Source organism: Sylvia atricapilla, chromosome Z (assembly GCF_009819655.1).
Source record: "Sylvia atricapilla isolate bSylAtr1 chromosome Z, bSylAtr1.pri, whole genome shotgun sequence".
NCBI classification, from domain to species: Eukaryota; Metazoa; Chordata; class Aves; order Passeriformes; family Sylviidae; genus Sylvia; species Sylvia atricapilla.
Genome location: NC_089174.1, coordinates 56,754,005 through 56,859,774, shown reverse-complemented (window position 1 = coordinate 56,859,774; position 105,770 = coordinate 56,754,005). Strand labels below are relative to the sequence as shown.

Here is a 105,770-nt window from a genome sequence, read left to right as displayed (position 1 = left end):
GTAATAGTACATTAAGTTGTATATTTTTCATTATATTTCGTCAGCAATATCATATAAATTATGTTAATATATTGACTTACTCTGGCAAAGTGAATTTTTCCCCTCCTTCTCTTGGTTTATGTACCATGCATAAATATATAAAGAGAGAGGAATAAGTTAAAACTAAGGGGTTCAAAATCTGATAACTAGGAAGGAAATACTAGATTAAAATTTAAGTCACAAACAAAGTAAATTAAATACTCTTTCAAATACAGTGTCAAAAAAAAAAAAAAAAGATGGCTGATCTCATAATTTTGTTCTTCAAAATTAGTAATTTCTGATCAGAACAACTACAATATGCAAAGAAAAAACTATATAAGAAGATTTACAACAAATAAATGAGAGAAACAATTAAGTGATTTATATCTGTATACACTCAATATTCATACAACCAATTAAATCCTCCAAGCAAAGGAATTTTCCAATTAAATAATTTAGGAGAAAATATGGAGCCCTAATATCAGAGGTTTTTTGGTTTTCTTCCCTTGCAACCTAATTTATAGCTATTTCATTTAAATAAACAACTCAAATATAAATCATTTGAAAGCCAACAGTAGCTGCGCCTATGAAAAGCTTCAGCTGCACCAAAACATTTCCTACGTGATCAGGAATTGTTCTTGCCTTTACAAAAAACAACTTTTATTACAGGATGCCTGGACAGCATTTTTTCCTAACCCTTTTATTTCTGCCCAGTTCCATCAATGTTATCATAAACTCAGTATTTTGTTCACTACAGTCACCTGCAATATGACTCTTCATGTGACATCCACAGAATAATGAGACCACAGAATGAGTCAGGCAGGCAGAAAGTCAATTCCAAGAAATGAGAAAGCCTTGTGCCAACCAGAAATATTAACATGAAATATAAATTGCTTTAATAGACTCATCTGAATGCAACCCTAGAAAAATAAAAAGTATACAATTTTGCATCAAGATTGTCCCAAAACATACTTAGAAAACTATATTTCATAAATGCATCCAACATGAGCAGTACTCAATTTCTCACCCCGAGAAGCACAACAGTAAGCTCTGGGGACATCCTGTTTCTTGCACGTTCATTGGTATTGCACTGATACACAACTATAGAAACTGTGCCTCATTTTAGCCCTGCTCATTAAGAAAAGTATGATTTCTGAAATTTGACTTGCAGAACTTTTTTCACAAATCCTTGAACAAGTGCAGAGCACAGATCAGTAATTTATTGTATTGTTTGCTGTGAAACACAGTTTTGAGATCAAACAAATTGAACAATATTATGCTCTATAATACACATTCCAAGAGTGGAAAAAACACCACTTTCTAAAAAGGCTGTATCCTAAGCAAGTCAGAAAAAGGAACAGAGAGTAGAAACACAAGAGAGCCACACTTCTCATATTTGTGACAGCTAAGGCAAGACAGCAGCCTCCCCCAGTTTCTAGATCCAGCTGCATTTTTACACCAGTGACCTTCCTGAAATCTGAAGAATTACTGCCAAAGACTACTGATACTAAAACTAAAAATACTTCAACAGGAAAAAACAAGGCGGATTTGAAACAATGAACTAAACTTCTTTCACAAACTAAATTTTAAAGAAGTCATGTTATGTTATCAAGTGTCAGAAAAGAATTGTTTGAGCTTTTCTGCAACTCTTCCGTTTAACAAAACAGAACAGGTATCTGAATAGCCAGTTAATATAAGCAGCAACATATTTTTGCTATGACAAAACCCCACAAACATTTCTCGTGTTCGTAAAATAGATGGGTGCAGTAGAGACCTTGACACAACACAGTTGTTAGGTGGCTGTTGACAGGTTTGTTGTGGTAGGCAAAACATTCCCACCCAGTTACTTTTCATTGATAGGATCTAGCAAAGCGTAGCTGTAAACATCTGCCGCATTTATAAAAGATGTCTCTTGTGCTTGGACAAGGATGTGGCTTGATATTAACACATGCACACCCTTACCCTCCTTATCACAAGTCCATGAAAACTATCTTCAGCTATTGCTGACCAAAAATCCACTTGTAGATAGACAATGTACGTTACTTTAAGAAAATTACTGTTTGGATCATCAGTCTGAGGGGAACGAAGACCTCTTATTTCATTTGACTAACTACCGGAGCTGGAAAATGAAAGCGTGAAACCAAGCGAGGCCAAGGCCATGGCGTTTCCTTGTGCCGCGCCGCTGGAACACACAGCCCACCAAAACCACGTGCCTCTCCTACCAGCACCTCAGTACCAGCAAACATCTTTCTTCTGCTTTACAGGGCAAACAGCACCCTGGAGCTGCGATAGCAGCATTTCCCTATTTCACAGCTGGGGAGATACCCGGCAGGTCTAAGCAGGGTTTCCCTACCCAGCTCCCTGCAAAGGAAACAGCAACGCGGGAGGGAAGGCGCGGGGATGGAGGGAGGCGCGGGGATGGAGGGAGGCGCGGGGATGGAGGGAGGCGCGGGGATGGAGGGAGGCGCGGGGATGGAGGGAGGCGCGGGGATGGAGGGAGGCGCGGGGATGGAGGGAGGCGCGGGGATGGAGGGAGGCGCGGGGATGGAGGGAGGCGCGGGGATGGAGGGAGGCGCGGGGATGGAGGCAGCCCGTCGCGGCGGGGCCGTGCCCAGGGAGGCGCTGGTGCCGCCGCCCCCCGCCCCTCCCGCCGACCCGGCCCCGCGGCGTCGCTCCCGGGCCGGCGGGGGTCGCGCGCCACCCCCCGCCCGGGCGCGCGCCTGAACCGACCGTGGACTTCCGCCGCTCCAGCCGCGCGTGCGCGCTCGCAGAGCCCCGGGGGCGGGACCGCGCCCCGGAGGGAGGGAGAGGCGGCGGCAGGGCCGCCCTTCGAACCCCGTCGAGCCCGGCGGGGCCCCTCACGGCCTTGGTGCGCCGGAGGCTGGGGTCGTGTGCGAGAGGCGCGCACGGAGCGGGCACGGCAGGGTCTGCACCTCGCTCCTGCGCGGGCCGAGGGGCCGCTCGGGGGTGGTGTGCTGTGCGCGGTGGGAAACCCTGTGACCCATCAGCCGCGTTTCTCCGGGACGGGAGCTGGCTGTCGCCCGTTTCCGAGCAAGACTTCAGTCAGCATGAGCCCTTCAACATACTTCATTTTTGCAGCTTCCTTTGCAATCCCTGACAAAAAACTAGTGTTGCAGGCAAGGGCCCTGCCTCAGTCTGCGCGGGCGGGAGAATCTGTCAGCTTCACCCAGTAGGCCTCATAGCTTGAAGTTGTGTTAACTCAGTAGTATAAACTCACACCGGCTTCCTTAAGAGATACTTTGTGTACTGCATAACCATGGATTCATGATAGGTGAAAGGCCTCAGCTCGCTGCAAGGAGGAGGACAACCCTGCAAAAAGACCTCTTACCCTCTGTCTTGTATCAGAAACTTAAAGCTGTGCATGAAGAAGAAAAATATTTTTGGACTACAAAGATACCACCAGAATCCCAGAACTTCCAACACTTCTGGCAAAATCCTGCCGCTGTCTGGCATCGTAGGTAGCTGTAGCAAGACCAGCTCCAGGGACACCTAAATCAAGAAAGAATCGGCTGTATAGTGACGCCATGTTGTATATGAATGCATAAAAGGCATAAGAAAGGCATTTGTTAAACACATTCAGGGTGTCCTGATTTGAATGGGACACTTCATGCTCATGAATGAAGATTTACTCTTGTAATTCTGTACTTTGCATCCTGGCCTTTCTTCTCAGTCAGCACAGACCAGTTGTGGCATTTTTGTTATATTCAGATTGCCTGCTGTGCTATGCCCCTTGCTCACAGAGGGCACTTACCTGGCCACAGAAGCCAATATTCATTTAAAAAAGATGATTCAGACCCGCGAGGGATTAGCTGTGGCTAAGAGCCACAGACCGCTTGTAACAGACAAAATTTTCAGTGTTCCCAGCTGGGAATCATGCCTTGAGCACCCATTGCTGATGAACATATATGATGTTTTGGCTACTTAAAGGTACCCCATCTGTCTGAGCGGCATAGTTCCCACTGTAAATTGATGGGCTCTTACCCTGGAGCATTTTTCCTTCATGATGATGGATGAAATGGATGAAGAGTAATGTTGTGAACACTACCAATGCAGAAAACTCGTCTATATTACTGATCATATTCTTCCTAAAACTTATCATAACATTATTATTATGGGGAAAAGAAAAAAAGAAAAATATAGTCATGTTAGTGTTTAGGCAGTTTTCAAGCTTTTGTCTAGATTTTGGGACCTCGTGCTGGTTTGTGTGTCCACTGTCTTCTATTACACAGGGGAATAGTTAGCATTTTAGCCTAAAGTTGCTCTAACCTGAATATAGATATTTGTAGCAGAAACTGGAGTTTGTGTGGAAGGAGAAAGAAGCATGTTTCAGGTAAATCAGAGATCAGTTCTTTCAGAACAATTTATTTGTTCTGTAAAAGCAGGTAACACTGAAAATAATAAATTAATTAGGTTGTTAATATGTCTGTTAAGGGGAAAAGAATAACTGAAAAAGTTGTTCTTTGTCAATATTCATAAATAACAAAAAACAGCCTCTGGCTCTATTCCATTGACACATTTCATATATATATATATATATATATTTATGTCTATATGGAAAAGACCTAATAAGCTGTGAAAACTTCTCATTGATTTGAAGAATAAATTTTGATGGGAAAAAACAAAACAAAACAATCAAGAAATTTAAAGGAAACCATGGACTTGGGAAGTAAAATGGAAATAAAAGAATCATGATACAATCAATGAAGATTTCATGTGGAACGAAAAAATCAATCAGTAATATTAACTTCCATTTGATTACTAAGCATTTACATTTCTACAGGGGTACACTGATAATAGTCTTTCGACCTGTAGTCTTGCCAAACAGGTTGATTTTTTTCTGTTCAGGAATATGGACTAAACATATGTTATGGAACAAGGGCAGTGGTCTTTTCTGGCTTAGCCATAGCGCAGCTTTTCCCTTTTGTTAATGCTTTCTTTGAGAAGGCACATTACAAGAGGAAAAGCAGGCAGTTGTGTGCTGGACTTCCCAACTGAAAAGTTTTGGCTTAGAGATACTACCTGACTCTTTTGCCAGAATATCAAATCTAGATAGATAGATAATGAGTCTTTGTGGTGAACTCCATTCTATGTGGAAAAACATATACCTATGGGAGTACTGGCTTTGCATAATAGGGACTTTACATAAAATCCTGTATGGCTATATTACAGAAAGATCATTAGAAGTCTGCAAAATTATTCACTTTATTCAGTGCTGAATATTGCACAATGGCATAGAATTCCTCTTGGATTTTTTGATGTCTATGTTGTTTTGTTGTTGCTGTTTATAAATTACCGCAGAAGCCACCAGCTGTCTCCTATAAACTTTATTGGCACTCTGTAAATATTAAATCAGCCTGCTAAAATCAAGCCATGTGCAGTAACAGATGAGGCCCTGTTACAGAGAACACATGCAAGAGAGAGGTGTGCACTGTGACTCCCACAATTCTTATGGCTTACAAGCCCTTTGCTTTTTGAGACTGTTTTCCAGGATTCATTTGTAGCCCAACTGTGCCCCTTGACAAATGTATGGAAGGGACATTGATTGTGCACAGATACATACTGAGCTGAGAAATCAGTGTTCTCAGCCATCTACAGTTTCTTGGGTCCTTCTAAAATTTTTTGCTACCACATTCCTGCAGCACAGCTGCATTGCTCACTTTCTTGTAAACCTTGGTGCCATACATAGAAGACTCTTGTAAATTCTAGAATGGGAGCAGAATTCTTGATGTCATGAAGATCCACACTGCAAAGAAAAAGGTCTGTATCAATGAAACACCATGCTGAGGCAAAACCTGTTGTGGCCCGCAAGTTCTGTCAGTCACAATATGACATTGAGGATGAGGCTGTAGGTGTTAAAGGAAAATGTATCTCAGATTTTATTTTCCCTCGTACTTAATAGATATAAAAATGAAAGACAAGGTGTGTTTTCTAATCTCCCTGCCTCAATAGCAGACATGGTCAAATCTCCTCATCCTGCAGCCCAGATAGATTAAGTGAGGTACTAAGATAGACCAGGCAGTAATCTAATTTAGGGAGTTAATTTTCACTTGGGCACTTCAGTGGTGTGAGGAGTTCTGCTCAGATAATGTCCAGCTGCAGATATCCTAGTATTAGTTCTCCTAATGCCTCTCTTCCTCTAAGAGTTGCTGTTTAAAGACTAGACATTCAAGCAACAGACTGCTTGAATGTTCTACATCTATGCAGTGTGAGGTGAGTTTGCTTCAGCCGGTATATTTATTGGGGAGCTTAGGCACATGCCTGCTCAGTTTGAACACACTGACTGTGGGCTGAAGCCACCAGCAGAATGCCAGATTAAATGACTGGTAAAAGCAGTAATTAAACCAGGAAAAATGAAAATGCCTTCCAAAAAGCTCTTAGAGGAACATCAGGCTAGCCCTGACTTTTTATTTTTTTATTATTGTTGTTGTTATTCTTTCAATTATCATTATTTTTATAATTTTTATTAATATTGTTATTATAATTACCATTATCATTATGAAAGTAGTAGTAGTAATAGTAGTAGTAATAGCAGTAGTAGTATTTAGCTTCTGGTTAGTTTTTCAATTTTCAAGTGAAAATGCAATTTGCTGATGCCATGGAGCCTGAGGTGCTGTAAACAGGACAATTTTGTTCTCAATGAGGATAGTTAACCTCTATCAATGTTCTTGCAATAGGGCCAGCTGCAGTCTTAATTCCCATTTTTTCCTCAACTGAGCAGAAGGAATGTGCACAGCTGTCAGGGAATGATTTCAGGTGTGCTGAAGTTGGTGGTTACATGCCAGATATTCAAGGAGTTAGGTTTAACACAACAGAAAATGCATTAGTTTATAATTAATTTATAATTGATTACCAATGTTTCCTGTTTTCTACTGGTAAACTGTCTGATGGAGGACCCAAAGTAGCCTCGGTTCCACAACTCTTAAAAGTGCTCTGTCTGGCACAGCACATATTTCTGGGTACATTGTGCAGGATCTGCTGCTCCAGATAGATCCCTACAAATCTGTGGGATGGGATTCATCTGAGAATCCTCAAAGAGCTGACTGATGTCATCACAAAGCCTTTCTCAATGATTTTTGAGTGATCTTGGAAATCCAGAGCAGTCCGAGCTGACTGGAAACTGGAGAATATTGTCCAGTTTTTAAGAAGGGCAAGACAAACTTGTCTTGGAGAAGACGGAAACTGCAGAGACCTGTCAGTGTCTCTTCAGTGCTTGGTAAAGTTACGGTGGTTTCTGTAGGAGGTACTGAAAAACACAAGGACGACAGAGTCATTGGTCACAGCCAGCATGGCTTCACAAGGAGACAGTCTTGCTTATCAAATCTGATTTCTTTTTATGACAAGGTAACACAACTAGTTGATCAAGGGGAGACAGCTGGTGTAATCTTACTAGGCTTCAGCAAAGCTTTTGATGCTGCCAGGATCCTTCTGGACAGAATGGGCAGCCCACAGCTGGGGACACACAGCAAATGGCTCATGGGTCAGGCACAAGGGGATACAGGGAATGGGGTGACATCAGCCTGGGGACCTGTCACTGGTGGGGTTCCACAGGGCTCCATCCTTGGCCTTGTACTCTTCAAAATCTTTATAAATTATTTGGATGCAAGACTGGAAGGGATACTAAGTTCGGAGGACTGGGAGCAGTTGATGACCTTGAAAGCAGACCCTTCAGAGAGGCCTTGACAAATCAGGCATCTTGGGCAACAATATGAAGTTCAACAAGAGAAAGTGCCAGGTTCTGCACCAGGGGTGGGGCAGCCCTGGATGTCTGGACAGACTGGGAAATGAGATGCTGGAGAGCAGTGCCATGGAAAGGCACCTGGGAGTCCTGGTCAGGGGCAAGTTGAACATGAGCCAGCAGTGCCCTGGCAGCCAGGAGGGCCAACCCTGTCCTGGGGGGCATCAGGCACAGCATCACCAGCTGGGCAAGGGAGGGGATTGTCCTGCTCTGCTCTGAGCTGGGGCAGCCTCACCTCCAGTGCTGGGGGCTGGCTTGGGCACCTCAATATGAAAAAGATACTAAGCTATTAGAAAGCTTTCAGAGGAAGCCAATGAACATGGTGAAGGGTCTTGAGGGGAGGAACTCTTATGAGATGCAGCTGAGGTCACTTGTCTATTCAGCCTGAGTGAGGAGACTGACAGGAGACTTAATTTTTGATGACAAGTTCCTTGTGAAGGAAAGGTAAGGGGTAGACACTTGTCTCTGTGGTAACCCAGGGAATGGCGTGATGCTATGTGAGGAGAGGTTGAGGCTGGATGTTTGGAAAAGGTTCTTCCCTCAGAGGGTGGTTGGGCACTGGAACAGCTCCCCAGGGAGGTGGTCACAGCACCAGCCTGACAGTTCAAGAAGTGTTTGGACAGCACTCAAGTACATGATGTGACTCTTGGGGCTGTCCTGTGTGGGGTCAGAAGTATTAATGTTCCTTGGGCGTCCCTTTAAACTCAGCATATTAGGATTCCAGACATGATTATGCAGCTGTATAGACTGGCAGAGAGCTTCTGTCTGAGCAAGGAGTCTTGTTTTGCTCTTGCAGCGTGGAGTGAGTGAGTAAATTTAGGAGAAAGCACTGCAAGAGATTTCACCACCTGCCAGTAAAAACTAGTCAGCTGAGAGCCATGGGGTTAGTTGAGAATGTTTCATAGATGGTGAACAAAGTACCAAGCACAGCATGAAGTGCAGTTTCAGAGACTTTTTGCTAGAATATATGCTTGTGCAGAATTCAGTGAGAGTTCGATGTAACCCTGGTGTTTGATGTATTTACGGGCATTAAAGCTGATTGCATTAAACCCACACTTAAAAGAATAGCCTAGACTGAAGATTTATTTTGCTAAAACAGTAGGAAGAAAACAGCACTTCAGTTGTTTTCTACACAAAGCACACCCATTTGAAAAAGAGACAGTGGGACAAATAAAAGGGCAGAAGTGTAAAAACTCTGCTTGGAATTCATGAAAATTAGAATTTTCAAAGAAAGAACTATAGTCTTGTTCTGTAATGTAGGTTTGCACAAGGATGCTCTAAAATATATTGCATTAGCAACACTTACATTGCAGCATAGCTGCACTGGAAAAGCTTTCATTAAAGAAAGCATGCAAGCTCGGACACAACTAGGGTTTGTAGCTATAATGTTACTACTGAAAGCATTCATATAGTGATACTGGTCACACCCCTCGCCTTTCTGATGCACAGTGTTCTGCCAGTAAAGGCGGTCATTATGCCCAGAGAGCAAAATACTGATGAGCCCTGGATATAACATATTCCTAATATGGATTTTTTAAATGCTGAGAAATCTGATCCAATTAACACATTGATTGATTTTGCAAAATACTCTGCTAATTACTTGCAACCAGTCATTGCTGGGTTAATTAAACATGCATCCCAAAAAACCTACAGCACTAATCTAATTAGCGATTACTTCAGCTGTCATTACCTCTTTTCACCTACTCTTAAGTTGTGCAAATTCACACTAAGAATCTCGTCCTGCAAACTCCTTACATGAATAGCTTTCTTTGACTGCGGTAATAGTTCAGCGAAGAGAAGAAGCTTTAAAAGTTAGGCCGAATGCTTTGCAGTCCACTTCAGTTCAGACAACCTCATGATAAACTCGTAGTATATCTGTCAATTTTGTCAAAATCACAGGATTGAAAGATTTTTCGTTTTAATTGACATGTCGGAGTGTATGTTGGTCCTACCTACCAGTGGTTGCCTGCAAGTATCAAACCTAAAAACATACTTGCTTTTCAGAAAACAAAAAAAAAAAAATGTGGATGAACATTTTTATATATTCGGGCACCTTTAAAACATATGTCAAACGTTCTGAGTAAAACATCCCAGAACACTTGACTTTTTCAGATTTAAAAAAAATTCATCAATAAACAGAAAAAAAGTTGAAAACTTTAATGCTGTGTGTGCTTTTCTTTCTTAGGCTTGATTTAAAATGAGCACCAATTTTCACACACAATACAGGGATTATAAGACCTTCATAGCTGTTTGGAATGGCATTAAATGTCATGCCATAGCCTATAAACAGCCATGAATAGTCTTCACATCAGTCCTTCATGTAAAAGAATAGAGAGAAGACTTTCTTGAGTTTTAGTACACAATTTTTATTATTTAAAAACAGGTTTATATGTAATGAAAGGTAACTATATACTAATCTTCAGTTAATCCACTGCAAGTGACCTCCAGAAGCAAACAGCTTCATACTCAGTATCAGAACATTATTCAGATGCACTTTTTAGTAAATGTTCAACAGGGGCCTTGAACTCCAAAGCCATCCAGCATGTGTTTTCTGAAAGAATATTAAGATACTTCTAATCCCATTGCAGTTCAAATACAAGGAATAATTTACCCAGACCTTGAATTTGACCTTGAATTACCCAAGTCAATAGTGATTTCCAATATCCTAAAAAAGAGCTTTGACAGTCTAACAACAGTGGCCTGAGGTCTGAGATTCCCAGAGGACTGAAAAAACTGGTGTAGAAATATGCTGAATTCTGTTGCTGGAAGCTGATCTCTGTCTGGTGTGCCAGGTCTGCAGGAGAAATCCAGGAAGAAGCAGCTGGAGAGAGCTGGAAAGCCAGCAGTTCAGCTAATAGTCACTGGTGCTGTGTTGCCTAGCAGTAGACTCTAGCGCTTCCTAGCAGAGTTCTCTCAGCTGTTCCTGTAAAGTTGTTAAGGTATTGCTATGATGACATCCTTCTCCAGACCTTCTGTCACACAAATGCCTTTTCTGCTTTAGTTTAAGCATTGAGAATGTTATTTAAACTTTATCTTAGATTCACTGCCAATGTTAAAATTCATAGGACTGGAAAATATGCATTGTCTTTCCACAGTGAATTTAAATAACAACAGAGTATTCATCTGTGATGTTTTCTGTAAGAGCATGGCTTTTTTTTTTTTTTTTTTTTTAATAGCTCCTTCTGCGCATGAACACTTTGAGTAAAAATAATGCTGCAGAGCAAAGCAAATGCAAGCTTGTGGAAAAGAGAGCAAGTAATTTCTATGGTAAAATACCTTTTGACATTATCTGTTGGTGTATATTGCATTGTATATTAGTTTTCAGTGAGAACTGAACTCCAACTGGGATCAATCAATATGACATTAACTAGTCACAGCTTTCTATGTACCTCATGTCCATTTATATTTAACACTCTCCAGCCATTATCTTGATGTAAAAGTAGACCTGTTTTTGTAGGGAACAGACTAAAATCTCATCTTTGTTGCCAATATTGGCACTTCCCGCAAGCAAAGGCAATGAAAACAAACCAACATTTGCACAGATAAATCATGTTAGTTCAGCCTTTGGTTACTAGTATCCTAAAAACAGTGATAGGATGGCTGGAAAAATTTTAACATTTTTCCCTTGTTAAATTAAGGTCTTTACACATAAGCCCACTAATTTCACCTCCTTTTCCTTAACAGCTGCAAGGAAACATTTGTTACACTTTAGGTAAAGTTATTGTTGAAACAGAGATCAGGTGGAAAGTCCACATTTTTACTCTTTTTTTGTTCTAGAGTAATGACAACTTGTTTGAATTTTTTCATTGGCAAATTCTTATGATCGAGATAAGAGGCACTTTGCACAGGTTAATTGTACTCATGTACATTTTCATACAAGTCTGACTGTAGAGATCCAATCACAGGATCTGTAATCTTCCGAGTTGCGCATTTACACTCTTCTACAATCATGATTTCTTTGACCACTGGAACAGAATCAGTGCAGTTGAGATCCAGGCGCTTCATGGAGAACTTGCTGGGCAAGCAATGAGAACAAAAAGTATAAAGATGATCTTCTGAACCAGGAACATGAAAAGAACTACATTTTCCAAAACACAGATTATTCTGTACTGTCACCTTCTCACAGCTGTTATGAGTAACACCCTGAAACAGAAAACAGTTTAATGTTTTTGATGCAAAAATGGCCCATGGACTTTGCTAGAAGGCATGAACAAAAAAAAAAAAATAAAAAGGAAAAAACAAACTGCACTATTTTCTTATCAGAACAAATAGTACAGGTTTCTAGGCAACATCTGTATGTACATATGTCTGTGTGAAATAAATTTAGTTCTGGATGTCAAAAGATATGGTCCTTGACAGATCATGATTACAGAAACACTGAGAATAGATGATGACTTACAAGGAATACAGCACTTCTACCTATGCTGTTTGCTTGTCTTGATGTTACAATATGACAGAATTGCTTCATCTATGCCTAGGACAATTTGCCAGTTCTCTAAAATTCTTAGCATTAGACATAAGAATTAGACATAAGCATCCGTTTTCTAATTAATACAGGAGAAAACAGTTGTTGCTTAGCTGTAAGAAAACAACCAGCTTTTCCTGTAAATACTTGTCCTAAGTCTGTATATGCACACACATGTGTATGTGTTTGTGTGTGTGTATGTGTGTGCATGTATATGTCTGTATACACATGCGTATCTATACATAGAGAGAGAGAAAGAGATGATAATTCAGATCTACAGATAGTTGAGATGTATGTTCATTAAATGGATAATTACTCATAATTTCCCTGCCTGCTTAGACTATTTCTGAATGTCTGTGCATAAAAATAATAAATAACTCTGTAAAAATTGAGTCTGTGACTTTCCAGTGCTGCAATTTAGCAGTTTGCCTCATCAGACTGAAACTTTTTCATCAGAGTCTTTCAGCCACTTATCATGAGCAAGTGTTCTGAAGCACTTTGACTAAGCCACTTAAATAACCTGTGTCCCTTTAGCTGCTGATTACAAGAGACAGGGAAAAGGCATGTTTATTGATCTTGGATACTTTTTCTTACCTGGGCAAAAGGCAGGGTTCTGCAGTTTTCTTGGTGCATTTCATTTGTCTTGATTGGCAGGACAACCTCTTCAGATGCTGAATTTTTCTTTGACATGAAATGGTCCCAGAATTTCTTGGCATCTTTTCTGTAGGGAAATTCAGACTCTCTCTTGCTGGAATAAAGGGGTGGAGAGAAGTTTTCCACAGGAGAGAGCTCTCTGGATGCAACCCAGGTTCTTGGGTTTTGGTTTGCATGGAGTCCTGCATTGGGAAGTATGAATCTGGACATTTTTTTCTCCTCCTTCCTCTCACTTCCAGATGCTGTCTGTGGAACTGATACAAAAAAGCTTGGTACTTTCAGAGTCTCTTTAACTCCTACTGGGTTCTCGTGTACCAGCTCAGGAGAGCTTTGACTTTCAAACAAATTTTTGTCCAGGTAGAGAAGGTACTGAAATGGTCTTCTGCTTTTCCTTTGCTGTGAATTTCTCTGTAGCTCTGTGGCTCCAAGGCATGACAGCGCTAACATCTGAAGAAGAAGCAGTGACATGATCCTGGAAAGTGCAACACTGTAGACCTGCTGCTACTGCAGTGAATGTAGTATGCTAGCTTTATAGAAGAGCCTAGAGTCAGATTATGGCAGAGGAGAGGAGGGCTCAAGGGAGACCCTGGTGGGGCTAATTGCATTCATTTACTGTAGATTACAATTATGATAGGGAAGTTTGTGCTAATGAAACTCTGCTTTCAATCTGAGTTATGTGTATTAGAAGCTCCTATCTAAAATCTAGTAACCCAGGATGTTGTGGAGGATAGAAGGAGTCAACAGGAGGAAATGTTTGGATAAGGTGTCTAGTTTAGGCTGAGGAAGTAAACATTTGAAGTTGTGTATTAGAATGTTCAATGTGATCTTAATTGTTTATTTTGACTTTCCATTCCATATAGCCAGAGACGGTCAGAATAAGGAGCTTTATGTCATTACAATAGGAAAAGGCAAGCTGATTATAGTTTGCTGAAACAGTAAACTCATGCTGGAGAATGTGTTTTCAAAAGTCTGACTTTGGGCTTTCAGATTTGGGATATGATCCAAGGGCTGCACGACTAACAGACTGCTGCTCAGACAGTCAGAGGAATCTGTCAGGAAGCACTAGCCCTCGTTTCATCTTCCTCACAGCAGGTTTGCAGCTGCTGGAGTGCAGACATGTCGCCAGCACAGAACAGAAGGTCTCAAGGTGAAGAAACTCTGCTTCCTGAGTTTTCGAAGATTATCTAACAGTGCCATATCTTGTTCAGGCACCAAAGCCACTCCAGGCATCCTGTAAAATGAAAATGATAAATGAACATTTCAATAAATCATGCTAAAAAGATATATTTATGATTCTAGCTATCAAAGTCTCAACAGAAATACCTAAAGACTACTAGATCTTGAAACAGAGGCATCTTGTGCAAAATTACCATGTTATGCAACATGCAAGAAAAATAAAATCTGCTAGAACAGCACATAGAGAAAAGTTTTGGGAGAAGGGAAAGTTATTTTCAACAAACATTGCAAACAATGATCCTAATATAAAAGTGCAAACAGGAAATTCTTCTTCAGATGATTTGCCATTTAGGTACTCTAATCTTCACACACTCTTGTTTCTACCAAAGTTCTATCAATAGACTCTAAAGTTTGTATTATTCTTGAAAAATTAGGTTGTGTGTAGATGTATGATGTTACTTGACTTTAATTTCCAGGGAATCAATTTATTGCCTGTAACTGCTGTTTGAATCCTCACATCATACTGTGTTCATCAAAAATTTTAACCAAAGCCATTGACTTTTGTAACTAAAATACCTTGTATATGATGTGTATTCGTAACAGTCTCTCAAAACTATTCAGCAATGACAAAAATATTAAATTTTGAGTTTTCCTTCTTTTCTTCTCTGTTTTAGTTGCTGAAGAGCCCCAAGACTAGGCTGATATTCAGACCTATGTATTATATTGTATTGTATTATATTATTTTATATTATATTGTGTTTTATTTATTGTATTATGTTGTATTATATTTTATTACGTTGATGCAGAGAATTTGACACATTTGCCAAAGCCTTTCAAACATATAATTTGGATTTTTGAGGCAAGACACATATTTGAAGGCCATCTGAGAATGCCTCTGATAATGCACAGAAAAAAACTAAGTAAATTGTAGGTTTGGAAGATTTATTGTTTTATTGTGAAATGATTTGGCTTCCCAGACAATCTAAGCTAAACTGGCCTGGGTTATTGCTGCAGTGTAAATGTTAACAAGGACTGTATAAAAATCTTACTATTTACATATATGTAGAGATGTTTTGCTGCTAATGTTACATTGCAGTGCAGTGGCAATGAAAAAAACCTCTTCAGGATCAGAATCCTCACATACCTGGCACATACCATTCTGTCCTGTAACATACAGCAAGAAGGCCTTTGAGGCCTCCAGATATAAATGCACAAATTATTATTTACAGATAGGTAGGGAAGAAGACTGAACAAACAGGTGTCAGCAAGTTACTCTGCGAGCTGCTTCACAACCCAAAGGCTAGTAAAAGAGCTTTCTTCACTTCTAGGTCAAGGCAGTTCTAGTTCTTGGGGTGTGGATGGTTTTACCTAAGATCTGATGAGACCCAAAAGCAGTATGCCAGGTGTGGTTCTGCCAAGGAACTCTAATACTCTTCCTTCATGCCTATAATAGGATGCTATGGCTGCTTTGTAAGAGGCAAAGTTGGTAAGATATGGGACATGGGACATCTGAGCATGGTTTGTTCAATATCTGAAAATTGCAGTAATCTGTTTTGAAGTCAGCTGCCTATATAACTGTGTAGAGGTAGCAGCTCTCTCCTCAACCTCTCTGCTTAGTCAAGAGCCTGCCTGCATTAAAGGAAGGCAGCAAACTCAGATAGTCATTTTGAAGTTAAAAATTGCAAGCATTTGCAAGTCTCTTTGTGGTGATATCAACTGCATAGACTAATAATTGACTACAGGGATTGGACTGGGCATGTAATCATTATGTTCCAAATAGACCTAATCTCAGCTTTCTTCAAAAAACAAAACAAAACAAACAAACAAACAAAAAATCCCACAAAACTAACAATGCTGTTTCTTTTCTAAAACCTTGTTTTCCTGCCTGATTACCCTTTCATTTAAGCATAACATGTTTTCACTGTACTCTAGTTGTTAAATCTTATGGCTGTATGCACCAATGTCTCTCAAGCAGGCTTTGGTTTGTTTATAGTAGCAATTTATTCAGGACATTCTGTTTTCACTAGAAATTGTCACTGAGAATGTTTGTCCATCCTCTTAAACCTGTCAGGTCTATAGATGATGAATGCCATACAAATGCAAAGTGGTATTATTCATTTGTTTCAAAGCTGGAGTTTATTCAGTCATTAATGGACATTATCTATGCTGCCAGTTGATGCCTAAAAATAATTCTTGGGCAGTGCTTGAATTACTTGCCTTCTGTTGAGCTAAATAGTCTCATCACACCATGATTGATGATAAAATCATTAAAATGGATGTTATGTATACAGTCCAATTCAACATGTTATAATTTTCAAAACACATCCTGTGTAGACAAACTTGCATCCAGATATATCTTTCACAGAGCCCATATGAAGACCTTAGAACTAATGAATTATCACTATGCAGTTTATTCTCCAATTATTGTATTTATCAAAGAAGGCCATCTGTGGTCTTTGTTTTACTGAGTTTCAGGGAAACAGATCACATACAGGCCTCATGGGAAATTTTTAATTATGAAACCAAGAGTCTTTTAACAAGGTATGAGATGAAAGAACAGGCAATAGGTTTGTTTAGTTTTGTATGTCCAACCTTAGTTACTCTTCATCATGAACTCCCCTCTGTTTCAAGTCCTCTATGGCACTATTTCTTTCTTCCCTCATTTATGTTTTCCTGTTCACATTTCTCTGTTTCTTTTCTGTGTTCTGACAACAGAACTAAGAACAGCATTAAGCTGTTCATACTGCAGCCAAAATGAGGGTGCTCACACTTTAGAACGTTTTTTAATGTCTTCACTGGGGCTAGGATGAGCATCCTTTCACACATATTGGCCTGCGTTCTCCTGGCTGTAGGTACATACATGGGACAAAATAGGTGGTTCTGTTTCTGTATGGTACTGGCACATACATACTGCATAATTGACAGTGTATCCAATTCCAGACCCAGTCTGAGGAGTTCTCCTCAGTATGTGTTTGATTTCTGCAGATTGCTAAGGCATGGGACAGGGAGAAACACACTGGAAAAAACCGCGGAACAAAGAAAAAGGAGTCGAGGCAAAGACACAGTTCAGTCTTCAGGATGATACATCTTCCTAGATTGTTGTGAATAATTTGAGAGAGAGAGGTTGTTCACTAAAGAATTTGACGCAACTGCCAAAACATTTGTGATATAATCCAAGGAAGATGCATGTAAGATTTCTTTTATTAAAATAAAAACATAAATAGACCTATCTTAAAATTTCTTCTTTATGCATAAAATTATATACTTTTTCTCACTTTGATTATATGCAATACTTCAGATGCCAGATTCTTAATCACAGAATCACAGAATCATTAGGGTTGAAACGGACCTCTGGAGATCATCCAGTCCAACCCCCTGACAAAGCAGGATCACCTACAGCAGGTGACACAAGAATGCATCTAGGTGGATTTTGAGTGTCTTCAGGGAGGGAGACTCCTCAACTTCCCCAGGCAGCTGCTCCAGTGCTCTGCCACCCTCAGTGTAAAGAAGTTCTGCCTCAAGTTGAGGTACAACATCTTGTGCCATGGATCCTCTTCCAGTTGCTTGGCACCACTGAAAAGAGACTGGCACCATGCTCCTGACACCCACCTTTGAGATATATCAATCTGTTAATGAGATCCCCTCTCAATCTTCTCCAGACCAAACAGGCCCAGCTCCTGCAGTCTCTCCTCATTAGAGAGAAGCCCCAGACCCCTGATCATCCTTGTGGCTCTCCATGGGACCCTCTCCAGCAGCTCCCTGTCTCTCTTGTGCTGAGGAGCCCAGAACTGGGCACAGCACTCCAGGTGTGGCCTCACTAGGGCTGAGTAGAGGGGAAGGGTCACCTCCCTCGACCTGCTGCCCACACTCTTCCCAGTGGACCCCAGGATTCCATTGGCCCTCCTGGCCACAGGGGCACTGATGGCTCATGGACAACGTGTGATCCACCAGGAGTCCCAGGTCCTCTTCCACAGAGCTGCTCTGTAGGAGGTCAGCCCCAGCCTGTGCTGGCACTTGGGGCTCTTCCTCCCCAGGTGCAGGATCTGGCATTGGGACTTGTCCTTGTTAAGCCTCATCAGGTTTCTCTCTGCCCAACTCTCCAGCTAATCAAGGTCCCAGGGAATGGTAGCAGAGCCTTCAGGTGGATCAGCCTGATCCCCTGTTTAGTGTCACCAGCAAACTTTTCTTTTACATGCTCAGTCATATCCTCCAGAGTTATCTGTGCCATCACCTTTCCAGGGCTGCAGGTGAACCTGACTGGCCAGTAGTTTTCTGGGTCCTCCTTGTTGCCCTTTTGGAAGATGGGAACGACTCTGGCTTTCCTCCTGTCATCAGGAACCTCTGCTCTGTCATTTTTCGAAGACGTAAGGTGAGCTTAGCAACAACATCTGCCAGCTCCCTCAGCACCAGTGTGTGCATCCCATCAGGGCCCGTGGATTTATGGTTTTGTCTGCCTAGCCAATCTCTAACCAAACTCTCAATGGCTAAGAGTGAGTCTTTCTCCAGCCTTCCTCCCTTGCCTCCAAGGCTGGGGATTCCTGAAACAGTAAAATTTGAGGTGAACAAGGATTTCAGTTTCTCTGCCTTCTCTGTATTTTCTGTCACCAGGATGCCTACAGTATTCCTACAGGCCTCCCACAGGGCCTCTCTCTTTTCCCACATTCCGTGAATTTCTTCTGTTTGAGATTTCCTAGAAGCTCTCTGCTCATTCCTGTAGGTCTCCTGCCAGTTTTTTTTTGATTTCTTGTTCATGGAGATACACTGGTCTTGAGTTGGGACCATGCTGAATATTGACCAGCTCTCCTGGACTCCCTTGTCTTCTATACCTCTAAACCATGGAATTCCTCTAATTAGAACTACTTTTGATTGAAAACAGTACATTACCTCAATGCCATTAAAAAAGCTTTGTAAACAAGAGCCTATTTTGTTTCTGTCATGTAAATGTCCTGATACTGAGAACAGTACTTAAATAACACTAGTAGCAGAGTTGTGCATATTATATTACCTTTCTTAAAGGGTAATAAGAGAGGAAAACTTCCTTTGAAGATGACTGAGGTTTCTGAGGGGCAGAAACCCCTTTTTTTTACATTCTTCTCTAAATCAAGAATTATATTAAAATTGGTTTTTATAGACTGACTGTCTTGCTTGAATTCATTCTTCTTCTTGTATATCTGCTTGCAGACCTATACATTTTCTTAGATTTATTTCCAAAAATAAACAGCATTTTCTCTTTTATATGTGGCTAACTCATGTTGCAAATGTCGTTACAGTATTCTCTCAAGAATAGGCCCAAACAGGAGAAAAAACTAAATTCAGAAGCTGCATAGAGTAAACAGCAGGTATATTATGCTTAACTACAAGTACACTATGCTAAACACTAAGGTTATTATCACTAGAAAACAAGCTTTTGTGAGATTTTGAAATTAAGAAATTCATATTCACCAAAGTATATTTTGGAATTTTTATTAATATGCATTACAGAGTTAAACATGACAGTATATATAGTGTTCTGAATACAATAATTACAGTACCACAAATCTTGTGATGTAAATAATGCAGAATCTCCAGTATCACTGAATCTTATGCATAATTCTCTCAAAGTAATTTTTTTTTTAATTTGAGTGAATAAAACTTGAAGACATTTAATAAAGTATTCATGGGTAGAAAGAAGATCTGGAAAAAATTTCTGATATTTTTCAGACTAAATACTTGATATATATAAAGTTACTAAGAACTCAAGTGTTTTAGAATATTTTGGTATAGAGTAAGTGCTCCTGTGACCTGTTGCCTATCAGGCATATTTCATGCATATACCTAGGCATATATCAGGCATATGCCTATTTAATAACTGTAAGCTTTGAGTTAACTACCTCCCCATCAAATTTGTTTGAAATATTGACATATTTATAAGATTTTTTGACAGGGATCAAAAATGGTTAGAAGTGATAAGCACACACAGTTCTCACGCAGCCCATCCAGGCACAGAAATCTAAGGTAACTTCTAGGTTCTTTTCACTGAGCATCTTGGTTCTGTTGCGCTTGGGTATGGATAGTTCTGGTGAAATAAATTCTTTGTTTATCCAGAAAGTGTGACATCCATATGTGAACACTAGAATTTACATGCTCCTTTTTCTGATTTTTAGCCTTTTGAAATACTCCTGGTGATACTGCTCTTCTAAGTACTGATTTTTCTCAGGGTTTACTCAGTCTAGTTCAAAAATGCTGAAGATGAAAAAATCCCCAAAGATTCTCAGGATGGTAGGTCTATCCATTGCTAAACTTCTTAGAAGCAATAACTCTTATGTCAACAGAAAAAAATTATTTCTGCTTTCCCTGATTTGAGTATGTTTTGTTCTTTGAGCTCCAGTATTATAATAATAAAAATAAAACATGTAAAGATCTGTGGAAAAATACTTATTTAAGGACAAATAAGGACTTATTTAAGGAGAAATAAAATTTATTAATGAAATGTTTGGAACAGTTAATAGTATTGGAAAAAAATTCAGCAGCGTTTCAGGGCAGAAATATACTTGCTCTGCAATAGAAGAATTTCAATTTCATTAGTGTATTGTGTTAGATATAATTCAACCAGTGAACACATGCAGTTTCAACTAAGAATCTGTTGTGTAGTGAAATCTTCATACTCTGCAATTACTTTAAAATAGTTCAAATAAAGTACAGAAAAGGGAAAATTTTCCCTCTCTCTCTCAAAAGCAAACCTGAAGTCACCATTGTGTCAGATGACATGAGTCATTTATTAGTTACTGATCAAGTAGCAAGCACTTTTGCAAAATCCCCACTCTGTTGATATCATTTATTAAATAATTGGGAGAGGTATTTGAATAATCTCAATAGGCTTTATCAAATTAGCACCAATAAATTCTACAGCTTTTATTTTAAAAAATGCCCTAAAGAAATAAAAGTTTATTCCAGAACACACCACTTAAAAATATTGAGAGTGCTTATTTTTTTCTTTAATGAAAACTTTCAGAAATAAAGTCAGGTCTGAAACCAGAAATTCTGGAGTACTTCGTTTGGAGACAAGTAGTATGTCTATGCTTAGAAAACTCCTTAAGCCAAAGAGTTATGAGTTATTGCCAAAAAAAAAAAAAAAAAAAAAAAAATCCTGGAAGAGAAATGGTGAGGAGGTTCTGTCCCCCAGTACATTTTTTTCTCCAATTCTGCGATGCGCTCACATTTGTTGGCAACAGTCCTTTCAGGAAGGTTCTTTCCTACGTACAAAGACTGTTCAGCTGTTCAGATTTTTATTTAACTTGTCACAGGCAATGAGGAAGAATAAGTAACCCATGCATGATAGAGGCAAAGAGGAGGAATATATAACCCCTGAAGCAGTGTCCTTCAGCTCAGAGGGGAGAGGTGATTCTGGCCTGTCTTGTGTCTTGTCCCTTGCAAGACTGAGAAGTTGCTTTGAGGAACCCAAAAAGGAAGTTTTTCAGCTCAATTGCAAAAATGATCCAGAGGCTGACTGAATAGATGAGCAAGGGTGAGGTCAACTGCTGACAGCAGGTAGGCAGATAGGAAGGATGAAAGCTCATAGGTACAGGACAAATTCACACTACTCACTTCCAAACCGTCACACACTGGCTCCTGTTGGGAGGAGCTTTAATTTTATTTTTGTTTTTAGAAAGCCTGTGCTTGCTTCTGGTGACGTTTTAGTTGGTTGCTTTGTTTTAGTTTCGGTTTTGTTTGGGGTTTTTTGGTTGGTTGGTTGGTTGGTTGGTTGGTTGGTTGGTTGGTTTTGTTTGGGATTTTTTGTTTGGTTTGTTGGTTGGTTGGTTGGCTGTTTTTTTTGGTTTTTTTGTCTAGTTGGGGAGTTTTTTTGTAATTTTAAGGCTGGCAGTAAAAATGTTCAAAAGCAAGCTTTTGACAAGCCAAATATAAATCTACACTGATGTTACAAACTGCTTATAGTGCAACTATATTTATCCTAAATAAGTTCTGGCCAGCTGGTTTTTTCCTATTAGTTGCTGGATTTTTAGCCTTTCTCAGAAATAAATCTGGATTTTTAAATATTATTTTTAAAAGCCTCAAATCCCTAATAAGGACTTAGATTAATACTTTTCAAATACCATAGCTGCTTTACTACAAAATACATCTCATGATTACATTGGTTTATACACACATATAAATCCTATTGATGTTCATGTATCAGTGAATATCCCCAGATAATATCCTAGGATTAAGTTTACAGATTTTTTTTAAATAAATCATTGTTTGCTATAACATTTGGTTTAGAGATGTCCCATTATTTAATTACTCTAAAGATTACAGCATCATCCTCCAGTTCTGTGAAAAAAAAAAAAAAAAAAGAAAGAAAGAAAAATTTTGCTTAGGAAAGTGAAAGAGATGCAACTCTGTGTGGGCAGATCCGTTAGGTTCTGAAGCTGGCCTCGGGAGGTAGTCTATCACCAGGCAATGTCCAGGTGTTGGTACTCTTGTAAGATGTACTAGGGCATCCACAAAGAAACTCCACTACTTACATGAAATCACTCCCATCATCACCCAAGATCTATTTTTAGACAACTATCTACCCTCATTTCCAATCCCAGCAGTATTCCTCTTTTTGTGACTGCAGAGTAAAACTGCGATTCACAACCCCACCTTTAAGACCAAAGCAAATCAACTGGCCTGGTATTTTCTTTAAAAGAGAAAGTACTTTAACACAAAGTGTGATGAAAGCCTTGAGACCCATCTCTTGGTATAAAAAAAACATGAGCAAGTGACAGATCAAAATCTTTGGAGAGATTGCAAAGCCTTAACTTGGGCTTAATTTTTGCAGCTGATATCTGTACCTTGGTTAAAGGCCAGCGCATCTGCACCTCTGGCAACGTATAAAATAAGCCTTGCTGATAATTAGAATGGTTTTCTAGCACAGCTAACATACTGAAATATCATGAATATCCATATGCTGTCAGAGGCATCCTCCATCCATTACAACTTTCTTGAACATATATAGCTGTTTGGTTTGACCTTCTTGCAGTCAGTTGCTTGCCATTTTCCTCGCTTCTGCACAAATACGCAGTTTCTTCCTCTCACTGGAAATTGGTAGGAGCCTCTTCTCCAGTTTATGTAGGTTATAGGTTCTCCTCCATTCCACTCCCAGTGTCCTGGATTGACTTGGTCGTTCAAACCTGTGTGAAATCGGTGATGTTTATTGTCACTGGAACCAGATGCCAAGAGTCATGTTCTATAAGTTGTTCTTCATTAAAAAATGCATGCAATTGCATGCTAAGAGAAAAAGAAATCATCTGGCAGAACACAAGCAAAATACAATTTAGGATTTAATTCATCCACTTGAATCACAGTTAGTGTCATATGAATAAAGGAAAAAAACCACTTTTCTGCAATACTGCATATCTAAAATGATTTTTTTTTGCCTTTCATCTATTATGTGTCTATCACCTCACAGGTTTCACTTTTGACACTTGAAATAGCAAGGAGTCTGGACAGCAAGGAGTCAGAATATTTCTTCTGAATATGAAATTCTGCAGATCTTTGTGGACCTGATTTACACTGTTTAAATTAACAGTTGTAAAATTAGCTTCTGTTAACTAGTACAACATAAAACACCATTATTCCTAGCATCTGAGATACTAAGACCAATATGCATGGCATAATTTCATACATGACCTGTCTTCTTAGGAGAGACCAGAATAAGAAAATTGGCATAACAATTTGTAGTCTTTATCTTTGTCAAACATGTTTATTTCTTTCAAGTTAAATGAATCATGATACCATTATACATGATCCAAAACTAACTGTATTTTTGAAGTTAGTTTAGTATACCTAGTAGGTCCATATCAAAAAATTACCAAGAGCTAATAATTGCAGTTCAGAATCAGAAACAAGAAGGGTCAGAAAAAACGATAGCACTAGTATATGAGCTAAGGCAGTCATTCACAGAAAGGAGGTACTAAGAAGACCTATCCAAATTTTTTCCATTGGTCATTAACTGTAAAGTGCCTAATAAGAAGTAGCTAATTCTGAAATGATAGGATGACATATTCTTTAGTTTATAATCTAATTAATTGATAATATTTCTAACACAAGACAACAGTAATAAATTAGGACTAACACAAGTAATTATTTAGGTTAAAACAAAGCAAAACAAAACAAATGCTAAAATAGGGATAAATAAAGTAACAGTAAAAAGAAAGATGAGATAAAACAAAATTGTAGGAGCTGCACAAGAACTATTTTCATCAGATTGTGCAAAAATAGAAAAGGTTTCAAGACAAAAACAGTCCAGCAATAGACATTATGATAAACTCATCATTTTTATAAAGACTTATAAAAGTAGCCAGGTAAATTATGGTTTTTGGTTTATGCCTTGCACTGAAACAATAAAAGCAGCAGAAATTTGAGGACTTTACAGTGTTTGGAAACGACTTCAACTGCTGCAGCAGTTTCTGCTTTTCAACATGTACAGGAACTGCAGAGGGGATTTGCAGCCAATATACTTGCCTATCCAAAAGGGCATCCTCCCACTGAAGTCCCACAGCCACTGCATGTGTTGTTCATTAGCCACACTTGTTAGACTCCCCAGGTATCTAGATCAACGAGAGAGGACAGAGTAATTAGCATTCCACAGAGTGACAGACAGCTCCCATCATCTTATCAACAATTGGTGTTGATTCTAGTATAAAGTATATAAATAACGAGTCACAGGAAAACCACAACCTACTGGCATGAAGGAATAATTAATTACTTGAAGATGAAGTCTTAAATTTGTGGATTACTTGGAGAGGAACCAAAGTCCTAGTCTGATTTTTCTAACAGAGAAACTAAATTGGCTGGGCAACTGAAGGAAATGTATACGGGAAATATGTCTCTCATACTCACAAACTACTGTTCTGAGTTAAGTTAAAAATTATTTGCACAATATTTGATACCTTATTTTCCATAAAATAATAAATGTCCTACACTGAAAGCCAAGCCAGTGAAAGATTCTATTTTACCCATTTGATAGCAGAGCAAGAGAAATCTTTTTAAATGAAGCTTTGAATAATACACTTAAGTGGTAATGTGGTTCTGAGAAGTAATCACAGAATCACAAAATCATAGAATGTCCTGAGTAGGAAAAGACCTACAACGATCAAAATCTAACTATCGACTTTACACAGGGTAGCCGCAAGAATCACAAAATGAGCCTGAGAACGCTGTCCAAACATTTCTTGAGCTCTATCAGATTGGTGCTGTGACCTCTTCCCTGGGGAGGCTGTTCCACTGCCTGACCACCCTATGTGTGAAGAAACTTCTCATAATATCTAATCTAAATCTCCCCTGTCACAGTTACACACACATCCTCTAAAATCAACAATCAGGCTGTTGTGTTCCCTGCCCCCTACACAATTTTCTTCCTCCCTGATATCCCAACCTTTTCTTCTTTTGCATTTTTGTCCTTTTCAAATTTGGGGTTCAGCTGAGACATTCTGGTTCTCCATCTTCCTGTGAACTTGCACTCAGTAAATGCAGGTATCCTATGGATTCCTCCAATTGTTCATTAAAAGAAATTTGGTACCTGAAAAGACTCTGAAAAGCAGTGCAGTCTTCAGAGCATTGTCTGCGGTGACTACACATTTTGTTCAGGTTGGAGAGAAGTTGTGGTTCGTATTAAACAGACTATTTCTGAATTAAGTCACTGCATAAGCTCTGCCCTGTGTTTGTACTTATAGCAGGCCAGTTTCAAAGGCAGTTTTGCAAACCCTAGTTGCTGAGTGGCCGTACCGCTGACAAGTCTTCCAGCCAGTACCAAACATACAAGCACCAGCAGGCTACTCATAAGCCATTTAGAGGCTAGGCATTAAGACACAAATGTAATTCTTCACATTTGCCGAGAACTGTCAGCCATCAGAGGCTCCACTTTCTTATTTATCCATCTTTGCGTCTGTGTTGATATCATATCACCTTTTTACATGACACACCTGGTGTTGCCATCCATCTGGTGCTGAACCTCTGGTGCTGACATTTCTTTTGTCCCATATTTCTGGCTGCTTCTCAGTCTAAAGTGATGCCAACCCCTTCGGCCTCTCAGAATATAATGAGTGACAGTTGATAGGGCCAGAGCAAACAACACTGCTCATAAAAACATTTTAAGAGAGCAAAAAAGAACTTTTCTAACATCAGAATAAGTAAATGGTATTGTAAGGATTTTGCTGATTTCATTACTTTTACCAGATAACAAGGACAAAAGATCATTTTGCTCCAGAGGAAGTGATGACTGCCTTCTTTAAGAGCTGGGGAAGCAACTAGGCCTGAAGAATGGCATGGCAGACTTGAGTTCACAATGGAGACCACAAGCAGATATTAAGAGTGAAAATCCACCATTAAGCCTGCTGCCTAGTTAGAGATCCATGCGTGGAGCTGCATTCCCATTACTGCCCAGTATGTCTTCTAAGAGTACTCATCCCATGGATTCCATATGATGCCACACAAGTTAGGGAAGCAGGAAAAATTTACATGAGGAGAAGTTCAGAGCAGTAGTCCACAGTATTCTGCACAGTCCCTACTGCACAAAATCTGGACCATTCCTTAATTTGGGCCACAGGGTCAGGTTATGAAATAAATTGCCACCAGAGAACAGCACATAAAGGATCACACTGACACCTGTGTACGTTGTCCTCACATAGAGGTGTGGCCGAACAGCCTCAGAACTTCTGGTAGGGGTCAGGATTGTGCACCCGCTGTGGCAGATGCCCCCAAAACTGCACCCAATGAGATGTGCCTGTATGTCCCAAAGGTGACAGGTTTCCACCCTCCTGGGCCAATCTGCCAGGCACAGAATCTCTGGTGAGCTAGAAACAAAGCGGTTGCACTGATAAACACTGTTGGGAAGTTTTATACTCCATCTTCTTCTATAGAGTCCAGGAAAACAATCATAGTTAATTCAGGGTGCCCTCCCAGGCTAACTACTCCAGCAGCAGGATTCCATTCTGCCTCACAATGACTGTGTTTGCACTGACCAAACAGACCTGAGAAGAGGTTTGCGCAGCAGTTTCTGAGACATCACTACTAGGTGAGCAAGAACAAAAATAGAGCATTTAATCTGGCTTCTGTTTAAGGACACTCAAGACCCAGGAACTAAGTAATTTATTTTAGGTGAGCATATCTTACTTCTGATTGTCCTAGAAAAGGTAAAACCAAAAAGTGTCAACGTGTTTCAGTAACTGCTCTATCATTTATGACATACAGGCGTGGTCTGAGCAATAATAGTTTCAGGCTTCAACTCATGTACCAGGGCGAGTTCATCACTGTGAAAGAAAACTACTGCAGTAATTATAATGTAACCTAATCCTTTCTCTATAGGAGTGTTTTCTAAGTTCAGATTGAGGAACACATTACAAGAGAGAACTGTTCTAAGTCTTGTACCTAGTTAAGGGGGTTGTGTACTGTAGGGAAATAAGAACCATTTGAAAGAGCAAGAGCACGAGCACTTCCAAAACCTTGCTCACTGAACCTCAAGGCATGGCATCAGACACCAGAAATTACAAGATAATGTTGTTTATATAGTTGTGTGCATCTAACACTTCCGAATGTAAATTAGTCAAGATAAGGGGTTATAATGACTTATTAGGGAAAGAACCCAAACAAAACCAAAAGCAAATAAACAAACACCAACCAAAAGAAGCCACAACAAATGCACACGCACAACTTTTTTCTGTGCTAAACCATCCATTTAAAATTGTTCTTCCATACTTTATAATCTTTTGCAATTGAGTCAAGAACATCCTTTATCTTAGAGCAGTTGCACAAATTAGGAAAAATTTTGTGTAGCTATTGACCTTGAAGTATTATATGGAAAATACTTAGTGCAAAGAATTGACTGATTTTCCATTAAATTTTCTGATACATTTAAGAGTCTTGTAGTATTTTAGTAAATTTTACATCGGTAAAAGCACACTTGACCATGAAGGTCTCCACAGGACACAATATTTTATTTGAGCTGCTGTAGTAATCTGTGTCCTATACTGATATTGAAGGGGGTGGGGGATGACTGAAATGCTGTCCTTATCCCAGTCTCTTATTTGGTCACCTAGAGAGTTGTCCCAATGCCTTGAAAAAGGTCTGGTGTTGCTAACAACACCTCATGTCATTCAAAACATTCAGATGAGAGTGGCAGACATGATACAGAGCTTGCAGGAGTCCTACATTTCCAGACTGGCAGTTGAAAGTCAAAGAGCATACACAAGGCCTTTAATATTACTCTGGATACCTGGATCCCTCTGCTGGAGTCACACACAATAATGTAAGTTAAACCAGTCACTTAGAAAACCAGTACTAGGAGAAGAGAGCTGCTGTACTGCTTTTCACTAGGGAACACTGAGCCATCGTGAAGGATCTAATCTATTACTTTAGATGTGGTTCTGCCTGTGATTCCCAAGAACTGAGGCCACATGTAGCTAATATAGTACCATCAAACAAAATAATAAGTCCTGCCTTACACAGCTAGCAATAGAAGACCTGAAATCTAATAATATTTGAGCTTTATTTAATTATTCAACTTCAAAAAAGGTATAATATGAATAACAGAGCAAAAGATACAACTGTGAGTTCCAGCTAACCAGTTCTTCCATGCCTGCAGTGGCAGCAGTGAAACCATCTCACATAGGAGCCCTGCTATACTGACCCTTGGGGAGGACATGTTCTTATTGGACAAACAAGAGCTGTGGCATAAATCATCAAAATTGCTTCTAAATCAGGCTGCTGTGGGATCAGTCAGCCGTAATATCCCCCAGATGCTTCTCTTGATGTTGCCAAGAGCCTCTTCATGCATAAAAACAAAGCTAGAGAAATGCGTTCTTAAGCCACCTTTCTCTCCAATGAATTGGAGAAGGGTTAGAAATAGTGCAAAATTTTCACAGCAATTAACTGAGATTTCTGTGTCCCCACCCCAATCCCCAGTTTAACACTGACACAAGAAACTTGTGTAAAGACAAGCACATATTTTTGTCTGCTTCTACCCCTGCACATGGAAGCTAAAGGGTTGTATACCACCTGTAACATATGGGTACAATGTATGTCAACAGAAACTCAAATAGGCTTGTCCATGCATATGTAGTTATGTACACGCAACTACTTGATGATTAATTGATAGCATTACTTTGATGGAATAGAATCATAGACTATCAGGTTAGAGGAACTTCAACGATCATCTGGTTCCAACCTTTCCTGGCAAAAGGACAGTCCAGACAAGATGGGCCAACACTCTGTCTAGCTAAACCTTAAAAGTGTCTGATGTTGGGGAATCTACGACATCCCTGGGGAGAGTCTTCTGACAGCTGATTTCACCATGAAAAAAAAATCTCTTGTGTGCAATAGGAACCTTCCCAGAAGTAACTTGTTCCTGTAGCTGTTCATCTTTTCTATGTGACTCCTTGTAAAAAGGCAGTCTCTATCTTCTTCTTAGCTACCCTCTAAATATTGAACTATGGTGATAAGGCTCCCCTATGCCTTCTTTCTTCACATGGCAGGCCTTAATGTGCCTGGATGATCCTTGCCTTCCTCCAGACACTTTTCATCCTGCCTACTTCTGTGTATTATCATATAGCCTGTTCCCAAGTCCATCACCTCAGGATTGCAAGGTTGTCTCAAAAAGGGTGGGAGGCTCGTTACTTATATACTGCTAGCGAATCGACTTTTATAATGCTTGGGCCCTTTTCTCTGTTCTGTATAATAGAAGAATTCTAGCAATGAATAGGAGCTTAAAACTATGCCATTTTTGTAGTAATAAAAAAGTATTCATTTTTATGGAAGTTGGCTAATTTACTGAAAGTCAATTCTAATATTTTCATTTAATATCTAGGTTGTTTGGTCTATTGAAAATTGAGAACTGACCTCCATGGTAGTTTTATTTCCCTGTTGGAAACATTTAAATGTCAATAGAATCAGTATTAATGATTGAAACACCAAACTAGTGGTGGTGATGATTGCTGGAGGAGATGGGGAAAAGCACAAAATAAAACCTAATAAGCTATATTCTTGTACCACATTTTAGCATGTTCCTGGAGCTGCACTTTTGTAAATCAGTTCCAGATGGAGGCAAGGAGTACTTTATTTCCTGGGATAAATCTTCCTTAGTCTATGCTAGTATCACATTAATTGAATTTGCATCACATCAGGATTAATTTCCTTGTGGATTCAGTGATATGCCTTGATTTTCTGTGTAGTTTTTTTAACACTGTCATTTAGTTATTGTTGTTTACTTTTATTTACTTTTATTCACCTTAATATCTACGTTGCACACTATAGCCTTAATCAAGAAGCTACCACCTACAAAAAAATATGGGTCACAAAGATCACACTCTCTTAGAAGGTAGGAAACACCTCTTGGCAGTGACATATGGTTCCAAGAGATCAATTTACTGTTGAAGCCTTCAGAAAAAAATATAAAAATATTCACAATTTATAGATTTGTTTGCTAACAAGTAACATCATAAAAGCAGATAGTAACCAACAATTTCAGGAACTGAAATTGTAAATAAACCAAGTAATAACATAATCTTTGGGGTGGGCTCACAAGAGCACGTAACATTTACATTTTAGTAAAGAATATCTTCCATCGGTTGGGAGGTAATAGTATCAAGACTTTTCTGTTGCATGTTACCAAGACAACATAATCTGGCATAACTGAGTGGAATGAATCAATGCTTGTTACGCTTGCTTGGCCATGATTCATGATTCAGCGTGTCCTTCCGCTATGGAAGGAACATATTCTGTTACGGAACATATTCTGTTTCTATAATTTCCAACCCTTTCCTGTTTCAATTTTCCTTTGGAGTAGTGGAGAGGTCTGGAGTAGTGGAGAGATCTGTTTAAGTCCTTCATATTTTTCTGCCTGGTTTTCAATCTGGTGCTCACAATTCAGAACAAGGTACCAAGCATGCCTGTCCTCAGACAAGCTTCACATTATCATGGGTAACATTTTTCCAGTGCTAACCTAATACTCCTACAGCCAATATCTCAAAGAAAGTGTTCAGAAAGCAAGACTGGCAGGTTTTTTATCTCCTACTTTGAGACAACTGTTTTATTATCATTGTTGTTGTTGTTGTAGTATTCTTAAAAAGTAAAAAATGCACTCTTAAAATGAATGCAAAAGTTTTCAAGTAGTTACAAAATCATCAAAACTGCATCTTCAGAAGAATATAGTGAAGTGCACAGGCGCTGGCAATATTTTACCATGGTTATATCAAGAGAAGGCAGTGCCAAGGAAGTGGTGCGTAAAGAGAGAATGAAATTCTGAGTCTTTACTGACCCTGAATTTCTCTTCTCCCAAACTAACTCTCCCACTGGAAAGTATCCTCACTGCAGATGGACAGCTTTGGGAATTCATGCTGTGATTCAGATAGCATCACCACCTGAAACATAATGACACTAATATTTCTATTATCCTCTCTGAATCCCAGGATTTGTTCACTTTTGGGGGAAAGCTGTGCAGAACAGCCAAAGCTGGGTTTATCTAAATAAATTTGGCCTCAAGGGCAGCATTCAGTTCAGGGCAATAGCATTGTGCAGCAAATGCATGATGGCTCTTACTGTACTCTGCAAGCCCGAGCAGCAGTGTTCCAGGTGACCTTGTGATTCACTACCAGGAAGTAGCAGCTGCCCTCATAGTAAGTCCATCCAGAGGGACATTTCTTCATAGTTATCTCCTAAAATAAAAGAGGAAGAGGTAAAACAGATTTCTGTCTGTGCACAGATTGTCTGTGCACTAAGTCTGGAATTAAATTGAGCATGAACTCTGGTGTCTATAAATAAAGCTACAGCACTGCTTTAATATTTAAATAAATAATGCCTGGCAGAACATCCTAAAATTTAAAATTCGTAGCGTTAATGGTGACAGTAGGATTCAGTTCCAAAAATTCTCTAAAGACTTTACATTATTTTGGACACCATTTTCTCTCTCCTGTAGTCTGTACAGGAGAAAGCAGTGCAACAAAATGCAACATGACATCTTAAGTGGTGGAGGGATTGCATGTTGCAGAATACCTGAGTAAGCTTATTTTATTAAATTTCAGCAATTGTCCCACAGACTTCATTCACTGAGTGTGTTACGCTCACATCGCCACAAGCACCAAGACACTAGTGCTCATCTGGTTTTTCCAGGAGGAAAACCACATCCTGTGGATGACCAAGAGGAAAGGCAACTGCAGCAGTCAAGTACTCATCATATTCCTGGGAAAATCCTGTTTCTCCTGAAAGGAAACCTGAATTTGGATAACATTTATTCCCTGTTCAAGTGAATAACAGTTACAGGAATGTCCTCTGCTTTAGGGTGCCACCAATCATAGACTCTGTGCTCTGAGGCAGATACTTATACATAGCTACATTTTTACCTTGCTTTGGGAATTCCAGAATTTCCATGTTATCCCATCACACTGAAATAACTTCTGTGTGCTTTCTTCATAATGCAAGAGACCCTTTAAATCTGGTGTACAAGCCTTTTGAAAAGAGTGAAAGTCCTGGAAAGAGAAAATGTCATTTGAACATTTGAAGGAAAACAATTACACAAAACAAGTGAAATGAAACAGATCAATTAGGTCTTATATTAGAATCTTATGCCATGAAAACTCTTCTAGGTGTTAAATCATTTTGGAAAACAGCATGACTGAAAACAGATGGTGAAAATGCCCATGGAGAAAAAAGTTTCATACCTTATGTCTTGATCTTGGTTCAGCTGCAAGTTCTGCCTTATCAGCCTGTGGGATTTCTGTTTTCCTGGAGGAGATGACATTTATCTGTGGTTGTGTCTTCTTGTTGGTTTCAGTTGAGGAGGTGTCATCCTCTGCTTTGAGTGATAGAATCCCATGATACTTCATTTTACAATATCACACGCACAAGAACAGGAGAGGAAGAGAGAGGGTTAGTACATACAAGCAACTCTGAAGTAAACTAAACAAATAATAAAATTTAATTACTATAAAAATTATTGTAAATCAAGGGAAATTACTCCAAAGAAAGAGAAAGATGCATAGAAAAATAAAGTATTGGATATAACAAATTTTAAGAGCTATAAAGCATAGAAAGAACAGAATCAGAAAGAAATCATTGAAATGTCCAACCAATACCCATAATATTCTTACTTTGAAAACCACATCTGTTTCATTTCTAAATACAGAGGAAGGATTAACCTGAAAAATGTAGAACAGCAAAATGAGATGGGTATATTAACGTATTTTAGAAACAAGAGTCATTTACTACTAGGTTATACATCATGCAGAGCACGTCTTGGATTTAGTTCTATCTCTTTTAATACAGAAACTTGTAATTTCTGAAAGGAGCCATTAAAAAGCACAAATTACAAGTGTAATGTTCAGTGTTCATAAAAACAGATTCCAGTAACTTTTTAGGTGACAATAGCAGAAATTTACTACATACCTAGTTAAATCAATATCACTTAAGCAGGAGAATTAGTGGGCAAGGTTGAAATAACTATGTCTTGTTTCAGCTAACAGTATTTTTAGCTTTTTACCTTTGGCACCAGATGCACAGCTTCTATACATTTGCCTGGCTCCACCAACTTCTAACTTACCCATAGTTATTATAAGACTAGAAGTTTCATAATTGCTGAAGTTGCTTCATGCCTGCTTCCTCCCCCAAGTCTTGATTTCATTCCTCTCTTGCATACATGGATCCTCAAAATCAGGCTGGTTTGGTTTTGGCTTTTTACTTACTTTTTTTTTTAATAGCCCCCAGGTAGGATTCAAAACAAACTCATGCGCCTTGTAGTTATTGTGTGGTTGGATAGAATTGCTACAAAAATGACAGTTAAATGAAGATATCACATCACAATAAATTCACAAATCAGTCCATCACTGAACTATAGAAGTGTCTTACTATTCTGCCATTTCCAATTACTCTCAACCTGGTCCTTGACCGATTTGCCATGTTGTGCTCCTGCCACAGGTCCCCTCCATGCTCTTTCATCCCGTTGGAAGGAAGCAGTGGGATCCCTTCCAAGGAAACATTGCCAGGCCTGGAAGGTGATGAGGAGCCCAAGGAAACTGGAAATTGTGTGCCTCTCCCCCAGAAGTCATGCTTGCTTTGGCCAGAAGAACGGGAATAGCTGCACTGACCTGGAAGCATAAAATGTGGCAGATGGTCAGTTCTAACTGCATAACTAACTGCATAGTTCTAAGCAGATAACTGGTCATGTTGACATGGACAAATTAACAGCTTGTCCTTAAAAGCTGGATGATTCCTTTACTTGAAGTAGTTGATTTGCTCTTTGTTCAGTCACCTTCGTTTCTGAGGTTATCTATGACTATAACTGCAACTAGTACCTATATAAGTAAGATGTTGTATATGATCCATCTGTCTACACACAGGCCAGGATTTCAACCAAGCATCTGTTGAAAATACCTGTTTTCATGCTTATACTGGGCTTTGAAGTGCTGGGGGTTTTGGCTATGAATATATAGATATCTCTAACTACCACTGATGATACTTCCATCATGCCCAGAGAAGTTTCTTCTTGGAAATCCAGAACGCTGTTGTTTCAATGAACTTGTTGCATCAATTAAGTCCTGATTTACTCTAGGTATGTTTAGGAGAAAACAAATCTGAAATTTTAATGGGGCTTTTTGTAACATGAATCTTAATTCATTGCAATGTGGATATTTTAAATACTGTTTAACTAAACACCAGAAGAAACAACATTCTTCAGAGGTCAGAGGATGCAGCTGCTTTTCTAGTTATTTTTATTTTTCTACAGTTTTCCTATGTTTCTGTTTCTCCAGTTAGCTCCTTTTTGGTCTGATTTTAGGCACACCACTTTCAATCACTGAAAAACACAAGGATAATGCAGTCTTCAATACTGTGAAGTTGTGAACTGTGGTTTTTAAGCACTGAAAAATATATTGCTAAGAGAGAGATGGGTTAATTTGCTATGTTTCTTTTTTTGAGAGGAAAGTAGATCTCTTTTAGAGGATGTGTAACAACTAAATAATAACTGGAAAAATATTCTAGTGGATCTAAATCAAATTTTTCCCACTTTAATAAATGAGAGCTTTTCATGTTGTTATGAAAAGCAGTTTCTTTCCTGGCACTTTTCTCATTTTGTATTCGTTGCTTTCTCCATGCTGTGTTTCCTAAGAGGATGCATATAATTTTGTGAGAGAATATAAGGCCTGCAACTGTCGACCCTATTTTCTGCCCCAAAGAAACAAGGCAGTTTGATCTAATGGTGAGTGTTAAGAACAACTTGTGGTTGAAAATAGGTAGCTACTCAGCCAAGATTGTCCCACCTTCTTAGTTACAAAGATCAAAACAGAATACCTCCTTTTGAGTCCAAAATTTTCACAACAGCTTTTGTCCGTCTGCCAAGAACAGCATTCACAGGGGAGTTCAGAACTACTTCAAAGACTTCATCATCTTCCTCTAATCCGTCATAGGTGATTGCTATATTCCATGTCTTGGTTGACACTCCTAACAGAAATAAACATTTTAATTACTCTTATGCGCTATTTCAATCAATTAGGGTGTCAAAGAAATTGATTAACATGTCTGCAGCTAGAATGAAGTAGACTGTGTATGCTATTGTGCTCTTACTGACTGGCTGGACTCCTGCTGTTCTTTCAAATAACATTAAGTTTGAATTTGTTCCTGAGTAACGATGATTCAGTTGAAGTGCATACACTAACAAAAAGCTGCTGTAGATGTGAAAAATTGCACTGCAGTACATAGATTTAGGGCTTCCACTGTGATTTTCAAGAGAAATGTATCATAGTGTATCATCTGAAAATCTTACCTTTAATGATGGAACAGTTGTTTAAAACTCCTCCAAAGGGATCACAGCCCGTGTTAGATTGAATGGAACCTTTTAGGCAAATTTTTCCCTTTTTTCTTTTTTCCTTGCTTTTACTAGGTTACTTCAGGCTTGTATGGGAATGAAAAAGGGCCTTGACCATTTTGAATAACCTAGGTTGTTCTGAGTTTAATCTAAATTTGACCTGTCTTCTGGGAGTTACCTATAGTGACTGAAGTCTTTAAAGCATCCTACAGCTCAGCTCAGGGTGAGTCCTATCCAGCCTAAGTGTTGAGAGATTAAGAGACATCATTCCAGCACTTTTGCTATTTTTACTGATGTAGAAGACTGTAGGCAATCTCATGCTAAGTAATAAAGATACCAATTCACTAAAGAAGCCCACAGTACTTCCAAAAAATGAGCCCAAGTCTAAATACTATTCAACTTCTCTAGCTACAGATAAGTAAGAGATTGCACTCTCCAAAGTAAGAGTTCTCTTCCAAAATCAGTTAATTAGTTTTAGAGTTATTCAGCGCACTGTTTCATACCTGGATCAAACTGAACAAGCTTGGAGGGAGTCACTGTGAAGTCCTTTCCCAGCTTAGCAGATACTTCATTGACCTGAGAAGACATCAAACAGTAAATGCCACACTGTGACTCATTTCACCAAACCACTGCATTCTACTGCATGCTGAAGGTACTTTGTGCATTTGGGCCTTCTCTATCTTATAATTTTGCTCATTCCTCTCTCAGATTGCTATTTGACAACACCAGTTAACACTGCTGCTCACCATGCCTGGGGACCTTGCCATACCTGGCTCCTGCACAAGCACATCCTGTCATCTCAGAAGCACAGCAACAACCTGGCCCTGTTTTCCTATTTGGCCCTTTGTGATATCTTGAAAGAAGCTTTTTTGCACAGAGCATTCTGTCATCCCCAAAGACTCATTAGTATAGATGTGAACACTACACATGTATACGGATTCCAGCAACTCCCTGAATTTTCACAGGAGGTACCATAGGACACCAGTTTCCACACAGTGTATGTGTTCCAGTTCCTAATGCTGGAATCAATTTCACTGGTCTCTTTCTGCAAATGACTGCTAGAGTAGAATCACTGGTGTCTGTGAAGCATTGGACAGGATGGCTCCTGATGGTATCATTAACAAAATTCCCACTAACTTCAGTAGAAGAAAAATCAAAATTATGTTTCTAATTAGAGCTATAATCCTGAGAAACTGTGAGGGGGGGAAAAATGCTATTTCTCTAGGAAGGGGAGCTGATAAAATACTGGAATTTCCATTTTATGAGTAAGGAAAAAATTTGTGAAGGCAAGTTGCACAAAACCTGTTTTACACAATTGTAGCCTCCAGCTTTCAGTCTAGTCTTTTTGACATAAGACAGAGGCAGTCATTGAAGATATCAGGGGTTTTCCTCGGCTGTGGGTGGTAGGAGGAGAAATGGGGAAGGTTGCCATGGCTGTGTAGTTGAAGCCCCTATACCTCCTGGGCTTTTCCAGCCTGAGAAGGCAAAACAAAAGCCCCAAGGCCCAGATTGCTCAAAGCCTGGATTTTAAAGTGGCAGATCCTGGAAACCAAGCTTCTGAGCACAGTGCCAGAGAAAACTGCCTTCTCTGTTTTTTCATGAAAACGTAAACGCTGCTAAAAAACATTCCAAGTTTGGTTAATAAGCATTTCTACTTAAAACTCAAGAAATTTTGTCAGAAATGTTTCAGCCACCTGTAATAGCAAGGACAATGTCCCAGTAAGTATGGATTGAATCACTTGGTCTCTTTGATGATTACTGAATTATCTTAAAACATCTGAGGAAAAAAAATAACAGGCTGCACTTCTTATTTTTAATTTAGGTTGGCTTTTGGCTTTACCTTCACGGTTATAAAGGCAGACTCCCCTGAGTGTCCTGCCCTGGTGATTCTCAGAGACACCACTCCCATGTTTTCACACACCTCATATTCAGTCTGTAGCATTTCAATTCGAGACCACCGTAGCTCCAGCCTGTGGGAGAGAAGGAATGTGAGTGTAGAGCTAAGCCACCTGGCTAGCTACCCCCAGCCCCTGCTGCTCAGAGGCTGTGTGACAATCCTTCTCTCCAGACTGCTGATTTAGCCAATACACATACTGAGTCTCCAAATCAACACATTTATGTGATTTAACTGATTAGGAAGAGGCAGGTAATAAGTCTTCCAGACCAGCCCTGATCTACCCTAAAACACACTTGAGCCTTGTTTCATGGCCAGAGTGATTCTGCAGTAACTTTGAGAAGACCAGTTTGTCCATAACAATAATAGGCCAAGAGAAGTTTATCACTGTTTATCCTGGTTCCCTTTAGCCTTGCAATTTTATTATACTCTCACTCCCCAGTCTTTTCTCAGCAATATCCTCCTTTCCACCTGTGGGAATACAGCGAGAAAGCAGGAATCAACGTACTACTGAACTCATTACAGAATTAGATGTGCTAAATTTAGTGGGCCACAAGACCTGGCAAGTCGAGGCAGGACCCTGAAGGAAGGAAGAGATAAGGGTGTTCTTGGTATGCAAGACAGTACAGGCCTGTGCAAATCTGTGTTAGCTCATGGTCAAGCAATGTTACTAGGAAACATTGATATGGTTGTTATGTTATTGCTTAAGCAAGTAGTTATTTTTGGCTCATGCTTGAAACGTGTATAAATCAGCAGTGTGTTCAATAAAATCAGCTTCATTGATGCAAACCACGGAGACCCCGTCTCTTTGATCACCCAACATCCACCCATCTACCTTCATCTATCCTCTAACTCTCCTCCTGTAGGATACAGAATATGCTCTAGGACTTTTCAGCCTCTATGCAAGGGCCTTCTCTCCTCCCCTATCTTTAGTACTCTGCATACTTCGCTCTTCAACCTTTCCTCTCTATGATTCCAGGTGTCTTATGCACTGAATTTTAGAATTGTTTATAGAGCATGGAGGCAGCGTCCGAACCTCAGAAAAATGTGTGCTGCACAAAGTAGTCAATAAATATCTTTCCTTTTTTAAAGCTGTGATAAAAATTAGTGAGATAAAAATGTAAGAATCAGAGAGGGATGAATGAGAGTGCAAAGTGGGAAAATAAACTGAGCTATTTTACAATTTGAACTTTACTAAAACAAACTTCTAGGCATTTCACAGCTGACTAGCTCTATTCCCAGTGGAAGTTTCCTCCTGTTCTCCTCTATCCTTTGATGATAATTTTGTGGAAAACCCATTTAGAAGTTGACACGATAAATTTTTGCTAAGGAAGATGGATGTACCAGGTGTAGTCCAGCAGCATTCAAATAAAAGCTGGGACATAAACAATAGATCTTGTATTTTGAACCAGTGATCATTAGGTGATAAATTCTTTAAATAGAGAAAATATCTCACAAAATTTTAAATCCAGTATTAAAATACTATTTTTTCACTAAAAACCCCCTTGGTCTGCTTGTGGATATTTTCACTGTAATGCCTATTTTCTGGGGAAAAAAAAAAAAAAAAAGAGCTTATTCTTTGTTCTTTTCCTAAGGCTGTGCTATGTATTGCCATTAATTTACTTTCCCATGATAAGTAGCATCACATAATGGGGGTTTTAATATTGGTTCATCTGCAAGCCAGCACAGAGCAGCTGGACTGTCTATGCTCAGATGTGTTTGTGTATAGGGACATCTTTTGGCACAGCACATAACTGCCTAAACAGTGCCTCCAGCTCAGTTCAGTCCCTGTCCTCTCTGCAGCATTCAGGGAAGTGCTCTGCCCCTGGGTACAGCTCTCTTCTCCTCTTTCTTCACCGTGAGTCCTGGTTTGTGAGTAGCCACTTTAGCCCAGAAAAAGCATATTATTGGGGTTTTTTCTTTCTAGATTTCTTCGGATTAAATAAGTTGGTTGAACATTTATCCCTATTTTCAGAAATAAAAAGAAGCATTGTCTCTGCTGAAGAGCTAGTCACACTTTTGATTTTTATCATCAAAGCACAGTTCAGATGATACTCTAATTTTTCTTATTGTATGTCACAAGGAGATAGTGGATAGTGTGCCTGATACAGTATGCAGTGGATGACAAAGAAGATGCTGTATGCTCTCCACCCTACTTTCAGTGCTCTTTTGCAGAAATATATTGCTCATAGCTTTGTTGTTTGAGAACATCTCCTCAGTTGTAATCTCAAGTTTGTGAAAAATGCACTGCCAACAGCAGGGGCAAGAGTGACCTGCAGCTGCAGGACTGTGATCATGAGGCAGTAGTCCCATCCTTCAGCATCTCAGATCTCCAAATGCCCAACTTGCAAAATGGATTAAGTTTCCTGGTGAGGCCCAGAAGGCTCTTGAGAACAGTGACAGAGTCTAACCTGACCCCTAGAGCTCACCCCTTGTACTTCACCTTCCTGAGAGGAAGAAACCTTCTCTACTCTAACAGAAACAATGGCAGGTTGAGTTGTAGCTATGTCCATATCTGCATGGCTTCAAGCCCAGCACATTTTCATTTGCCCCAGGGAGTAGTGAGCACAGTACAGCACAGCTCTTATCACCAAGGCCTGGAGCTACCTTTGGGGTGCTGCGGAGTTTCCACTGGCATCTATCACTCGAAACTCCAAGTTGTCTGCATTCACTTCTCGTGATTGGTTGATGACATAAAGTATGATTTTGCTGTTTAAATCCTTTTGGCTAAATCCTTCCTGAATAAATCCACCTATGAAAGACAAGTAATATGCAGGTGATCCAAATGCCTGCTAATAAGAACCATGTAGTTCATATAGACTCTTTTCAGCTTTTTGTTTCATTGAGAATCTGAACTTAGGGAAATGTGGGTTGATAGCTAAACAGCAACATCTGTTCATTATAAGCCTTTGCCAATTTCTTCACATGTAACCTGTTTTTCCAAAGGCCAAGTTCAATATTAATTTTTTTTTTCTTGATAGAAATAAAAAATTTCTGAACAGCAGCTATGAAAAAATATCTCAAATGCTTTGACGATTCATAACAAACTTAAGACTCCAGTTTCATTGGAAAAGTTTTGTTACTACAGTCAAACTTTGCCCAAAGTTTGCTAAGAAATTTTGATTCTCTCTATCAACCAAACATTAGCAGGGTAGGGATTGAAATCTGGGATGGTATGGCCCAAAATAGAGATTATAAAAGAAATCACCTGTTGTTGTATTTTCCAGGTAACCATAATGAGGACCTCGTAAAATCTTAAAAATTATTTTTTCATCTTCTGTATTGGGGTCAAATGCCCTCAGGGACCTGGCAGTAATATAGATCCCATAATTGCCGTTCTTCAGCAGTTCCACATCGGAAAAGCAATGGAGATTAATAATTTTTGGTGCCATTTTGTCCAGATGATCCACCTAAATCAAAGTCAGACATTCATTTTACAGCATGAGGATATTCGCTGTCCTGCTTTCATTAAAAGAAGATGGCAATAGCCACTTTGGCTCACAATGTGCTGCAGAGCCCTGAGTTCCAGTTAAGTTGTACTTCCCATGAGAAGTTTCCAGGCCCAAACTGCCCATCACTTGCCACATGCAGCAGGGTATAGTACACTCTGGGGAGTGCAACACAAATTCTATGTATCTCTGCCCTGATGTCTCATATTCCCCATAGTCCTCATTTTTTATGTCATTTTCGTCACAGCAATAGATAACTGCAGCAAAGGTTTGCCACCTGTGTTCTATAATAACGTCACCTTTAACAAATTCTGATGAATCTTCTATCATTCCACAATGGTTGTTGCTGTTCCTCTATCTAACCCTCTTCAGAAATAGCATCCCTCACTCATCAAATAACTTGAAATTTTGTTATCATATTATCAGGAAATATTAACAGCCTCTTCATTAGTACCATGGTTTTGAAACACAGAATTTGGACGCATAACACAACCAGGCATACTTTGTGTACTGAAACATTACACATAGATACATACAAAAATATCACAGCAAACATATCTGAGCCTATGATGAAGTATGAAGGACTTGAAAACAGGGGAAATGGGAAGTGAACAGAAAGATTCTAGCAAAGAAAGAAGAATCAGAATCATCTTACAGAGACTCTCAGAGAGAAGACAGGATGTCTAGGTGGGGAAGGAAAGTGGCTATAATTCAAGATTCCTGTGACATGAAGATCAGCAGTCATACTCACACCCCCATACGTGCAAATCACAGGGTCAGGCAACAAGTGGGAAAGCAGAGAAGGAGAAAGTTACATCCTTTCCATAGCTGAGATTCCTATGTAAAATTTTTAGCATGCAGGTATTAAGTACATAAGTATTTACTTGCTTATCTTTTTGCATTTTGGCAAGTAGTTAATTCCCCGGGTTAATTACACATTGAACACAGAAAGCAACGTTTTAGCTGGACAGTTAAATCAGAGACTACAGCAAGTACCAGCTGTCATCAAAACTGCTACATTTTTGATCTTATCATGCTATTTATCTCTCTTTAGTAGGCCTGTGGTCACACTTGCCTGAATGGTGAATGCCACTGGCTCGCTCTGTACCCTCCCATTCACGATGAAGCCTTGGTTAGTCCTATCTGTGGCAACAAATGTGAATCTGTCAGTCTGGGAATTCCCACCTCCATGCTTGTATGCAACATCCCTGTTGTCCACATTTTGCTGTGTGAAGTTGTGGTGCAGAAGCACAGCCCCATGGTAATAGAGATGACCATACTGGGGGAACTGAGACAACAGGAAGGTAAGGTTTTCTTTTGCAGTGTCTGGGTCTGAGAGCTGCAGTACATCAGGAGTAAGAATTGCCATAGCTCCTTCTGTCAGTCTTAATCCCATGTTCCTAGATAGAGTGGGCAAAGCCTGGTCAGCTGCCTCCAAGGCAATCTTGAATGTCCCATGCATAGTCCTTAGTCCATTGCTGATGATGAATCTGGCAAAGAGAGGCAAGGCAGTCTTCAGCATCTTGATTCACCATGTACTGAAATGAAATGATAATGCAGACCTTTACTACAGGACTTGCTCTGTGTTGATACCGCAAATGTAGAAGAGTTGGGTGGAGCACAAACTTAGTGGAGTGGATATAAAACGCAAAAACATGGAAGCAGACACCCAGGGGTATGATAGGAGTTAAAATGCACTGGCAGGGATTAAGCTGATGCCAGAGGAAAGGCCATGAAGACCAACAGTCATAACAGAGCTGATCTAGTCTTCTAGCTGAGATACAGGTGGAGGAGACCTTAAAGGAAAGGCTGCCTGAGAGGCTTATTGTAGCTTCCGGCATAAATATTTTACACATCCTTAAAACGTATTTTCACTTTGTTACTTGGCAGAAACACCTACAGCTTACAGAAGGAGGTATGTGAAGTGCATGACCTGCCTGGTTTGGTTTGGGTTGGGATTTTTTCTGTTACAAATCTTTTCTACTCAATGCCACCTAAACTATCTGAAAAGCCAAACTGGAGAACGATTTAGCCTTATCTCACTTTATGGGTTTGTTTAAGAACTAACTGTATCTTTAAATTTTCATATATTCAGAGGAACTGATTTATGTTTCTTCACAAAAGTCAAGTAAAGTTTCACTGAAATATGAAGATATTGTGAACAACTGTACAAATTGTATACAGTAATGTTAAAAACATAGATATCCATAGCATAAACTTATCAAAGGTTCGTATCTGCACAATTCTTCTTCCATGCTGGGAATTTCTACCAACAGCCACAAAGAGTCTTGGAGTTCTTTCTCAAGAAGTGATGTTCCCTTAGATACACTAAAGATTTGATTATTCACTACAGATAGATTTCCCTTTCAAAACTAAGAGAAAGGTGCCCAAGGCTCTGGAAAAAATCTGTTGGAAGTTCTGTTGTTTTTGACGGGGATACAATTAATTTTCTTCATAGTCACTCATATGGGGCTGTGTTTTTGATTTGTGCTGTAAATTGTGTTGATAACAGGGATGCTTTGGTTTTGTAACTGCTGAGCAGTGCTTACACAGGATCAAGACTTTTTTTGCCTCTCACATTGCACCACCAGTGATTGGGCTGGGAGTGCATAAGGAGTTTGGAGGGCACACTAGCAGGACAGCTGACCCTAGCTGACCTGAAGGATATCCCAGACCATCTGGTGTCATGCTCAGTGTCTAGAGCTGGGAAAGAAGAAGGAGGGAGGGAGAGACATTTGGAGTGGTGTCATTTGTCTTCCCAAGTCACTGTTGTGCATGGTGGAACTATGCTTTCCTGGGGATGGCTGAACACCTGCCTGCCCACAAGAAGCAGTGGATGAATTCTTTGTTTTGCTTTGTTGTGTGCACAGCTTTAGCTTTACCTATTAAACTGCCTCTATCTCAACCCATGAGTTTTCTCACTTTTACTTTTCCAATTCTCTCCTCAGTCCTACCAGGTGGGGAGGGAGTGAGCAGCTGCCTGGTGCTTAGTTGCCAGCTGCAGTTAAACCATGACAGAAGCCTACCAGCTGGGTATGGGCTTTTGCCATAAGAGCAACAGCATGGTCTGCAGGATTTTATTATTAAATTTAGTTGTGGAAAAAAAAGAAGGAGATAACCAATCTTCTAGCCTTTAAAATTCGTCTCAGATTTCTGAGACGAATGTATTTTCTTCTGAAATTAATTACCTGGAACACTTTCATGCTTGTAAAAAAGAAAACTTTTGAGGGTATATGAAACTAAAAATTGCTCTGAAAATGTCTTGCAATCCTTCATGTCCCATCAGCTTATAGCATGTGTGAATTACCTGTCTTTCTACATAAATTTCAGTGATCATGCTACACAGTACATGCAAAAATATTTTGTAAGTTGGTTTTCACAGAGTTATGTTCTACCTGAGTCAGAGCAGAGTCTGCTGTGCAAAGAAACTTTCTCTACTAGAGTGGGACAATTGTTTCAGACAGTATGAGGACCAGCCTAGTTGGCTGCTTTCCACCTAATACTCTTCTACCAGTGAAATGGAGACTGGCTGACATTTAGTGGATTATCTGTTTCCCCTTGGTCTCTTGACTGCAGGCCTTGAAGAAGTATTTTTAAAATTACAGGGTCAAAACCTAATGTATTCCTGTGTGACTTGAGTGTGAGTGACCTTCAGTAGGTCATGGAGCAGTTTACTGTGCCACACAGACTGTCCATCTAAAACTCCTCATTGCCTTCACCAATACCAGATGATTAGAGCTTGATCACTTGTAAACTGGCAGTATGCCATGAAACAGATGGGAATGAGCATAGGCAGACCAGGGACTATGTAGCAGTTAGAAATATGTTTACTGAGTATGGTATTCCCAGCTGGGAACCTAGAGACATCTGTCTACGTTGACCTAATGCTATTGTACCAATGGCAAAAGGGTTCTGCTATTTGTAAGCAATCTGAAATGAAATACAGAACTAGAATAATGATGATAAATACTGTGTTAGGAGTAAAAAGGGTAAAGCACCTTCAGTCAAGACCTTAACCTTCTCTTAGAAGGCCTGGAGGATTGCAGCAGAAGTGACTTTTTTCTCATTCTTTTGATTGCTGTAAAAACATTTGGACTATGTCACAAACAACATTTAGTGAAAGACTTAGGTAATTCAGTTCATGAAACTGAAGACTCATCCAGCCTTCTCCAGAATACTATACAGGAACAAAGGTCCTGCATGTATACATCAGACTGAAATTTACCATGAATTTCATTCACTGCTCAGTTTCACAGATGATGAAATTGCCTCTGTCCAAGATGTCCTTCTTTCTGCATTTTGGGAGATTTTGGTTGTTTATTTCTGGTTTATGTCTGCTTTGCAATTTCCTCAGGATTGGAGAGCAGAAAATATTCTCACTCTGATGAAATTTAGAGTACAATTAATTCCCAGGCAAAGTTTGGAGGACATGATGCATGGTTTGATTTCACAACTACCAACATTTCATGCTTTCTGCAGTTTGATGGCAATGGAGTTGGCGATAGGACCTACCATCTGTCATGGCATTTAAAAGATAAAAATGGAATCATAAATAGTGCCAACTCATTACAAAATCGAGCCAGCATGTCAAAATGGAGGACATTAGCATGTTCTTTTAGTATCCTGCTGCCAGCATCTGATGTCAGGTCACTAATCACTTGAAGTCATCTGTCCAAACAAGTACTGCCAAATCTTTCTTCCAGACCAACAGAACCAAACAATACAGGTAAATTTATGTCTGAAGGATGTGCTTTAGTGGGAAGTAAAAATCTGGTCAGTTAATTCCTCCTCCTCCCACAATTACCCATATAATTAATTCCTTGTTGAAATAATTATACTATTCTGCCAGAATACTTATATGTCTACACAAAACCAAATTATTTTCCAAATTATAACATCAGGGAACATAATTATTGGGATTAAAATAGTTATCCAAAATCAGTATTTATTAAAGCATCATAACCTTACTTTTATAGGGCTGACTTTCTGGTTTGGTTCTTAGCCATTGGCCTAAACAGAAAACATCGGGTTTATCCACTTTTGCAATGTACATAGAATTGTTTGATCTGATTTTGTTAGAATATGAAAGTCATACTGACACAAGCCACTGTACTATGGTGCCCAAACTAGGGCTAGTATAAGCTAATTCTAGTTTTGGTGAAAGTGTTTCACAACTAAGAAACTTAAAACTGCGGAATATTTGTTCACTTTTTCTGTAGTGAGTACAAGTGAATCAGACAAATCTCCTGACTAGAATTTCCACCACACTGAATGCAGTGGAAGAGATAGTTAAAAATGTTTCATCTGAGGAAAGTTTCAGAATAACTTTTGGGGTACACTCTAGACAATGCTACCTGATCCAGTATCACAGGGAGATTTATTTGATGTCTCCATGCCCTACTTGCTTTACTTGTCTGCAAAAAACTTCTCAAACTGGATGATGTTCTTGACCTTCATCATGCCTCACTGGAAAAGCCATTCAGATTAGAATCTAGTCTAGGAGAGTGTAAAAAGGGGTCTTTTTCTGAATTGCGGCTCTTAGGAGCCAAATCTTTAATTTTTCTTTAAAAATGAAAAAATAATAAATCCCTAATTTTGAATTTTGCTGCTAGCCCATCTTCTGTCAAAAGCTGTTCTCAGAGAAAATTGCCAATATTAACAAAAAAGTAAGCATTCTTACATTTTCTTTGTTTTTGAGCTTTTTCTTTTCCCTAATTTTGATCTTTTACAAAACTGTCCACAAGACTTTGACCAGTACATCTGCTTTTTATCTGATGATAATTCATTGCACTATTCTACTTTATAACAAAGGAAAGTTCTTTTAAGAATAAAATGAATAAACAGTTTTAGCTGGAAAATTTCAGAAACAGGTGAAAATAATTATCATTAGGCTGCTGAGCTTGTAGGTAAGCCTATGGATTCACCCTAAAATTTCTAGTGTATACATAAATTTATGAGCTATGGTAGTGTCGAAATAGGTTAAGTGGATTGGTTTTCATTATATTCCAGAATATTTAGGGATTCGAAAAACCCACAATTAAATTAATATGATAAATTATAACAGATAAGGAAGCTATTATTTAATACCTGAATGGACCAGCTTTACCACATCCAGCTGCAGCAAGAAACCAAAGGAAAATTCCAGCAAGTATGTTCTCAGTCCTTCTCTCACTTAAATTTTAACAGCTGTGTATACCTGGGTGCTATAATAATGCTGAAGCTAGTATCATTGAGTAAATTTGTCTCTGGTTATGTTTTCAGCATCAATGAGAAAACACATTTATTACCAAAGCATTCCAAATTATATTTATTGCAGTAGAAACAGGTGTGCTATATAAACATTGGGAGTTCACACAGAGCCTCCAGGTCTTTTTAATATTTTCTTTTTAGTTTTTTGGGGTGTTTTGTGCTGTGTAGTGCAGATTTCTTAAATACCCCAAAAATTCAATGGGAGGAGCTTGTGGGGTGGAGTACTACTCCTTACCTGAATTTATCTTCACAAACGGCTGCCTTGGCTTTGTGAACATAGCAGACAATCTGTCGTGCTACATCCATTTGACTGAAGCTTGTAATGGGAGTGCCAGGATAGCTGACATACTCTATTTGTCCATATTGGGGCGGGGAAGTTATCACATAAAGGAGCTCCTCTGGCTTGTCAGTACCATCCAGTGCAAGGAGGACATCAGTTGTAATGTAGCTCTGATCTCCTTTTGGCACTCTAAGAAGTTTCATAAAAACAGAAATATCTCCTGCGGAGTAGACAAAACAACACTGAAATTGTCATATTGAACTGGATGATCTCTTCTGCATTGTTTAGTCACAGGAAAGCCATCACTGATAGAAAAAGTGTAAGACTTCAAAATTATAGAGAAATTCAGCTGCAGGGGGAAATGGGACGCTGAATAAATGAATCAATATGATTCCAACAGAAGCTGTTTATTGTTTACATTACATGCCAGGTATAGATTCTAGGTCTACTATCCACGTGGGCACGCATCTCTGGGTTGTCTGAGATGCTTCTTCATGAGGCAGGCACACATCTTTCAGGACATCCAATTGGTCAAGTGTCCATCCTCATGTTGTACTTCCCCTGTCTAGGGTTTACATTTTTTGCAGATATTTTCTCAGGCTCTCTTCTTATTTTTGATCATCTTGTTTTCTCAGTAACCTTGATGAATTCCTGAGAGCTCTAACAACAAAACTGCAGGTGGTTTGATAATATTATTCACAACCAATTTGGTTGGTGCATCAGAATGGCCTGTTATACAGATACATTGCTACATACAGCACTGAAGGGTCTTCAGGATATCTTTATTCTGACCTTGTGCTCAAAAGCAGGGTCAGCCATAAGATCAGTCATAGCCACATTTCTTGGGGCTTTTTCTTGTTGGAACCTGAAAACTATTGTTCTATTGGGACCAAAGATGAAGAGACCACTGCCTCTTTTGACACATCTTCCAATCTTGGCAGTGTCAGGTAAACATTTTTTTTCTAACAGAGATACAATAAAAAAAGAGAGACTGTAAGACTGTAAGGAATAACCTGGGAGGCTGAGCTGTTTCTGAACAATCTTTTTGCCTACCTTTTTATGTTCTTGCTGTTTTTCTGTGCTGATTTACTCAGACACAAGGCTAGTTTCAGAAAGATATTTTCAGGTCTATTTGCAAAGCAGCTGGGAGTCATGAGAGACAAGGTGCAACACATTGCATTCGGCAGAGCCTTTTCAAATCCCAGTACCTGACCAACAGTGAAATCCAAGCAGTCAGACTTACAGGATCTGCAGGGACACTGGCCATGGCCTATATAGTGCTAAGGAAAGGATCAGAACATATACTCAAATATCTTGGTTTCAGGAACCATATAGGCACTGTAAAACATCAAGTTTAGTGGATCTTTACCCTTTTCCAAGTCCTTGATATTTATGTAGAAGTCCAAAGCTGGGGATCTGTTGTACCCATCCCAGAGGTAAAATGTGAAGCTGTCTTTTTTCTTGGACTCCACAGTTCTTGTGTGGACATATCTCACCAGGTTCATATCCACCTCTTCCTGGGTGCACTTCATTCCAGTTTGGAGAGTTATCCATTCTTGTCCTACCTAAAAAGCATAAGCATCCTTTATTAACTGATAATCACCCACACAGTTAAATGTATGGGTTTGGTTTTTTTCCCTTGTAGTTATATAGACTGCTAGTGGCAGCTACCTGGCTTTTCTTCTACAGGCTCTTTCCTTATAGTATGTTTTGAAGGGCAGCAAATAACTTGAGCTTTTTTCCAGCAAATATAAGGCTGGAGAAGATACAATGATCATTAATAAAATAGAATAATATGGAGTTTAGCCACCTTTAATAAATTTCTTCATAAATTTTAATAAATTTCTTCATATTTCTCAATCAGACACCAAGATGAAAATTAAATAGTTTCTGACCCAGCTTATGTTTTCTATTTCTTAATTTCACAAATCTGCTCTTGGTTCTATCTGAAAACATAGCTAAAACAGTATCAGAAATAACTTCATGAAAGCACAGAAATTTAGAGCCCCAGAGGTCCTCAACTGCAAAAACAAAAACAAAAATGAAACAAAAACAAACAACAAACAAACAAACACCTCACACCAAAAACCCCACCACAACAACAATGGATCACACCATAAAATTTCTTACTTTTCTGAAGATGGCCTAGTATACTCTAAATTAGACTGATTCATGAAGCTGACATTTAGCAGCAGTAACAGCATCACTAGATTTAGAACAAAGGTTATCAAGGACAGAGAGCTAAGGTGTATATATATGTACCCTTATATGTTCAAACTGACAGACAGTCAGAAGCTGTCTCTTTCCTCAGACTTAATTCAAAAGTCTCATGTGATCCACAGATTGAAGTTGAGATCCCACATCAAAATGCTTTCCAAGATCACAAGTTTTAGAAACAGAATTTTATTTCTATCCCATATGCATGCTATTTAAAAGAGGCACTTTTTTCTGTCTTTCGTCAGCAGATTATCATCTCATCTTCCAATTCTAATCATATTTTTTGCCATTTGGCTTGTTATATCCTTTCCATCATCTTCCTTTTACCTTCTTCCTCCCATGTTTCTCTTCTGGTTGATGAGATATTACTCATTTTTTCACATGCAACTCCTCCCATGCTTTCTGAACCCTGAAATAACAGAAGTAAAGGCACTTTCTCCCCCCCATTCTCCCCAAACTTGTGGGATGATTATCCCAGAACCTCTCTCAATTTTCACCTCAGATGATTTGCCATGTTTTTTACCTTCCATCTTCTCCTGTTCAGGACCTGGGTTTTAATGCCAAAGCCTCTGGGACAGCATCATTGTTTGACTCAAACTCGCCTTTAGCAATCAAACTGGCCAAGCTGTCTACTTCAAAATATGACAGGCATTTGGGAGAACAGAGAAATGAACTTCATTTTGCTGTAAGGGGAGAGAGTTCTTTGCATGCCTGCTCTTTATTGAAGTACAAAGACTAACCTTGAGCTGCAGCTGACCATTTTCTGGAAGTCTTTCAAATAAGTAGTAAATTCTCTCCCTGGGGGTATCTTTATCTTCTGCTGACAGAACAGCGCTAGAAATTATTTGAGTTTCACCTATGTTCACCTCTATATCGTTCTTCCTGAAAAAGTGAAAGTCATGCATTGATGCAATAAAAGGAACCTTTTCAACATGAAATTTCTCTGCCAGAAATACGGATTAACCAAATGCTGACAGAAATGACAGCTACAGAGAGAATAGAGGAAGGGTGCCTATGTTAGTTCAAAAGAGAAAAAAAAAAGTGAACAGAGCAGACGAGCTTCTCTTTACAGTGGAGAGAAACAACAAAGATACTAAAACAAACTTAGTTAACACATCCCTCTTATTCCCCTGGACCCTGTTCTGCTTACTTTCATACAATTTATAGGAAGAAGACAATGTAAACAGATACACTGCATTATTACTGCTAACATAGAGCAGAGCAATACTGGCTCTAATGAACTGATTGTTTATTTAGGAAATTACTGTCTTTCAAACTACTTGTCTTCAAGGCTCACCTTTATCTATAAGAGACACAACCATATCTAACTGGTTTCTTTATGCTCTTTCTAGCACCCACATCTCATTTCGGGAAGAATCTCTCAGAAGGAATGTGTAAAGCCTTTACATTCCCCACGGGCACTCTCTGCTACAGGATGCAATCCAAGAGGTGACAGATTGAGGTTTTGGCAATCACTGTGAATAAGAGGAACAGTTTGCCAGCCAAAAACATCCCACCACAGGTTCTTCAGTCTGTTGACCATAACTAATGGAGATCAAAGCTGAAAACCCCTGAGGTGGAAAGTGACCCAAGGTGAAAAGGTTAAGAAAAGCTTACAGGTACTGCCCAATATTCACCTGTAAAACACTGCACTAGCATAAGAAACTTTGTACCCTACAGTGAAGGTAAAGTGACTAAATGTGGCAGCGAAATCACCTCAGTGCCAAACGGAATATTTTCTCAAAGCACTACTGTTTAAATACTGGCAGCATACCTTATCTCAGTGGAGGACTAATAGGCAAGAGGCAGTAACTTCTTATAAAGGAATAGCTATTTTGGGAGTAGATGTCATAATCTATGCTGTTCACAGGAATGGCAAGTGGTGAAACCTAACATTCCCAGAAAAGGAAGCAATAGTTTCTGGATCTAGCTGGGGAAAGTTAAAAACACTTGACTTCTTGCATTCATCATCTCCTTTTGGAGAGAGAGGGTGGAAAATGGTAGACCAAGCTATAGGATGTGAAGAACAAATAGGCAGTTATCAGTAATTATCTGCACATGATAAATGCATGCATAAATTATACTCTTTATTCTAACTGAATATTGACATTCTCACATGTTAGATTTATGTGATCACTGAAAATCTTTTCACTAAGAAACTAACATTTGTTATTGCAGGAAGCTCTACCAGGTGAAAAAATAACATTAAAAATTCTTTGCAATGGAAAATGTAACTCTAATCTGAAAGCAGACCAAATACCCTGAGGGATCAGAAATTCCCTCCTTAGTGGCAATCTGCTTAACAGGTTGTAAGTCTGAAATGCAAACTTTAGAGGTTCAGAGCTATACCCACAAAACCTTTGGACTCTTAGCTTCCCATCTGCCTGTCTGGGGCTGGAAAACAGTCACAAGTATGGAGGTCCTGATGCTCTGTGACAAGTCATCAACTGGAAATCCCAGGGTGATGAGCTCCTGTTTAAAATGTCCAGGAGGTTTGGCTCTCTTGCAGCCAGATGCCTGTCTATAAATGGTCTGCCGGGCAATTTCTGATCATGTCCAATTCATTTATGACTCCTAGCTTTGGAGTGTAAGGAAAGTTAGTGTGTGCTTTTGGAGCAGTTGAATTATGGCAGAGAAAAAGAGTTTTAGAATATAAAAGAAGATAATTATACTTTGAGAGCCCTTCCTCTGCTTCAGGCTTGTGATCAGACCTTTGGCATGGATCCTCTCATGCCAAAATCCAAAGCTCCTTTCAGAGAGATGTTTTAGGCAGGTGTTTGTCTAAGGGAAGGGAAAAACAGTACCATGGTAGGCAGTGTTCAGCAGAGGTGCAACACCTGGCAAAGACCTTGAAGCAACTTGTGAAAGAAACAACGAACGTATTTCCCCACATTCTTTTATTTTTCCTCTATTTGCTCAATATAGAGCAACACTAAGCGTGCTCTTCTTTCAGTAAAAAAAAAAAAAAAAATTGTTAAATAAACGATAGAGATCTGCATAGAAACATGTTTACTGACATTAGTCTGTTACTAATTATGGTTTCCTCTTTGCCTCAGACACAAAAGACATAGTTCAGTGGTGGACGTGATGGGATGCTAGGTTGATGGTTGGACTTGATTATCTTAAAGGCCTTTTCCAACCTTAATAATGGTATGATTCTATGATTTGGTGTTTTGTTCACTTTTCCATCATTTTGTCTGAACACATCATCCCACTGTCAGAAACAGGAACAAATTACTTACTTGCTAAGCACTGGTTTCTCATCATTAACTGGAATGACCTTTACTGAAATTGTTCTGAGGACTTTATGTTTTCCGTCTGATAGCTGAATTTTAAAGCTGTCAATGAGGTTTTCAGAGTTGTCATGCATATACATCAGCTTCATTCCTATGTGAAGCAGGAAAGGGGAGAAAAATAAGAGAGAAAGAGAGGGAGAGGGAAAATGGGTGAGAGAAGTGGAAAGAACAACTTCATCTGACTTCTGCAAAATCCCTCTTGTCATTTCATTCTGCTTCAATCACCTTTCTTCCATCTCCCCTCCCCGTAAGCTAGGGTAACAATAAACTCGCCTTAGCTACCAGAAGGTGAGTTTGATGAGCCACTGCTGTTCAGTGATTTAACAACATACTATTGACTCAATGTGATCAGCCTGACCTAAGCAAAAAAGGGATCTCTGTCAATCTGAAAAAGATACATTTCTTCTCCTCTACTTATTCTAAATCACTTTGATGGGAACCATTGAGAGGATGAGACTGCCAGGCAATACTTTCCTGTGCTCTAAATAGTCCTCAGGGAACTTTGAAGAGGCCTTTGGAAGGACAGCTGGGCTTGTATCTATGACCATGGACAATCGGAAGTTCTAGGCCAAAGGTGGCTCATTCAGCATTGTGGATAACAAAAGGAAAAAGCCAAGAAAGTCAAAACCAAGACTTGGGAAGGCAGAAGAATTTGGGGTGGACACCTGATATTTCTGGAGGTTCATATTAGACAGGCAGAGAGACAAAAAAATCTTTCCTTAGGTTTTGAGGGCTGAGCTGCAATTTGAGTGATAGTATTGTATTCATGCCCCTCTTTATACTGATAGATTCCATGTTTCACTAAATAGCCACAGTAGGGAGGAATCCACTATATTCCTTGCAGTGTTAAATACACTTTTTCATTACATGTATTTGAAATAGATTTACTGCTTTAAAGCAGGCTGACTGATCACGCTAAACTGCGGGGTCCCACTCGGTACCTTTATTGCTAGACATATGGTATATTGCAGCCTTTCAATGTCTAAAGAAGGTTCATAGGAAAGATACAGAGAGACTTCTTACCAATGTCTGTAGTGACATAACAAGAGGCAGGAGTAAGTGTAGGTTGGACATAAGGACAAAACATTTTACAGTAAGTGTGGTGAGACACTGAAACAATTTGTCTAGAGTGGTTGTGGAAACTCAAAGTGTTGAAAGTCAAGTTTAATAAGGCTTTAGGCAATTTGGTCCAGTGCTAGCTGTGCCTGCCTATGGCAGAGAAGGTGAATTTGTTGACCCCTAAAAGTCGCTTGCTACCCAAAATGTTGTAGGATTCTGTAATACTTAAATATACTTAGCCCCATGATCAGTTATCCTGTTTTTAAATCAGTCTTGTTTGTGGAGTCCTCCCATTTTGAGAAGGTTGAAATCTGAGCTTATTCTCCTTGTGTTATCTCCTGCCTTGACCCAAACCATTACACTCCTCCCCTCTAATACCCTATGAAACCCATAACCCTGCCCCTGCTCGCCTGCCCAGTGTTCTCCTCCCTCCCCAGCTCGGGGAGGAAGTAAAAATGGATTCTCAAGCTTACTACAGAGACTTGTCTCGCCTGTTTCCTTGCCTGCGGCTGTACCTTCCTGGACACAATATTAACTGTAGCCACGCGCTTCTACACTTCTTGTCTCTCTATTCTAGGTGCTGTAAAACATTTACAAATCTGTTGGATGATGTTACATTATGTTACATTATTCCTTTTATTTTTTTTTTTCAGGACAGATGATTTTCCTACTCATATTACTACCCTTTTTAATACAGAAGTCTCTCAGAAGGATTTAATTGACAGTTTCTAAAATCAATAGACAAGAATAGCATTAAATAGACAACTTCCATTCCTAAACATTGCCTTGAAAATAAACATAAGGCAAGTGAATAAATAAATGATGAAGATTTATTTGGTATGCCACTTGCCTCATTAAAAGAATGAAAGACCTACCATTCCTCAGTTGCTCCATGGAAAAGTCATGAACGAGCAACCCATGGCTGTGGTGATCATAGTTAATTAACTCTTTATAGTGTAGGACATCACTGCCGTGAACACCATTTATAAGGAACCCGTATGAGGGCTTCTGCACAACCCCAAATACCAGAGGGTCTGGAGGCACATCCAGATCAACCGCGTTGATAACAGACAAATCCAGCTCTTTCATCTCCCCTTCTTGAACCTGAACATGAAAGAAAAAACATCCAATTCTTTTACGTAATAAGAAATAATAGAATTCTAGCTTGGTTTTTTGAGTAGGGTATTTTTGTGTACAAGTGTTTCACTTGATAAATCCATTCCTTACCCAGTAGCTTTTTAATGAATTACTGATTTCAACCAGTTTAAGAGACACGGAGAAAGTGAATAGTCACAGTGATGAAGAGAGAAGTTGAGATAAGGAGTTCATATTTGCCCAAATTAATAGAAAATACATTCTGTAAGTCAAGGCCAAATCTAGTGCTCAGAAATGCACACAGGAGAAAGTCTTTAAATACATAAAATTATCTAAGAATATGGATGCATATAAAATTATACATCCAATTTTACTTCACAGTAAAAGTAAGCTTACACTCTGTGCTCACAGAGTTATTTATGTTAAAAACAATCTACTGACAGGGGAGAAGCTATGCCAGAAATATAAAAAAATACTCTATTAAAAAATGTGAAAGCCCTTGAGAATGCAGAAGAAGCCTAAAGATCTCTCTGCTTTCTAGATGACTTATTTGTTTAAAGATTTGACCTTCTTTTTACATAATTGCAAATTTCCAAGAGCTATGCCCTGCTCCTATGCCACTGAAGATGTCTTATATGTTTACATGAGATTTCACTGGAATGTTTCCTGAAGTAGGTTGAACTACACCAAGTGAGGGAAATATGCAAAGGAAGAGGTATCAGGACAGTGTTCTTATTTCTGTTAGGGTGGTTTCTGGTCAAAGTAGTTCTATGACAGGCCTTTTGCTTATTTTCTTACAGTAATATTCCTGGCTATGAATTCTGGAACTTCATCATTGGTTGAGCTGATTTGCACAAAAAATGGAGTCTCTGCTGAGCGATGCAAACCATCAGTGACATAAAGTACAAACTTGTCTTCTGTTGGCTCTGTTCTCAAGTGCCTGGCTTGAACGTAGTTTATATTCATGGCTTTCAGGTGCTTCAGCTGAAAAGAGCCTACAGATTTTAAAGGGAAATGAGTTAGCACGGTATTTTCATGCTTTCTAGTCTTATCCCTCATTAAAAAAATTGAAACTGTGTCTTTTTTCCAAAGAATAAATAACTTATATTTTTAAAATTCTCTGTCTTTTTTTTTTTTTTTAATTTTAAGAGTTACATTACACATGTTACTGCAGGACACAAGCCCTTTTTCCCCAAAAAATGCACCATTCTGCTTCAGGTGGTACTCTGAGGCTTCTCACTTTTCAGTTCAGACTGCAAAACTGAGCCCACATAAAATCAACTCAAATAATATAGGAAAAAATCAGAGGTCCCAGCTTCCCTCGTAGTGCTATGTTAATCACTGAACTTGATTTTTTTTCCAAGCTAAATGATTCTATGGTGGTATTATTCTTATTACACTTTATTTGACTGTCAGACCACAAAAATGAGAACTTAAAGACTCAATGATTGCAGGTTTCCAGCTGAAGATGCTGGTAAAAGCTGGTAGCATTACAAAGCATGTCACAATCTGTTCTCCTGAAGGTGAAACTGTCTTACACAATTTGAAAGTAGACGGGGGAAGTCACCATCTAAGTCAAACACCATCTCTATCACTTTTGTAACTTTGCCCAGGAAACTAATGTGGGACCCAGGCTATTGTATTTAATTGACAGAAGTGCAGGTGAAGGGATGGTGGAGCTTTTCATGAGGGGCTGAAGAGGAGGGTAGGGAGAGCAGATTAATGTCTCATGTCATGACTTCTAATAGATCTCAGCTGGATTCAAAAACAAGGATTGCCTTGTTTAACTCAAGGACCAAGTTTTCACATTTGCAGGGCTTCAGTCTCCTACTATAAAGTCCCACTGCTGTTCAATTGCCAGCACCTGAGTTCCTCAATACAGCCGTATTAACGCCCATACCTGTACCACACCAGAACCCACTGCAGAGCCTTCCACAAGCCCTTCAGAGTTAATCTACTTGGTTGTCATAACCTGTTAATACTCACCTATGCTTATTCCAATGTTGCTCTTCTCAAACCCAGGAGAAGGCAATATATTTTCAATGTAACCAAACTGGGGAGGAGAAACCAGCACAAACTCTAAGTCATCTGCAGTAGTGTCAGGGTCAGTGGCAAACAAATGACTGGTAGTAAGGGCCGCTGAGGAGCCCTCCTCCACCACAAAGCTTGCACCTGTGCACAAAAACCAGGTTAAGCATTATTGGTCATGAGCTCATTTTACTGTTCTTTGTGTTAACAAGAATGGAAGTAATAACTAATGGGGGGGAAATAGAAAAAATACTGAGTTACTGAAGGGTTTTGTTTTAACATTTTCTTCTCTGCTTTCACCAACATCTCTGCTTTTGCCATCACTGAAGTAGAGAAGAAGGGGATAATGAAATTATTTTACTGGTTAAGTTATTAGGTAAGGTTTATATACTGCTCAAAAACAGTTGCTACCTCTGTTTGTCAGAGCATTAATTACATGAGAGCTGTTAAGAATTGCTCATAATGAACAATTTTTCATGCATCACTGCCTCATTTCCCTGCTGGGACAATGCCTCATTTCCAGAACATTACTTGGGTGAGTGCCTGCAAATTACAAAACTACTCATACATATGCTTAAATATTCTCTGAGACACGTTACACATACCTGATATTTACAAATAAATAACATTGAAAGAAATAAGCATATGGAAAACATACTTTTAATATGTATACCACAGACTTCACTAAAAAGCCTAGGAAATTGACAGAAATTTCACACAATGGGCTGCAGTTGGACTAGATGTACATTACCAACTCTATTTCCATTTTAACTGAGTTTGTTATATTCTGAAGAGTACTTGTGAAAATGTGGCTTCACACCTATTAATGTATAGCTTTTGTCTTTATTTGCTAACAAAAATAAATATAAATAATATTGGTAGCAATGATTCTGTAACTTCATGTAAGGCCTAAATTTCTGTTTTATACTCTACACACAAAGGTACATAAATATCTCTGTTTATCTTTATGCTTTTGCTCTGCACAAACCTGACACCTGTTGAGCCATAAATTCAGTTCAGGGACAAGATATTGATCACTTTTACCTAGACAGAGCTTACATATGCAGCAATTAGCATGTAGACATGGTGGGGAGCAGATCTGAGCACTGTCATCTCTAATCACATGCTTTAAACATGCAGCTGAAGAGCAACAAGCACATACTTGTGCTGGCAGATTGGGTGTTTGCACTGTACAAGCAAAGGAAAATAAAATGGATGGAAATTCTGATCCAAAACTTTTGTACGCTGATCTCAACTAACTACTGCTAATACTAAAAATTGAACAACCAAAAAATCCACCCTGAGTCTTTAGCCATTACAGTACTGTATAGTCCACTTTGTGCTGCTATAGGGAGAGGAAGCTTTCACCAGTTGCAATTGATGGGGGCTGATTGTCCACTGGGAGCACAGTGATGTTAAGGTCGTAGACAGGAAATGGGTCATCACGTGAGACTTGAGAAGGAGGTCCATTATGACAGCAGTCTTTCACATCTAGGCCAGCCTCACCATCAGAGACAATCAAGGTCAAGACCTCAATGGAAGGAGTCAGGCCAATCTCACCACCTGGGAAAAAAACATTACAGTTCAGAAGAAGTGATTTACCAAAACTTCAGGAAGACTAATTTTTATCCTGCAAGGACTGTCTTCAGTATCAAGTTAGAGCAAAAAGAAAGCAGCAGCAAAATTACTGGAATTCTTAATTCTGGCTGTTGTTTGGTAAGAGATTTGGTTTGTTATTTATAATTGATTTTAACCAGCTCACTTCTATGATATTACAGGAGGGTATAGAAAAGAGTCTTAGTACTGTTATAGTAATTATAATGTTATAATTGCTATGTTATGGTATACTATTATATTTTAATAAAATGGCTAATGGTCCTTAAGGTTCTGTTGTTTGCGTACTAATGTATGTACAAAATGTATATTGTGTAGAAAAAGTGCTTTTTTTCGGTACTCATTCTCAAGAAATGTAGGAAAACTTTTCTTTTATATATATGTTCCTCTATGAAAAATGGAACATATGCTCTTACAAAATAAAACTTTTCAATATAGTGAGTAATACATGTATTCTTATATGCATCTTATCCTTTCAAAATGGACTACAACAGGGACTGTACATTACCTCTGTACTTTATTACTGTGCTGTATACTATTCGTATATGAAATCACATTTGATATGTGGGCTGATACAGGAATGGGAACTGCCACCCCTTGCAAGAAGCATCTGTGCGTCAGAATATTCCAGCTGTCAGGACTTCTGGCAGCCTGTGTCTTGCATTGCTACAGATATTATTAATAAGCAGCCTGCAAAGGAAAAGCAGTGACTCCCAAACTCTCTTGTGGTACCTACTGACAGCACATTTAATGTTAGAAATATAGAAATAAAAACGCCATACACTCCTGAAGATGAAACTTCATTGCCGCTACAAACTATTGTCATTGAAATACAGTTTATATTTTTAGAATGCAGAAGAAAAGTTTGTGGTTGGTGGCCACAATTAAGTACTCCCTTTTCAAATGCCAGCTATTCATTTTAGACAGTGCCAAGTTTGAAAATATCACATTTTATATTGCTTTGTGTTAGCATTCCCCATGCTAACACAAAATTACAGAATAATTAAAAAGAAAACCAGAACTTTTTTGGGGAAAAAAAGACTAAAGCTGTCATTCAGAGGTGTAGAAAGACAACCTCTTTAATCCCAATGAAGGGATAAATTTAAGTAAGAAATGGGGTTAACCAGCCCTTGATTTCTGCCAGTAATTGAAAAAAAAAAAAAAAAAAAAAAAAGAGAGAGAGAGAGAGAAGAAAGTACCAACAATAAAACTACAAAATAATGTCTTTTTAATGCTGTGTTTCTCATGAAGGAAGTCAGAACTTCCTTTATGTTGTGGTATGGAATGACTGTGAAATGTCCAGAGTAGATATCCTTCTAGATTGGAGATGCAAGCAAGAGGTACAAAAGGGTTTTTTTACTATCATGAAACACATCAAAATAATCTAGGTTGTACTTGACTTAAAAATAATTTTGTCCAAAAAGCCCAAGATATTTTGTAAGCAACTGTGAAAGTGTTCCTCCAGGATTATGATGTTTTTATGTACTTGTTCGAATATAATTTTCAGTTCAAGAAGGGATTGGAGAACATTTTAAAACATTTGGTAGTTGTCTATCATCAGCTCTCTCTTTTAAAACCACTTTAATTTTTTTGACTAGTCATAATACATGGTTTCTAAGAAGTTCCTACTGGAATTCTGCAAAGGCATGGATTCAGGTTAAGATGTTTTTTTACTAATACTTGTCTGACCATCTTTCAGTCTAATTCTGTCCTTTGCTCACTTACTAGTGTGCTTGTACGTGACTAAACCAGCAGTGACATCAGCCTGGGAGAAACGATCCACAGCAATGCCAGCTTTCCTCACTATCCCATGGCAGGGCTGGTGGACCAGCAGGAACATCAGTTCCGTGTCATTGCTGTCTGCGTCTGTGGCGTAAATGTACTCTGAGGAGAGGACAACTTCTGCACCCTCCAGGCAGTGGAGCTCAGGAACAAGGCCTGTTTGCATAACAGGTAGCTCATCATTCACAGGCAACACCTAATCAGGAAAATAATTTAAGATTTTCTTATTGTTCATTTCAGTGGAAGCCAGTTGTTTCAGTACACTGCTTTGCAGCTCAAACAGTGTGATGTCGATGTCAGAGTACAGTGAGCTTTCTCTATGAGCAGAAAGAAAACAGCTGAATTAAGAACAAATGAAATAAGTAAACTAAGCTAGATAATTATAGTTTAAGTACAAAGTGCAAGTCAAAGCTCCTCTAAAATTTGCCACATGAACCTGAAACTAGAGTTGAAATTGAGGCCTAACATATCCATTATCTTCCGGTTTCCAAGGTAATGCAGGACTTTCATAAGTCAAGCTTTGAACCATTTTCTTCCACACAGACAATTGGCCTCGGAAACATGCAGCACACTGACCTTGACCTGCAGGATGAACTCTACAAAATGGATGCCATCTGTGGCTGCAAAGAAAACATCATCAGTGAGAGTCTCAGAGCCATCATGATGATATCTGTGAAAAAAAGATAATAGAGCTACACAAATTTTTCACAGATAAAAAGAATCCATGCTTTCTGGTTATGCTCTACAATGCATATCCCTCCCAGTATAAAAAAGCTTCTCTCCATATAACAGCGTCCACCTAACACTGCTGATTCAGAATCAGAGACTCTCCAAAGGGCTTTTGGGGTTTCCTACAAGAAGAAGAGTAAAGTAAACCCCCCAAAGTAAACCATTCATCAGTCAGGAAAAAGGTTTCCCTAAGGCTTTGTCATCTACGTCCTGGCTGCTTGTGGGGTGTTTACCAAACACATATGTCATCACTGTGATAAGTGCCTACTTTCTAATAGATGGAAATAGAGCCAGGGAGCTCTAACTCTGCATGCATGTGTCGTGTCTTGCTCTTACCACAAACAAAGAAGCAAAATTTTCATCTCTACATTAATCAATGTTAACAAAAGTTTTCTTGTAAACTAACCAAGCTAAATAAACACACAGCTTCCTCAAAAGAAAAAAGCTGGTGACCAGTGCCTTCTTCACAGGAACTGCATGACTGAATACAGAATTTGTCTCCTTACTTGCTTGGGGCAGTGCTTTATAGAGAAACCTATCTAAAGCAGGCATGCTGACTCTCATTTCCTGGCAATACAACAGCTCATTTCATGGTGACATTGCAACCCCAAGGCTCAGCCAGCCATCTTGTCCTGGAGCTCATCTACCAGAGCTATGGTGAGCATTGCTAGCGTCTACACCCTGCACCACTTCAGGCTTTAGATCATTCAGCTGAGAGCCTCGGCCACCACAAAAGACAGCCACCACCTTCTAACCTGACTGCCAGGGTACGCAGGTCCTCAGAGGAAAGCCTGTCGCCTTCATTCATGGGACTGTCATCCCTCTCTACTACCCCGTGCTGAGGCTGCCTCTGCAGGAGCAGGAAGAGATGTTCTTGTTTCGTGTCTGCGTCAGAGATGAGAATATGTCCCTCCGTGATAGGGGTCATGCCACCCTCTTCCACTCTCAAATGGGTTGTAAAAACCTGCAGGGAGGAAAAATGCAGAGCTGTCTGTGCTGCTGCAGCCCTAAACATACATCAAACAGGGTTATTCTCATTTGCTCTGCTATAAGGATGTGTGATATCTTAAAAAATTGCCAAATGATACACTCTTTTCTGCTGTGAGAAAAAGCTAAGGAAATTACCAACGGTGGGCTATAACACATGCATCCTATTTCTCACCCTGTTCCTGGAGACTTCTGATCACCATAAGCAATAAGCAACACAAAATACAGGGATGCAGTTTTGCTAACCAAAATGCAACATACATGTTTCTGTACAGATATATAGATTCCAAAGGTAGCCCTCAGCTTAGCACAAAAAGTCACATTGCACACTTATCAGACTTTACCTTCTATCCCAATGAAAGTTGTGTGCAAAACTCTGAAACCCCTATCCCATGGAAAATTCATTTTTTGTCTCAGTAAAATCAGAACATTTCTCTGCATTTCTGTTTCTACCCAAAGCAATTTCCAAGTCCTTCCTTCTCTCTTTCACCACCACCCTACCGCTGGGGCTTGATTGTCCACAGGAAGAATTGTAATATTGAAGCAGATCCCATACAAAGTGCCTCCATGTTGATTGCTGACAGAAAAAATAAACTGGACTTGCTGAGGTTCAGGTCCGATGTCCTGCAGGGGTGGCATATAAGCAACTTTCATATAGTTCACAGCATGCTACAGAAAGAGAAAAGGGGTGCATGTAAGAGGAGATAATGGGAGTGTCCATAATCCATTATAGACTACCTATAATGACATTGAAGACCTTTACCATCCCCTGTTTAGGTGTTATCCAGCCATCAAAATAAATTTCAGAAATTTTGCATGTACTCTTTAGCTGCTAACCATACCTTGATTAAATGCATCTTTAGGTACAATTTGGTGGGTACAGGTTCAAGTACATAAACCTCTAGAAAAAGTACTGATGTGGTTTAGAAATGATGGCAGAGGTAATAGCCTGTGCTTCTTTATATATTCCTTTAAAAATGCTGGTTCAAGGACCTTTTCTAACTGTGACTTTAAAATAAACAATTAATAGAAGCTAACATCTCATATAGCAACAGAATTTTCCCTCATTAGTGTGAATAGTAACTGCATGTCCTGTGTTTCATGGTGAGGACAGGGCAGTGATAGGAACATAAAAATCTTGCATCCAGATACCCATATTAGGCACGCAGTTTAGGATGTGTAGGGTCAGAACTCTCATTATGGTACTGCAACTATCATTATGCAATTTTAACCATACAGCAGGATATAAAACAGGACACTTTAGTAATGCTTATTTGTCAAACTACAGAAGCATGAAAACTGAACTACAAAATCCTGAAAAATTTCTGTTCCGGCCTATTCCATCCTGTACTACATCTTCTGGTGAAGACACTAAGATGAAGCAGGAAATTGTTCAAAGTCTCATTTCTACATATTGCATACTTTTTCATTCCTCTTACATCATGTGAAGCCAAATTCAGCCTATCTAAGCAACTGTAGCCCCTCCTCGTTTTAGGACATTTGTGTTTATATAATTGCAAATCTGAAGCAGGACAGAAATTTGTTTTAAAATCTGATATTGGAATAGCAGAGTTTTGAGCTTCTTAAGCAGAGCTTGTGATAGTACTGCTCCTCAGTTTTCACTTCCTGTTTTCCTGTCAAATAAAAGCTGTACAGTTGTAACTTTTGAAATTTGTTTAGAACTCATTCTGGTATCAGGTAACATAACAAACCTGAGTAAATGACCGCAGTGCAAGAGCAGAAGGATCCTTGACCAATTTGGGGATAGTGTCCACCATAAACAGCTTCCCAGCATCTGAGTAGCTACACAAAAATATATGTGTCAGATCTTGGCTAGCAATACCAAAGAACAAGAAAAATACCCACATTGCCCTATCTTGCATTTCAAATTAGCTTCACACTTCCAACTGCATTGAAAAGAAGAACTTTCCTTTCATCCATCCTTGTTATCCATTTAAACATTACCAAAGACAACTGACACACACTTTTCAGAGTGATTGCAAAAAAAAAATCTCATAATTTATAAGCAAGCTCTGGAACTGCTGCAAATCTGTCTCTACACACCCCAGATACCATTTACACTACCTGCAAGTCTAGTCCATCACATTCTTATCACTTGTGCACCTGCATTTATCTTTAAGTAGAAAAATTAACTATTTCTAGTTACATGCATTTTATAAACTCTGAAATTAACCAGTTTTCAACAGGACAGCTTTCCAACGGCAGTAACTGGCAAACCGGATAACTGTGTGGGTATTTGACTGATTAGGGAAACAGCCTTCTCCCCTAAATACATAATGATCCCTTGCTGCTTGAGGTCAAAATTAAAAGTGTTGATCTTCAGCTTAAACCGCACAATGTCTGGATTTAAAACTTTTCATTTAGCAACTTGTTGCTGATGCTCTAATGAGATTACAGCAACAGTGATATACACTGCTACTACACCCATTCATTCCATACCTCCCTTGCTCCCATAACATGTTCTGCCTGTTTTCTGCTCCACATCTTCCTAGTCCACAACCAGGAGTGCCTGATACATATTCTGCAAAAAGCTGCACCACCTCCTATGCTCAGTCTGGGGCAGGCACAGATCAGCCCCATTCTAACACTTAGGAGAGGTGCTGTGATATGTGCTTGAGGTTATATGGGATCCCACTAGTCACTGTAAAATGGACATCAAACAAAAAGAAAGAAAATATTTCACAAGATTTCCTGCTTCTTATTTCTTTTTCGACTATGCATTACCTATATTTTGTTACTCTGTGTATTACTCTGTTGCTTCAGGCTCTAGCTTATCTTAACCACCAACAGCAGAGCTGCATACAGCTATTGGCACCTGCACTTCAACAGATGAAGAACTTGAGGCACAAGTTCTATGTTACTGCCACTGAAGCTGCTCCTCTTACATGGGTTACTCCCTTGTCCCATATGAAAGGTATGTCAGGTTGCACCTACCCACGGCTGCAAGAGAAAAATGGGGAAGAGGTTATGGTGTATGTGAGTTCCCTGTCCTGCTCTTCCACATCTGTGAAGTGGAGATGTTTCTTAGTTAGGTGAGAAATCTCAGTCTCCTTAACAACCAGATGACGGGTCACTCCTGGAGCTTCTCTGGGTAGCTGGTCATCCACAGGGATAATGTGAACCATCATCACCTGGAATTGGGGAGACAGTAGAACTGTCAGCCATTCCTTTCGGTAAGACAGTGTCACAAGCAGCTGTTATAGCAACACGCATTCAGAAGTGGATCACTGGACTATGAGATACAGGATGTGGCTGTCATGCCATATCATCATCACATGAGTAATGGAGGTATATAACAGTTAAAGGCAAAGATTTTGAATCTTAGAGGTGTCCTTTAAATGCAAAGTTAAATTCAGTACGTTGGACTCTCGTATGAAAAAAATAGTCTATTCTCAGATGACTTCGGGAGGGTTGTTTAATTTGTTTGTACTGTCTCCAAATATAATTTGTTTTCAACGTTTCATTTTACAGCATAGGAAGAAGCCTTTTTGATTAACTTGTCTCTATTCAGCCAGGGAGAGAATTACCTCGTTGAAAGCAAGAACAAGAACTAGCCCTGAAGAACACTGTGTGTGGTGATGACTGTCATCAGAAAAAGTCTCTACCAGTTTTATTTGAAAGCCTGTCAGCACATGTAAGATATCAGCCATTTGAAGAAAAATATCAGGATACTGCAAAGATGCTTCCATTTCATACCTGTGGCTCTGAGAGGTTTGGAGGGTCATGGCTATCACATAGCACAAACTCAAGGGAATCTTCAAATACTTCTCCTCCCAAATGATGGTAATAAATTATTCCATTAAATAGATCCCTCTGAAGAAAACTGTCGACAGGATACCCTGTCGAAATCAAGAATACATCTTCCATTGAACACCCCATGATTTTAATACTACATTAGAGCTGTGCAAGTAACTGCGAAAATATAATGTCCTCTTTTTCACCCAAACTAGAGCAAGTCCTTGAAATGTTCTCTCATTGTTTTCCACATTCTCCGAAGATCATCAACAACTTCTTTTCTGTGTCACTTAATCATTCAAAAAATGAAGAAACCCAGCAAACAAGCTGAAAGCCCTGTTCATAAGTCAGAAGAAAAATAGCAGGACTAGCAATCTCTACATAATAGCTGTTCTGGGTTGACCTGTCTCCTATCCCATATCCTGGATACATGGTTGTGTCTGGCAGCTGCCCCTCCCTCTCTGGCGGGGCCTGCTGGTTTTGCCGCTGGCTCGCTCCCTCCATCTCTCTCTATCGCTCTCTGCTGCTGCTGCGGCTGCTCCTGCTTCGCTTTCTGGCTTGGCTGCTTTGCTTGGCCTGCTGCTTTTTGCTGCTGTCTCTGTCTCTCTCTCTCTGTCTCTCTCTGTCTCTCTCTCTCTCTCTCTGTCTCTCTCTCTGTCTCTCTGTCTCTCTCTCTCACTCTCACTCTCACTCTCTCACTCTCTCTCTCACTCTCTGCCTGCTGCCTGCCCCTGCCGCTGGCTCTCGCTGCTTCTGTTTGGGTTTTTTCCTTCCTTCCCGCCGCAAGGTTTTGAACCGGCTCCGGACCTGACCTGACCTGAGAAGTTGGGGAAGTCCTGGGTCTGCAAGAGAAGCTGAGTACCCTCTCCCACAGTAATGCAATTCCTTTCCCACTTTTTCGTGTTGGGGACTGTTCTTTTTCATTGTCAATAAACCGGTTTTTTTCCACTTTTCCTCCAAGGTATTTTTCCTTCCCGAACCCAGGGCTGGGGGGGAAGGTGGTGGAGGTTTTGGTTTAGGGGACTCCTTTAGAGGTTCTTCCCTAATTTATTCCAAACCAGGACACTAGCACAGGAATTTCTGAGTTGTTACATGAATAGAAAGCTTTCTTATCATTTAGAATAATTAGCATCATGTATTAGCTCTGAATTTGTCACAGATCCTTGCAACTAACTCCTGACTAGCCCAATACATTTTCCAGAGTAAAGTAGTGGAAAAGAAAATGGACTCAGAATAGAAGAATTAAAGGATAAATTGTGTACACAGGAACATTGTCCTGGTGCAGAGACCAGCATTAATTAGTGATGGGGTTTTACGCTACAATGAAAGAAGTCCAAATTTGCCATTATTTGTCCTGAGCCAAAATAACACCTAACTGTAGCATTTACTGTATTTTTAAAAGGAAGGAACAAAGAAATGTGCTTTTGTGAGTATGCTTCTTTACCTATCAAGTTTGGTCCTGGTTTCTTCATGATTTCTCCAGCCTGTAATGGCTTGGTAATGTTGAATAGTATGTAGTCATCACTGGAATCCATGTCGGAAGCATGAAGCATGGAGCCCTGGATCAGGATCGTCTGTCCTTCATGAACTTCAATGACCACATTGCTGATCAGAAATGGAGGGCTATCATCTTTAGGAAGGATATTTATTGGAAATTTATGGCGAATACTGTGGATGCCATCAAAAATTCTAAATACCACGAAGTCCTTAGTAGAATCACTGTCATCATGATGATAGTGAACAACTCCAGCCTGAATGTCTGAGACAGTGAACATGAATCCTTTCCCTCCTGTCAAAACAGTGGGAGAAAACACAACAAATGTGTGTAGTTCAGCTCAGAAAAGCATCTTTCCACTAACATAAGGATTATTGAGGGAGAGAGATGAGCATATTGCTAATTAGAAAAATCAAGTAACTTCACCTACCAAAAATAAGCTTGTAAGAGTTTGAATGGCTAATAAGAATGCAAAATTTGCAACTGTGACAGCAGAGAAAATCTTCCAAATGTCACTAAAGATAACTGGAGACATCAAGAATTTTAACTGTGATTGTTTCCATTTTGATTTCAACCTCTACTTTCTTATCAAATCATTTTGCATGCATTTTTGGCATCGAAGAATATAGTATTTCTAATTAAAGATCAGGATTTCATCGCAAGTAAAACCTAATGATGTGTGGATTTGGGCATACTGAGGTTATTGTCTGTGATAAGACAGTTTTACACCTCTTCTTCACTAGAAATGTTATATGTACAGACAAATAAACAGGCAAGTTAAAGGATTCAAGGACTGCAAGCTGGTGTGGAAAACTATGATTTTCCCAGGGCCATGAAGAAAAGAAGCCAAGCATTCCTCTAAGGTTTTACAAATAAAAGACAATTGCCAAAAATTGTGGTGATGTATTCCTTGGCATGTACCTATTCAGACAGACAAAAGAGAATAAGGCACAGTCACTGGAGATAAAGTATCCACCTCTGGTTGGTGCATGGTAGTCTGAGAAACTCTCAAACTCAGTATGAAAGGACAGGACTGCCGCCAGGAGATGGCCATGACTAGCTGCACAGTCTCCCTAAGACTGTCTCTGGGGCTGAACCCACACAGCACTGCTGACACGACACAGTTCCTGTCTGTAGCTTTGCAGGAGGACGATCTTGCAGACACTGGACTACTTCTCAGGAGTTTCCTGAATTTAGGTTTACTTCTGAATAGTTTCTATGTTTGCTATACTCAAAACACTACTTTTCCTTTTCTTTCAATAATTTCATGTCCTTAGGTTATGCATTTTACCTGAACTCATTCAACTTTCAAAAAACTCAGCATTGATAGTGGCAACATTTTCCCACCCTGTCAAGAGCAGAGTGGTTTCTATTACATAAACTTTTCCCCAAGCACTGTGGTGACTCGTGCTGCAGAGGAAACTAGTAATCTTGATAATGCAGGAGGCTGAGTTATAAGTCTAATTTATTTCACTTTTTGAAATAAACCTTAAAGCTGTCAGTAACAACTTTATCCAAACGTTGTCTGTATTTGCCAACAAACCAAAGTCACTCAGTATTCTGTAACATCTGCAAGCAAAAAGGTAAGAACTAAAATTTTATTCACTGTGTTTCTCCTAATTCATGTTTCAATGAAAGTGTAGCTGACTTCTTTAAAATTTTGCCTTTGGAGTGTAAACATACATTAAGAAAGTAAAGGTTTAAATACTGAATTTTTGAACATTCATGTTTTAATACCCATGCCTAGCATAGTTGTAGCAGGGGAAGGCAGTCAGCAGAGGGAGCAGAGCTGTTGTTTTATCATAGAGCAGATTTTTCCAGCCTCTGGAGTTGAAATTACCTACCTCTCACTGACAGCCGCCCATGCTGTAAACCATCAACTGTGACCAAGCGAACATTTTGGATGTCATCATTGTCTACAATTTGGAAGTGTTGCCATGTGATGGGTCGGGATTGCCCCTCTAGGAGGTTGAGGCCTGCAAAGAGCAGAGAGTTATGTCACTCTCATTTAGAAGCATTTACTGCTTTTAAAGGTGTTTCCAACCAGGAAAAAAAAAACCCAGAATGTATAATTCTATCTACACATCTATGTGTGAAAGGTATTCCAATGGAGGTTTAGATTGGATATTAGGAAATATTTCTACACTGAAAGAGTGATTTAGCTTTGGAACAAGCTCCCCAGGACAGTAGTGAAGTCACTATAACTGAGAGTTTTCAAATAACAAGTAGACATGACACTTCATGATAGAGTTTAGTGGGCACAGTGGGCATAGTGATATTCAGATGAAGATATTTTTTGGGTTTTTTTCAACCTTAATACTTCTATAATGCTATGATTCTAAGGCCACCTAAAATCTGATAACAGCTTCTGACATACTTGAATTTGTTCACTGTCTTTAAGGAATCTTTTTCAGAGAAATAACCAATTCTGATGTTGCAGGATGCACCTAGTGCAGGTAACCTCATTTGCAAGTTGCACACTGTGCCCTGGGTGGCAGCAAATATCTGGAGCCCCAAGCAAAGAACCTGGGCAAATGAATGGAAACAGACCCTTTGTGTAAAAAAGGGCATAGGGTGTGGCTGGTGACCCAGAGACTTGCAGGACCCAGTGAGCAACAAGAACAAATATCACTATTGGAACAAGTACACACAGATTGTGGAGGTATAAAAGTCAGGCATTCCTTTGTTCAGGGTCCCTCCCTGGAGACACCCAGTTTGAGCTAATTTTCTGTTGCTGCACCAGAGTTAAATTACATAAAGGAAACAGACAACTAGGATTCCTATATGGGAAACCCAGAGTGAGCCAGTTAAAGAAAGCTGTCTGTTAGTGTGTGTGTGTGTGTGTGTGGTGAGTGTAGAAGTCTAGCAGGAGATCCGTCAGGTCACTGGAGCCACCTCCTGTGAATGGAAGTCTTGGATGATGCAATTGTGGTTCACAGAGGGGGGAATCTGAAACGTCAGGCAGGAAAGTTGCCTTGATATCTGGTTTCCAATTATCTGATAATCTAATGAGGCACATTTCTGGACATTTGCATCTACAAGAGCATTGCACTTGTAATCTCACAATGTCTTAAACTGGGCATTTAGATTCTTGAGTGAGTCTACAGTTAACATATGTTGATCTTCCTGAGAGAGGACAGTGTTCCTTCTTATTTAGACAGTCATTTCAGGTGAGGTTGCTCTGGAAGACATGAGGTACCTTCTTCTCTGCTCCTTTCCTTTTCTACTGTAGGAAAACTGCATTTTCCCTGGTGTTAACTTCTAGATGAGTTTGATCTTACATATTTTCCTTTTGATTATTAAATATCAATGCACTCTAGATGAGAGTGTCTGTTCCCTTTCCAGTGCAGGCATTATAAATCTGTTTGAATTAGATTTAACCCTTTAAGCTTTCCAGGCTTTAAATGCTGGTGGTATATCGTTCCCTTTTTCCTAGTTGTTCATTTTTGCACACTTCCACTTTAAACAACGCCAACAAGCCTTTGTCATTCCCACATGCCACCCCACTATTCCTATTCCATCGTATATTTGCCTTTAATTTTCACACTATTTTATGTACAGTTCGTTCTTCAAGAAAATGCTTTATAAATAAATCCCAGTTTTCCTGTAACTTAATTTTTTCTTTATTTTTCATTCCAGTTAAGACAATAGATCTTTTTCAAGTTGTTGTAACATGTTCCCTCCAAAATTAATATAAGGGAAAATAGATTTATGCTCCTTCAGTTTAATGATCCTTAGACTTCAGGTGTAGATCTGAATTTTAGAGCTTTGTCAAATATGTGTGTCAAAAAAGTTATTAACTCTGAAGTAAAATGAACTTAGCATAAGAGATCTCACCTGTATTCCATGAAACCCGAGGGGCATTTGTATCTGTTGTTCTGATAGAAAGATGCACAATGATTGGTAAACTCCTTTCAAAGTAGAAGTCATGTACCTCAAACTCCACCTGTTGTGAAAACAGATAAACTACTTGTTGAAAACTGGAAACCAAATGTACTTCAAAACACATATAGTGCATTCTCTCCTGGGAGGTCTTACAGGCATCTGATGACATGTTAATAAACAAATGACAATATGATTATTAAAATGATAATATTATTATTAAAATAATTTTTTAGCTTAAAAAAAGAGCCACAGAAGCTCTACACAAAACTGAGTATCTGCGTTCTTTGCTCTTGAGAGTGAATTCTGTGAAGCTTAGTTTCTAGTGTGTGTAATTTTCATTTTAATTGTGGTAGAGTTAAATCATCAAATAATACAGAGCTTTTTTTAAACTAGTAGTAATAAGAAGTGGAGGAGACATTTCCTACTCTTTTAAGAGGTGTAGAACCAAAAATAGATACGACATAAAATATATGCTCTAGTATAGAAAGAAATACAATTTAAAAAAAAATCAAACTCTTGAGTTGTCAGACTCCAGAACAGTCAAATTCTTGAACCTGCAATCAAATTATGCTGAAAGCAGAACAGAGATGAGGCACTTAAGGAGCAGATATTTTGGTAGGATGTCTGGTCTTCACATTAAGGAAGCAACAAAAGGAGCTTCCTGGGACAGCCAAGAAAAAAAAAGTGAGAAAAGTCTTGTCAGCATCAATTGCCAGTTACTGTTGCTGTTGCCCTGCTTTCCAGGCAACCCCTTCCTCAGCTTACCTTGCTTTGATTTTCTGTTCCTTCTGTTTCATTACATTAGTATCAACCATTTTTCTTTGATTGGATAATTCCTTAAATGCTGTATCAGACAGTTATTTCATAACTGACTCAAGAACCTGCAGACATTTGCATCATGCTCCCTGTGTTAGTCACACGCTTTTACTACTCCCAGCAGGAACTGCTGGGAGACCCTTTTGGTTATCCCGAAACCACCATTATCACAGCAGACAGGCTGTAAGGCCAAATAGCAATCCTGGCCTTTAACTGGTCCATCTCTCATGACTTTAAATATGCCACCTCTGCACAGGTCACAGTAATGTCATGCAGGGAGGGATAAAAGCTCTGTGGAAAAGGCACCACTGATCTTTCCAAGGACTCTGGGGTAGAGTGCAAGCACTGTTATTTCACTATTCCTCTTACTGAAAAACACATCCAGTTTAGAGATTTCTCAGTCAGAAGGACTAAAAGGATTTCAGTACAAAGAAATTCTTATGTAGTGAGCAATAAACATCTATTTTGTGTTAATTAAGATGATACGTCAGAGAAGAAAATGGTAAAATACTTTACTTCTACTCCTGTATTGCATATAGTTCTAAAATTTTTTTCCCTGAAAAATATCCATTACATACAATTACATTTTAGTCTTAAGGAGATGAAAAACAGCAAATGTTCACATGTCCCACTGTTACCTCATAATTCCTCCTCTCTGTGTGGCTGTTATTTGGAGGCTGATAAGCAATAAGCATGTCACAGAGATTGTTCCACGTGAAGGAGCCAACTGGTTTTGTGTGGTCAGAGAGGTGAGTGATAAAGCCCTGTAGAGGTGGCTTGGTAATGTTGAATATAAGCAGGGACTTCGGAGTTTCTTTGTCTTCAGCATCAATGGTTGTGGTTGTAATAGGGGTTAAAATAAATTGATCTACTTCCAGGATGAACTTTGCCATTGGGGCAGCTTTAGGTATTTGGTTAGGAGCAGCACCTCTAATCTGAACAGGGAGCCATGCATACTCTGTCTACAACAGGAAGAAAATGAGACAACTAAAAAGGCAAAGTAAAGTGAAAAAATAAACTTCATTTCTTTTAGCTTCATGTGACAAGTCAGGGTACATGTTAAAGCAATAATTATTTTGAAAAGAAAAATTGAAATATTTTAATTAGCAAATGCCTAGAGTAAATATTGAGACATCATGAATATGACTTTCAGGTTCACTAGTCTTACTTATGTCCTTAATTTGGGGCTGAAATTACTTACTTAATTCAATGTGAATTCATTTAATAACTTTATCTGACAGAAACATGCACATGCTATTAATTATTATTAACTGAATATGTTCACAGAGCTCTTAACTTATTAAATTACTGTATATGTTGAAATCAATGCAAATCATGCCATATAAAAGTTGTGGAATAATACCAGAATTAAATTTTCTCTCAGGATAAACTACTTATGTCTGACAGTAATCAACCAGAGGTGTTTATCTGTATCCATAATGGTCTAATCATAAAGGCAGGGAGATAATGCCTTTCATTACCTTAACAGGCAAAGTTCTAAGAACTGAAAAAGTTTAAAGGCTCACTATCTCTCTTCAAATGTGACAAGGAGCAAAACATGTACTAAAAAAGAAATAACAACAACAACACAGGATGACAATCAGACATTATAAACTTGCATAAAAATCTACCTTATGCAAAGTTTTGCTTCTGCTGTCTGAGAGATCCAACCTTACAGGAATATAATCAGTGTCAGGCGAGGGGGGATCAAGGTGTCGATATTGAATGCCCATCCTCAGAAATTCTTCACAGTTCATCTTTTTGTTGTTAATAACTCCTAGTCCCAGTGTACAGCTCCCATTTCTACACTCTTGGCCCAGGCTGTGCTCTGTAACCCAACAGCAATGGTGAAACAGTTACTGGAGCAGAAACCAATGTGGGAAATCTACTCATGTAGCTAAAGTAACCCTGAGACACAGAGTGTGATGAAAAGTAGGGCTCCTTTCCTGACTTAATTTCTCCTGCAGGATTTTATTTTCAACTGATATTTTTCAACTCCATCCTCCCTTAGTGTCCTGGTTAGGTGCTGCCTCAAGCAACTACCTGTGCTGTTTCTGCTGAGACTTGGCACTCACAAAGCTGTCACATTGGTCCACATGTCTAGGAGCCAGAAACAGAATCCAGTCAAGGAATTATTGACCCAGGTCTGTGATCTGCATGGTGCCTCACTAAAACTTCATGCCCCTTTCATGCCCACGATAGCTCAAGCTGTTCATTAAACTTCACACGACCCACAGTTAAACAGCATGTCTGAAAGAACCCACTGCTGCAGACTTAATCCACTGCATCTCTTTGAACGCACTAATGCAAACAACAAAAGCACATCATACTAGCGCCAGGGACGAAGCTCCATGGCTGATCTCCAAGAAACTGCTCTTGCTGCACTTTCCTGGCAATAAGCTGGCCATGAGCAGGCAGATGAGTTTCCAAAGAGATTATGGAAATGGTGCAATTCAGGTTTATCTTCCTGTCATAATCAAATGTGAGGATATTCTTGTCAATCACCCTAGATAGACCATAGTATTCAGGGACCTCCAAAGCATGGGAGCGCATTTTTATGATGTTACAGTCTGGCTCAAGTAACTTCACATGAAGGGTGAATGTTTCCACAAACGTTTCTGTTTCTGTAAACCTGCAAGTGAAAGAAGAAAATTAGTTATGCTTCCTCCCATCTTCTGTTGCTTTGTGATTTGGGCACTGTCCTCATCTTTGAATCACTTGAACCTCTTTCTCTCTTGTGTGCTCAAGCCTTGAGTCCCCATAAATCCAGACCCTGCTGCCCAAATCCCTCTACTTATAAGCAAGGTGTCTATGTGAAGGAAGAGGTTACTCTCTTTGTATATATGAAAGTATCTGTCCCTATCAGCAGGATAGCAGAGTACATGCAGTACTCTGAAGTGATGCCATAAGTTTTAGCTTTCATATTTTTCAGATTCTGTACTGCATTAATACATAACTCTGAACTTCATATAAAGTGTTAGCAAGTTCTCTTCACAGTGTATCCTTTTCCAGCCTGAGGACCAAGGACACCTTTACAACTTTAGGCCCCAAAAGTATAACAACAGAAAATTGTGGAGAACAATCTGAGAGGATGAGACTTCATAACGTGCAGCAGTAATTAGACAATTGACCTCAATATGTAAATGGACCAAAACTTATAAAAGTATGAAAACTCATGACTCAGAATCCATCTTGAGTCCGTCTTGGGTCCATTTAAGGTGGAGCCATGGCTGGGCTCTTGTACTACCCGAGATGTATCCTTTGAAGGTCTTTTAATAAATATCTAATAAATATTTAAATATTTTATTTCTTTAACACTGTCTAGCCTCTGTTCCAGGTAGCCTCACAAGGCATCAAAAGTACTTTTTTCACTTTCCATAGTATAATGCAAAATCATTATGCTGGTTATATGTAATAAGCCAGCAATACATAATACACATTAAATTATCATATCTGCAGTACACGGTGAGAAATGTTTCTGTAAACAGATGGCCACTTGTCAAATAATAATGCATGCTACTGGACCCAAGTAGTTGCAACATGTACAGCAGAACATCCTTTAACTGTAAAAAATAGACTGCTTGCTCTTCCTAAGGTCAGCTGGGCTCCTGGTGACAGTGAAGTGTGATCTGCTGTTGCTGCTTACCTGTACAGCCTAAGCATAACCATGTCTTCATCTAAAATCGGACATCCATAGTGGGTATATTTGACTTCATTAGGAAGGAAATGACAGTCAAAAACCTACAAAGGAGAAAGAATAGACTGGCACCACACTTCCAAAGATGTTGACTTCACAGCATCTGTTCCACTTCTCCCTGAGTGCCTGGAATACATCAGACTGAGAAAATTTTTAGTATGTAGTTCATTTCTATGGATAGGTATTCACCTGTACTGTGAGAGTCAGAGAAACCACTTAAACATGGGGCTGCCAGCTCTCCACAATTGGAAGGGCAAGGGTCATATATGATTGTTTCAGCTGCCAAGTCCCTCCGCAGTACAACAAATGGTTTATCACCCACTTTATCGCTGCAGCCTGTGGAGTTAAGGGTGTAGATATATCCAGCAGTGCATACAACTGCAATGGTGCTGAAAAGCCAGCAATTCCAGCATTATAATTTGAGATTTATTGACTTTTAAGATTTATTGACTTGCTCATGACAATAGCTTGACTATATAGTAAATTTTGCTTTATGGCCACTTCAACTGTACCACAAAAGTACAAGCCAGTGAAATTTCTCTGTTAGAAACTTTGCTAACTCAGAGTTGTTCCCAGTTTTAGCGATACTGAGTTTGTATCAATATCTCTTTTCTAAATCAGATGCCATCTCTGTGCCATACCAACATACAGCCTGAACATCAGTGTAATCCACAGCACAAAAGCCAGCAGATTTCTGTATTTCCCTACTAGTTAATTCAAAATAGGCTAATTCTTACAACACACCTAAAACAGGCAAAATTTGAGTGAGTCTGTCTTGCTACAGTTTAACTTTCTAAGGCAGACACTTCTTTCAGGCAGATTGATTTATTTAATGGTTGGTTGACTTGTGAAAGCAAGGAAATGAGGAAACATGCTTGACACAAATAGAAAAAAGATTGCTTTGACACATCTATTCTTTGGAAAGGGAATTTGGATTCTGGGGCATAAAATTTTCATGTTCTCAAATACTGCAATTTGCAAAACTGGTGATTTATATTTCCTATGCAGTATTGTTTCTTTACTGAAACACCAGCTGAAAGCTCCTAGTATTGACAAGACTATGTCTGTGTTATCCTTGTGATAACAGAGAATCTCTGTGCAGTCCTTGGAGGATGGAAGATGCTCATTTTTGTATCTACGGAGAGAAAATGTATATTCCAGCCAGCAAGAAACCAAAATCACTGCATTTCCTAAGCTTTTTACTGTGAATCTAAATACTATTACATTAATTCCATTTTTTGGGGCAGTATTCACAAATGTTTATATAGACTTCCACAAACTAAACTAACATATGTTCAACACTCACTAACAGACCTAATGAGGCCATAACTAATAGCAATTAGTACATGTATATGGCTGACTGACTAGCTGCTTTTTTTTTTTTTTCCAAAAAAAAAAAAAAAAAAAAAAAGGTAATTTCTTAATGACAGTCATTTTTTAAAAATATGACAAAAGAATCATGAAAATTACGTGCCTTGCATGAATTTTCTTTGTTTCCCCAACCACTTCAAATGATGGTGAAATGGCTGAAGAACTATGGTAAGACTCCAAAATGTTGACTGGAAGTGTATCTCATAGAGAAAGGCTTCAGATGCTCTGACTTTCAGTGTAAAATTTATGTAATAATTTAATTCTAAATTAATTGTTAATGCATAGTTACCTGAAGCACAACCACCTCATGACCACCTTGTGGATTTCCACTAAAGGATATAAGAATTATTAGATTTTGTTTATTTCTGGCCATTGCACAGAATAGAACTTGTATCCTTCTGTATTGGAAGAATAATTAGAGTTTCTCAGTGAAAAGTCTACCAGTGAAAGGGTCTACTTCCACTGGAGTTATTCTCAGATGCTCAAGAAATGTGATAATTTTTCTATATTCCTAGCAATTTTAAAATTTATTGCCTGCTTTTAACTTTCATCAAGAAGTGTGTTGTACAAAGTCTTTCCCTTTTTTGGTTTGTTTGGGGTTTTTTTTAAGTGATGAGTTAGTTGATTTTCAGAGACATAAATACATGGATTAACCTCTTAGAATAATCTGTGGTGTTATGGAAAGTATGCTTGGTTTTATTTGTTGGGACTGCTTAGAAAGGAAGGACAAGAACAATTTGTGGAAAACAAAATTACTCTCATATGATGAAAGTTTTGACTATGTTGTGGCTGTTCTGTTGTGTATTATTTTCAAATGCCATAGAAATATGTGTTCTGCTTTTTTTCAAACAGAGACAACAAATATGTTTTTTCTTACTTAATGTCCTTTCTTTCTTAGTACAAACTAACATAAAGGAACATGATATTTAAGTAATCAATTAGTTAGTCTTTTGTGATTTTCCACAAATACGGGAAAAAATTAAGAAGTAGTTATACAGTATGTTGTTTTAAAGAGAAAAAGAGTATATTATATACAAAACCCACTCATATTACAGTTTCAGAAGCTTAATGTTGTACACTGAAAGATTCTTCAGAGACATAAATCAGTGTAGACCCCTCTAAGTCAATAGGATTTTTGCTACATAAGGGTGTTGTGGGGGACAAGGACAAGGGGATTACAGAAGTCCAGATAAAAGACATCCGAGCCCTTCTCTGGCCCACTGATGGAGTCACTCCAGCCCAGAAAGCCACTGGGTTGGTCAGGCAGGACCTGCCCTTGGCTGTCTCAAATCTCTTCCTTATCTTCCATGTTCCTTAGCACAGCTTCTAGGAGGATCTGTTCCATGATTTTCCCATGCACAGAGCAGAGGCTGACAGGTCAATAATTCCCAGAAAGATCCACCCTTTTTAAGAATGGGGTACTGTATGCCCCTTTTTTCAGTCTGGAAACTGGGATTTCACCTGACTGCCATGACTTTTAAAATACCATGGAACGTGCCTTCACAACTACATCAATCAGTTCCCTAAGGACTCTGGGATGCATCTCACTGGATCACATAGCAAAGAATCAATGTCCTTATTTTTAAGACACCATTAGTTCCACATCTTAATTGGTAACAAGGGATTGCGAAATTTAGAACCTTTCCACAAAGGTTTGCTACCACTGGCTGACAGTGAGTTTATGTGTGTATTGAGACCCAATCTACTTTGCAAAAAGAAACATCTGGTTTATATTTCCTTATATGTTTTCCTTTTGTATGAACAGGCAACTCTAAAGTCTATAAATTCACTGGGTAAGACAAAGGAAATCTAAATCTTTTCCTAATTACTGTTAAACTTTCGTTTTTTCCACTTCAACTGCTTTTCAATTACCATTTATAATTAAATTGTCATACATTCCTAGAACATTACTCAATTCAATGGTAGTAAACCAGATCATACCAGAGACATTTTTTGGCTGCAGAATTTCCTGTAGAAAGATCTTGAGTGGCACAAGAAGATCTGGACTCCTTTTTTGAGGAATGGTGAAAGCTCAGGCACTCTCTCCAGCCTGGTGCCCTGGGCCACCTGCCCAGCTAAGCTCTTCCCTCTACATGAGTGCCTGCAGCTTCCACACTCAGCTGCCTGGGCACATATTCAAGGCCATGCAAGAACAGAAGCTTAACAGAAATGGGGCTGGGAGAGGGGAAGTCGTTTGGAAATTAAGGTGCAGCAAATGCATATCTCCTAGGATCTCTTGAAAAGGGCCTCTAGCTGGTGCTTGAAACATGCTGGGTTATACTGGACAAAGTGGCTTTTTCAAAATACCTGGGTCCTGCTGCACACAGAGGCTGAGACAGAAATTGAAAGCAAAGTTACTCCTCAGCCAGACAGGTTGCAGACAGAAGAGGTTCACCACAGGTTTCACATGTAAGTCCCTCTTTTCTCCTTTAGATTGGATGTCATAAAAAAATTCTTCACTAGAAGGTTGGTCAGGCATTAAAACAGGTGCCCCAAGGAAGTGGTGGAATTCCTGGAAACATCCAAAAATTGTATATGGGTAGGTCTTAGGGATATGGTTTAGGAGCACACCTGACAATGATGAGTTAATGGTTGGACTCAAGGTTCTTCAAGGTCTTTCCAGCCTTAATGATTGTATGTCTGTATGAATCAAAGAACAGCCTATACTCAGGAAGTAGAAGTGAGGTACTGTGGTCAGTGCCCCTGTGGTGGCAGAAAACAAGCCCTGGGTAGTTTCATGTAGATGCACTACTCTGCTTGAGGCCAGTCTCTAGAGAAGATCACACATTGTCCTGTCCATCAACTCCTGTTTTCCCTGGTAGAAAGAAGCCTCGGCTCCTTAGGAGTGCCAATTCAGCTAAAGTACTTGTCAGGGGGTTGCAAAAATAATATTGATGACCAAGACAAAAGTTTTGAAAAATCTATTGTGATGGGTGCTCCTTCACCTATCTTCACAGAAGCCACCAAAACCCCTGGAAAGAATGTTAAAACTATATTCATATACAAACACACAAAAGTGTATGCTGTGGCACAAACCAGAATTTTTCAAAGCACCCAAATCTGCTTGGTTATGAATAATTAAAACCATTTATCTTCTGTCTATAACATTACATCTTCATGACAACTACTTTCAAGTCCTTCCTGCCATAACTCAGGTGGGGCAATTTGTAAAGCAGATGAATAGCAGAATGGTAATATGATAAATATATTTCTTTATTCCTACAAGCTTGACATTTGAACAGAAAACGGGAGTTTCAATGTATTTTCCATCTGCTAAGAATTTGGCTATTGCAGAGCAGAACAAACAATGCTATACACAATGTGCTTATTGTATGTGATTTTTTTTCTTAATTGCTCCTTAAGTAGTGGCTCCATGACTAAAATTCAAAATGCTGTAGTGGGCTATGCATTACTTAAGGGACACTGATTACCCTCATGGGAGAAAAATGAGCAGCTGAGAGACTAGAGGATATATCCTAACTGGAAGTTTTGAATACCCATTCTCTTCACTTGTGAAAGGAGACTCTGACCAGACTCACTTTCGTGCCGTTGTGCTACTGAGCTCAGCTTTTGGATTTCAGGGTTGTAGTTCTCTGCCAGATGTCTACTTAAGCAAAAGGCTGAATCTCACACACCATTCAGTTTCATGCTTTTTAGTCACTACCCAAAAGAAGAACAAAAGTCAATAGAGCATCTCTTTTTAGTTTCTCCCAGACCTGCACACACTAACACTCAAACCAGCAAAACAGAACCCAAATACCTGTGGAGTAAGTTTCCCAACCCTCTGTGTTATTGGCTCATTAATCACAACTTCTACTTTGCAGGCATCCTTCTCTCTGGGGATGGAAAATTTGAGGTCTTCTTCTGAGAGGAAGACAGACTGTCCCTTCATCACTTTCATCCCAAGGTTCACACTAATAAAGGAGGAGCACACAACTCTTAACATAGGCAGCAGTAGAAACAACAGGCTTTTCTCAAAGGGCTTCATCTTATAAAAGGGTGCCAGCCTTTTTCACTAGGGAAAAAATTTCTTAACAAAAGGAGTCTTCTTCCTCCACCAGCAGACTTTCGCCATATAATGCAGGCATTATTAGTCACAGGTAAAAATGTATGACATGTTTTCTATTAATAGGCTCTCCTTGACTGAAATTTGGGTATTTATTGGGCAGATATTTCCAAAATATATTTAAGTTGTTATAAAATTCATTGGTCAAGCCTGACAAATTGATGAATATGTTCTCAGAGTCCTTTCAAGGTTTGTCAATCCTGAAAAAAATAAGAAAAGAAAATTGCTTTAAGGCATCGGGAAACTATAAGGATAAAAAACAAAACAACAAACACATACAAAATACTTCTTCCATTTATGACAATTGCATTCATTTCAAGCAGCAGACTAGCTTCACCTTTGAATACCATTCAGTGCACACATGCTCAGAAAATAGCAGACAACCCCAAAATCTGAGAAAAATTCAACGGAAATAAAGAAGACAAGATAATATGGAAAATAAATTACACCATTTTCTCATGCCCCTAGCTACAGTTAATTTTCATCTTTCATGTTTATAACCTCATAAGAAAAGAATATTTTTTCTGACATTAAACCCTATTGAAATCCTTTAAAAAGCCTAATTTCTACAATTCTCCGAAGTCACTCACCTGCAACCCAAAGAAGAGGAAGTGATATTGATTTAACTAAATGTGAGATGATCATAAGAATTTCAAGACAGTAAAGTGCCAACATTCCTTTAGTTTTTGTAAATATTTGATTCCCTGGCTACTTATTTGCCTTACGACCAGCAGTGAACTTTCCTGAAAATTAATTTAAAAAAAAAACAACAACAACCAAAACCTTGCATGTCTTCATTTACTTTGTTTTTGTTAACAGGTAAGTTTTTACTCCAGCAGAATCACCTTCTGAGCAGCCTGTAACTGAACACATGTATCCACCCAGTTTTAATTTACACTGAAAACAAACAGTTCAGAAAATCTGTAAAATTATTCACTTCCTAAAGTGAAACAAGACCAATCCACTCACTTCACCACATATTTAAGACTGAAGACATTGAGACTCACATACTTGTTAAGTTAGATGTATGTTGACTATGTGGTCTGGAAGGCAAATTTTAACTCTCATTTTCTAGGTGTTTCTCTGAAAGTCTTTCCATTTTGGCTTAAAATATTGAAGCCATACTAGTCGGAAAAAAATCTGGGAGAAAATGTAGAATTCTAGCTGGTGGAAAAGGAATAAAATCCATGGTAAAACATTCAAAGAAAATAATTAGAAATTAAATTCAGACTAGGACCTGGAAAAGTGCAAAGAGAGAGTACATTACTCTGGCACATGGACCTGGTGGTTTACATCTCATGACAATAACTCTCTGCTCCATAATAGCAGGCTGAGGCTTAGATTTATGTGCAAAATAACAAAATGGCTTTATTCACAGGCATTTTCTTACATGGCACCTCATCAGAAATTATAAAATTAAAGCCTGGATAGTTTTGACTTTCTCCACTCCAGTGTGGATAGCTATCATAAAACAATGTTGGAGTTGAGAGATAGCCTCATCGCCAGTTTGAAAATGGCGGTCATGCAGAGACCTCTGCATCTTAACTCTGCTACAGCCCAGATCCATCTGTTTCTGGTGCCTGCCCCACAAATCCCAGCATGGAGTACAGTTGTAAATCTCAGGCACAGGCAGTAGTTTCTATGCTGCCCTTTCTTATTCTGCATCAAAAACCGTACAGAAAGTGTACAAGAGGAATCAGGAGAATTTTGATCAATTTCATGGTGGATGTATAAGATATTCTCTGCTACAAATTTGGTCCTGTTGTCACTGTGTATTACAGTCTTCCTTTGACTACTTTAACTTGCAGACACAGCTCCTCTATCACTATGTTTGACCCATATGTTCTATTCACTGGCCTCTGGATGCTGTAGGACTGTCTCCTGAGGTGACCAAGTGAAGATAAGAGAAGTATAACCTCACTTTCCTAATTACTTATACAATCATAGCAAGATGAAACAACAAGAGATTCTTTCAGCACATAATGACAATAAAAATGAGAAAGTTTTGGGGTGAGTACCAAGATATTAACATCCTCCCTATCTGTGAAGAAGATCATTGCTTCAATGAAGTCATGTGTGGGCTACATGGGACTGAAGTGTTCTGCTCTTCACCATATATACAACTCCTGGCGATGCCACTGTCACACTTTGTGGCTGCTTTGGACTTCCTTACAATCTCCTTACTTCTCTGCCCTAATATCACAGCTGAATCTGATTCACCTCTGCTATTCATTGCCATGCCACCAGTGTGTCCAGAATGGACATAAAATTAAGGAACTGTTTAATTCCAAATGCACCACAGTATTTCAGATATACTTAGTGGTCTAATGGTATAATGGTATTCATGAGCAACTCAGAAGTAGACTCAGTATTGTGAAGTTAAGCTGTTATCAGTTTTCTGAAGGTCTGTCTTATATGCCAAAAAAACTGAAAAAACTGTACAACTCCAGGTGCACTGTGTGAGTACAAGCTCACAGAAAGCTACCAGCTTTGGTCCCAGAAGTAAAACATTCCCGTAAGTTCAGTGATATTTCATATGCTAGCTTTTATCCCACCATGGGCGTAGAGCACATGATTTATGAGGAGAGGCTGACACAGTTGGATTTGTTCAGCCTGAAGAGAGGCTTTATAGCTTATTTTTAGATTTCTAACAGAAGAGCGCCTAGAGCAGAAGGAAGAGATATACAAACCCACTAAAATAGGAAGGTTTATTTAATAAACAACTTATCAAGGCTTGAGTTTCTTGATGTAACCTTGAAGCCAAATCTGCCATAACTGGCTTTTCTTGGAGAAAGAAGTGGGCAGAGGTCCTTTTCACCCTAAATCATGTGCAGACTCTAAGCTGAAAAGACAGAGCCATCTGACTGCTAGGATCTAAATTAATTACGTGGTGTATTTTTGCAAAACACAACGTTAGGTCCTCCCACCTGTCCAGTAATTCCCCTGAGATGCAATATAAACCCATACTGGTTATATAAAATGTGGCAACAAGCAGAGAGACCTCCTTTCCCATAATTAGAAGCAGATTGGCCTAGCTGGCTCTGAGATCTGGAAGCCCGGAAGATAAGTCCCAAAGATGTGCCCAAGGCATTGAACAAGGGACACAAGGCAAGCGGAACTCTAAACAGCTACTCATCTGCTGGCAACCCCTGCTCACTCAGCAGATGAGCCTGGGGGGAAAGCAGAGAGAGAAGGGGCCTCTGAAGAGGCAGTGAATGCCTCTATAGATCTGACAGAGGGACATACCAAACTGGGGACAATGTAGAGGAGGATTTCTGTTTAAAATTTCCTCCAAGTGCCAGAACTGGTTTTCCCTCAGGGCTGCTGGTGCACATGTGAGGAATGATGCAATGGTTAAATGCAAACATAACAACTAGTGAGTCTGATTCTGAGCAGAGCTATATTGATGTAAATAAAAGATTAATCCAGATTATTTAGATAGTTATCTACTAACACAAAACAACTGAAAGTAAAATCTGAAACCAATAACTCTCAGCTTTAATACCTAAAACTTGACTAAAATACCAGTAATCACAAGTGACCTTGTGCCAAGTCTCAATGACACCCAAAAACCTTCACTGGGATTTGGGTGAGTCTTCAAGAGTTTCTCTGTATGTGACAAAATCTCTTGTTACCTGGGATATTTCCCTGAATAAATAGATCAAAATTGTCCCCTTCTTTTGCAAATCTGGAAAATGGAGAATGATTGTTGTGGGTTGGAAGTTGCATTGATTTGTTTTAATGAATACCAGAAAAAGTGTGCAAGAAATAGAAAAAACATACAATTTTTTTTGAGGACAAGTTCAAAGAAAACAAGTAAGAGCTTTCCATGATTTCTAGGGAACAAGATGAATATTATTACAGCAATTAAAATCTAGCCCAGAGTAATGAAAGGATTATGAGCTATCAAATTAAGGGGTTGTCACTTCAGAATGTGCACTTAACACATGGACCCCTTGGACTGTTTGCTATTTAATGTTTTTGTTCCGTGCACTACAAACAAGTGTCACAGGTCACCAAGAACCTAGGTATTTGCTGAACTAAGGAGTGGCAGATACTCTGCAAGTATCGGACACATGCAGAGATGCATAAGGTAAAGTACAATCTTGGGTTAGCTGAGACTATGAATAGTAGAATTCTCTAGCTAGAAAATACATAACTTGTAAAATCTCCTTTTAATAACCATTTGAATAAACAGTGTATAATTAACTGCAGGATTTGTTGGTATGTCTTAGCAAAACAGTGAAAGAACTTATTTCTAAATGGTAATGGTTCCAGATAAATAAGTAGAAATCAAAAGCAAATGTAAAACCTTTGTAAGCACACATGTTAAGGAACACATGTAAACTTTCATGCATACATATGACTAATAAACTTATGCCTAGTTTAGATGAACTGAATCAGCTGTCTAAATGAACATGAAAATATAAAAATGCTGACAGATCCCTACTGCAAAATAAGTGTATAATAAATAATTCTAAAACATACATCTAAAAAAACAAGTTATCCCAACTAAATCAAATATATCCTTTTTCATTACTTACTAGTATCAAAAGGTTTTAGCATATGTTTCAGTACTTTTTATTATATTTCTTCTAGTGTGCCTCATTAATAAGACAATTCTAAGCAAAGAAATCTTATTTAGTTCTTCCAAGCTTTTAAACCACAAAGTTTTATTAGATCTGATGGAGAAAAGCCAGCATAGTTGAGAAATCTATATCAGCTTGAACATTAGGATAAAGTAAGTTGTCTGGAATCTAAACTTTCAAGTTAACTTCTACTAAACCACTGGCAAAACCCAGTGCCTGCTTTCCTCCAAGTTAGAACTGAGCTTTCATCCATCTCAAGCTCAAAATTACTGTCTGGCTGCTCTGCTGCAACATTCAGCAACAAACAGAATTCTGCAAGTTGTTAAGCACTATTATGACCAGAAAAACAACAGCATTCAGTGCGTACAACAAACTTGAATAAGATACTTACAGGTAGCAGTGTTTCTGCTGGACGCTGAACATGAGATCATACTAGAAAAAGAGGAAAAATGTATGTCACTGACCCAGTAATTTCTGTTTAAAAAGGCTGGCAGAGAAAGAAATCCAATGAGTGAGCAACAGAGAGAAAGCGGAGAGGGGGAGGGGAGAGAGATAGATGAAATTCCAGTCTTTCTGGTCAGCTCGCCTGTAGTTTTCTCTGTACTGAAAATCCACAATAAACACTCCTTGCTTGCAAGACTGTTCCTGACTGCGGAGGCACAAATTGCAAATACTTTCGGGCTCTGTATGATAAAAGAACTCAGAGATGCCTTGTAGTGTTTACACACAGCAGTGTTTCTCTGTTAGCTAGCCGCAGATCTTCTTTTCCTCTTCTGCTAGTTAAGTCTGTTGGGATTAAAAATTAAGCTGCTGTTATTAAGGTTTGCTGCTGCTTTTTTTTTTTTTTTTTCCTTTCCTTTATTCTTCTTCTTTTTTTTTTTATTTTTTTTTTTTTAACCACTTTTGCTAGTTTATTTCCTTTGAAGCACACACACTCACATCACCACAGTAGTATTAAAATTTTAATGTTATTTTTTCCTATTTAGAACAGCAAGAAAGACAAAGAGTATAGACTAAATCCTACCAATTATTAAATATCTCATAGGATTCAAGATATCTCATGCCTTCTGTCATGAGATTGACAACAGATTTAACCAGCTGATGAGATTCTAAGAAAAATTTGCTACCATACAGTGGGTCATGGATGCACCCTAGGAGGAAACCTGACAGCCCTAATTTTCAGAGCACAGAGACTGTATTGCAAAATCACAATACAAGGACAGACTACCCTATGCCCACCTCAGCACAGGGACCAAAAGATTTTTATAAGTATATGGGACAAAAATGTTTTCAGCCCAGTTGCAGGGCATTGTGACAAGGGCAAGAGGGACAGCATGGGGAAGAGCTACTGACTTCCAGGAATAAACAGGAGTCAAATCCAGCACAACTGTAGTGCTGTAACATTTTCTCCCCTTGCCCTTCTTTGAATAAGCAAGCTTTACCCTCATATGGAAACAAAGCCACAAAACTGAAGTCAATAGGAAGAAAGAAAACAACTAGCAGATGTTCCTGTGGCATGACTTATTTACAGATGAAGAAAACAGATGACTGTTAAAAATTAAATTAACTCAAAGATACACAATGTGTAATATGATATAATATGGACTATATTTCCCTAAGAAAAAAACACCACACAAAAAACATCTCCTTGAGCTACATTACTTGTATTAGAGTGGCATACTGTCCTGATTTCAGACTACACATCTTATCATTTCGAAAAATTTGCAATAAATACTTGTCTCCTCTGAGTTGTGTAGATGGCTGTGGGTTAGCCTGTGTTTTTCTGTTTTTTCTTGCTGAAACATAGCTCCCAGTACACTGGGATTAATGGCCTGTCTGTGTTATACAGTGGTCTGATTAGGAGCATTAGCATAACTGTCCTTACAGACCGATTAAAATGGTGGCATCCAATTTAAAGTTTGTCACACATTAATCAATAATATCATTGTGGAAGCTGTCTTTAAACCGGTTTTGTTACTGCAGCAATGAACTTAGCATCTCTCTCTTTTTTAAACTGCTTAATTACAATTAATTTTTCCAATCCATCAAGGTCACATTATTTAAAGGATAGAGCAAAATTACCCAAGCTTTTCTTGATAAATGCCAGAGCACTGAAGAGAAGACAAGCCTTTCGTACAACACTCAATCTTTCCATTTCAATGTTTGCCCACGCAGGAAATAGAGTACTTCTGTTTCCCATAGATGAAACTCAGTGCAATATATATTTTTTATCAATTATTGATAAAATAATGCAGTCCGGACTGTTGATATGAAGGTAATAACTTAATAGTTTTCTGCAAGATTTTGTTAGCAAGATACAGTTAAAATCAGCCTCTTTCTTTTCAGTCTTTAATTTCAATAATTTAAAAAGGACCATAGTTGAGGCACAAAGCAGGCAAGAATACACACACACACACACACACAAATGCCTCACACAGAGCCCCATCTCTCCTCTTTCATTTTGACTTACATTGATAAGCAAAGGCCTAAATCCACATTGTCTGATATCTGCACATTCAGTCAACACTCCTGTAAGAAGGATGAAGTTCTAAAAGGAATAAAAGACTTGTTCCTGTCCTAACCTGGAGGCTGTACAAGAGGAAGACATGCTGTATTGCGAGTGCAAAAATACAATTTTTTTCCAGGTATTTAGTACATTACAGAAATTTTATGGTGTGAGCAACAATACCTAGTAGCAGCAGTCCACTCTTCATACAACTTTTAAAGAAAATATCCCAGTGTACCAATATCTTACATAGAGCACAGCTGTAAGAAGATCAAATGCACTGGGTCATTGCTAGCTGCTTCATTGGCAAATACAAGCAGAGAATCTATAATGGCAAAGTTCTTACCGAAGACAAATTATTCAAATGTTTTGACTGCAGAAGGCGCATTAGACATAGAGAATGGTATTATGGGAAAATAAACCAAGGCAACACAAAAAATACTTGGTTTGTGTCAAGCAAATCAAAATATCAGAATGTTACCTGAATGTTTGAGTCAAATGTGAGTGGCACTTCAGTAAAATTAGTAGCTTCTTTGAGAAATCGATATTTAGTTCTATTCTCTCTAAATTAAATTAACTTTGATATTTTCCCAGAAGATTTTTTTATCTTGGGATAGACCCTCAAGTATTGCAGAGAAGTGAAGGGACATCTTCAAAGACTTTGGGAACTTGTCAACCTCTCAACCCCTGCAATCCTTTGCCTGCATGTATCTAGACCATGTCACCACTAGTAAGGTTTCTTGAAATTATACATCTGTAGGAATTAGCATACATGCTGTAAATCATAAAAACACCTCTCCATGGCCATGGTGTTCTTTTCAGAGATGTGAGAGGGCCTAGGCATAGCTGGATACAAAGCAGCAAAATCTTTCCTCCCTGCCCTCCAGGACGACCTCATGTAGCATGCATGGCCACTGGAGTTGTGGGTCTATGTGACCAGAGAGGCTTGTGGCACTAGGCCAGGATAGTAGAAACACATAATGATTTTGTAGGAAGAGAAACTCAGCTACCACCATTCTGCAGGACACTTTCTGCAGCACCAGAAGACATATTTGTGAATGTAAGCTTCATCACAGAATTTCAATTCTAGAAATTACGAGTATATGTACTTGTTATCCCAGCACTTATAAAGGTATTGACTCTTTCTCTTCAAAGCTGTTGCCATAGCCTTCTCATCTGCTGTAAAAAGATAAAGGTTAAGTTTTTCAAACCTTCAGATAACACGCTATGAAATGCGTTGCAGCAGCAAAGATGACTATCAGCATTTCTAGCTTTCAAGGGTGGCTAGTGTCTGGTCTTGTCACACAGGCATCATATATGAGGTCAGAATGAATGCTTTCCTAACTCTTCCTGGTCACAGAGAGCCTAGACATACTGAGCACCACGAAAATCATCCATTTGGCACCATTGGAGAACAGCACTTGGTGAAGACCTTGGAGGAATAGCAATGTCCATGTGGTAAAAGAAATAATTATATTCGCACCTGCAAAGAGCTTTTATATACCTAACAAGGGGTAGAAAAAGCAATTTTTCACACATCAAGAAGCATAGGACAGAAACGGTAAACACTATGTGTTCAAAATATAAGCTAAAAAAAGGCTAAAAAATTATCCCAAAAAACATGAAGGATGTTCTCATGCTGGCAGTCTGCTCACTTCTTGCAACAGTGCTTACAACTGGGCTTCAAAATGCATGCTCAAAATGCCCATGTTTTCCCTCTTTCTTTAAAGTCTGTTCACCTGTCCTTCCACCAAAACCCACAGACCATGTGTCCTCATTAATTCAAAGGGGGAATTGTTCTCATAATTAAACTACTACCCAATATGCTTCAAACTGGGAGACTTTTAGGAATATTGCCTTATTGCCATTAAAGGAATTTGTGCTCAGGAAAGGTTCCTTAGTTGTTCTAATTGAGATCAATCAAAGTGAATTTAATGAGACTCTGGAGATTTTTATTCAAAATCTTTGAAAATTTGGCGTTTTGTGAGGCAGGACCTTTATTTTGCCTTTAGATTTAGACCATAGCTGGTACAAGTGGATTTTCATCTCAGATAATGTTTCTAAAGTTTCACTGACTTTCATTACTTAGATCACTTTGCCACTGACTATGAAAGATCTGCAAAAAGAGTTTTCCAAACAATGTCACAGATTTTATTTTTGTCTTCTACAGAAGGGTGTAAGATCTGCAAAGGCAGAATACTTCTCAGAAGCATAATATGGTAGGATTAACACATAGAAGATATTGCTCCTGACCTTAAGCAGTACTTCCAGAAAACGTGATTTCAATATTTTTAGAACATTGAAATCATCCTATGCTTATCCTTGCCCATGCTATAAAGAGCATGCAGACTGAAAACCAGGAACGCTGATCCTCATAAAGAACCTCCCTTGCCTCTGAAGTCTACATTTCTTGGTTACAGCAGTGCTTCAATTGTGAAAACATATTCCTGAAACCATTACAATCCCTAACTGTTCAGAAGGCATGCAGAAGTCTTTAAGCACAGAATGGTGCTTTAATCTGCTATAATCCTCTAAAAAGATTACTTCTGAAAAATTTTTGTATCTTGGCATTCAGCTAAGGTATTATTAAGATGAGAGGTTAATTTAAGAAAATTGAAGGAGCCTTCTGAGATGGAAGAAGAAAAGAAATCATGCTAGTTTGCACCTACTGAGGACAGCTTAGCGAATTCTAGGAAGAGGTGTTATTTTAATTCTATCAGCACCAGATCTGATTCTTGCTTGTAATGAATGAAACACAGCAACTGGAAAAATGAAGACTTCTCCAGAATATCCCAACTGTACATGTGGGTATTCTTATTTCTACTTTAATATCAAAGCCCAGCTGTGGCATAAGTACTCACTGTTATCCAGGCAGATGCAGACCTAAAGAAGGTGGAACAGTATGGGCAACATGAGAGGTTTGAGGGATAAAGACAAAAAGGAAATAAGAGGAGGGCAGAACTAAGACTAGCTTGGAAAGGAGAGCCCGAAATCTGGGTGCCAGCTACGGCCAACAGCTTCATCTCACACAGCCCAAGGCAAGCCTTTGTTTCACCATTCTCACTGAACAGCACATTAGTGTTAAGACATGAGCTGATGAGACCAGAGAAATGCTTCCCCAGCCTGACACACAGCTGTATCTTTATGTGTACAAACAGATACAATTCAGCAAGAATTTTATTAGTAATGCAATTAAGTTTGGTCTTTGGAAGCAAGGAATCATATTTTTTTTTTCTTTTCAAGAACCTTGTTTAGAATTACAGTAGATAATACAAAGAGAAGGAGAAAATCCTTAAGCAAGACCCTCTAAATATCTGAAAAATAATCTTGAATAGGTGTTTTGAGTTGTATTAATGTCATAAGCTTCCATATCTGGAAAGCAAAATGGCAAATAAGACACGTCACAAAACATCCGGACATGCTATAAAGAACATAGACTTTCTAACAATGCAGCACCTAGTCACTGCAGTTGGTAGATTCTTCTTTGGAAAAAAAACTCTTCCTTCTCTTCCTCTTCCACTATTTTTACTATCTTGTCTTTTCTAAGTCTTCCAGTGACCAGATGTAGATCCATTTCAGTTTTACCTGGAAGTGCCTAGTCTTTATTCACAGTGTTGGTTTTTTGCTTGAACCATCCTCCCTGCACTGGTCAGAAGATGAGCCCAGTAAAAAAAATTAAAGTAAATACACTTAATTTAAAATCTCTTTCCAGCTGAGGTTCCTTACAGAGTAACAGTGAATGATAGATAATGTGAGGTGTCTTTTCTCTTGGCCGTTTGTCTGAACAGAATTTTAAATTAGCCACCCTAGATCAGAGTGAAAAAGTACAAAGCCTCTTAAAGGAGTGTAGGGTGTTGGTCAGAAAAACATAAGCTTGGGAAAGAGCTGGGACATTGTGGAAGGACAGAAATATGAATGAGAGACAAAGAAACTTGTTCCATTTTCTGACTTCCCCAAGCCAAAGGTACCCAAGGTAAGATCCAAACTGTGAGAGCACTAAATCACACAAATTGAACCAGCTGTAGTGTTTCCAGGTCACCAACAAATCTTATTGAATCATAGAATGACAGAATGTTCTGATTTGGAAGGGACCTTAAAGATCATCTGTCCTAATCCCTCTGCTGTGGACAGAAGTGTCTTTTACAAGATCAGGTTGCTCAAAGTCTCATTACACCTCATTTATAGGACGGACTGTGGCACATCTCAAGTGTTGTTACACTGAAATATACAATTACTTTATTAGTGCAGACAGAAGAGAAAGCCAAAGAGAACCTGGGCAGAGTGATTAGTGACCTGCTCAGCCTTAGCAGCATTACAATGTACATGCCTGTAATTAGGAAAATAAGGGATGCATGCACCTAAATTTGGATCTCGTGTCTCAGTTGCTCACAACTTTGGAAAATGGCATTTCCCAGACTTAATTCAATGTCACATTGAATGAGCTGAAAAAAATAATCTACCTTAAAAGAATGCTAAGTTCTTTGGAGATATCTGTCACTGCAAGCCCGAAGGAAGCTTATCCTGTGGGACACCACCGTGCTGAGAAAACACTGTCTGACTCAGGCAGAAGGGGCTCACTTTGCACCCGCTGATGTCCAGCCATGTCATCATGGATCTTTGTTCTGGAGGATATAGCAGTACTGAGTTAAGGCACTGCATCAGCACTCAGGAGAGCTTCAGGGGCATCTGTTTGACTCCAGCTCCAGCAGATTGTAATTATCTTTGTCCAGACCTCACTGGCCCTGAAGCATGGTCAGTAAAGGAGATGGCCTCAGAGCTCCCCTGCAAATTCAGCACAAGAACTGAGATAGGCACCACGCTGTTTTCAGCCACCAGTCAAAATAGATGAGGGTTTAGAACTGTGTAAAGACATAAATTAAGCTTTTATTCAAAGCAAGTACCTTTACTTGAATCTATAAAACAGGGGTTTGATCTCACTCTGATTTAACCTCTACCAAAAAAAACAAATTAAAAAAAAAATTTAAAAAAAAAAAAGTATTATGAGTATATAGAGTTTTCAGTGGGTGAATCTTGATTTATTTTCCAGTGAGATGGAACTTCTGAAATGAATTTTTTATAGCTTTTTGAGGAGAGATAATTCTTTCCTCTGCAAATGTAAGAGCTGACAGGATGTACTTGCTAGGAGTTTAGCCCATCACTATCTGCAGCAACTTTACTGGATATTTAAGGATGCTTCAAAACTTGAAAAAGACCTTTTTTTAAATGAACATTGGTTAAAAAAAATTAAAAATAAAAGCTTTTATGTCACAAATGTATAGACTGCACTTTAAGTTGTCCAAGAACAGACAATTTTAAATTGTAAACAAACATATTTAAATGTGCATCATAGGGTCAGCATTATAGAGTGCACCAAACTTCTCTTCACTTCTGTTCCAAGTTTGAACCAGGACAAGACAAGACTCACCAGTGGCACTCACTGAGCCATTCAGTCTTGCAGCAAATAGCTTTATTCAAACAAGCCAATGCAGAATCAACAAGAACCCTATTAAGAACCTAGCCAAAAACTGTAGCTTGATCCTTTCGAGTCATATACTCAGGTCACATCTGTCATCACACAGAAGGGAATTATAGACATCTTACCTGTGGTGACAGGTGACTCATGATCTTTATAATATAATGAATTTCACTATGTTGAGGCTATTGTATTCTGCTGATTGCTCGTCCATCCTAGGAAAAGGGAGAAAGAATTATTGATGTAATAAAAGAGTTTGAAAGCATAGAGAAGTTTGCCTATTTTTAAAATGAGCAAATAAACAACCTATTATCTCTCTTCCCATGCATGCAACATGGGAAATTTGAGGCTGGCTGTTCTGTTGAGAAGAGGGCAAGTATGCTCATAAGTGAGGGGATTCCTCAGTTGAAGCCATTTGCATGGCCATAAAGTTTACAGGAAAAGCCATAGAAACACTGTCCAAGGATCCCTCTCTACTGACTGTTCAGACCACATGTGTGCATCCATAGTGTATATCCTCCAACACTGACTTCAGAAGGAAGTAGCACCGTGGGGTCTTGTTGTATTTCTCTGGGGAATGGTTTTTTCCCCAAGGCCTCTGGAGCTGTAACCCTGTAGTTTGACCCTTCCTTCCTTTCTGGACCTAATTGGCTGAGTTCCAGCCATCCCCCCTGGCAGGAGCCTTGATAAGGTCCTGCTCTTCCTCTTCTCGCTCTCTTACCTCCTGGGGCCTTCTCTTGCCTCCTGGGGCCCCTGCCTCCTACCCTCTGGGCCCTTGCCTCTTGGCCCTCCTGCCTTCGCCTCCCCGTATGGAATAAACGTCTTGGATCAACCCTGGGGGTAAGAGCCTCTTTTGGAATCTTTTGCCCTGGTCCCCTCGAATCATTTCCCCCAAAGCCTCCCAAGAAACAGAGCTAGCCCCGGGGGGCTGCGGGGGAGTGCTTCAGTTGGCGCCCAACGTCAGGTTTTATTATATTAAAAGCCCACGCAGTAGCTGGAGCCCCTTCCAGAGGTCTCAAAAGCTTTTGAGCAGTCAACTACCCTACCATCTATGAGTTGCCTTTTTGTGACCCTAAGTGGTTGGGATTGACCCAGTAGCTTGCCCTATGCCTGAGGCAAGTCGGCTCAGGACTAGGGACTTCTGATGCAGCTGCACGCACAAGCCTCGGTCCACAAGACAGGTAAAATTCCCCCGTGTTGCGGCTAACCCGGGAACAGCTCCTAGCTGCGGGGAGGTTTACCATTGGATCATGGACACTGCACGGCTGCAGGGTGCGCTAGGACCCAGCAGAGGCAGTTTGAAGTAAACATGAGGGGTTTTCCCTGGCCGGAGCTCCGCAGCGAGTGGCGCCCCCCCAGCCAGCACAGCCCACGTTTCGGGGGTTTTCACGGCACGGGTTGAGATATTAATTTTAAAGAATTAAGGACTTTAGTTAAAGTAGATGTGGACTTGCTGTGAATGAGATATTAATTTTAAAGAATTAAGGACTTTAGTTAAAGTAGACGTGGACTTGCTGATGTAGACTTCCCTTTACATTTTGAAGAGCACATAGACTCCCCTTTTACTAACTAGACATTGCTGAGGTAAACTTCCTTTTTTTTTAAGGAACCGATAAATCAGGAGACCTGTCAACTTAATCAATAGACCCCAAGAACACAATGTGATCATAAATCAGATAGTCTTGAGAAAACAGGATCCAGGTGTCACCAACACTAAAAGGTTAAAAAGGCAAAGCGAGGAAGACGCATCTTACTTCATCATTTTGAGACCCCACCCCCTAAAAAGGACCACCGACTCATTTCAAAGAACAAACTACGCATGCTTAATTGCTTTTTGGCTAATTACCATACGAAGCGGGGAATGGGATGGACCAGAGTCATGAATATGCATTTGTGTTTTGGGTATTCAACACTTTTGTACATAAAAAGACCCTGTGATCATCTGTAAATTGCGCGTGTGTATTTGGGAGCTATCCCGCACGCTGCCCGGCGTCGTAATAAACATACACTTTCTAACTTCAAACTGTTAGAGAGTCATTGTCCGTCATAGTTGGATATTGGTATTAGATCAATATCCATATTTTTTAACAAATCAGGGTCGGGTCACAAAAGCCAGGCTACGGCGGCTGGACCCCCCCCAGTGCCCCCGGAGCCGGAGAGAAGCGGCAGCAGTGACGCTCTCTCGGCCCCGTGGCTCCCCCGTCTCGCTTGCTCGGCTCATACCGAGTGTCGGGAAAATTTCGTGTTGTGTTTTCGCGTCAGAAGGTAGATTTTGAACAGGTAGTTTTTTAAAACATCAGAAACATGGGTGTACGGCTATCTGTTCACCGAAAGAGTTTATTACAACAGCTTAATAGTATTTTAATTGATGTTAAAATCCCTAAAAAGTTGCTAATACATTTCGTCGGTTGGCTATCAGCTGAAATTCCAGAATCTGCCTTGCAAGACTTAAATTCTGTTTCATTTTGGGATAAAATTGGACATTCATTAACTTCAAAAATTGAGAATGGTGATAAAAAAGCTCCTCTATTCATTCCAATATTTTTACAAGCCCGCAAGCAGCTGTTAGAAGGGGAAAAAAGCAGACAGCAACAGACAAATTCCCCAAATGCCTTTTCCCTGATTCCTCCGTTCCCGAACTGGAAAAGCTCAATGAGCTTCCCCAGCAGAAACAGGACCACGTGTTGGGGGACAATGGCGGACACCATGTGCTTGCTCCTTCTCCCAACGACCCCCTCTCTCCCCAGTTCCCCGCCCCTGCTCCATATCTCTTCCCCAATTCATTCGTGCCTTGGGCTGTCCCGCCCCATCCTTCCTCCCAGTGCCTCCCCCTCCCTCCGAGCGGCGGGGACGGGGGCGGGCCCCTTGCAGCCTGCGGCCCCGGGTGGGGTGGGGGTGGGCAGCTCCCAGCCTACAGCCCCAGCGGGGGAGGAGATTTCCTTGCTGCAAGGGGAAATGGGCAGCCTCCTCCGGGACCCCGGGAGAGGGCGGGGGAGCTGCCTCGTGCCAGACCCCAGGGGGTGGGGGAGGGAATACCTCCTGCCTCCCTGGGCAATGGAAGAGCAGCAGAAATTTTAGTAACTCAGAAAGATGTTGGTGAAAGCATACCCTCTGTAGCACCTGTAGTTTATCTTGGTAAGAGAAATGGCAGGAGAACTTATCAGCCGTTATCCTATCAAGATAAAAAGGAACTTTGCAAAATACAGAGAGAATTTGGAAGATCCAGTGAAATTTTTACAGGTATGATGAGAGCAACTTTTAATTCAAATGAAATGGTACCTACTAACATCAAAGACCTATTCAGATGCTTATTAAGTCCCTCAGAATATGACTTATGGGAAACCAGATGGAAAAGGGCTTTGATAACAGTATTACAGGAAATTCACCAAACTCCTGGCGAAGCAAAAGACAATGATGATAATGATATCACACATGATCATTTGTGTGGTGAAGGGAATTGGCACTGTCCAGAAATGCAAACTCGAGTGTTATCCAAGCCAGTCTTAGATAAGATCTGTAATGCTGCAGAAAAAATGTTTTACCAGCTACCAACAATAGAAGTTAAAGGCAGTTATGTTTTAATTAAACAGTTTCCTTCAGAGAATTTCTTGCAGTTTGTGGACCGTCTGAGAACGCAAGTGGAAAGACAAGTGCAAGATCCGGTGGTGCAGGCAGAATTGATCAAGGAGATGGCTCAGAGGAATGCTAATGAGACCTGTCATAGAATTATTCTTAGCCTTCCCCTCGACCCATCGCCTAGTCTTGCACATATGATTGAAGCCTGTACCAGGAAAGCAGAATTGTTCAGTGCACCTGAAAGGAATCCAGGACTGGCACACCCACAGCATGCGGCAGCTGCGTTACCAGGACCAAGGAGGCAACCAATGTCACCAGACCAGCTGCAGCACATCACCTGCCTCCGTTGCAAAAAGCCAGGACACTTCGCCAGAGCCTGCCCACAAAACCAGAAACAGAAGAAGTTCAACAAACAAAAAAACTGAGCTTACAGCGCGTACCCGCTGTTGATAAAAATACGCGCAAAGATATAAATATAGCGGGACCCACACTGGCAAATGCCTCTCTCTTAACAAAAAAGGGGGAGGACGGGACACACGGTGTGGGGGTGCAGAAAAATAATAATGTCAAATGTTCAATTAACAAGGTTTGGCAGCCGTGAGGCCAATTCAGGCTCGTGACTGCCAAAGGTTTTCATTTCAGGTCTACTGATTGGACAGTCATTACAGTGGACCTGTCAAACATCCCACAGGATCTGACGGTTTACCACATGGGACTGGACAGTGAGTATTTTGTTATTGGGGACACAGCACACACACCTTTGGAGATTGAAGTAGCTCCCATGACCATTAAGGGAGAGATAACAAGCCTTATGCTGTTGGCACGCTGCATGCACCCACCATTTTACCTAGTAGAGGGGCAAATTCTTGCTCAGGCCATTCCTGTTCCAGCAGAGATCACAGCAGATGGAAAATCACCAGAAGTCTACTGGGCTGAGGTGGTGGGAGAGAATAAACCCTGTATGGCATGCAACCTACCCTGTGGGCCAGACCGCCTCCACATGGAAGGGGTCCTGGACACGGGCGCGGACATCACGATTATACCTAAAACCATGTGGCCATCACATTGGGAATTGCAACATGTAGCAGGCAAACTTCAGGGCATAGGTGGAATCACATTGGCAAAAATTTCAAAAAACATCGTGCAAATTGAGGGACCTGATGGAAAATTGGCCAGCGTCCACCCATTTGTTGCAGAATATAAGGCCCCCCTGTGGGGGAGAGACACCATGTCCCAGTGGGGAGTCCAATTGGTCATTCCTAAGACTCCTCAGGATTTTTGCAAATAGCCACTGTGGAGCGCCCTACCCAAAAGTTAATGTGGCTGGATAATACCCCAAAATGGGTAGCACAGTGGCCATTGAGAAAAGAGAAGCTCAAGGCGCTTGAGGAGCTCGTGGAAGAACAATTGGCTCAAGGACACCTAGAAGAGACAACAAGCCCTTGGAATTCCCCAGTCTTTGTAGTAAAGAAACCGGGGAAGGACAAGTGGAGGTTGCTCCATGATCTCCGGGAAATAAACAAAATTGTAGAGGACATGGGACCACTCCAACCAGGGATGCCCACTCCATCAATCCTCCCTCGAGATTGGCAATTGGCTGTCCTAGATATCAAGGACTGTTTCTTCCAAATTCCACTGCACCCAGAAGATGCCCCACGGTTTGCATTCTCGGTTCCCACCATCAATCGAGAAGCCCCAATGAAGCGCTATCACTGGAGAGTTTTGCCCCAAGGCCTTAAAGTGAGTCCTTTCATATGCCAACAGTACGTAGCCTCATTGCTATCTTCGGTATGTGCCAAGAGAAAGGACGCCATCATCCTTCACTACATGGACGACATATTACTGTGCTGCCCTAATAACATAATACTCCAACACACACTTGACCTAGTGGTTAAGGTTTTAACCTCTGCTGGATTTCAACTGCAGGAAGACAAAGTTCAAAGGATGCCACCTTGGAAGTACCTGGGTCTGGAAATCAGTGCGAGGACCATTGTTCCACAGAAATTGGAAATTGAGTGCAATCCCAAAACCCTAGCAGATCTCCACTCCTTGTGTGGGTCTTTGAATTGGGTAAGACCCTGGCTAGGCCTCACGAATGAGGATTTAGCCCCCCTCTTCAATTTATTGAAGGGGGAGAGGGAGCTGGTTTCTCCCAGGGAACTGACCCCAGAGGCAAAGGTACAGAAGGCCTTGTCAGAGAGGCAGGCTCATCGGTGTGAGCCAAATGTGCCTTTCCATTTCATTGTTCTAGGAAAGCTGCCACATTTGCATGGTTTGATTTTCCAATGGATCGAGGGGCAGAGAGATTCACTCTTGATCATAGAGTGGGTCTTCCTCTCTCACCAAAGATCCAAGACCATCACTAAGCCACAAGAATTGATAGCTCAGCTGATTCGGAAGGCCAGGGTGAGATTGTGTGAACTGGCTGGTTGTGACTTTACATGTATTCACCTTCCAGTCAAACTTTCTAAGGAGGGAAGGAACTCTCCTGAGAGATTGACCAAAGAGATGTTTGAGCATTTGCTCCAGAGCAATGCCAGTCTCCAATTATCTCTGGACAGCTACAGAGGACAAATATCAGTCCATGCCCCGTCTCACAAGTTGTTCAACGAGGAATTCCACCTCATTCCTTGTGAGATAAGGAGTCAGAGACCACTCAAGGCTCTCACAGTATTCACAGATGCTTCTGGGGCTTCCCACAAGTCGGTGATGACTTGGAGAAATCCACAGACTCAGCATTGGGAAGCTGATGTTGAGTTTGTGGAGGGATCCCCCCAAGTGGCTGAACTGGCCGCAGTGGTAAGAGCTTTTGAGAAGTTCTCAGAACCAATTAACTTGGTAACGGACTCTGCATACGTAGCGGGGGTCGTGTCCAGAGCGGAGCAGGCTGTGCTCAAAGAAATCGAGAATGAACATCTCTTCAGATTGCTTTCGAGGCTAATTCATTTAGTCTCTCATCAAGAGCATCCATTCTATGTGATGCATTTGAGGTCACACACTGATTTGCCAGGTGAAATTGCAGAAGGGAATCGTCAGGCAGACTCCCTTGCTGCACCAGTTGAAAAAGCACGTCTCCCTGATGTCTTCCAACAGGCAAAGCTGAGTCACCAACAATACCATCAAAATGTGCCAGGTCTGATCCGTCAGTTCCAGTTAACACGGAGTCAGGCTCGAGCCATTGTGGCCACCTGTCCCAACTGCCAGCTCCAAGCCATGCCATCTATGGGCATGGGGGTTAACCCCCGGGGCCTTGGCAGTTGTGAAGTGTGGCAGACAGACATCACACACATTCCTGGTTTTGGTCGCCTCAAGTATGTTCATGTAAGCATTGACACATATTCAGGCGCAGTTTATGCCTCTGCCCATGCAGGAGAAAAGTCTGTGCATGCCAAGCAGCACCTAGTGCAAGCTTTTTCAGTATTGGGAATCCCAAAAGAAATCAAAACTGATAATGGCCCAGCGTATGTGTCCAAGGAGTTCCTGGAGTTTGTCCAGCAGTGGGGAGTTAAAAGTAAGACTGACATCCCTCACTCCCCCACAGGTCAAGCTGTGGTTGAGCGTGCACACCAGACGCTCAAGCAAGTCTTGGCTAGACAGAGCAGTTCAACTGCATGGATGTCTCCGCAGCAGAAGCTCTGCAAAGCCATGTTTACTATCAATTTTCTGAACCGTTCATTTGAAAATATGAGTCCACCCATGGTACGTCATTTTAACAGTGGCAATCAATTCAAATTGTCTCAGCGTCCACCAGTCTTGATTAGGGATCCTGAAACTTGGGAAACCAAAGGTCCCTATGAGCTCGTGACCTGGGGTCGTGGTGTTGCTGTTTCTTTTCAGCAACTGTGGAGGCTTGGTCTTCAGAACAGACAGCACTGCGTGTACATTCTGCTGGTACCGCCGGGCCTAGTAACAACGCATACACCAGTATGGTGGACGGTTACAAAAGCTTTTATTATCTCAAAAATGTAGTTTATATACTCTGGGGTCTTTACTACGTCAGAGGGGTATTGCTACATTTCCTGGGTTAGAAGGAGGAGTGGAAAAGTACTGGCACATGTTAGTAAGGGCCTACATTCCTTTAGTGATGGCTTATCTTAGGGGGGTTGGGGTATTTCTTTCCTTCCCGTTACAGCCCGAGATCTTCCGATCGCCTATCCCTATCCAACCACACGTGGCTATGCATGTGTGGCTACTCCCTCAGGCCCTCGGTGGATTCCTCAGAAGTGGGTGAAACCTTTTGTCCCCAAAAATCCAGCTCTAGCAGAAGGGGATGACAGGCAAGTAGCCGTTGCCTCAAAGAGAAGACGTCAGCGGATGGAGGAAAAAGAATCTTCCTAGGTGTAGACTCCTTCCGGCAGAAACAGAAACTTCTACCGTGTTTTAAAATGTCTGTTTTTCCCTTTTAGAGAAAACCTACCTCCCACTCAACCCTGTGATGAACCCCATCCAAGCTGTCATCTTGTTAGTGATGAACAGTCTGGCAGCTGCATGGATCGTCCCTCAGCCGCGTCAAAACGTCTGGGTGACCCTGGCACAGACACTTCAGCAGGAAAATATATGCTTGTCCACTGCAGCAGCAAAGAATCCTATGTCTACCTGTCTGGTAGGAATTCCATTGCAGGCCGGAGAATTTCCAGCAGGTTTGGACAAACATAGATCCAATGAAATTCCAGAGTCACATACACCCCGACCACACAAAGATCATCAACAGCAAGCTGTGATGATAGTGAACCCCTTAAAGGAGTGGTTGCAAAATTTGCCCAAAATACCTCAGGAACCCCAAGAGTTAGAGTTATTGGGTTCTTCCCCTGCGACATACTGCATACATTTTTCTGTCTTCCCAAAACCTTCTAGCATTAAGGAGTACCACAACATAAGACAATATCGCGGGGAGTTTACTGCAAAAAGGTGGTGTCAGAATGTAAGCCATATTGCAGCTGACAACCCATCTCACTCAAGTCCCAAAAGCCTCCCTAAGGGATTGTTCCTGATTTGTGGGGATCGGGCATGGACAGGAATTCCATCTCGGCTTTTAGGAGGGCCATGTACCATAGGGCGGTTGTCCATATTGACACCCAACCAAACTTTAATTGGTGAATGGACTCACAAAAACAAATCGGCAAACAAAATTCAAAAGAGAAGTGCTGACAATTTGGACCCAAATTGTAATTGAGAAATTTTTCATTGGGCAAAGTCAAAAAGAATTGCTGTGTCTCTGTTCCTTCCATGGGTCGCAGCAGCCAAAGCTCGAGGTGAATTGGGCCATCTAGAGTGCTGGGTGGTCAAACAGGCAAACTTGACGTCCACTGCCATCAGCTCTCTCCTAAGAAGACGAGGAAATTACCAGACAGGCCACACTTCAAAATCGTGCTGCCATAGACTTCCTCTTGTTACTGCATGGACATGAATGCCAGGAATTTGAAGGACTCTGTTGCATGAACCTGACCTCGAAAGCTCCAAACATCCATGCCGCCCTTCGTAGCATGAACAACTTGATCGGACAAGTGAAACAAGAATCTGAAGATTGGGTCAAGGAACTGTTCAAGGGTTGGGGATTCACAGGGTGGTGGATTTCTATAGTTAAAACCATTTTGTTGTTTCTTGTTATTCTTTTCCTTGTAACCATAGCGTTCGGGATCCTGCGTTGTTTGATTTTCAAAGCTATCAATAGTCTCATACCTTCTACCTCAGAAGTCAACCACATAGAGTTGACAAACCTAAAGCAGTCTGACTTTCCCACCAATTGTGAGTGGTGGGGAAATCAGCATTCCAAGTCAAAATGAACCTAATGCTTTTCTTGTAACTTTGTTAAACAAAAAAGGGGGAATTGTTGTATTTCTCTGGGGAATGGTTTTTTCCCCAAGGCCTCTGGAGCTGTAACCCTGTAGTTTGACCCTTCCTTCCTTTCTGGACCTAATTGGCTGAGTTCCAGCCATTCCCCCTGGCAGGAGCCTTGATAAGGTCCTGCTCTTCCTCTTCTCGCTCTCTTACCTCCTGGGGCCTTGTCTTGCCTCCTGGGGCCCCTGCCTCCTACCCTCTGGGCCCTTGCCTCTTGGCCCTCCTGCCTTCGCCTCCCCGTATGGAATAAACGTCTTGGATCAACCCTGGGGGTAAGAGCCTCTTTTGGAATCTTTTGCCCTGGTCCCCTCGAATCATTTCCCCCAAAGCCTCCCAAGAAACAGAGCTAGCCCCGGGGGGCTGCGGGGGAGTGCTTCAGGGTCTCACTGCTGGAAGACACTTCATGCACTGCTTATATCCTAGGAAATAACATAGGAAATAGAACATGGATGCTAGGGCAACACTTCAAAGAAATCAGACAGAATGACTCTTGCCACATGTGCTACACTGGCTCCAGACCAAAATGGGAAACTCATGGGCTCAGCTTGTGTTCACCAGCATGGGCACAGGGAGAGCTGGAGCCTGGTGATAAATACAGATGTGGTGTCAGCTGGGTAGGATCTGGGGCAGCTCAGGGTGGAGAAGCAGGATGCTAGCAGAAATCCCAGCTGTGGCAGACCTAGCTCCTGTGAATGACTGAAAACAGCATTCCTTCCTCAGGCATGGCTTGGGCTGGCCTGTCTCCCCAGAATGACAGGAAACCATCCTCTTGTGAACTGGCAGGTCTAACTGGGAAGAGGGTGGAGTATGACAAAACAACTCTCAGTGCAAAATTCTTTCCTTTCACCAAGCCTGTTACCTCCATTCACAATACTCTGTAGCACTTTTACAGAAAATTGAGATGTCAGTGAAGCCTCATCCTACAAACACTTAGCTCAGACATACAAGCCATGAAATGATGTTTTGCTTGTGGCCAAAGAAGACAGTGACCTACCCATGCTGTTAACCAACTTGTGCTATGGTCTGAAAAAAAGTAGTGTAAAACAGCACGGTATTTAGAACCAAAACTCAAAAATACAGGATGGAGACTACAGGGTCATTGGTACAACCAAGGGATGCAAAGATAAACTGGTAATTACTGTGCATCAGCAAATTTTGGGGGGTTTCCATATTTTTAACAAAAATTTATCCTTTATATCTTTGATGTCTTTCTACTGCATCTTCCTAATATAGTTGACTTCCTCCCAAAAAGAGGGACTTATAGAAGTAGGGAATTGTCTAGTCAAGCTTTTCTAGCCCTCAGGGAAGTGTAGCCAATTACATTTATAAGCAATATTTGAAGTTTAAGGGCAAGTTCTTGACCAGATCTCAGTGTTTAATGTAAACTGTATGTCAGCTTCAGTATTCCAAGTTAGGTAATGTTGGCCAGCAGACACCCTTCACTTCCCCTACATGCCTTTCCCTTTTTCCTGCCTCTCCCTTTTTCCTCCAGCACTATGCAGGATACTGACCAACAAAACAACTGACAAAAGAAATTGTCTGTCTGAGAGAAAACATTATTTTGTCTCTCATACTGCGCCTTTATTCCCAAAGCTGACCGTATCAGGACTGTTATAAACAGGGGTGCAGGAAAACTACAAAACCACAGAATTCTGGTTAGCTTTAAGATGGAAGATCATCTCTGCTAAAATCAGTAAGACCTGTGACAACTATATGAGTGATTTTTACCCTCAGGACCAGGCTTTACTCCTTAGGATCTTCAGATTTTTATTGAGCTTAGAGAAGACAATCATGCCAATAGAAGAAAGATCTTTTAACCTTAACCAGTGTTTTTTTAGTCTCTATATAAGCCAAATGTCTCAGCCAAAACACATTTTAGATCTCAATTTTTAAAGCATTTTTTTGAGTAGCCCAAATATGTTGTATCAATAACAGAAAGTCATTATGTTTCAAACCAAAAAGAGAAAGGGAAGGTCTTTCTGAAGTTATAATTTAAAAAACAAAAAAAGTTTCTTAATCCAAATTGATGATCTGTTCTCTTCTGTATTATTGTGTTCAGTCCATGTTTTCTCCTTCCCTATCTTGATACAAGTAATAGATTAAACTCTCTGGAGCCTCAGTCCTGAACCTGTGTCCTGACAATTTT

At 39.8% G+C, this 105,770-nt stretch overlaps 2 protein-coding genes across 2 annotated transcripts; both read right to left on the bottom strand.

Moving 5' to 3' along the window:
* Window positions 1–11,623: 11,623 nt before the first annotated feature.
* Window positions 11,624–13,361, bottom strand: CER1 (cerberus 1, DAN family BMP antagonist). The gene is made up of 2 exons (XM_066338477.1): window positions 12,834–13,361; window positions 11,624–11,917 (listed from the first exon to the last, which is right to left on the bottom strand). Exons 1-2 carry the CDS (start codon window positions 13,359–13,361, stop codon window positions 11,624–11,626), a joined length of 822 nt encoding a protein of 273 aa, XP_066194574.1.
* Window positions 13,362–22,557: 9,196 nt separating this feature from the next.
* On the bottom strand, window positions 22,558–86,701 carry FREM1 (FRAS1 related extracellular matrix 1). Its single transcript, XM_066339570.1, has 37 exons — window positions 86,623–86,701; window positions 81,337–81,842; window positions 76,155–76,249; window positions 74,839–75,140; window positions 74,140–74,336; window positions 73,147–73,470; window positions 71,645–71,753; window positions 69,652–69,783; window positions 67,757–68,101; window positions 66,274–66,416; window positions 65,512–65,708; window positions 64,269–64,359; window positions 63,058–63,225; window positions 62,325–62,533; window positions 61,417–61,510; window positions 60,784–61,036; window positions 58,813–59,007; window positions 57,403–57,588; window positions 56,215–56,411; window positions 55,197–55,425; window positions 53,209–53,353; window positions 50,707–50,848; window positions 49,119–49,314; window positions 47,705–47,969; window positions 42,296–42,710; window positions 40,980–41,181; window positions 40,379–40,523; window positions 37,718–37,847; window positions 36,381–36,453; window positions 35,364–35,513; window positions 33,924–34,162; window positions 33,170–33,217; window positions 32,741–32,899; window positions 32,423–32,548; window positions 31,623–31,738; window positions 24,555–24,640; window positions 22,558–23,221 (listed from the first exon to the last, which is right to left on the bottom strand). The coding sequence occupies exons 2-37, from the start codon at window positions 81,562–81,564 to the stop codon at window positions 23,022–23,024; spliced, it is 6,531 nt and encodes a 2,176-aa protein (XP_066195667.1). The 5' UTR covers window positions 81,565–81,842; window positions 86,623–86,701; the 3' UTR covers window positions 22,558–23,021.
* Between the last annotated feature and the right edge of the window lie 19,069 nt (window positions 86,702–105,770).

Excerpts from the sequence above, each read along its gene's own strand:
- CER1 (XM_066338477.1), bottom strand. The coding sequence starts at position 13,361 with ATGTCACTGCTTCTTCTTCAGATGTTAGCGCTGTCATGCCTTGGAGCC. Across the intron at positions 11,918-12,833 it reads GAACCCTGCCTTTTGCCCAG|GGTGTTACTCATAACAGCTG; the intron begins GTAAGAAAAAGT and ends TTTCTGTTTCAG.
- FREM1 (XM_066339570.1), bottom strand. The coding sequence starts at position 81,564 with ATGAAGCCCTTTGAGAAAAGCCTGTTGTTTCTACTGCTGCCTATGTTA. Across the intron at positions 64,360-65,511 it reads TTTTTCTCTTGCAGCCGTGG|CTACTCAGATGCTGGGAAGC; the intron begins GTAGGTGCAACC and ends ATTTTTGTGTAG. Across the intron at positions 61,037-61,416 it reads AGTTCATCCTGCAGGTCAAG|GTGTTGCCTGTGAATGATGA; the intron begins GTCAGTGTGCTG and ends TTTCCTGATTAG.